General features: G+C 46.1%; 1 protein-coding gene and 1 long non-coding RNA gene across 3 annotated transcripts; both read right to left on the reverse strand.

The window, feature by feature from the left end:
* Positions 1-35,841: 35,841 nt before the first annotated feature.
* On the reverse strand, positions 35,842-97,864 carry LOC138299154 (kelch-like protein 20). 2 transcript variants are annotated; one of them, XM_069237223.1, is made up of 9 exons: positions 97,422-97,864; positions 96,178-96,540; positions 73,503-73,689; positions 70,920-71,066; positions 69,942-70,070; positions 52,219-52,395; positions 48,531-48,677; positions 44,386-44,551; positions 35,842-38,587 (listed from the first exon to the last, which is right to left on the reverse strand). In XM_069237223.1, the coding sequence occupies exons 1-9, from the start codon at positions 97,794-97,796 to the stop codon at positions 38,407-38,409; spliced, it is 1,872 nt and encodes a 623-aa protein (XP_069093324.1). In that variant the 5' UTR covers positions 97,797-97,864; the 3' UTR covers positions 35,842-38,406. The 2 variants fall into 2 exon arrangements, with proteins under 2 accessions (XP_069093324.1, XP_069093325.1); XM_069237224.1 differs by lacking the exon at positions 52,219-52,395.
* Positions 97,865-108,393: 10,529 nt separating this feature from the next.
* Positions 108,394-119,781, reverse strand: LOC138301848 (uncharacterized). Its single transcript, XR_011205119.1, has 3 exons — positions 119,728-119,781; positions 113,621-113,727; positions 108,394-108,498 (listed from the first exon to the last, which is right to left on the reverse strand). It is a non-coding gene; the product is annotated as an uncharacterized lncRNA (long non-coding RNA).
* Positions 119,782-144,179: the final 24,398 nt, after the last annotated feature.

The raw sequence follows: 144,179 nt of genomic DNA on the forward strand, positions 1-144,179 counted from the left end.
ACTGTGGCTTGTTGTGCAGATAGCACGTCTACACAGTAGTGCTTAGTAAATGTGTGAGGCGTAGACCATGTTGCTGCCTTACATATTTCGTTCATTGGAATATTTCCTAGGAGGGCCATGGTAGCGCCTTTCTTCCTGGTTGAGTGTGCCTTTGGTGTAATAGGCAGCTCTCTCTTTGCTTTAAGGTAGCAGGTTTGGATGCACTTAACTATCCATCTGGCTATACCTTGTTTTGATATTGGGTTTCCTGTATGAGGTTTTTGAAATGCAACAAATAGTTGTTTTGTTTTCCTAATTGGTTTTGTTCTGTCAATGTGGTACATTAGTGCTCTTTTGATGTCTAATGTATGTAGTGCCCTTTCAGCTATTGAGTCTGGCTGTGGAAAGAACACTGGTAGTTCTACTGTTTGATTTAAGTGGAACGGTGAGATAACTTTTGGTAAGAATTTTGGATTGGTTCTTAGAACTACCTTATTTTTGTGTATTTGAATAAATGGTTCCTGTATAGTAAACGCCTGAATTTCACTTACTCTTCTTAGAGATGTAATGGCAATGAGAAATGCAACTTTCCACGTTAGGTATTGTATTTCGCAAGAATGCATGGGTTCGAAAGGTGGACCCATGAGTCTTGTTAAGACAATGTTGAGGTTCCATGAAGGAACAGGTGGTGTTCTTGGTGGTATAATTCTCTTTAGGCCTTCCATAAATGCTTTAATGACCGGTATTCTAAACAGTGAAGTTGAATGAGTAATCTGCAGGTATGCAGATATTGCTGCGAGATGTATCTTTATGGAAGAGAAGGCCAGATTTGATTTCTGCAGATGTAGTAAGTATCCTACTACATCCGTTGGAGATGCATATAATGGTTGAACTTGATTATTATGGCAGTAGCAAACAAATCTTTTCCATTTACTTGCATAGCAGTGTCTAGTGGATGGTCTTCTAGCTTGTTTTATGACCTCCATACATTCTTGTGTGAGGTTTAAGTGTCCAAATTCTAGGATTTCAGGAGCCAAATTGCTAGATTCAGCAATACTGGGTTTGGATGCCTGATCTGTTGTATGTGCTGTGTTAACAGATCTGGTCTGTTGGGTAGTTTGACATTAGGCACTACTGACAGGTCTAGTAGTGTTGTATACCAAGGTTGTCTTGCCCATGTAGGTGCTATTAGTATGAGTTTGAGTTTGTTTTGACTCAATCTGTTTACTAGATATGGAAGAAGAGGGAGAGGGGGAAAAGCGTACGCAAATATCCCTGACCAATTCATCCATAGAGCATTGCCTTGAGACTGCTGGTGTGGGTACCTGGATGCAAAGTTTTGGCATTTTTCGTTCTCTTTTGTTGCAAATAGGTCTATTTGAGGTGTTCCCCAAATTTGGAAGTAAGAGTTTAGAATTTGGGGGTGAATCTCCCATTCGTGTACTTGTTGGTGATCCCGAGAGAGATTGTCTGCTAGCTGATTCTGGATCCCTGGAATAAACTGTGCTATTAGGCGAATGTGGTTGTGAATTGCCCACTGCCATATCCTTTGTGCTAGGAGACACAGCTGTGTCGAGTGTGTTCCCCCCTGTTTGTTTAGATAATACATTGTCGTCATGTTGTCTGTTTTGACAAGAATGTATTTGTGGATTATGATGGGTTGAAATGCTTTCAACGCTAGGAATACTGCTAACAATTCGAGGTGATTTATATGAAACCTTCTTTGATGTACGTCCCATTGTCCTTGGATGCTGTGTTGATTGAGGTGTGCTCCCCACCCTGTCATGGAAGCATCTGTAGTTATCACGTATTGTGGCACTGGGTCTTGGAAAGGCCGCCCTTTGTTTAAATTTATACTGTTCCACCATAGAAGCGAGATGTATGTTTGGCGGTCTATCAACACCAGATCTAGAAGGTGACCCTGTGCATGTGACCATTGTGATGCTAGGCACTGTTGTAAGGGCCTCATGTGAAATCTTGCGTTTGGGACAATGGCTATGCATGAGGACATCATGCCTAGGAGTTTTAACACCATCTTTGCATGTATTTTTTGTGTTGGATACATGGCTTGTATGACTTTGTAAAAATTCTTTACCCTTTGTGGACTTGGAGTGGCTATCCCTTTTGTTGTGTTGATTGTCGCTCCCAAGTATTGCTGTGTTTGGCAAGGCAGAATGTGTGACTTTGTATAGTTGATGGAGAACCCTAGTTTGTAGAGGGTTTGTATGACATAATCTGTGTGGTGTGAACACCTTGTCAGGGAGTTGGTCTTGATTAGCCAATCGTCTAGGTAGGGGAACACGTGTATTTGCTGCCTTCTGATATGTGCAGCTACTACTGCTAGACATTTTGTAAAGACTCTCGGTGCGGTTGTTATACCGAACGGCAACACTTTGAATTGGTAATGCATTCCCTTGAATACGAACCTTAGGTATTTCCTGTGCGAGGGATGTATCGGTATGTGGAAATACGCGTCCTTTAGATCTAAGGTTGTCATGTAGTCTTGCTGTCTCAACAGTGGTAATACGTCCTGTTGCGTGACCATGTGAAAGTGTTCCGATTTGATGTAGGTGTTTAGTGTTCTGAGATCTAAGATTGGTCTCAGTGTTTTGTCTTTTTTTGGTATTAGAAAGTACAGTGAGTAAACTCCTGTGTTTCTTTGTGGACCTGGTACGAATTCTATTACGTCTTTTTGTAGTAATGCTTGAACTTCCAGATCTAGCAGGTCTAAATGCTGTTTTGACATATTCTGTGTTTTTGGTGGGACGTTTGGAGGGAGTTGGAGAAATTCTATGCAATAACCATGCCGGATAATTGCTAAGACCCAAGTGTCTGTTGTTATCTCCTCCCAAAATTTTTAGAACTGGCTTAGTCTTCCCCCCACTGGTGTTGTGTGAAGGGGTTGAGTGACTTGTGAGTCACTGTTTGGTTGGCGGGGTTTTGGGACCCTGAAATTTTCCCCGGTTTCTAGGGAATTGTCCTCCTCTGTATTGGCCCCGAAAGCCTCCCCTTTGGTACTGTCCCTGGTAGGTAGACGGTGTTGTTTGTGAGGTACTAGCTTGTGTGGTTTGACCTCGAAACCCCCCTCTGAAGGTTGTTTTGCGAAACGTGCCAAAAGTGCCTCTGCCCTGCGGGGAATAGAGTGCGCCCATGGCCTTAGCTGTGTCAGTATCTTTTTTCAATTTTTCAATTGCCGTGTCCACTTCAGGTCCAAACAATTGTTGTTCATTGAACGCCATATTGAGCACTGCCTGTTGTATCTCAGGTTTGAAGCCGGATGTGCGCAACCATGCGTGCCTCCTTATGGTTACCGCAGTATTTATTGTTCTTGCAGCTGTATCCGCTGCATCCATAGAGGAACGTATTTGGTTGTTGGAGATATTTTGTCCCTCCTCAACCACTTGTTTTGCCCGTTTCTGTAATTCTTTGGGTAGATGCTCGATGAGATGCTGCATCTCGTCCCAATGGGCTCTGTCATATCGCGCTAGGAGCGCCTGCGAGTTAGCGATGCGCCACTGGTTTGCAGCTTGTACTGCAACCCTTTTCCCAGCTGCGTCAAACTTGCGGCTCGCCTTGTCTGGAGGTGGTGCGTCGCCTGATGTGTGCGAGTTGGCTCTTTTACGAGCTGCTCCTACGACAACTGAATCTGGTGGCAGTTGTTATGTGATAAAAGCAGGGTCCGTGGGCGGTGCTTTATATTTCTTCTCCACCCTTGGAGTTATTGCTCTGCTTTTGACAGGTTCTTTAAAGATCTGTTTAGCGTGCCTTAGCATTCCCGGGAGCATAGGAAGGCTTTGATAATTGCTATGGGTGGAGGAGAGGGTGTTGAAAAGGAAGTCATCCTCGACAGGCTCTGAGTGTAACGACACGTTATGGAACTCTGCTGCCCTAGCTACCACCTGTGCATACGCTGTACCGTCTTCAGGTGGTGAGGGCTTAGTAGGGTACGACTCAGGGCTATTGTCTGATACTGGGGCGTCATAGAGATCCCACGCATCCTGGTCATCTTGGCTCATAGTGGTATGGGCTGGTGAATGTGACGGAGTCTGTGCCGGTGATGTATGAGTTACCGGTGGTGGAGAGGGTGGTGGAGTTACCTTCTTTAACACTTTTGCTTGTGGTGTCTTTTCTTGTGGTTGGAAATCGAGTTTCCTTTTCCTCCTGATTGGGGGAAGAGTGCTGATCTTCCCTGTACCACTTTGTATGAAGATCCGCTTTTGGGTGTGGTCTACATCTGTGGTTTGTAAATCTTCCTCAAACCTGTGTTTGCGCATTTGGGAGGACAGTGATTGTTCCTCTGAGTACGAACTGGCTGTCGGTTCGGTTGCTGGTCGTTTAGGCACCGAAACCGTGTCTTTTGTTGTTTTCGGCTCCGACGAGATTTTCCTCTTTTTCGGAGTCGAACTTTCTCAGCGTCGACCATCTTCGGTGCCGCTGTCTCTGTGCCGAGCAGCCTCAGTGGTGCTGTCTCGGTGTCGACCCTTTTCTGCAGCACTTTCTCGGTCCAGAGATTGCTGCATGCCTGTGTCTCGACCAGAGTCGGACGACCTCGGCACCAGTTCGCCTTTTTTCGGTGCCGATGGACGGTCACCTACTTTATGGGTTGAGCCATGGCCTGTTGGCAGTGGCGTCCCCTGGGCTTTGTCTGTTTTCCCGTGTGGTGCTTGCTTCGACCTCTTACTCACGGTTTCTTCGACGTCGAATTCTTCAGAGTCTGATTCATAGATGGAGAAGGCTTCTTCTTCTTCTCCCTGTTCCTCGAACCCTCTTTGTCCTGTCGGCGTGGACGCCATCTGCAACCGTCTGGCTCTTCGGTCACGGAGCGTTTTTCTCGACCGAAACGCTCGACAGGCCTCACACGTTTCTTCCTTGTGCTCGGGTGACAGGCACAAGTTACAGACCAAATGTTGGTCTGTATAGGGATATTTACTGTGGCATTTAGGACAGAATCGGAACGGGGTCCGTTCCATCAGTGTCGATGTTGCACGCGGTCGGGCCGACCAGGCCCCGACGGGGGATCGAAATTACCCCGAAGGGCTACCGGAGCTCTTCAGGATTCGGTGTCGATTCTAATCTAACCCGATACCGAACGAAACAATACCGACGTAGTTTTCCGAAGTTAAGACTATCTTTCCGTCCCGAAACACGGAGCGAAAAGGAACACGTCCGAACCCGATGGCGGAAAAAAAACAATCTAAGATGGAGTCGACGCCCATGCGCAATGGAAACAAAGGAGGAGGAGGAGTCCCTCGGTCTCGTGACTCGAAAAGACTTCTTCGAAGAAAAACAACTTGTAACACTCCGACCCAACACCAGACGGCGGACTATGCACAGCATGTGTATCTGCAGCTACACATGCCACCGAACATGTTATTTCCACAAATTATATTGTGTGCACTATATCGTTTTATCAGTAAAACTGTACGTCTGTGCAAGTTTAGTGGCCATCTTGATGGGAAGTGTGCTGTCTGTAAATGACAATGTACTACCACACCATGCTTTAGTAAAACATTTGCGACAGTGTGTTCCAAAATGCACTGATAGCTGCTTATTGTACCCTTATCACTCTCTTGCCGAAACCATTTGCTACACTTGTTTGTATGACACTTAGATTTTTCACAATTACCGACTTCAGTGATGTAACATTTATGGCAGCATGGCCACTCTGAGAACTGTTCCAACTCCACTGCCCCACATAAGTCCCAGCGAAGGCCAACCCACCCAAAAAAACACAGTCTACAAATACCACAGTAGTGTGCCACACACTACAGTACCCTCCCTCTTCATAATCACAGAGACACTGAACAGAGAGTTCACAAACCCCAGGCTCTGAAATAGAAAGACATAATATGCACCATTGCTTCTGAGAGGTGACTAATCCTAAAATGTGTGATTGTAGCCACAATTTGCTGCATGCTAAGTCTAGTTCTGGCTCCTTGATATATATCCATAAACAAATTGTTGTCCAGAGATTTTCCTTTTTGATTTGTGTTTTTGTATCACTAGAGAAGTAATTTAGCTTGGGTAGAGATTGCTAATCTGGACCGATTTTTCCTGGACAATATTTTTTTTAAATGGCGGATGTGTTACAGTGATGATGTGCTGTTCACGGAACCATGAGACTTATGTACTTCATTGTGGGTCAAGTAGTATTATTGAGACAGAAAATAATTACTCAGAGCAACCCTTCCACCATTTTCTAAGACTGCAGCTATATAATGATGTGTTTTAGCCATCATATTGGTAATTTATTTTAATATTGTTTTTGTTTCAGGTTTTCTGTTGATTCAAATTCTTAAACATGACCGAAGCAGGTGGTAGCAGAGGATCTTTACCTCCTGACAGAGTGCGGCTAACTTCAAAATCTGCAGACTCCTCCAAAAAAGAAAAATGTGTCTTACACCAAACTAATCCGAATGAAAAGCTATCATTAACTGCAGCTGGACAGAAGAGAGTTTAATATGCTGCAGAAATACAGCAGGACGAAGTTAACAAAAGATTCAAAATGATGGGTAAAGAGGATCAAATATGTTATCATTGTACAAACAAGTGCTACAAGTCATATACAATGGAAACAAAAAGCCTGTAAAAAAACAACTGACAAAAAATAGCAGAAACCAGTGATTCACAACACGAATCAGAGTCTTCTGAAAAAGCGACAACAACCAAACTCAATGCTAGTCCACTAAGAAGATTGATGGCTACCCCTCGTCCACCTCCAACAACTGATCAGAAAGTAGAGAAGATGTTTAATGAGTTATTCATGGTTTAGCCAGAACAAAGTCAAAGGGATTGACAAAAGAACAAAGTAAAGAGTATGTAAATCTCAAAAGGGCAAACATATTTTTTATCTGCAGTAAGTTTCTTCCAAGATTAAGTTTTCAGTCGAGTAGCTGATCTAAACAGCAAGGTCAATGTAGTTGCAGCAGATTTGTATGCCCACCTGAACTGCATATGTGCATACATTTGAAAATATGCACGTACACTGAGAACCCAGCAGCAACTTAACCACCAACCTTCAGTTAAGTTTGCACTCTTTGAAAAGCCAAATTAAGTTTTAAAGCTACTCTTGAGGCCTGGCTACGGGGTCACACTCCGTGAGATCAGAGAAATAATGGTAAACATTGATGGAACTATTGATTCATAAAAATGAAATTAAGATTTTTCTGGTAAGAATGTACAACACAATTCTTTTTTGTCAGTCTAAAAAAAAAGAATGAACCACTTATGGTGTACTCAGCTGAACTGTCACCATTGAAGTTCTTGTTGCCAAAATATGATCACATGATGCAGTAAAATCAGCAGGATCAATTTTAAGAAACGTACTGAAAGATCTAGATGTTGAACATAATGACAAATTTTGTGTGTCAACAAGAATGACTGATGTTGTCTTAACATTTGTTTTACATCATTGTTTAATATCAGCAAAGCAAAACTGTTACAAACTAAAATTCTAGAGTTTGGAACAGAGGCCAATGACATTGATGATGGCTTTGAAGATATAAGAGAAGTGAAAGACAATCCCATGAACCAACAGGCTTATTTTGTGCAAATATACTGTCTTTTCCAAATCATATTTTATGAATTATATCATGATGACTGCCCACATATTCTATGACAAGAGCAAAAGTAGAGAGCTAATCCCTTCCATTAATAGGACTGGTGCATCAACAAGTTATGATGACATAGTATGGAGCAGGAACATGTTAGCATCTCATGCTGTAAAATCTTGAATCCGACAGCACACCACTTCCAGGTCACTTCACCAGGAAAGGATTTACAATTGCTGCTCTTGATAAGTTTGATTTTGGACAAAGCTCTTCTTTGTCTGGAACAACCGGCACACATGATACTGCCATGGTGCTTTTTCAAGACTGTACCAATGAAGTAGCTGCTAGAAAATAAGCTGTGTAAGCTGTAGACCTAAACACATGAATCTGCAAACTTATAACCCAACTGCCTTCCCAACGTGTGCAAAATCAACACAAGCCATCAACACGTCCCAGTCTACCAGAAAGTTTCAAAGTGGCTGAGGACATGGATCTTCTACCTAATGCTGCTGTCTGCAAAGCTGATTTTACTGAATGTATCATATCACTTATTCAGTGCAGACTGAAGGATGAAGAAAAGCCAGTTTCTCCTTGGGCTGAAATTCATGCTTTGATCTCCCAGAAGACAGTACCACTGAAGAACGTTGGCATTTTACCAGTAATACCATCTCCAGTCACAAACTGTGCACAGTATACACAGTTCTAAAAAATATCCAAAATGTGCATGCTCAACTTGAAGAAAAGCCTATCCTAGCAACTGTCTGTGATTAAGCTGTTTTCTGTATTGTAGCTCACATTTTTATGAGCAATCCAGTAGAATTCTATGATCTTTAAGCAATTATGGGCGTTTTCCACATGACAAAAGTTGCACTGCATTGTGCAGCAATTGAATGTGGCATAGACGATGCACTTATTGAGGCTGAAATCTTTAGAAGCAAAACTGACCAATCAGTATTGAGCAGAACTCATTATGTTTGTTTGTTATAAGCTATACTCATCATATCTGAGGCTATGTAAACATGGCATTGAAATTATTTCTGGAACAATGACGACAAATTAAGTTTTGCATATCTTATCTCAGAAGTGAACAAGGCACTGGGTGTGCTTCCTTCAAAAGACATAATGCAAGACCAGGCAATGTTCAATACAATGAGTTCAAAATCAGAAACCTGACAACCAAGTTCGTAGAGTTTGTCAAAGAATGTGAAGAAAAATCTGAACTTTGCGAGTACTGGGGAAATATTTTACACATGATAGCGCTAATGAAAAACTTGGTACATGCTGATCGGGAAGGTGACTGGGAGCTGCAAGTGAAGACCGTGGAGTCATTGGTTACTGTGCTTTGCAAATTTGATTCAATAAACTACCTGAGAAATGGGGCCTGGTATTTAGAAAGAGTGAAGAAGCGAGAGGTGGAAAAACCGTACCCCCACATTCATCCAAAGACATTTCGTGGTGAAATATAGAGAGGGAAGGTTGAATGCCGTGGCTCCAGATATGAAACTGTAACACATGATCCAAAGATCACAGAAAAGCTCCAAAGGAATTGTTGATCAGACACGTAAAAGCGAATACTTTTCTTAATGGCAGCTAGTTTATCATGAAGTCCTTTCTATTTGCAATGTTCTCAGAGAGATGACAAATTCAAAATAATCGACCATTGTGAAACTGTTCCTTACCACGAACTTGTGGGAAAGAGAGGGGACTGTTTTAATAAACATGTTCACAGCCTTCTTCATTTCATGCCGCAGCAAGGAAACCCCTTTGGAATAACTGAGCCTGTGCGACTACACAATTTCATGACAAAACAATATGTGGATAATGATGAAGACAGGTCTACTAGATGGCATGGAACATGGACCAAACCTATATGCAGAAATGAAGCAGGAGAGATTTGACCTGAAAGAGAAAAAGCTGTTTGACATAATCACTAAAGCTAAACTTCCACACTTTAATTGCCATATAAAGAGTGTCGCCCAACCAGCCACTACAAAACAGGTTACAAAAATTTTGCAAGCACAGAGGGATGGAGATAGCAAAAGAAAGGGGTATATTTTCTGTCGCATGATCTTCTTCCAGCAAACACATTATTTGATGGAGATGCTGCAACCAAACCAGTGAAGCACAACCTCGAACAAGAGCTTGAAGAAAGAAAGAAAAAAAAAAAAAAAGCGTTCACCTAAAGAATTTCAATTCAAAAAGGTGTCCTCATTGAAAACTGCTGTTGTTGTGGACAATATGTCACAATGGCGAAAGGTCAAGATTTCATCCATGCCAAACTCCGGAGAGGTCGTTCAGACTTCCACAGATATCAGTCAGTTTGCACCGTGCAAGAACTGCACATTGTCTTTGACAGTTATCTTGAACTATCTGTCAAATAATGTGAGAGAATCAGACAAATGTCTACAAGTGGAACAATTGACCTTGCTTGCATCACAAATGTGGCACCTGTACTTGTGCAACTTGATAAATTCTGACCAATGATTGTCAATAAGGAGTTGGTGCCTGCAGAGATATATTCAAAAGGTATGGGCCATATTGTTCAAGAGCAAATTGGGGGACGGTGACCTTCATGTTGTGCCACTTGTTAAATTGTTCCAATTGAGTCATTGTACTGTCAAATGACAGAAGTTATAATTGGGCTACTTAGATTTGTTGGAAAGTTCTTAAATCAAGGATTGTCAGAGTTATGGATACGTTCTGGAACAGGTGAGACAAGACACAATCACGCTTCATATTCTGTACAAGAAAGTTGACCCAGAGATGGCCAGTGTTCTTATCAAGGCACATATTCCTACAGGTAATGACACCGAGCAGAACGGAAACAAAGCTTGAAGTTTTAACTGCTGAACCTGTGAAGTTTTTAAAAGGATTGGCTGGAGACAGATGAAAAATGTGACTTTAAAGACATAGAAAATTACCTTGTGCATGTGTGGAAAACAAGTTCTGACTGTCACACAATTGACAATCTTTGATACAGTGAGTTCAAGAGATCAGTCCCACTAAGTGACCCTTCCATCAACGTCATATTCTGTGCGTGAACACATTTAAAGAGCGTTCTACTTGATCAGAAAACGTGTAAATGTTTTGGATCATGCATATGTAGAAAAAATCTGTGAGAATTTGGTCTGGAAGATATTGCTGGGGTCCTAAAACTTATGAAATTTCTAAAGCATCTACCCTCAAAACCTACACACACATGTACTTGCAAAACCTGAGCTACAAAAAGATGTGCTTGTCGATTTGTTCTTCTCAAATGTTCAACATTCTACAAATGTACCAAGAGCGATTGCCGAAACAAAAAGTGAACTATGAAAATGTGTCTAAAACAGTAGTGATAAACATTATTTTTTTTCATATTCAGATCATAAACATTGTTGGGTGTATACATAAATGGATTAAAAACCATTATTATTTGTTTCATTTCTATACATGTCTCTTCTTCCTCTATTAAGGTCGCCATTTTGGAAATTGGCAGAAGGGTTGCCCTGAGGAGTTATTTTCAGTCTCTGTAAGACTACTTGACCCCGAAAACATATGTTTCGACACCAAAAGGAAGTATATAGGTTTCCGGGAACTAAATCTAGCTAGAAAAAAACAATCATTGGCAAAGCCAATAGGTCTTGCCTTTGGGGTTTACTGGCTATGCAAATACTTCTTAGTGACACGGTACACAATGGATATTTGTAATCATTTTCCCAGGGGCCATAAAAGTATTACCTGTGCTGTGTCTGAGGGCCACCTTGATGCCAGAAGGGTGGAGATGAGATGGATGTAAAGTGGACAGAGGTGGAGCAAGGCATGTGCTTGGTGTGGCCTGTGACCATTAAAGCACTTTGTTAGGTTTCATTCCATACTGCCTTTTAAATTATGTTCCTAGTCTATTTAAGAGACACAGATTTCACAATAGTGTGTTAGGTTGTATCTAAGTCGTCCTCTCCTGCTCTATGGTAAGCCTTTTCTGCTTGCTATCTTTAGTGAGTCAAGTACGCAAGGAAGTAACTGGAATATTGAATTGAAATTAAGTCAAATCTTAGGCCTCTCAATCTTCTTATTTCTTTGCTCTCAGCTGTAATAATAGGGAATGCTCACACACAGGCTCTGTTAAGGTAGCAATTGATATGAAGGCAATTTAAAAAATAGTAATATCCCCGCTTTAAGACAAAAAGGAGCATATTGGGTGGTTCTTCCAATGGTTTGTAATCCCCATGCACACTTCCTTTACTGCATCACTGTGTATTTTCAGATTCTTGTGAAAAGTCCTCCGAATGTGTCCCTGCACTATTTGAGTGGGTCCTATTACCATCCTTTAAGATGTTTTGGTGAGATGTGAAATACAGATGGTAATATAGTAATCTGTAAATACAGATGGTAATATAGTAATCTGTATATTTGCTTAATTGATGAAGACTAGTCTTTTTCAGCATTTGTTTTAAAAGTTAACATAATGAGAAATGCACACCACATATTTGAGCAAATGCTATTTAAATTACAGTAATGTGTTTCCTTTAAGATCTGCACAGGAACATTGAAAACAAGTGTACCAACACGAGTTGATGCATGAATCATATTTTGCAACTGGCATGCACTATGTAATGTTCCATCACTAAAGCCATGGGTATTCTGAAAAATACATGGGTCATACAAACAACAAGTGTAGCAAATGTATTCAGCAGGAGAGTGGTAAGGCTGTATTGTGTAGCTGGTGTTACATTTTGGAGCACACTGTCAAAAATATATTATTAAACGCTGGTTTGGTAGCGACCCAACATTTAAAGGCAACAGATTTTCCACTGAAATGACCAAAAAATTTGCATACACACATTTCTACTATTAATGTAGAACTAAGCAGCGCACAAATCATAATGTGCGGAAAGCTAGTTTCAGCGACCACTTCATTTTTCCATCAGCAAGTATATTGATTTGATTTTATTAAAATCTTTGTTACCACCACACTTCAGAATTGTCAAAAATGTACTTCATTTGTGCTTAATAGCTGCTAATATATTCAGAGTTTTTGTACAGTTCCATTACATGTATTCAGATGTTTTGTGGTAGAAAAAAAACATGCACTGGGAAAGCCAACAAGTCTCGCCTAAGCAAGAGCTATTGAATTTGCTAAATTGTTTTAGCCATGTTATACACCAGTGTGGGTTTACGGAGAGTAGTGTGGAATGTTGTAAAGTGGAGTGTTATGGAGTGGCGTACAATGAAGTAGATTAGAGTGGAGTGTCATTGGATCACGTGAAGTGTTGTGGAGAGAGTAGAGTGTTGTAGAGAGGAGTAGGGTTGAGTGATGTAGAGTGGAGTTGCATAGTATCATGAAGTGGAGTGGCATAGAGCGTGTATTGAAGTGATGTTGCAGAGTATTGTGTTGTAGTGGTGAGTTGTGTGGAGTGGCACAGAGTGTCAGAGTAGTGTAGTGGAATGGATTAGATCAATGGGTCGTGTAAGAGTGGATGAAAGTGGCATCGGGGGTGTTGTGTATAGTATCGTAGAGTGAAGAAGAGTTGCCTAGAGCTAAGTGCCATAAAGTACAGTGGTGCATAGCAGATTGTCATGGAGTGCACTGGTATTGAGTAAAGTGGTGTAGAGTGTTTTGGAGCAGAGTAAAGTACAGAGTGCAGAGTAGATTGCAGTGGTGAAGAGGAGATTGTTTCAGAGTAGAGTAAAGTGGTGCAGGGTAGAGTGCAGAGTAGCAGAGTAGAGTGGCTTAAAGTGCAATGGTGCACAATTTATTAGAGTGGCGTGGATTGATGCAGACTGTAGTGACAAAGTTACTAGAGTAGAGTGGCGTAGAGCTGAGTGGCGCAGAGTAGAGCACAATGGTGTAGCATACAGAGTAGAGTGGTGTGTTCAGTGACAGAGTTCAGTCTTGCAGAGTGGCGTAAAGTGCAGTGGTGCAGAGTAGATGGCATAGAGTGCAGTGGCACAGAGTACTGGTTTTGAGTATAGTGGTGTGGAGTGCAGTGGTGCAAAGTAGTTGGCATAGAGTGTAGTGGTATAGAGTGTATTGGTTTTGAGTTAAGTGGTGTTGAGTGCATTTTTGTAGAGTTCAATGGTTTAGAGTAGAGCATCAGTGTAGTGGCGCAGTGGCATCAAGTTCAGTGGCAGAGTGCAGTCTTGTGGAGTAGAGTATAGTGGTTTAGAGTGCAGTGATGCAGAGTAGCTGGTGTACAGTGTAGTGGTATACAGGGTATTAGTTTTGAGTAAAGTGGTGTTGAGTGCTTTGGCATAAAAAGCAATGGTTAAGAGTACAGTGTGGTAAAGGGCAGTGTCAGAGGAGTAGTGCAGAGGACAGTGGCACTGCATACAATGCAGTGGTGTAAAGTAGATTATTTCAGTGTGTAGTGAAGTAGCGTAGAGTGAAGCAGGATAGAATGCAGTGGCATAGAGCAGATTAGAGAGGCTTAGAGTAGATTGACACCGGAGCAATGTAGAGTGGCACAGAGAAAAGTGGGTTACAGTTGTGTACAGTGGACTGGTGCAGGATAGAGTGGAGTGATGAAGCATGTTGCAGCATAGAGTAATGTAGAGACGCAGCATACAGTGCAGTGGCATAAACTGTATTGTTGAAGAGTAGGCTATAAGAGTGCAGTGGTGTAAAACAGAGTGGTGTAGAGTGCATTGGCATGGAGTACAGTGGTGCAGTAGAATAGAGTGGTGCAGAGTGCAGTGACAGTACAATGCCGCAAAGTGCAGTGGTGTAAAGTGTTGTATAGTGGTCTAGAGTAGATTTCATAGAGCACATTGGTTTTGAATAAAGTAGTGTAAAGTGCAGTGATGCACAGTAGAGTGCAGTGGCACAGAGTTGAGTGGTGAAGAGTGGATTATTTCAGAGTGGAGTGGTGCATGATAGAGTACAATGGCGTAGAGGTGTACAGTGCAGAGTAGAGTGGATTGGCATTGAGTGCACGCACTGGCACAGAGTGGAGTGGTACAGTGTAGAATGCATTGGCATAGATTGCATTGGCATAGAGTGCAGTGTTGCGTTGTGGAGTGGGTAGAGTGCAGTGGCAAAGAATGCAGTGATGCAGAGTAGTGTGGGTAGAGTGCATTGGCGTGGAGTGGTGCAGAGTAGAGCAGATTGGTGCAAAGTTTAGTATGCATGGTGTGGTAGCGCACTGCCATTACAGACAACACATCTTCAATTGAAATGACCATTATATTTGCACAGACAACGTTTTACTGATAAAAGTCTACATCACACAATGTGTGGAAATTTCATTACCTAGAGTATTGATTTGTTTTGATCATATTAAAATATTTGTATCCACCTCACATTAGAATTACAAAAAAATATGCTTAATTTGTGCTTTTCTAATTTTGATATATTCTGAAATATCAGCACAGTTCATTTACAGAAATATAAATTTTATTGTGTGCTAGAAAAAAAAATAACATAGTACAGCCTTCCTGACCAGCCTAAATGTTGCATACATTCTCTCACTTTGAAGTCAGAGAAAGAAAAGTATACACCAGGCCCTCTGGAAGAGAGAGGGCCTAACATTTGACCTCGGTCTTTGAATGAACAGCAAATGTGACAAGATAAGAATATGATTTTAAGGCCTGTTTACAGACATCCAGTATGATGAAAGAAAACAGTAAATAGGGTTTGGCCAATGTAAGAGACAAGCTCTAGCTGGGCAGCATAAAACCAATACAGCCAGCAAATAGAAAGCAAGCAAGCTTGTGTCAAACTAAAACCAATGGACGGAATGCATTCCACAGGGAAGCTTTTAGAATGTTACCAAGATGTTGTTAGCAAACCAGACAGCTGTGAAGTCTTGTAGACTTCAACCTAATGACATAATGCAGCCTTTCTTTTCACACTCCCTATATTCAGCATGACTGTTACACGGTTCACTTTACAAAAGCCTCTCATTTTGCTGTCAGTGAAAGAGAAGTAAACATCCTCCTTTTTTAGAAGGAAAAACAGCAATTTGTCAGACATAGCTTGGCATTTGCCCTCAAATGTGCCAAGACAAACACAATATTTAAAAGGCTTGTTTTGCTCATTTGCCCTCTAACCTCCAACATGATCACAGTTATTCTTGTAGTGCCAGAGAAGTAGAATCAGTGGTGCAAAAAGAGAGGAAAAGAAAGCTGCTTGAATACATCACAACTTACCAAGCTGCGTGAACTACCAAACAAGGGAGACAGCTGAAAACACAAGCACACTCTTGGTCAGCCTCACACAAAAAAAAAGTTCCTGGAAAGCAAGACCCGACGTAAGAGATGGTACAAAAGCTGTGCTCTGGGGGGCGGGGGGGGGGGGGAGGGCAACGACATGTTGGACACCCTTAAACAAATAAAGTCAGTATATATAACGCATACGTTAGTTACAAAACACAAAGCCAACGGTAAGCAATGGGTGGAATGCATTCCTAGGTAAGCTTTCCGCAAGTCCTCAAAATATGTCTTTGCAACTAGACACTTGTGCTGTCTGGTAAAAGTCAACCTAAAAACTACAGCAGGCCCTAAAGTTCCTAGCAAATACAGGTCTATTGCTCTCTGACATTTGCTTTGTTTAATCTCTTTTCCAGTTACTGTAAATAGCAAATATGTTACCTTATTTAGAGCATTTTGATAGTTGACCATATTCAAGCAGGCGTCCATCTCTTTCTCAATCAATCGACTTTTAGAGCTCGACTTGTCACCTGTGAGGGTATAGAATTGATGGCAGGGTCCAGAGTCTCAGTTGAAGAACAAGGTTTTCAGCATCCTACAGAACACCTGTAGAGTAGGGGAGGTCCTGTGGTGCAGGAGCAGGCCATTTCAGGCTTTGACTATGAGGTAGAAGGAGTGTCTTCTTGCTTTGCTGCTCTGTTTGCAGGGTGCATGGGCCAGCGTGAGTGAGGTGGAGCGAATGTGGCTGGAGGGTTTGCGGAAACTTAGGAGGTGGTTGATGTAGGTGGGTCTGGAGTCATGCAGGGCCTTGAATGGTTCGGTGGGGTGCTTGAACTGACATCTCTTCTGAACCAGGAGCCAGCACAGTTTTTTTATTGAGGTAGGGGTGATGTGGATGCAATGAGGGAGATCCAGGATAAGTCTTGGTACATCATTCTAGATGGTATGTAGTCTTTAAACGAGGTGGGCTTCGATTCCCATGTGGAGGGTGTTTCCGTAGTCTAATCGACTGGTGACATGGCTTGGGTGATGGCGCATCTCGTGTTTGGGGGAAGCCACTTGAAAACGTATGTACTATGTGCAGGATGAAGCAGGAAGATGACACTGCGTTGACTTGGGACCTTATTGTGAGTTTGCTGTCAAGAATAATAGAGGTTTCTGGAGTGCTCAGTTGAGGTTGGAGTGGGCCCTAGTTCTGTTGGCAACCAGGAGGCGTAGCAGAGGAAGTTGTTGCTGCCAAAGATCTAGACTCCTGTCTCGGCTGTATTGAACATGAGGCAGTTACCCCTCATCCAATAAGCGACACTGATTATGCATTGGCAGGGACCGGGGGCAAAGAGTGAATCGACTAGGGGCTCATTAAATGTCAAGTTGCGTTCATAAGTAGAAAAGTAGTAATTTGTAAATGTGGCTTAGCTTGGTTACTAGTGCAACAGCAAAACTTCGGTCAACACGCTAACTTTAAGCCCCTAGTTGATTCATTCAGTTTGCTCCCCCTTCTTTGTATGTTTTTGTTTTTTAAGTCATTGGCATAAGCGGATATTTTGCAGCTACATTGGATTTAATGTACCAGATTATTTAAATTGGACCCTATAACTTTTATTGACTAATGCAAGCAATGTATTCACTTGCAAATATTGTATTTGATTTTTTCAAACAAACTTGTGTATGCCTGTGTCTCTTTTCCGTTTTCAATTCCCTTGATTTATAGGATTAAGCATCCTTGTTTGCATTTTGATTAATTCTTTTTCAAAATGAGTAATTTCATGACAAACAATTTCATAAACAACCCCCTTGTTAGCAATTTACTTTATAGAATTTAAATAAACACCCTTGCTTCAGATGGGTTATTGGGTTGCTCATCCTGTTTATATTACATTGGGATCTAGGGCTTCACCTTGGCGTGGATCACTCCCTTCTTACCAAGTTGTCTCAAGCAGTCCTACTGCCTTCCTTTCAGTCTGCCTTTAAGTCTCATCAAGACTGGTGCTCAGGGTTCATCTTTCAGCCTTACCCTATATTATCTCAACCTGACTTCTTGTATACATTATTTTGAATTGTTGATGTGGTTCTATGCAGACAGTGCTCAAATTGTCTCTTTCAACAATGATTTAAGCCCCAAACAGATGAGCTTCAAATACCGCGTGCAAAACATACTCAGGGGGAATCTAATTTTCTGCAACTTCAGATTGATAACATACAAACTGATCTTTGGGGCCTCTCTGACAGTTTTGCTGACTCTGCCAAGAGGGCTGAACACAACCCCAATACAGCTTGAAGGTGCCAGAATGTGTGGATTAACGTAAATTAGAAGTAAAAATCTCATCTAGTTGCTCCTCACTCAGTTGCCAAGCACTCAATTTTAAAAAGGTACTCTACGCCTGCCACTAAGCAATGTACAAAACTGGCCCAATCTTTCTTCCATACAGAATTACTCCTTACATCCCATGAGAACGCTATGCACTGCAACAGCCAACTTCCTTATGTCTACCTTGTAATTTATTTTCTTAACTGCTTGTCAAGCTGTGACTGACCCTTTCTCTCATGGCAGATAAAATTCCACTGTTATGCCCACTGAAATTAAAACCATGGGTATACAGTTTAGCCTTACCTCTACAATATTCCTGTGGCTGGACACTTTAGCTTGGGTGAATGTGCATTTTAAATTATTTACATTCATTTATTTTCATCAATAAATATTCACAAGCGCTTGAGTCTAGAGGTTTTCTAACTCTTGAATTGGCGGTTGAGGTTCACAGGGAAGTCAGCCGTCACACCTGTAATGGTATCCGAAGCTAACTGATGCTACACCTGGTCCTAAGTCCCTTTTACCAGGAGCAGTGGGTGAAGCCTACCACAAGTCCATGGTCTCCAACCGTATCTGTACTAACTTCATCATCAACAGAAGACGTGCCCTTCACTCAGTTTTCAATGAGAATGGATATGCACTTACTACTGAAAATTTCTCAAACATGTGAGAGGCCATGTAGAGCACCTGTCATGCTCCGTACTTCAGGCACTTCTGGCAAAGCGATCGTAGTGATGGTGTCCAAGATGGAGGACGTAGGCTTCCGCAGTGCCGCTGGGCTCCAGGATCAGAGTTGGGCATCATGAGTGCTAAGACATTCACTCTCCTGACTTGCGCACGCAATGTCTGGTGCTTTCGTGAGCAGAGACAGGTTGCGCAGATGAACACGAAACGTGGAGTGCAGGAGACTGCGGTGCTGCTGAAAGAAACCACCTGACCAGAGAGTGAGGGTCTCATTCCTACTTCAGTTGTCTTTTCCTTAGACAGCTGAAGTCACGGGCGCCAAAGGACCGCCAGCATATTCCAAGTACTGAAGGAGTGCCGCCACAATTTGGGCAGAAATCCTCCATTAGTCATGCTGGCGGTAAGCAGTGCAGAGGCGGTTCCAACGCCAGCCCGCCCACCAAAAGGGCTCTGCCAACCGTATTACGACCTGTAGGCGGTGGGAGAGCCAGGACCCATCCCCTCAAGGAGGAGCACCTCATCGGATGAGATAAGAATCCTTCGAAAGGGGAGGGGGAGTGGGGAGCGTGAACAGGTGTGAGTGTAAATGTGGTGATGCGTGTGAACATGTGTGTAAGGGTGTTGAGTGTGAGTGTGTGTCAGGGTGTGCGTGTCTGTGGGTGCATGTGTGTATGCGGGGGGCGGGGTTAAGTATGGGGATTGAGGGGGTGGGGAGGGTCACTATGGGGATCGGAGGTGGGGAAATTCACTATTCGGATCGGGGAGGTGGGGGGGTAAGTACAGGGATCAGGGGGGTGGGGTCACTACTGGGAGTGGGCGGAGTCCTCTACCGGCAACACAAACGCAAATTCATGTTGCCGGTAGCCTTTCGACCAGGGATTTCGTGGTGGTGCTACTGCCACGGAATCCCTTGCGAAACTGGGACTCTGAATACCGGCAGCTGTATTGTATGGCCTGCCGGGTCTGAGATGCTCGTCTTCGGCCCGGCGGGTCCAACCGCACTGGTGGTAGGAATGGGTAAATGGCGGTTTGACACAGGCCAAACCGCCACACGTTATATGGTGGTCTGCACCGCCACCCTGGCGGTGGTTAAAAGACCACCATTGGTGTGGCGGTTCAGTTAACACAATACTCAGAATGACCCCCTGAGTATCCGTGCACTCCACAATAGTGTATCCTCCCCCCCCGTGAAGAGGAGAGCGGAGGCCGAGCGGAGAAGCTATAGAGCCGTTGGAGTTGGCCCACACCGTGAGAATCGAACAGTGACGCCCAGACAGTACGGTGATCGGAGGCAACTTATTCCCCCCGTGCATTTGCCCAGACACACAACAGAAGCCCTGGCTTCTTTATGTCAGTGGCGCCCTTTTCTAGTGGCGAGTCTTGAATTGGATATACAGGTAATGAATGAGAGGGCATCATAATACACATCTGCTGAGAGGGACCTGCTTTTATTCAGGCACTCTAATCATTGGAAAAGAGAAGCGCTGCAAGTTTATTACCAGTCTACAGAAGATTACAACGACAAAGCAAGAACTAAAGACCTGGCCAAGCTAAGTACTGATAAGCTCTCTGAGGGTGACAGGTTTGCATACGTGATGCTATATGCCCCCAAAGGGGGAGATCGAGGCTACCAGTAACCATAAGCACTGAGAAGGCCAATTCACAATACCTACAGTGCCAGTACCTTTATAATATACACAAGCCCAACTCCACTGCATCATACACCGAACTGGGCCAAAAGTTTGACAAGTTGGGGGTGGAAGTGCAACCAGGTGTGGTTTGTGGTGGCCTAGGTGCACTCTAGCAGCAGTCCCAATTTACAGTAACCAATGAAGCGGTTTTCAAGAGATTTCCTGGTGAAGAGTTAGATGCCCGGCAATCCTCTTTGCATTGCAGCAACACTTCCAGGATGAAAGGCAATGAACCCAGAATTAAAATTTCCTCCTAATGGTATACCGGATCAATTACACGATCACATAGGACATCAAGAGCCAAGTGGTCTCCTCTCTGCCCCTCGTAGAGGAGAGCACAACCCAGGAAGGGATTTGGAGACACATATGGGGATAGAGGGGATTGGCTCCAGAAGTCTTTTAACCTCTCAACTTACAGCTTTGGCAAAGGAGGAAAGAGAGAGTGGGAAGAAAGCAGAAATACCCCTTAGTCCTCCTCAATATAGCTAAAAACACCAATCACTGTAAGCTCTCCACTCCGCGGCGCGTCAAGTACAGGAAAAAAGCAGTCATACCCCTTATTTTCAGCCATGGACCCCAAGGTGTCATGCAAGGAAAAGGAGAAGGCACTGGGGAAGAAGATATTGCATCTCATCAGCAATTCGAGACTGAACAAACTGCTATGACACTTCTGGTTTAGAGGGTTCACCACAAGCAACTTTATCTATGCCTCTGAATTGAACTGAATACGGTCTCTGGACATCTTGCATAGGACATTGACATGCAGGAGTGGGATGCAAACTCAACAAGCAATACCCCCTCCCCCAAAGACGGATCTTCAAGTGGGGGAGCAGCACTTCAAGTAGCAAACGAGGTCAATATGCAAGGCTGGCCACCAGATACTAACTCCAATACTAGGTCAGTCATTCTGCAGATCCTAGATGAACTCAGAGCAACGAAAATATCCCAAGAAGAAGCACAAAAACATACAGAACAACAACTTGGTCAAATTCATACAACTCGGCAACAACAGACAGGGCAGTATCACAGGTCGAACAGCAGGTCTCAGACCTGGAAGATGTTAGACCTCAGCAAGAGGTACTCTCTTTCAAGCAACAACCAGAGTTGCGAGATCCCCAGATTAAAATTGATGTGATAAATCGATCTTGGTGCTCCAATTTAAGGTTTATGGGGATTTTGGAGGGGCTCTAATCCTGGCAATCAGTGGGCAGCCTTATTGCGGACCTCATCCATAAGGAAGTCTAGCCAGAAGCCGCCACCCAGAATCTAGATCTGACAATATTGTGAGTGCACTATGTTCCCGGAAGTCAACCTCCTCATGCAAAATATCCATGAATAATTCTAGTAAACTTTGGAGAATTTTGTATTAAGTAGCGCATTCTGGCTAACGCCATCAGAGACAATGTATAGGACTTCAAAAAACTATACATTCAAGATATTCTCAGATATGTCAGTGGCATCTGCTAGGCGCCACAAGGAATTTAAAAGCATGGTTAACACCTCCCAGAACCTCGGGGCCCCTGCAGACATTGTCCGGCACTCAGAATGAAAATGTTTCACAAAAGACGATCACTTATTTTTCAGACAATAGAACAAGCAAGGGATTTTCTACGTTCACTACAACAGCCAGGATAGGGAGAGCAGATTCTGATTTTCTTCAAATGTGTATAAGCAATATTGTCTCCTTTGTCTGCTCTACCTCTTTCTGGGTCGTCAGCATTTCTGACATTCCTGATTGCTGGCATCCATTTTTGGATTAGTTTAAGATTTTATGCCACCACTGTCAGATGCTCCAGGTAGCCTCTAGGTGCTAGGTCAAGGCACCATTTTGTTGGAAGGGTCACTAGGGTGGCACACTGTGCAAGATTGCAGAGGGGGGTGGCAGCGGGGAGCTCCTTGGTCGAGCCACAGATGGGGAGGGCTACAAAAAGGAAGGGAGAGAGGGGGTAGGGTTTTGGTATGGGGAAAGGGGGTCAAGGAAGGGAGCAAAGGAGTGGAATTTGAGTCACCGTTGGTAGGTATGCAAAAAATATGGGTAGAAAGGATGGGGATTTCTTGAACTTCATGCTAAAAGCAGGCTTGGAGCTAGCTAATGCTTTGCAAAACAATAGGAGCAATAAGCTGTCAAGTAGGAAGAAAACCAAATAGGGTAAAGACAATTGAATATCCATTGCCATGAGTACTCAAACCATTAGAGTAGCCTTGTGTAATATTAATGGAGCAAATAACAAAGGCCACTGAAACAACAGATCTAAACTTAACTAAGGGGTCAGAAGCGCAGATAATCCTGCTTCAAAAAGCCTACCTTAAGGCACAAGCTTAAGTGCCTAAAATGCCTAATTTAATCTCCCACTCGTTTTTCTCCTCCTTGGATGGCCAATGTGCCGCAATTTTAATTTCCCGTAATTTAGGAGGTGAAGTTCAGTAGGTTGTCATGGATTCTAACACCAGATGGATCTTAGTCTGCAAATAGAGAACCAACTGCTCCATTTGGTTAGCTTCTACGGACAAATTGAAGACCATACAACCTCCCTTAGTGAAATATATAACCTTTTATTTACACTTTCAGGCTCCACTGTGATGGGACATTATTATCATACAAGACATCACGCGAGACTCCTTTCATAGGACTAAATTACAAAATAAACCTAGAGCTTATAGCTTTTTAGCTAAAATAATAGGTGGTTTAGCTTTAGTTAACCCATGGCTTCAAGACCACCCACGGGCGCAAATATTTACCTGTTTTTCTAAACAGTTCAACTCTGCCTCAAGGATTGATTGTTTCCTAAAAGATCCAAGACGGTGAGGGAAAAATTCATACAGTGACCAATCCTTTTTCGGATCATTTGGTTCCCTTACTCAACCTAATTATAAAGATCAATAGATAGATCAGCCACAATGGTCACTTGATAAATCGCTTTTAGTAGATCCTAGCTGGCTGGTAACCAAGCATCCCGCTCATGAGGACTTCCTGGTCAGGTATATAGGCTCAAACACAACATTTAAGGTCTGGGGAGCATGTAAAGCTTTTATTAGAGGGGAAGCAATTTCATAAAAAGCTCAAATTAATAAATTGAGAAAGACAAAAACAGCAGCCTTGCAGCAGGAATTAGGCCAAGCAACTTAAGCTCACTCAGCACTACTCCCATATCTCAGGGGCTAGACTGCTGAAAGCAAAGCCAGAGTTAATATGGCATTACCTGTCCCAAGAAATTATAAATCAGAACACGTATTTTCAACAATACTACAAGGAAAGTCCGCACGGTGGGAGGTTTCTTGCTATGTCCGTAAAGAAAAGACAGAATAATGCGCTCATTAAGTCCATATACAATGATGCAAAACACCAGATAGTTATTCACTCTGAGGATATTAAAAGGGTATTTCCTCTACTTCCTAAACCACCTTAGAACAGATAAATGAGGATCTTGGTGCAATCGAACAGTTGTCAGTTAACAGCCAACTTCAAACTTTCGCAGCAGCGTCAATCACTCTAGATGAGGTAATAGACTGCATCAAAACATATCCCAATGGAAAAGCTTGCAGGATTGATAGGCTACCCATTGTAATTTAAAAAATCTTCATATCCCAAATTTTTTGTTACACTATTCAATTAAATACTTGGTGTGCAAGATGTCATGCTTCTATTACAGCAGCTAAAATTGTTAGCTTTTCAAAAAAAGCTAACCAGTTGGCAGGTCAGGTTCATATCGTCCCCTAAGCCTCTTGAATAGCGATTATAAGCTATTCACAAAAATCACAGCATCTAGGTTAACTCCACTAGCACAAGTCGTGGTCTATGGGGATCAATGTGGGTTCTTGCCAGGAAGAACTATTTCAACAAGTACCAACTCCCTGTTGCAGGCTTTTATCTATTTTTCAAATAATAAAAATAAGGCTGCTATAATTATGCTTGTCATGGAAAAAGCTTTTGATCTGGTCTAATGGGAAGTCGTGCTCGCTATCATGCATCACTTCAATTTTTCTATGAAGTGGGTGCGCTTGTTGGAATAGTTATACCGTGAAGTAGAAGCAGTCAATATGAGCACAGCTGGGACTATATCAGTAGGACCACACGCCAGGGCTGCCCTATGTCCCAGGTTTTATTTGCCCTATTCATCAAGCCTTTAGCAGCCGCCCTGCGCCAAGACTCACAGATCAAGGTCCCTCTGCAGGGTGCACCAAAGATTAAGTTATTAGCAGATGACATGATTCTGTACTTGTCTGAAGAAGAGCAGCACATCGTCAACGCATTCAATAAAATCAAAGTATTTAGCAATTTAGGGGGGTGCAGAGTGAATCACTCAGAATCAGAAGCTCTTCTTTTCAATAGCTCTGAGTTAGTTCTGCCTAGTGACATGCGGTCACACTTTTCAACCTATCGGCCAATTAGATATCGGGGCATATTTATGTCTCCCAATTTCTCAGATTTATACCAACTAAACTATTTAATAGCTTTAAACAAAGCACAGAGACTACTGCAACAATGGCAGAATCTCCCTTTAATTAGATGAATAGCCCTGATTAAAACAATGATTCCCCCACGGTTTCTTTTTTATTTTCTCCAACGTTACGATTAAAGTTACTCAAAAATATTTTAACAAAATGAAATCAGATGCTACACCAATTTGTGTGGCAGAGAAGGAAAGTGCGCACCAAGCTGAAGACAATGCAATTGATTATTAAAAATGGGGGGTTAGAGTTACCCCATAAATACTATCAGGCTGCACTTATAGATTGGATGATGCAGCCAGCAACCCTTTTTATTTTACCTAATAACTTTTGTCTTAAACAAATGTTCCTGGAAGCTAACATTCGGCTCTCCTACTTCAAGGTTCCCAAGCTCCCTAAACGTACCAGGGATGCGTTTAGCCACATAATGAAAATGTCACTTACCCAGTGTACATCTGTTCGTGGCATCAGTCGCAGTAGATTCGCATGTTCTGCAATAGCTCGCCATCTGGTGTTGGGCCGGAGTGTTACAAGTTGTTTTTCTTCGAAGAAGTCTTTCGAGTCACGGGACCGAGTGACTCCTCCTTTTGTCTCCATTGCGCATGGGCGTCGACTCCATCTTCGATTGTTTTTCCCCGCAGAGGGTGAGGTAGGAGTTGAATTGTAGTAATAGTGCCCATGCAATGGAGTGACTAAGTATGCACCTATTTAAGGTTGAGATGATACATATATAAATAATTGAAGGTAACTTCCAAACTGCTACAGGCTCCCGGGGAGGCGGGTGGGCACATGCGAATCTACTGCGACTGATGCCACGAACAGATGTACACTGGGTAAGTGACATTTTCAGTTCGATGGCATCTGTCGCTGTAGATACGCATGTTCTGCAATAGACTAGTAAGCAGTTATTTCCCCAAAAGCGGTGGATCAGCCTGTAGGAGTGGAAGTAGTCTGAAATAATGTCCTTAATACAGCTTGACCTACTGTGGCTTGTTGTGCGGATAACACGTCTACACAGTAGTGCTTGGTGAATGTGTGAGGCGTAGACCATGTGGCTGCCTTACATATTTCTTGCATTGGGATGTTTCCTAGAAAGGCCATGGTAGCACCTTTCTTTCTGGTTGAGTGTGCCCTTGGTGTAATGGGCAGCTGTCGTTTAGCTTTAAGGTAGCAGATTTGGATGCATTTAACTATCCATCTGGCTATACCTTGTTTTGAAATTGGGTTTCCTGCATGAGGTTTTTGAAATGCAATAAAGAGTTGTTTAGTCTTTCTGATGTTCTTTGTTCTGTCAATGTAATACATTAATGCTCTTTTGACATCTAATGTATGTAGTGCCCTTTCAGCTACGGTATCTGGCTGTGGAAAGAACACTGGAAGTTCCACTGTTTGATTTAGATGGAACGGTGAAATAACCTTTGGCAAAAATTTAGGATTGGTCCTTAGGACGACTTTATTTTTGTGTAGTTGTATAAAAGGTTCCTGTATAGTAAACGCCTGAATCTCGCTTACTCTTCTCAGGGAAGTAATGGCGATGAGAAATGCCACCTTCCAGGTTAGGAACTGTATGTCGCAGGAGTGCATGGGTTCAAAAGGTGGACCCATAAGTCTAGTTAGGACAACATTTAGGTTCCATGAAGGAACAGGTAGTGTTCTTGGTGGTATAATTCTCCTAAGGCCCTCCATGAATGCTTTAATGACTGGTATTTTATATAGGGAAGTTGAATAGGTAGTCTGCAGGTATGCAGATATTGCTGCAAGGTGAATCTTAATGGAAGAGAAAGCTAGGTTAGATTTTTGTAAGTGAAGCAAGTAACCCACTACATGTTCTGGAGTTGTGTGTAATGGTTGTATTTGATTAATATGGCAGTAGCAAACAAACCTCTTCCATTTACTTGCATAGCAGTGCCTGGTGGATGGCCTTCTTGCTTGTTTTATGACTTCCATACATTCTTGGGTAAGTTGTAAGTGCCCGAATTCTAGGATTTCAGGAGCCAGATTGCTAGATTCAGCGATGCTGGATCTGGGTGTCTGATCTTTTGGTTGTGCTGTGTCAACAGATCTGGCCTGTTGGGCAATTTGATGCAGGGTACCACTGATAGGTCTAGCAGCGTTGTGTACCAGGGTTGCCTTGCCCAAGTTGGTGCTATCAATATGAGTTTGAGTTTGCTTTGACTGAGTTTGTTTACCAGGTAAGGAAGGAGAAGGAGAGGAGGAAAAGCGTAAGCAAATATCCCTGACCAGTTCATCCATAGGGCATTGCCTTGGGATTGTTTGTGTGGGTATCTGGATGCGAAGTTTTGGCATTTTGCGTTCTCCCTTGTCGCAAACAAGTCTATCTGAGGTGTTCCCCAGAGTTTGAAATAAGTGTTCAGTATTTGGGGGTGAATTTCCCATTCGTGGACCTGTTGGTGATCTCGAGAGAGATTGTCTGCGAGTTGATTTTGTATCCCTGGTATAAACTGTGCAATTAGGCGAATTTGGTTGTGAATTGCCCAATGCCAAATTTTTTGTGCTAGCAGGCTTAACTGCGTGGAGTGCGTCCCTCCCTGCTTGTTTAGATAATACATTGTTGTCATGTTGTCTGTTTTGACGAGAATGTATTTGTGAACTATTATTGGTTGGAAAGCTTTTAGTGCTTGAAAAACTGCTAGAAGTTCTAGGTGATTGATATGCAGTTTTGTTTGATGTACGTTCCATTGTCCTTGTATGCTGTGTTGATTGAGGTGTGCTCCCCACCCTGTCATGGAAGCATCTGTTGTTATTACGTATTGTGGCACTGGGTCTTGGAAAGGCCGCCCCTTGTTTAAATTTATGTTGTTCCACCACAGAAGCGAGAGGTAAGTTTGGCGGTCTATTAACACCAGATCTAGAAGGTGACCCTGTGCTTGAGACCACTGTGATGCTAGGCATTGTTGTAAGGGCCTCATGTGCAGTCTTGCGTTTGGGACAATGGCTATGCATGATGACATCATGCCTAGGAGTTGTAATACCATCTTTGCCTGTATCTTTTGTGTTGGATACATGCGTTGTATGATGGTGTTGAAATTTTGAATTCTTTGTGGACTTGGAGTGGCTACTCCTTTTGATGTGTCTATTATGGCTCCCAGGTATTGTTGTACCTTGCGTGGCAGAATTTTGGATTTTGTGAAATTGACGGTGAACCCTAGTTTGAAGAGGGTTTGTATGATATGATTTGTGTGATTTGAGCACTCTATTAACGAATGGGCTTTGATTAGCCAGTCGTCTAGATATGGGAACACATGGATTTGCTGCCTTCTTATGTGTGCTGCGACCACTGCTAGACATTTGGTAAAGACTCTTGGTGCGGTTGTTAATCCGAAAGGCAGTACCTTGAATTGGTAATGTATTCCTTTGAATACAAACCTTAGGTATTTCCTGTGCGATGGGTGTATTGGTATATGGAAATAAGCATCCTTGAGGTCTAAAGTTGCCATGTAGTCGTGCAGTTTTAGTAATGGCAATACTTCTTGTAGTGTGACCATGTGGAAGTGGTCTGATTTGATGAAAGTGTTCACTACTCTGAGGTCTAGGATTGGTCTCAGCGTTTTGTCCTTCTTTGGTATCAGAAAGTACAGTGAGTAAACTCCTGTGTTTATTTGTGTGTTTGGCACTAATTCGATTGCATTCTTTTGCAATAGTGCCTGCACTTCTATCTCCAGGAGATTGGAATGGTGTGTTGTTAAATTTTGTGCTTTTGGTGGTATGTTTGGAGGGAATTGTAGAAATTCTATGCAATAACCATGTTGGATAATTGCTAGAACCCAAGTGTCTGTAGTGATTTCCTCCCATGCTTTGTAATGATGACCTATTCTTCCCCCCACTGGTGTTGTGTGGAGGGGGTGAGTGACATGTGAGTCATTGTTTAGTAGTAGGGGTTTTGGGGCTTTGAAATCTCCCTCTATTTCTAGGGAATTGCCCTCCTCTATATTGTCCCCGAAAACCTCCTCTATACTGTCCCTGGTAAGTGGACGGTGTTGCTTGTGAGGTGCTGGCTTGTGTGCTTTGACCCCGAAACCCCCCTCGAAAGGGCGTTTTACGGAATGTGCTGTAATTCCCTCTGCTCTGCGGGGAGTAGAGTGCGCCCATGGCTTTGGCAGTGTCTGTATCTTTTTTGAGTTTCTCAATCGCTGTGTCCACTTCTGGACCGAACAGTTCTTTTTCATTAAAAGGCATATTGAGAACTGCTTGTTGAATCTCTGGTTTAAATCCAGACGTTCGGAGCCATGCATGCCTTCTGATAGTTACAGATGTATTAATTGTCCGCGCAGCTGTATCTGCAGCGTCCATGGAGGAACGTATCTGGTTGTTGGAGATGGTCTGTCCCTCCTCAACCACTTGTTTTGCCCTATTTTGGAAGTCTTTGGGCAGATGTTCAATAAGATGTTGCATCTCGTCCCAGTGGGCTCTGTCATAGCGCGCAAGTAGTGCCTGGGAGTTCGCGATGCGCCACTGGTTTGCAGCTTGTGCTGCGACTCTCTTACCAGCTGCATCGAACTTGCGGCTTTCTTTATCTGGGGGTGGTGCATCTCCAGATGTGTGAGAGTTGGCCCTTTTCCTAGCTGCTCCTACAACAACAGAGTCTGGTGGCAGCTGTGTTGTGATGAAAACCGGGTCCGTAGGAGGCGGCTTATACTTTTTTTCCACCCTTGGTGTGATTGCCCTACTTTTGACCGGGTCCTTAAATATGTCTTTTGCGTGCCGGAGCATACCAGGGAGCATAGGCAGGCTTTGGTAGGAGCTGTGGGTGGAGGAGAGTGTGTTGAACAAGAAATCATCCTCGACCTGTTCTGAGTGGAGGCTTACGTTGTGAAATTGTGCTGCTCTAGCCACCACCTGAGAGTACGCGGTGCTGTCTTCTGGTGGAGATGGTTTTGTAGGGTATGCCTCTGGGCTGTTATCTGACACTGGGGCGTCGTATAGGTCCCATGCGTCCTGGTCTTGGTCACCCTGGCTCATGGTGGTGTGAGCTGGGGAGTGTGATGGCGTTTGTGCTGGTGAAACGTTAATCACGGGCGGAGGAGAGGGTGGTGGTGTAACCCTTTTCACCACTTTTGGTTGTGGTGCTTGTTCCGTCTGGAACTCCAACCTTCTCTTTCTCCTAATGGGGGGAAGGGTGCTAATTTTTCCTGTCCCCTGCTGAATGAAGATACGCTTTTGCGTATGGTCCAAATCAGTTGCTTGTAGCTCTTCCTCAAACCTATGCTTTTGCATTTGGGAGGTTAGCGAGTGCTCTTCTGTGTAAGAGCCCGAAGCTGGGTCGCTTGCAGTCTGTTTCGGCATCGAAACTTTGTCTGTGTGTTTTTTCGGCTCCGAGGTGACTTTTTTCCTTTTCGGGGCCGAAACCTCTCGGCGTCGATCTGTTTCGGTGCCGCTGTCTCGGCGTCGAGCCGTGTCCACACCGGCATCTCGGTGTCTAGGCTTGTCTCCAGCACTTTCTCGGTCCCGAGAAGGCTGCGTGCCGGTGTCTCGACCGGAGTCGGACGATCTCGGCACTGTTTGGGCCTTTTTCGGTGCCGACGGTCGGTCACCGAATTTATGGGTCGAGCCATGGCCTGGTGGCAGTGGCGTCCCCTGGGCCTTGTAAATGTTTCTTTGTGTGGTTTTCGACGTCTTACTCACGGTTTGTGTGTCGTCGAATCCTTCGGAGTCTGAGTCTTGGATCGAGAAGGTACCTTCTTCTTCCTGTTCCTCGAACTCCCGTTGGGCTGTCGGTGCGGACGCCATTTGAAGTCTTCTGGCTCGACGGTCTCGGAGTGTTTTTCGGGACCGGAACGCACGACAGGCCTCGCAGGTGTCTTCGCTGTGCTCAGGTGACAGGCACAGGTTGCAGACCAAGTGTTGGTCTGTGTAGGGGTATTTATTGTGGCATTTGGGGCAGAAACGGAACGGGGTCCGTTCCATCGGCGTTCCTCAGCACGCGGTCGGGCCGACCAGGCCCCGACGGAGGATCGAAAAACTACCCCGAAGGGCACCGGAGCTCTTCGATCTTCGATGCGGTGTTGAATCTAAGTACGCCGATCCCGAACGCAACAATACCGACGAAAATCTTCCGAAATTAACTATTATTTTCCGTTCCGAAACTCGGAGCGACAGGGACACGTCCGAACCCGATGGCGGAAAAAAAACAATCGAAGATGGAGTCGACGCCCATGCGCAATGGAGACAAAAGGAGGAGTCACTCGGTCCCGTGACTCGAAAGACTTCTTCGAAGAAAAACAACTTGTAACACTCCGGCCCAACACCAGATGGCGAGCTATTGCAGAACATGCGTATCTACAGCGACAGATGCCATCGAACTTAAATTTTATCGATACACCCAATTCAAAGAAGAGTTTCACTTCCCCCAATTCCACCCTTTCATGCCACTAGGGGAAAGCAGTTTACAAGGTCTACGGCTAGAGCCTGAAGCTATCATAGACTGGGAAAAGGTGGGAATCTATTGAATCAGTGATTTTATAGTGGCCGTGATCGTGAAAACCTGGGATCAGTTGGTAATAGGTAACCCTGCGATCCCCCAGCACTTTTTTTTTTTACACTCAGATTCATCATTTTATGCAAAGCATTCAGCCACCAATGAAATCACAAGCCCACACTATCAGTCAAGCAGATTTCATAGGAGGCTTGAGAGGCGTGGGCGACTGGTATTGCATACGTCAGCAACAGATTTCTACAATTGTAGTTCCAGCTTCCCTTGCTAAGATTGAAGCTACCACTGGTGGCAAGACTGACTCACGTACTTGGCACCACTATAGTCAGTTGGCTCATAAAGCCACTAGAGGGGCGAACCTTAAAAGAATGGCTTTCCTTTCAAAATGGATGCTCTATTACACACCGATCTACAGACAAACTCTTTCCTACAATTTCCGGGCTGTCTTTCAGGTGCAGGCATAATACAGGAGATTGGCTACATGTGTGCTTCACCTGTCCCGTCCCAGACAGATTCTGGACAAAGGTATATCAGTGGATTAGCACCAAGCTCAAGGTAGCTCTGACTCCCAATCCCCCTATAACCCTCTTTGAAATATTGATAAAACAGAATCTATCTGTAAGACAGCAACAGCTTCTTTTTATAGCACCCTATGTGGCTAAGTCCTTAACTCTACAAAAATGGAAATTGGTGGATGTTGCCCATTATGATTCCTGGTTAAATAAAACGGGGCAGGTTAAATTAACCTCTTCGGTACATCAGACGGCCGGGAGCCATCTGACAACGGTGCTCACGTGCGGACGGCTCCCAACCGTATGCACACATGGCACTGGAAATCCCTCTGGTGCTGCTACCAGAGTGATTTCCTTTCACAAAGAAACAGCCTCAGTAGCTGGGGGAGAGCTGTTTCTTTGTTTTCATTGAAATGACTATTGGCGCACGTGGCACGCTGATGTCATTTCCCTAAAAACAAAGTGAAATGAGCGGATCGACTCATTTCACTTTCTCTGCATCGGTGCTCAGGGAGCTCTCTCAGGCCCCCGAGCACCGAGGCAGATGGGAGAGTTATCAATGGAAAGGGAAGAATTTCCCTTTTCTAATGGTACCCCTCCCTAGTGGATTCCTGCTTGGGGATCGCTTCAGGAGGGCGATCCCCAAGCAGGAATCCACCACTAGACACCATGGAGGGGGAGCAGCCCCTTGGGCAAGGGCTTTTGTTCCCCTGCTGAATTTTGTGACCATGTTAAGCGCAAAGGCACTTTTTTTTTTTTTTAACTAGTGTGAACGAATGGGTGCTGCCCAAAATGGGCATGGCAATGCCCCTACTCCATTGTAATCAATGGGTGCAGTCTTGCTGCCTCCACTGGGGGAACAGATGGGTATTATTGCCCCCGATCTCCCCCGGGGGGAGCGGAAACAGAGAGCCCACTAGACACCAGGATTTTTTTTTTTTTTTTAAATACAAGAGGGGTGGGGCTGCCTATAGTGGGCATGGCCATGCCCCCACCCAAAACAAGTGGGGCTAAAGTCTTTCTGCCCCTTCCAGAGGGTGGGGGGGCAGAAAGCCCGCTAGACACCAGGGATTTTTTTTATTATTTTTTTTATTGTGGGGGTGGGGCTACCCAGAATAGGCATGACAGTGCCCCACAACCCCCAAAAATAAGTACAGTCTTTCTGTACCCACCCTTCCCCCTCCATGTGGCACCTCCTTGCTGGGAGCAGGTGAGGTAAATGAAGCCCACTAGACATCAGGGATTTTTTTTTTTTTTTAAAGGGAGGGAGGGAGCTGCCCCCTACCATTGTTATACCGCCACCCCAATTGAAGGGGGCAATACTCTTTCTGCTCCTCCTGCGGCATAAAGCATCTCATCCTAATGGCAAGCAAGCACCCAATTAACTCTCTCGTGTGTTGATTTTACATGTGGTCCAGGAGAGCTTGGCTAACTCCCAGTATCGGCCCACTTGCAATGGTGAACGGCTGCACTTTTTGGGTTTGGATAGGCTGCCACCTGGAAAAACCTACCAGACCCTTCTGAAAACTAGACATCTGGGGCAGTCCAGGGTGGTGTGCTCCAGAATCTGAGGGAATATACGAGGGGGCGGAGTTATAGGTACTTGAAATAACTAACTATAAACTGCTGAATTCGTATAGTTTAGTATGAGTAAATTCAGAAACTAACTATAACGTCCCTCTAACCTTTGTTTTTTTTCAGTGAATTTATAGATTTTTAACAAAGTAGTTTTAATTACTATACGTTAATCCAACCATGGCCGTGCGCAGCAGTGATCGGCTGCAGGGCCTTGCCAGCCCCATAACCACCCCCATAATTACCCGACTGTGCACAACAGGGGTTGGCCACAGGGCCTGGGATCAACACCCAAAATCACCCAAACCCACAGCCCTGCTCCTCGGGCTGAATTTGCCCCAGAGGGCCCCATCCCCCAGAATTAATTGAATAGAGAGGGAATGCAGCCTCTCTCCCCAGCCTCATCTCAGGCCCAGTGCCCCCACCCCCCAAGTCCCAGCCATTCATCAAATGGAGGAGGGGCATACATGCCAACCCTCCTGATTCAGGCTGGAGACTACCTGCATGTAAAAACCTAATTCCTCTGCAGGCTTCAGCTGACATGGCCTGGTCTTGTGTAACTCGTAGTATGCACTGCCAGTAACCTGCACTTGCAGCACACTCCCACTGCCATATTGCTCTTGGCAAGGTAAAAAAAAAGTACATTTGTGTATCTAATAACCAATCCTGCAGCAGCAGACTTGCAAATTACATACAGAACTGTAACCCAATTCAGGCCCCAATAGAAGTCAGTAGGGGAAATACATTCTCCTGATGTTTTTCTAGAAATCTCCCACTTTTCTCTTCTAAAATGCTGGAATGTATGGAGGGGGGCTGCACGGCTCCACCCCCAGGACTCTATTCCTGGAGGCCGGCCACAATGAGAACCCGGGGGGAGCTTCAAGGCCCCCGCAGTCACAGCCAGCTCCTTGCCTGCTGCAGGAACCAGCATTGCTTTTGCACACAGGGGGCTGCTACACATGCAGCTCCCTGTCTCCAAAAGCAATTGTTTCATCTCTTTCTTTGCTCACATTTCTGCAGGTAGGGAAAGAGACAAAACCTCTGCTTCCAGTGGGTGAGAGCACTTTAAGAGGAGGTGGCGGTCCCCCAAGGAGGTAGTGGTCTCCGGGGGTGGGGTGGGTGGTACAGTGGGGGGGGGGGGGGGAGTAGCCCTCCCTTTAATTGCACTCAGTTGCCCTGAGGAGATGGTGGTCCCCAGGCTCAGGAGGTGGGCCCAGGGGCTTTTTCCAAAACAAGCATGGGACGGGAGTCAGCACGTATTTATTTTTTTGTCCGGATACGCCATGACTCTTGGCAAAAATGATTTTTTTTTTTTTTTATTTTTTTAAATGCTTTTTGCCCTGGCAGTCTCTCTCTGGGACCCCAACACCAGAGCTAAGGGATCAGGGTGTCCCTACCTTAGCCCCCCTTTTTTAAATCTTTGTTTCAGGGATTCGGCTGAAACAGTTCAGATGGCTGCCAACACTTCCTTGTTGAAGTGGTAGCAGTCAATCAGATCTTAGCACAAGATTGAGAGAGTTTGTAGAGCCTTCATTTACCTATTTATACAAACTTGGTGTAATCCCATCCAGCAGTTTGGGCTGTAGTCCTGTTCAAAAACCCTATGGGACTTAACACGGGGAAACATGGTCCCTGCTTGACTGATCACCCCGAAACATTCCAGGCAGCAGCTGACGAGAGTGTCACATTTTTGGGGGAAAATTTTGTGAAGATTCATCAAACAGCACCATAGATGTAGGCAAGTTAAAAAACACTTTCTACAGAAACTAGGTCCTAACTAGAACTACCTAAATAAATATATATCTCATCACCACTGCATGCATTGGTTGAAGCTGGTGTCTAAGAACATGTTTAGCATTTCGGCATTTCTCTTTCTCAAAAAAAGAAAGTAAAGCCTAATAAAAAAATATTAATAATCCTTTCCAGAAGGGGAGCACATGTAGGAGACAACACATCTGGGAGACATGACCAAAAGCAGGAGAAGCACTTCTGGATTGTGAGTAGGTGGTGTGGTCTGCAGGTTGGGATGGATTGGCCATTCGAGCAGGGTTCCCCTTGCAAACAACTTGCAATGACTGGATCTTTTGGAGAGGACAACTGGAAAGAATGACAGCACAACTAAAGTGCACCCGGGAAGGCGCAACAGAAACAATATGGAACCATCTTCCATTTACAATTGGGTGGGGTGGAGGGGCAAAAATCAGTACTCCGGTTCCAAAAATGCATTTGACAGAAACTTGGGAAAAGCTGTAGCAGGAGAGAAAAGAAATCTGAAGATTAAGTAGAGCTAGTTGTGTAAAAGCAGTGCAGAGACCCAGGTAACCTAGATGGCTTTGAAGTGCTCATCTGCTGCAAATGTCTATGCAGTTAAATATCTACTATGCGTGCGCACACAACCACACACACACATACACACACACACACACACACACACAGACACACACAGACACACACAGACACACACAGACACACACAGACACACACAGACACACACAGACCGACCAATGGCAGATACGTTTGACAAAGAAACTTTAATTGCACTGAAGACTTGGGTTTACTTTTATACCAGATAAAAGTCAACGAACAAAGAAAAACAACCTGCTGACTGATTTGGCGATTGTGGTAATGTCTTAGACTGTGCCTCCTTCGTCCTGGTGAAGACCAGGACCTAATGCTTCAGAAACAGGCCCTAGTTCCACGGCAGTGAATGCGCAAAGGTTTCTGTAGTTTTAACATATTTAAGCGGCAGTACAGTGACTGAGCAGCACTTTTACAGAGGCTGATACGTCCACTAAGCCCTATCTAGGTTCACATCCTCTTACCACTTTCGCGGTCCAAAAGTGAAACCTGACTAAGTGGCAAGATCCATGCAATGCTTTTTTAAACACTTGGACCCGAAAAGACGTTTATTTGGTAAATGTTGCCAATTCTATCTCGATGTACACCTTCACGATTGAGTAAGAGAAGCACAAGCTCTGGTTAGAGATTAGCGGGTTTTTATGATAGATAGCTAGTGCATTGCTTCCCCCAGCTCAACACATGCTAAGGCATACAGTATGAGTGTGCACGTACAGAACTGTACCGAGAAAATATAACATGTAGATCTATATTGAAGTTTTTCCCCAGCCAGCTGCAGAAAAACTCAAAACCACTTAACTGATGTCGGTTACGAAGGAACATGGGTTAGGCCTTACTTTACTACATCCTATCACAGTGCAGCAGCAGAGGACACACAACCGACTGAGGAAATCAGAAACTAATTTTACTTCGTGTTCACATGTTTTTCATTTTACACTATTTTTTGGTGTGATCCGATGATTTTTTCATTTTACTAGTTTCTTCTTAGGGGCGGCCCCAATGGTGCAGCCGGCCCTCTTATATCATCCCCTTTTCAACCTTTGCTCACTTAACCAAGGCCCTTTCTTCCCTGCTCTTGGACGAAAAGTGCAGAAGGGAATGCCTTCAGGAAGTGTATCAGAACACCTTCCTCAAGGATCCCCTCTCCCCCTTTGACTTTTTTTTAGTAGTCTTTGTAACAACATGAAATTTAGCCCAATAGTTGAGAAAAAAACTAGAAAACTGATCTGACAGTGTTTCCGGACATTCGACGGATGTGTATACCAATGTTCTGCATCATGGATGTTCCAGTGTGGGGGTCTTTGGGAGGGCACTTTCTGTTGAGAATGCTGTTCAAGAGCTGGCAGGGATGGATGAGACTCCCTCTCTTCTCTAGTTAGGCTTCCACCATGCACTGGAGAAGAACTCTCCATGCAGACTACAATCTAAATGAAAGGACTGTAAATTATAAACCTTTGTTTTATACCGTGTTTCTAAGGACGTTCATGCCCTGCTGGGCAGCTAATTTAAAAATATAAAGAAAACAGGGGTGCCAAAATTTCAAGGCCTGTCTGCAGTTTCTCAGTTTTAAGAAGGCTGTTGTAAGTGTTCCCAGATTAGGCTTGTAGGTGTAGCTGCAGTTTGATAAATATCAGTGATTGTCTCATGATGGTGAACCCTTGTATCTACAGGTTTCCTCACAAACCCTAGTGTTTAGCAGAGCACATGCTCCCTTATTCATGAGTATTAAGTGAGACATATTTTCTTGCATGTTCTTCTGTAGATTACAAATGGCAGCTTTTTCCTTCAGTGGGTCTTCAATGCCTGGAAATGGACTGCCCCTCCCCCAAAAACATTTAGTAGAAACAGAGGACAGACTATGTACACTATGTTGTCCTTTTCAGGGCTACTGTTGCAGATTTTGTTCATGCAGGCGTAATTTAGGTGATGGTCTAAAACCAACACAGCAACACTTTCACCTGGAGGGATCTCTTAGTAAAAGTCAGCAGTAAGAAAAGCCTCAGGACTCTGCGTCGAGGACTGCATGTTTGTGGTTGCTGTGCGAGCCCTAGGTGCTATATGAGGTGTGCCTGATTTGCAGGGCCTGCTGCAGCCTGAAAGATACTAGGGGAGGTGACAAATATACTGCAGCTTTGACAACTAGTGGAAAATTAAAAACATGTCACTGGCTGCGGGAGGATTGGCTATTCTTCAGCTCAAAGTAGTCAGTATTGTGTTGGTCAATGTTATCAGAGGAAAAGCAGCATACAACTTCTACAGAAGAGCCCATAGTGGTTTTTCACACATAGTGGTTTTTCACAGTAGTATGTTGGCCAGAGTTGTGGAGTATCTAAGCGCTCCGAACATTCTCCGCTGAAAGTGATTAGAGGATCATATAGTGTAGTGGCTTCAGTCCCTGGCCTCTCTGGTCTGGTGGCTACTTAAGTCAGTTCAGCCCTAAAACGGCCTGGAGAACACTAAGAAGTGCATACGGGGAAAAGTGCTGACTTGTGATACTTCTAGTCCCTCTTCTCCAAGCAATAAACATTTGCCTGTCTCTTATGTACAGCAATAAATAAAACTGGCCTTTTGTCCATCAGCCTGCTCCCACAGCTGCCTCGCTTGACACAGATTGGGCAGGTAACAGCCTCGTCAGCTCGCAGCCCTTCACAGTCCTTTCTAGGAGCTTCCACAGTCCTTCCCTACAGGAGAGGGCACTTCTTTGCTGTATGAGCCACTTTCAGTCCACAGAATATTCCTGCTCCAGCGAGGGAGTGCCCGCCTCACCACTTCCAGCTCCTGCCACGTCCTTCCGTATTTGTAGTGGTACACAGCTCAGCCAGCTGCGGCTGGTGGGCATTTCACCAATGATCTCCCAGTTGTTGGTCTCCTCACAATAGCGTTCAATGGTGTCATGGTACCTAATGGAGTAACAGGGAAGGTAGTCACACAGAGACATACATACAGCAGTACCATATAGCACTTGTGCAAAGTCAAGATCGGACAGGAGTGGTGTGGAGCAGATGGATGTGAAGTGGAACCCTCCCTCTGGGGAATGATTAAAAAGCTGAATGATTAGAATACTAAAAAGTATACCAAATGAATACGGATGATCACAATGGTCTTTCAACAGATTCATTTCATTGCTAATATTTTGACCAATTTTACATTTCACATCAAATTCAGTTACTTTATGTGGCTTGATCAAGAGACAAGAGATTAATGTACTTCTGTATTCCAACAAAGAAGAATAAATGGCTGGAATGATTGCCAATGTCGGTGTAGAAACTGTTCTTCACCCTTTACTCATCGCAGAGGGAGAGGATTACAAGAGGGCCGGAAACTTCAAATCAAGCAGCTTATAGGTAATGGCCTATCGATCCCCAGCCCACACAGAAATTCATAATCAAAGCAGTGTTACATTATGCATCACCCACCTTCCTATCCGAGAACAGTAACGGTTTACAATTGTCTCAAGAATGTGACCCTTTGTTCAGTCAATTTACATGGCTCATAATTCACCATGCCCAAGACACACAATATATTAAGTTAAGTAGGACAGTAGAATTGCAGATCATAGTCCTTGCCAGATAAATATTCTGATAGCATCTGGATAGGTAAAGGCTGGTCAGTTTTAAGAATGCACAAAATATTCCGTGAGGGCTCAGCTGGTATTGGGAGCAGCTGCACCTTTAGTGAAAAGATATAACTCACCATTCCTTTTCTAGCTTTAATTGTAGGTTTACATAAAATAAAGCATGGCTTCAGATGAGTCATGTTCTCCATATGCATCATTATTTTTTTTGTTTTTGTCCATATGCCCTAGAAACAGACTTTAAGAGTTCAGCAGACAGCCCAAGCTTGCAAAATAAATGTGCATTGTCTCGCAATCGGTTTTGTGGAAAAGTCATGTATGCGCGCTTTCCATCCTTTACAGAAGCAGCTTGTGTAAGGAGAATCTAGTTCCTGCCGAGGACAGTTCACTTGCCACCACTGTGGCACTTGCTTCACATAAGGTGTTGCACAATATGGTGGTTGTAGCTTCCTGAAACTTGGCGTTACAGGGTATCCAGCTCTTGCACGATGCACATCAAGAGGAATACAACATGTACACAGCCTCGCCAAACGCATATCAGGCCTTTTGCCATGGAGACCTGGCTTGAATTTGTCTCATCCCATCTCTTTACTGATAACTCTGTGCTCAGAATGTAGAAAACTTGCATCTTAAGGTCAACTGTGAATGCCTGCTGGCAAAATGCCCTACACATAAGAAATGCACTGGGGAGCAGCAATGCTCAAATAGAAGCAGTCTGATTACATCCATCTGGAATCTTTTCTATTTGATCAAACAAAATATAAATTCCAATGGATAAGCGTTCGGGATTATGAATTTAATAAATTACAGTATGTGAGACCGAGTAAGGATCCCATGTGCTGGATTCCAGATTTGGAGTAACCCAGAATCCTAGGCTACAAGACTAAACAGATGAGTTGCCAAAGTTGTGCATGGGGCAGGCACTAAATAATTCTGGTTTAGTGTGCGTTTTAGTTTTACAAGGTTTCTGGATCAATGAAACTGACACCATCAGGCTCCTTTTAAAATTGTATTTTTATTTTTTGTGCACAGACAAAGGGGGCACACAAGAATGGGAAGGGTGCACAAGGACATGGTGTAGCCTGCACCCTGTCTTTGGATGAGTAGAATAGTATCTTCAGTTGATATTTACGTCCCGTTGAGGATCACCGTTTAGCCGAGGTAAAGGTGATTTTTTTATTTTTATTTTATTTTAAGGGTTAGACCCTGAAAGCAGAGAATTTGCTCTGTCTGTGATGTTATGAGAATTCCTTTATCAGCTTTTGAGAAAGGGCACTCTCACCACCCAGTATTTCAGTTATGGATAGAACGTTATTTCTAAAGACAAATCCATGACGACTGGAGCGGCACATTTTAAGATGCAGCAGTCAATCTGAGACCAAAAGACAGAATCATTAACCATAAAACACGGGGGCACTAGTGGCTGCCAGATGGCGGCCATTCTGTGAGGCTCTGCCAACCGGAAGACGTTTATCAGGCATACTCCGCTTAAGGGGCAGACATTTGCACCTGGTGACAATTGCACATGCGCGCGGGGCTACACTGCCTTGTGGGAGCCCCTTTTAGCTAGAGCAGCTGAGGCAGTCTGCTCGCGGTGGCTGGCGCGTCCTTAGTGGCATCTCAGGCTGTGGCTGCGGTTTGTTGCGCAGGCCGCGCCTAAAAGACCCTCCCCACCAAATTCTGTCAGCAGAAGTGACAATGCGGGAGGGATCTGCATCAGGCGGGCCCGGCATACAAACTGACTGCCCGCATTGGCCACCTTCTGAGGGAACTGAGTGACGCAGGCGCTCGCCTCCAGTGTGGGGAGCCCTGCGAGGGCCTGCACAAGCCTGAACAGACTGCAAAGGAGCAGTGGGCTTACCTGGCCCTGCAGGTAGGCTTCGGCCTTTGAATACACACTGCTGCAATCCACACCACATGGGGATGAACAGCCCTGCCCTATGCCCGTTAAAATGACTGCTGCTGCCCTCTGCCAGGCGTCCCTGCTGCACTGCTTGATTACTGGGCCACCATGCATTGCGTGGCCGGTGACTATTAAGCTGTCCACTGTCAGTCTGACCTGCAGAAGCTTTAGCCCACATAAGCATAGGACCCTGGCTAAATAGAGCTACTCTCCTTCATCTGGGATAACTGGCCTGAATGCATATCACTAGAGCATTATATCCGACTGTCACTACAGGCTCCTGCTCATTGCTGCCAACATGCACCTAATGACAGCTTTGCAGAGTTAAACTGCTCCCCGGTGGATGCTATCAGTGCCTTCAACACTGTGTGTGGAACTGGCTGCCGGCCTCCACGTACCCCCACTTCCAGGACAACGGTGGAGTGGCGTGACCTCCCTTTCATTTTGTGGGACAGACTGTAATGCTATTTGTATTTAACCACCAGCTCCATCTTGACCACTGACTCCATTTGGTGCTTAGCTTCACACACCATCAGGTATTTTTACATGCACAGCTTGTGCTATGTGTTTTCGCTCTTTCTCACTAAAGGATGGGTACATAACATGGAGAAGTGAGGAACACAGATAAGAGGTACGAGGCTGAGAATGTTTATGGCAAGGCAGGGAACAGCTCCGTCTTGGAAAAAGACAGAGTTGGCCAGTCTCATATGTGCTCCTTTCCAACACTGACCTGGTGCGGCCAGCGTGTAAACAACAACTTACCCCATGAGAGGGGTGGTTTCTAGAATTCTCCTCTCCATTTTGTCTAAAGTATATAAGGGGAGGAAGCTTGGCAACTGGGTTAAAAAGAACTCATTCTGGAGAGCGGGGTGGGCCTTGTGCAGAATCCCAAGCGATTGGAACAACTCCCTCTGTCTCATTTGTGGGGGCAGTTCTGCGTGTGCCCTCTCAGAAATGGTCTTTTGGGGTTGTGGCAGGACCTTGCTGGCCCACAAGAGCACTGCCTGCTTCTCTGTCCGTTGCAGACAGTCTTGAAGTACCCCTGTTCCACTACTCTGATCACTAAGATGGGTAAATCTGTCACTAAACAATCCAAATTTCACTTTGACCAATGCAGGCGACATGAACGATACAACCAGCACCGGAGTAGTGCCAACTATGCCCAGTTGGTGGAGAGTACTCCACAGGAATCCACAAGTCGAGAAATGTTCCTGGACCTGAAGCCCAGTCCAACAGCGATTGACACCAAAACAGATCTGCTCACCGACAGGTCTGACCGCCTCAGGGAGTGTGTGGATGGACACAGAGTGCATCACTCAACTTCAAAGCCACACACCAACAATCAAGGACGAAAGAGCAGTAATGAACGAGAAGATGCTGCGAATGAAAAAGTTATTAGTGGTCATCCGCAACAAGAATGAAGATATCGAAGCACGCTGGAGATGGAACAACCTGAGAATCGTAGGTATTCTTGAATCTACCGCGATGGGTTTTAGGGAAGGCTACCCGGAAAACAATGCTGTGTGCGCTCGGAGGGAGTCGCTGTCCACCATGCGGACGGTCAAGAGTGTGCACAGATTGCTGGGCCTGCTCCCACCCGCAGGCACCTCTGCACGCCCAATAATTGCCCGCCTGCTTAATTACAGCAGTAGATATGCAGTGCTGCGGCTAATTAAAGATCAACAAGCCCTCGTCTAGCAAGGCCAGTCTGTCTCATTCTACCCTGACTTCACAGCAGGGGTGCAGGCCGCTAGAAGAGACTTCATACTTGTCAAATGCTCTCTTAAAAAAAAAAAAAAACACACGCAAAGTACTCTCTGCCGTACCCAGTGAAACTCAGTTTTTCACATAGGGAATGCTACATATTTCACGGACCCTAAGGCGGCCTCCAAGTTTGTTAAAGGTCTTCCCCGACATCGACCGCATTGCAGGCTAGTTTTAATAATACAGTTAAGGGCCATCTCAGCGAGAATGATCAGGATCTATGTCACACTCAAGGCTACTCAGCATTTTATCTACTACCACTGTTGCCTCAGGCAAGACAAAGTTGCTTTCTAAAACAGACCTAGGTCGCTATTACGCCTAAGGACTCTGACACTCTGGTTGGCTGGGCAAAAAAAAAGCATGCTCTACGTAGAGCTTAAAGATTTCCCTTTCACTGACATCAGGCACAAAATCTGACAAATGGAAGGCTCTGGGAGAGTTAAGTATGGATCTTCCAATCTTATTAGCATACAATGAGGCGAACAGGTACCAGAGTATAATATTTAAGTTATTGTTACCACTGTCTACATTTCGGATTTCCCAGCCTGAAAGAGTAATTCAAAAGGTGCACATCTATGAATGATTCAAGTGAAAAGTTTCCTTTGCAGCACAATCCATTATAGAACCAAACAGTATGCGTAAAGTAGACAATATGTTAAAGGCTGAAGAATTTCTGAATAAATTTGCGCTTGCAACTTGTCCCACTTGCGAGTCTCTGCATTCCTAGTAGTACAGTAACCGCTTCCAAATGTGTATGCTGGGTTCCAGGTTGCTGCTTTACAGGGGTCTTGTAGTGGACAGCTAGTAATAATGGTTACCATGGGCACCTGTTTTTTCGCACAGTAATTGGTTTGCACTTCCTTAGCTATGCACTTTCTCCTGAACCACTGCAGGTTAGTTTGTCATACATTGTTGTGCCTTTTAGCAATTAGGTGCTCTATAAAATCGTAAAATATAAACAGCCCTCCCAGCAAAACGTGTGTAGACTCCTCTCACCGTTAGTGTAAATTTGAAGAAAATTGGTTATTTAAAGGTTTAGTTGACATGAAAATATGAAAGGAACTAGTTCATAAATCTGCATTGCCTGCACCATACCACGTTGTACTGGAGGATTTGCATAATGGGGTATCAGATTGTTAAACTTCAAATTTGCTACTATGAGTGCTATCTTTCAAGTCAGGGATTTGCATCAGCCTAGAGTATGGATTTTAACTGTTAACGGATAAGCACAGATGTTAACAGGGCACGGTATGGGAAACTTGCTACAGCCACCAATAAGCAATCTGCCGCCACCCAAGAACATCTCTTTGTAGAAGAAAAATGCTTTATTAAAAGGTTTCAGACAGACGGGTTGCTGGGAGTTAAGGGGGCACAGGAAGAATTATGAAGGAGGTCATGGCAGGAACCACACACCATTTTTGTTTTCTTATACCCAGATCACAACTCCCCATGCTTACCTATCCCAGCCTTCTTCACCACCAAGAACAAAGATCTTCCCATCCACAACTGCGACACCCGGACGATACCGCCTCTCTTTCATGGGTGAACACATGGACCATGTGTTGGTCTTGGGGTCATAACATTCCACCTTGTCAGTGTTTTCGGTCGAGGCATGCCAGCCACCTTTACAAGCAAAGGATGGAGATAGGAGTTATGAGGCAATAGTTGTACTGGTCAAGTTGAAATGTAATTTAAAAAAAATATATATATATATTATTTTTTTTTTTATAAAGTTTTGAAAAACACCTTCAAAATGAAAGAACAAAAAAGATAATCAGAAGATTGAAGGAGATAAAATGACAAACTATGTTTGCTTCCTAAAGCAGTTCTGGACTGTACTCCAGCATGCATTATCAATAGTATTTAATCATTAGGCTGGTGGCCAGTTCACTTCCTTGTATTTTCACAGTTTACATAATGTCTTTCTTCTCAACAATATTTCCTTAATAGGTATAATTCTAACAAACGAACTTCACTAGAGAATTCCTTTTCTCAAGTCCAGTAAACATGCATATAATACACAGATTCATTCTTATTAGTCGGACATCTACGGAGGAACACATGGCGGCTGCACGCTTTGCAGCACGCTGAGGCACTTAGGGGGGCATCTGAGCCGCACTCTGCAGGATTCCGCTCGGCTGTCCTGAATGGGAAAACACCTGCAAGCTCGAGGGGCCGTTTCTAGGGGTTCTGAGCCTCCCACCCCCCAAAAGCTATATTAGTTAAGGGCAAGGTCGGCGCTTACACGCTCTAGACGACTCTCGTCCCGACTTTCCTTTCGGAGCACGACAGGCAGAGTCAGCACAAGCACGAGTGTTGACAGGCTGCCTGTTGATGGTGAAAGCTCCAACCCTGCACGCAGGTGGTGTGGAGGGGGCTAGGAAGCTGGCCCCCGTTCAGTAAAGGAGTGCTCTACTGTAAGGAGGTGTGGGGGGGGGGGGGAGGGGGAGAGGGAGGGAACACCAGGACTCGCACAATTTGAAGTTGTTTCTATGAGGCGTAACAACCAATCAGACAGGCAAGTTTTGCCTAGCACTAAATTGGAAACTGGAGAAGGAAGTGAAAAGACTGCTTTAAAAACTGCTAAAAATATTAAAGTAAGGAAGAAAACCACTGTTAAATCACCTTGTTTGAAGTGGACTCATCACTGAAAGAAAAAAAAAACCTTTTCTTAAAGTAAGTCCCCCAGTTAAGCCAGCTGGACAGGGAAACTGGTTTGAATGCTAGCGCTTTAAGATCACTTAAGAGCTCAAGGGTGCCGGGTATGAAGGGTGAAGGTAAGGGGGGATATCAAAAAGAAAGCTCCCCATATAAACTGCAACAACAGCCATTGATGAGATCCCAGGAATCTGCTGATTTTCGGGAGGAGGGTGAAGAGGGTACCAGTAGTGAGATTATACTGGCTTAGGGTCAGTGACACCGGGAAGCGAGCTATCTTTTCTTTACACCTCCCTGTCTTCGGCCCCCATCCCAGGTTCGGCTTTATTTGTTAATAATCCAGACTCTTCTATTGAGAAGGCGTTCTTGGCACTGTCTAAAGATATTAAAATGGGTTTTACGATTTCCAAAAATAATCAAGGACAAATAAGAGGTGTGTGGTGCCTTGGAAAAAAAAGCTGGACCTTCTAGTACTAAGAACGCAAGCATTCGAAGAGGCAGTGGAAGTAATGAAAGATGAAATTAGGGACCACAAGTGTGAAATCAACACACTAAAGGGAAATGAACAGATGTTGCTAAATAAGCTGGAACAGGTAGAAAACAATTCCAGGAGGAGTAACTTGAGTGTTGAATGTTCCGGAAAGGGCAGAAGGAGAAAATTAAATGTTTCTGAGCTCTCTTCTAAAAGTTGCGCTTTCACTGGAAGAAAGTTCGGAAGAGATAGTGAATGATATTCAGCGGATTCACAGGGATCCTTTTAAGAGGAAACCGGACAGACATACCTATTACAAGTTAAAGAGTGTTTTATCACACTGAGCGTTGGAAGGGTTAACATTCTAATAATCTCAAATGCTTGAGTAGCAGAATGATAAATGGCTCAGCTCACGACCCGTTTTGTCATAGTTTGACACATATACTTTAAATGCAGTCATTTTTTTTAATCAACTGTGGGTGTTACAGCTAAATATATCAGAAGTTTTTGCTAAGAATGTGCACACACATCAGATGACGTAAAAGTGAAATCAGATCTACTGATACTTCTATGTCTAGAAAAGGCAAGTATAGGTATGTCTAAACAGTTTACATTTAAATGTATCTTGTTAATTACATCTGACCTATACAGGATTTAGCTACACAGTCAGAGTGTAGGAATCTGGATGGCTAGGCAATGAACACCTTTTTAACAAGCTGATTGGAGAAATGTATCTCTGCTTTTACATCAGAACCTCCGATTCCATCAATCCTAATAAAATTGAGGCATTTCAATGCCAAGATGTTTCATACTGACCCCATTTGTCCGTAGGGGTTTCCATTGCTTCTTCATCTGAACAAGACAGCCTTCAATGCAGCAACATGGCGCCTTAAATCATGCAATACAGATGCTTGAACCTACCAGAAGTGTACGAACATCCTCAGAGAGACAATCTACGGAAACTTCCTATGAATAAACATAAAAGGTTCCACCTACTCGATCTACGTCACAATCAAGATCTGGTGTCCTGCCAAGAGAATGTGATCATCCTAGATCTGCTTCTTCTTGCACAGCCAAAACATACAATTTGCTTTCATTAAGAAAATACTGGGGCCATTATTAATGTACACAAAAGAAGAGGAGAAAGATCTTTCATTACTAATCTGATCTGAGAAGACTTTAGAATGGCTGAAGAAATCTTACTCTCTCAGATAGGAACCTACTGCATGGTTATTCCACCAGGTACCATCTAAACTGGTGTCTCCTCCTGAGCATATGCATAGGGTGCCATTGCAGCATTTCACTGGGAAGGTAGTCATTACAGTGGCCATTACTTCAGCTTGCAGAGTTACAGAACTTAAACTCCCATATCATATATAACCTTAAGAGTTTTTCACACAATATGGTGGTTATGGAAATGCACCATTCTTTTGCACCAAACATTGTATCAGATTTCCATATGAACCAGATTATATAATTGCTCCTTTCCCTTTTGTAATCCCTCCTCTCTGGCAGAGACAAGAGTCTTTAAATCATACTCGGACAGATTTCCTTCTATGTATTGTTCCAAGTAGCTCATTAACTATTGGTTAAACTTTCTTTTCCACAATCATGAATGCCAGTGAAGATTCTTCAATGTAGAAGACAATGTTAAATGTAATCTTAGTTATGAATTTTAGGTATTGTCACTGAAATCATAATCAACCACCAGCTTCTCTTTTTGTAAAGGGCAAACACATTGAGTAAAACTAAAAATTCTGCAAGTATTCCTCAAGAAGAACTGAGCCTGTGAAGCAACTCCCAGTACAAGGATATGGGTATGGAATCTGCTGGTTCCGTAAAGAAGCGCAGCATGCTTTAGAGGTCTCTGCTCCAACATCGTCTCAGCAATACGTTTCCCTTCATATACATTTCTCCAGGTAGGGGATAGAGGTCTTTATTTATTGCAGAACGTCTATGTTCTTATGCTGCAATGTTCCAATTATGGATGGAACGAATTCAGACTAAACACAGCCTTCTCAATCTGTCTGCATTTGGGAAATGGCAGCTTGTTACCTTTAAAAACATGCTATTTGTAACTGTTACAGGTACCCTGCAGGCACAAATAACTTACATTTATAACCATATTGAAGAAACTTACAATATAGAAGTAGGATAATTAGTAACATTTCCTAAGCAAATAGGAGTTCAGTCTTGACTATAGTAAACTGACCAGCACCATAAGCTTAAGGATGGATACCAATGCATACATAATCTATTAACCTTAAGAAATCGAATGAACCTGCAAAACATGCAAGTGCTAGAATTATACCAATCAAAGGAATATTGCTGAATATAAAAAAAAAGTCAAGCAAAAAAATGGGACTCTACAAGAACATGAACTGGATTCCTCTTAAAAAATTATATTGCAACTGATAAATTCCCTTATTGCCAATCTATTATCAACACCAGAATGATGATAGCCGTACATACCAATAACATAAATTTTGCCACGGAGAACACATGCAGCGGATCCTGAACGGGCAATGCGCATGGGGGCCACTTCAGTCCAGACATTGATTTTAGGGTTGTAGACCTGCACAAGGTCCATTCCATCACCATCTTCCAGGACGGCACCACCTGTGTGGGTGTGGTGGAGATACACAGTAAGAATCAGGAAAATACTGTAGTACTGAGGTGGGAAAGTGAGAAAGCACATAAGATTCCAGCAACACGTCTCTTTCCAGAAGTAAAAGACTTACTTTTGAATGACAACAGATTATTACATTACTTTTAGGAACAGAACTACAAGTTCAAAGCCTACAATGTATACCAGCTCAAAACACACTTTGCATTTGTATGTTGCCAACAGGCCAGCAGCAGAACCTCAGACCAAACAAATGTGGACAAGGAGAATACTTTAGTTTTATTTGAACGGAACAGCTGGGGTTTGTGTGCCTCGTATAAATAGTTTTGCACGAGTAAGTTCAGTTCAATAATAATTTATTTTGGCAAATCGCCATTAAAGAAAGTCAGTAAAAATTGACAAACTAGTTGTGCACCATCTGCAGTGAGCCGAATGACGGTGTCTGCTCTGAAAAGGAGCATTTAATAAACTTGTTATCAAAATGGGTAATACATATTAGCCATAGGTGCAAGGCCCCATGGCTCAAAGATAATTGTAGGAAGTTGGCTCTGTATGTGCTATTTCAAAGTAAGGAATAGCATGCACAGAGTCCAAGGGTTCCCCTTAGAGGTAAAATAGTGGTAAAAAGAGATAATACTAATGCTCTATTTTGTGGTAGTGTGGTCGAGCAGTAGGCTTATCCAAGGAGTAGTGTTAAGCATTTGTTGTACATACACATAGACAATAAATGAGGTACACACACTCAGAGACAAATCCAGCCAATAGGTTTGGTTATAGAAAAATATCTTTTCTTAGTTTATTTTAAGAACCACAGGTTCAAATTTTACATGTAATATCTCATTTGAAAGGTATTTCAGGTAAGTACTCTAGGAACTTTGAATCATTACTTTAGCATGTATACTTTTGACATAAAACACAATAAGCTGTTTTAAAAGTGGACACAGTGCAATTTTCACAGTTCCTGGGGGAGGTAAAGTATTGTTAGTTTTAACAGGTAAGTAAGTCACTTACAGGTTTCAGTTTTTGGTCCAAGGTAGCCCACCGTTGGGGGTTCAGAGCAACCCCAAAGTTATCACACCAGCAGCTCAGGGCCGGTCAGGTGCAAAGGTCAAAGAGGTGCCCAAAACACATAGGCTTCAATGGAGAGAAGGGGGTGCCCCGGTTCCAGTCTGCCAGCAGGTAAGTACCCGCGTCTTCGGAGGGCAGACCAGGGGGGTTTTGTAGGGCACCGGGGGGGGACACAAGTCAGCACAGAAAGTACACCCTCAGCAGCGCGGGGCGGCCGGGTGCAGTGTGCAAACACGCGTCGGGTTTTCAATGGAAGTCAATGAGAGATCAAGGGATCTCTTCAGCGTCGCAGGCAGGCAAGGGGGCTCCTCGCGGTAGCCACCACCTGGGCAAGGGAGAGGGCCTCCTGGGGGTCACTCCTGCACAGAAGTTCCGTTTCTTTAGGGGCTGGGGGTGCAGGGTCTTTTCCAGCCGTCGGGAAATGGAGTTCAGACAGTCGCGGTCAGGGGGAGCCTGGGGATTCCCTCTGCAGGCGTCGCTGTGGGGGCTCAGGGGGGACAACTTTGGTTACTCACAGTCGTAGAGTCGCCGGAGGGTCCTCCCTGAGTTGGTTGTTCTCCACCAGTCGAGTCGGGGTCGCCGGGTGCAGTGTTGCAAGTCTCACGCTTCTTGCGGGGAGTTGCAGGGGTCTTTAAATCTGCTCCTTGTAACAAAGTTGCAGTTCTTTTGGAGCAGTGCCGCTGTCCTCGGGAGTTTCTTGTCTTTTTCGAAGCAGGGCAGTCCTCAGAGGATTCAGAGGTCGCTGGTCCCTTGGAAAGCGTCGCTGGGGCAGGTTTCTTTGGAAGGCAGGAGACAGGCCGGTAAGTCTGGGGCCAAGGCAGTTGGTGTCTTCTGGTCTTCCTCTGCAGGGGTTTTTCAGCTCAGCAGTCCTTCTTCTTGTAGTTTCAGGAATCTAAAATCTTAGGTTCAGGGAAGCCCTTAAATACTAAATTTAAGGGCGTGTTTAGGTCTGGGGGGTTAGTAGCCAATGGCTACTAGCCCTGAGGGTGGGTACACCCTCTTTGTGCCCCCTCCCAAGGGGAGGGAGTCACATCCCTAATCCTATTGGGGGAATCCTCCATCTGCAAGATGGAGGATTTCTAAAGTTAGAGTCACTTCAGCTCAGGACACCTTAGGGGCTGTCCTGACTGGCCAGTGACTCCTCCTTGTTGTTTTCTTTGTTTCCTCCAGCCTTGCCGCCAAAAGTGGGGGCCGTGGCCGGAGGGGGCGGGCAACTCCACTAAGCTGGAGTGTCCTGCGGTGCTGTGACAAAGGGGTGAGCCTTTGAGGCTCACCGCCAGGTGTTACAGCTCCTGCCTGGGGGAGGTGTTAGCATCTCCACCCAGGGCAGGCTTTGTTACTGGCCTCAGAGTGACAAAGGCACTCTCCCCATGGGGCCAGCAACATGTCTCTAGTGTGGCAGGCTGCTGGAACCAGTCAGCCTACACAGATAGTCGGTTAAGTTTCAGGGGGCACCTCTAAGGTGCCCTCTGTGGTGTATTTTACAATAAAATGTACACTGGCATCAGTGTGCATTTATTGTGCTGAGAAGTTTGATACCAAACTTCCCAGTTTTCAGTGTAGCCATTATGGTACTGTGGAGTTCGTTTAAAACAGACTCCCAGACCATATACTCTTATGGCTACCCTGCACTTACAATGTCTAAGGTATTGCTTAGACACTGTAGGGGCACAGTGCTCATGCACTGGTGCCCTCACCTATGGTATAGTGCACCCTGCCTTAGGGCTGTAAGGCCTACTAGAGGGGCGACTTATCTATACCTGCATAGGCAGTGAGAGGCTGGCATGGCACCCTGAGGGGAGTGCCATGTTGACTTACTCGTTTTGTTCTCACCAGCACACACAAGCTGGCAAGCAGTGTGTCTGTGCTGAGTGAGGGGTCTCCAGGGTGGCATAAGACATGCTGCAGCCCTTAGAGACCTTCCCTGGCATCAGGGCCCTTGGTACCAGAGGTACCAGTTACAAGGGACTTATCTGGATGCCAGGGTGTGCCAATTGTGGAATCAAAAGTACAGGTTAGGGAAAGAACACTGGTGCTGGGGCCAGGTTAGCAGGCCTCAGCACACTTTCAATTCAAAACATAGCATCAGCAAAGGCAAAAAGTCAGGGGGTAACCATGCCAAGGAGGCATTTCCTTACAATAATCATATAAGTAATAAATCTTGCCCATGCTGAACGATTCATCACTTAAATATCAGCATTTCAGAAACTCAACTACTCCACCATTTTTCTCTAAAAAAAAATTCAGGTGATGGATTCTAGAAATACACATTTTTGGTTTTGAATACTCACTTTTCGATGTTGGTATACATATATTAATTCAATCAAGCAAAAGCTTTTACTTTAGTAGGCTGAGCGGCATACTGGAGAGCTACTCATTGGAGAAGCCTGATCTACAGGAAGCCAAGACTAATGGGAACAAGTGTAAGAAGCAGTTATGCATATGGATCTAGAATGAATAACACACCTGTGACATACAGAAGCCCATCATGTGCCACTACAGCTGGGCTAGTCACTGCCATCTTCATTGACTCCACAAAGTGCCATGTGTTTGTGTGAGGGTTGTAGCACTCCACAGAATCCAGCCGCGAGTGTCCCTCCCATCCACCAACAGCAAACACGAGGCCATCTAACATCGCCAGCCCTAGGATACACAGAAATATAATTAGGGGGAGCAGTAACTGCTTAAACCATGGGCAAGTCCATAAGCTTGCAATGCAGAACTCAAACATGCAGCACAGAGATAAAAAGCATTGGCAAAGCCAATAGGTCTCGCCTGTACAATATCCTGTAGGTTTGTCAATATTTATAGGCTGTACAGCAGCGTGCTTGCCGTGCAACGTGGCTGAAAGTAAAGAAAGGAAAAAAAAAAAAGAAATGGGACACAACCAGCATACCGCTGTGCTTTTATTTTCTTTACTTTTAATCCTGTTGCCCGGAGGCCGTGGGTATAAAAGAATATTTACAAAGCCAGAAAGCTCTTACATATGTGAGAGCCAGTTCGCTTTGTCATTTTTTTTCTCTTTTTTTTTTTTTAAATGGAGGAGAGGGGGCAAGCAACAATGCAGCAGAGCACTGCAGCGTTATAATAATAAAATAATTTTTTTTACAAAAAATAAAAAAAAAACCTCGAAATGTTTCTCTCATTGCTAAACACCAAGCAAGTTTTTCCAACACGTTAAAGAGCAGAAGCCCAGTTAAAATGTGGGCTGTCAACTTCAAACTTTAATACACGAGCTGCCTAAAATATTATAGTAGTGTCTTGTGTGTAATCATGGGGAAAAAAAGTCATGCAATCCCAAAGACTGCCAGTAAATTTCAATAGCTGAAAGAGGCTGGCTTCCAGAGAGGAGTTGACGTGGTTGAAATAAACAGGGTATCACAACATGAGTGCTTTGCGTTGTCAAGACCGAATCCAGACAGACAACCATGTAGTACTACTCTGTACCTTGTTATACTGAATTGTCAATGTTGGGAGTCTTAGTATGCGGTTTCACACATGTATGTATATTTGACGTAAATCTGCCGATGTTAAATGTTCTTAAAATTATCAACCAAACATTACCACAGCATTACACGTTAATGACATTACTAGTTAAACGTCAGACATGAAATGGGCACTTCGTCATAGGTAGTCATTACTTTTAAGACACTCTGAAGCCAAATGTGGTCATATGTGGCACTTACTTTATCTGTATTTATTTACTGGTTTATGTGTATTGATATACTATAAGAAGGAAAATGTTACTTGCCCTGTAAGCATCTGTTCATGGCATGTAGTGTTGTGGATTCAAATGGTCTGCATACTTCCACCATCTAGTGTTGGGTTCGGATGTGTGCAAGTTTTTTTTTTCTTTTTTCCAAAAAGTCTTTCGAGTCACAAGTTAAGTGACTCCTCCTCTTGGTGATAATGTGCAAGGGCATCAACTCCATTGTTACATTATTTTACTGCAGGCGGGTGAAAATGGAGTGCGAGCAAGCATCAATAAAGAGATGTCCATGCAAAAGAAATCCTAAGAAGGAACTGCATCAGCCACAGGTGTCCGTGGAGGATGGTGGGTGCGTGTTAATCTACAGCACTACATGCCACAAGCAGATGCTTACAGGGTAAGTAACATTTACTATTCGAGCCATATGTGGCTGTAGATACACATGCTCTTCAGACTGTAAAGCAGTGCCCTCCAGAAAACGGTGGCTAACCTGTGGGTGTTGCAGTTGTTTGAAAAAGGGTCTGTAGCAATGCCCGACCTACATTTCCTTGTTGGAGTGCTAACATATTCACACAATAATGTTTAGTGAAAGTGTGTGGTGCAGACCATGTAGCAGCTTTCCAAATTTTAGCTATTGGGATATTGCCCAGGAAAGCCATAGAAGCTCCTATCTTACGTGTAGTGTAGAGTGTGCTCTAGGAGGTGTGGGCAAAGTGTTTTTTTTTTTTAGCTTTGGAATAACATGTCTGAATGCATTTAATTATCCATTTGGAAATGCCCGATTTAGATATGGCCTTTCCTTTGTGAAGGGGCGAAAAAGCGACAAATTTGGTTTGGTTTTACGAAACTCTTTATTTCTGTCAATATAACACATTAAATCTCTTTTAATCTCTAGTGTACGAAGGGCCCTTTCTGCAATTGAATCAGGTTGTGGAAAGAAAAGCGGTAATTCAACTGAATAATTAAGGTGGAAAGTGGAGACCACCTTCAGGAGGAACTTTGGGTTAGTTCAAAGGACTACCATGAATGCCTTAATAATTGTTACCTTGAACAAGGATAAGTATTGTCTGTTTTGTAGATGTGCAGGGGCTGCCTAAGTATTGAAGTATAAGCTAGACCAGAGGTCTGAAAAAGAAGAAGATAGCAATGTTTTGAACAGTTGCATATAATGGATCAGTAGGTTTACTGCAGCAGTATAAAACAAATCTTTTCCACTTAGCTGAGTAACACACTCTAGTTGTGGGTCTACGAGCTTCTTGGAAAATGGTCATACATTCAGTTGTGAGATTAAAGTAATCTAATTCTACGACCTCAGTAGCCAAATCACAAGGTTGAGATCTCTTGCATCTGAATGCCGTATTTCCCCATGGGACTGAGTTGAAAGGTCTGGGTTAAGGGCAAGCCTCTCATGGGAAACTACGGAGAGCTTTAGTAAAGTAGTGAACCATGGTTGATGAGCCCAGCTATGACCTACTTGAATGAGGGTGAGGTGTGCTAAACCACAAACCGAAGAGGGACGTGCGTAAAAGCGTATACAAATATCCATGACCAGTTCATCCATAGAATTTTGCCCTTGGATAGTAGGTATGGGAACCTAGAGGCGAAGTTTGGGTATTTTGCTGTGTCTGTGGTTGCAAATAGGTCCTTCTGTGGCAACCCCCCACTAGCAAAATTATGAGATGAGAACTTGGGGGTGAAGTTCCCACTCATGGACTTTTTGTCAAATCCTGCTGAGGAGGTTGGAAAAGTTGTTGTCTATCCCTGGAAGGAGTTCTGCCAGCAGGTGGATGTGACATACTGCCCAATGCCAAATCGTCTGAGATAGGCAAGATAATTGCAGGGAGTGCCCCCCCCACCAGTTTCACTAGATAAAACATGGCTGTCATGTTCTACGTCCAGACCAAGACAACCTTGCCTATAAGGTGAGTTAGAAACACTTTAAAAGCTAGGTGAACAGCTTGAAGCTTGAGTTAATGGATGTGAAGGCCCTAGTATTTGTTGTCCCATAGACCCTGAACTGGGAGATCCGGAGAGTGAGCACTCCATCCTGTGAGGGACATGTCCGCTTCGAGAATGATCTACGGAACAGGGTCAAGAAATGGCTTACCCTTTGACAGGTTTTGTGTGCTCCACCATTGCAGAGAGAGGTGTACAGGTGTTTAACAACACAAGATCTTGTGACCACTGACACGCCAGACATCATTGCAGCTGGTGCATATGTAATTGTGCATGTGGCACTATTGAAATGCAAGATGCCATCATGCCTAACATTTTCATAACTGCGTCAACGGTTATGGGTTCGGTGGGGTGAAACTGTTGTAGCAGCACTTGAATGTTCTAAATCCTGGCTATGTTTGGGTGGGCTAATCCCAGTTGTGTGCTGAGAATAGCCCCTAGATATGGATGAATCTGTTAAGGTTAAAGATGCGACTTTGGTATATTGATGGTAAACCCAAGTTGATGGAGAATTTGTAATCTGGTCTGAGTGTGTTGACACAACAGAAGCGTACTGGCTTTGATGAGTCAGCCACCCAGATATGGGAAGACATGAATGTTCTACCTGTGCAGATAGGTATTTAGTAAACACACAGGGTGATGGTAGTGACTCCAAATGGGAGCACCCTGAACTGGTAATGCCTTTCTGCTATAACGAATCTTAGGTATTTGCAGTGAGCTGGATGGATTAGGATATGAAAGTAAGCATTCTTTAAATCTAGCGCTGACAAAGTCGACCCGTTGTAACAGTGCAATGACATCCTGAAGAGTGACCAGCTGGAAGTGTTCTGATAGGATGTGAAGATTCAAGGGTGTGAGGTCTAATATGGGCCATAGTGATCCATCTTTTTTTGGGTATTAGAAAGTATAGGGAGTATACTCCTGAGCCTTGTTGAAGAGAGACAGGCTCTATGGCTCCTTTGTGCAACAGAGCCTGTACTTCTTGTTTGAGCAGGTTTTGATGTTCTAGAGAGAGTTTATGTATGCAAGGTGGGATGTATGAGATGTGGTGATGAGCTCCAGACAGTCATGTTGGATATTGTCCAACACCCACTGATCTGATGTTATGGTTGACCGGGTGGGGGAAGAAATAATGTAGTCATCCCCAGCAGGTGTTAAATGGTCATGTTGGGGGGAGTCAATGCTCAGAGGTGGAAGGTGTGCAAGCAGAGGCACTTTTTACATGACCCCTAAAATTGTTTCCTCAACATGTGCCTCTGTAATATCCCCTTGCATACGGTGTAGTTTTGGCACCTGGTTTGCATGTGGGAAGCTGAAAGGAGCCACAAGGAGTGCGGGGTTTGAAGCGCCCCTATCGGTTTAGCCACCTCTTTGTCGTTTTTAATTTTTGCCAATGTTTGGTCCAACTGGGGACCAAACAGATTTTGATTGTCGAATGGAACATTCAACAGAACTGCAACTCTGGCTTAAAGCCAGATATGCGTAGCCAAGAATGTCTACGCAACAGTAGACTAGAACTGATGCCCCTGGCAGCTGTGTCTGCTGAATCAAGGATACACCTGATGAAATTGATAATATTAATTTGCCTGCTTGGACAATTTAATGACCCCTTTTCTTGTACTTCTATCAGGGAGCTGTTGGAGGAGTTCCTCCATTTCATCCCAATGGGCCCATCTGTATCTTGCAAACAAACCTTAGGTGTTGGCCAGGGTGCCCCAAGCAGTTAAGGCAGATGGTCGGCTCGGTGGAGAAGAGGGAGGTTTCTGCTTTGCTTTTGGTGGGGAGCCCGAAGACGAGACATCCTTAGTGGATGGTCAGTGCCTACCATGGCCTTTTGGCAGTGGTGGCCCGTGAGCTGTAGTTTGGAACAGAGTGCCTCTTGAACAGTTGGACAAGGTTATGGGTTCTGCCTGTACGCTGTCCCAGAGGAAGGTCTTGCATCTGTAAACTGATCTCTAGGTCAGAGCTGGAGCAAGAGTCCTGGATGGAAAAGGCCTCTTCCACAGCTGCCAAGGTCTCATGCAGTGCTTCCTCCTCCTGCTCAGCATCTTGTTGGACGAAGATGTTGGGTGCCTTTTCAATATCTTTACCCTGCATTTCTCTGTGGTGCACCCGATGGTCCTGCAAAGCATTCTTCGATCAAAAGGATTGACATGTCTCACAGTCCTCTTCATCATGATCAGGAGACAGGTACAGGTTGCAAACCTGGTGGTGGTCGGTCCGAAGGTATGGCGCATGGCAGCTGGGACAGAAGCGAAATGTAGTTTGTTCCATTAGCAGTACATCGTTGGCCAAAACCGATGGCCCAAAGACCACGAGTGGAGCATGCCGGATTAACGGGCGATGATTTTCTTTTATTCGATACACGACGGGACGCAATTGAAAACAATATCAAAGATTGTGGTAGTGAACCCTGAACTGAAGGGAGCCTGAGTCTTGAACCGGAGTACTGAAAACAATTTAAAACGGACTTGATGCCAATGCTCATTATCTCCAAGAGAAGAAGTCACTTACCTTGTGACTTGAAAGACTTCTCTGAAGAAAAACAACTTGCACACATCCGGACCCTACACTAGATGGTGGAAGTATGCAGAGCATGTGTATCTACACCAACACATGCTTTGAACTCAAGGATCATTTCATCATTTTCCACCAACCAATCTTATGCCACACCCAGAAGGGGTTTAATTATATTATTCTCTGTCCAGGATATCACGGGCAGGTAACGGAATGTAAACAAACTAGCTGCGTTTCCATTTGAAGACAGGTCTGAGAAAGCTGAGCAGTAACCTCCCCGAGACTTTCCCTTGCTCTGTTTATTATTGCCGCTAGTGAAAGTAACAGTGTCAGCCCTGGGGCTGCATATTTATGTTAGTGAGACGATAAGCAGCCCACGAAACACTCTGTTCTCCAGCTCTGGCGCAAGCTCGTGGCTTCAGAGGAGTTTACCAAAGTATAGAACATCCCATGACGTGAGCTCTCCAGATGTGCACTCATATCCCCCATTGTTGGTGCAACAAGACCCTTCTAGTCGTGAAATGAGGCTAAGTGTGAAAAGCAAACAGCAACAAATACAAGGTGAGGGGACTTTCTTCTGCCCCTCCCCCTTGCGCTCATTTGGGCATGTTTGACCTGTCCCTGGGGATACAACTGTGGCCAATGACATTCGTTGACGTTTAATCATGTTACTGAAATAATGAAGTGGCGAGACTGCACAACTTTGACCAGATTACAGTGTGTTATGGAACAAACGCTCAGTTCTCTTAGAAACTGCACAGATTCCAGGGCAGCCTACTGCCGTGACCTGCGTGTAACAAGGCGCAATAGGTGTGAATCAATGCACTGCTGACTGTCGTTCAGTGCTCTAAGGCTGATACAATCAGTCCCATTAAATCGGGTGTTAACACCACCTTGTGCCAGGTGATTGTTTATCGAGTGTGCTATAACAGAAACGTGATTCTTGTGAAATTGTCATGTGTCAACTGTGTTCGATGGCCACAGTACAGGAATGTCATGCACTAGTGTTTTACAGAGTGGATTCATTTAATTCACTGCAAACAAAATTAAGGAAGGCTAACGAGTACAAACGTTAATGCTGCATTCAGTGTTTTTCAAACAGCTGGTCCAGGTACGAATATGCATATCGTTATTCAACTAAAATGTACTTTATTTCAGCAACGAGGGCCATAAAAAGCACATATGCATACATAAAATAGATAAAATCTGACAAGATCATATATAACAATAAAATCATAAAACAGATTCAGTACATGGCCATGTCCTTGAGATGATAGATAGGCAGCGCAGCAGAGCTGACAGATCAAATAAAAACCATTCTAATTCTGCTGGGAAAGAAGATTCTTCCTTCTTAGCCACATATGCCCTACAAACTGGGCAACCACACAGGCAAATAAAGTACTGCGGGCAGATCCAAGAACACACAAAGCGATGGAATGACTGCGTGTACCGAGCTGGTTACATACAGGCGCGAGCCAAAAAGAACGGGGGTGGGCTTATGAACCGGACATACAAACAACACGAGGAACTGCTTCCGCCAGATGATCACACACAGGACAAATAGAAGGTAATAGGGCGGACCATTTGGAGGTAAAGTTATTTAGTGGCAAAACTCCCACTCTAAACGAAGTATAATTTCCTGTCCAGTTGCGCTGTGATGAAGTCCCAATAAAATAAGGCTCAAGGACATAGGACAGCCTGAAGTTAAGAAACGCCTGAGATCTAATAGTACTGGCTGCTTTCTGGGAGTCTGTGGCCATTCCGCTGACCCAGTACTTCTGCTTCAGTACGACTTTGGAAGGAAAATGGCAAAAACAAAGAGCTTCCCCAAGTGCTGTTAATTTGAGAGAAGAAAACTGCTCTTTAATTCGCTGTAACCAAGGAATTTTGTGGAAACGGTCTGCAGCAATAACATCCTGCAAAGCAGTTGCACTAGGAGGGAGTTTGGGTGTGGTCCACATTCTCCTCCAATACAGGAGGGGCACAACTTGGCTTTAGCCTCAATTATTTTCACATCCAAGTCTTGGAATAAAGGGTAAAAGGGAGTGCTAGAGGGCAAAAGAATAATGGGTCTCAAATGTATTTTCAGACGCAACCAGTGCTTTAAATGGAAAAATAGAAGTGCAGGTACTCTGTGATAGAGTACCTGCTTGTTTCTGAGAAGTGTCGGTACTCTCCAATTAAAAGTATTACGTTTTTCGAGATATGCCGGTACTCTCCCTCTCAAAATAAAAAAGTGCCGGTACTCAGTACCGGAGAGTACCGGCCCATTTAAAGCACTGGACGCAACCAAATTATTAATATTAGAAAAGTCCCAGAGTTCCGCCCCATGAAGGGAGAAGCCTAGGGCCTTTACCCAATATCAGAAAGACAAGGGCGATAGGTTTAGTATAAGAGCCACAGTGCTCTTTTAGGATTACCCCCACCAGCTAGCTAGGTTTAAGAGTAGCCTTGATGATGTGTGGCTTTCAAGACATATCCGTCGAAAATGTTACACCTAAATATGCAAAATAATCCAGCCCCCCAGAGGAGCACCACCTAAGCTAAGGCACCCTTTAAAAGATTTGAGGACTGAAATACATTAATTTTGCCTTTGACTTATTGATTTCCAAGCCCCGGGCTAAACGAAGCACGTCAAAACAAGTCATAAGCTTCTGGAAGCCACTCGGGGTCTTGGAAATCAGAAGGGTGTCATCAGCGAATAAAAAGGATAGGCTTATGTTTCTGGATGGCTATATTTTTTTTCTTTGCTTTATAAATAATGAGTTTTTTCAGAGCGGGAATCGGACCCAAAATTGAAGTGGTCGTCTACACTACTTATAGAAGTACTCTCATTTTCATAGTTTTTTCATATCTGAGCCATGATCTAGTTCCTTACAGCACAACGAGAAGGTGCAGTCTAGCACCCAAGTTGTGGACCGCAGAACAGGGACACTTGAGCTCTTATGATCTACTTCCACAATTGACTAGGATTTTGTGATATTGATCAAATTTCTTGATCCTCCTCTGTCTTGGGATGGGGTCTCTGTACTTCGCCATTTGCAGCGATGTTGTCTCCAATGTGGTGGATATCTCTCTCCTTAATGGAATCAGAAGGCAGAGGCCATGTGAACGGTGCCTCCTGCAACTTTTAGAAGTTTGCGATTCAACCTTGTGCACGATATGCATAATTTGACATGAACTGGAACAAAGCTGGTCCTGGCACCAAACTGGGGTTTGGTGGCTTTGCGATTGCAGCAATAAACAAGCTAAGGAAGTGACTTTTCAGATGGCTGAGAAAAATAAAGAAATAAAAATAGTACCCGAATCACCTCTGGAGCAGCGGATGGGCACCGATTAAATTGAATGACTGTGCTTGGTCTCTGCTCCACAGCAAGCGGCGGAAGTGACGTTATGGCTGCACAGATGAGTGCGGCAAAATGCAGAAAAATGGTAAGCAACAGGCAGCCTCCAAGCCCTCTTTGGGTACAGAGTGTCTCGCAAGCGAGACGTATGTGGTACCGCATGCGCTAGTAGGCGCAACCCTAAAAAGGAGCCCAGTTATCTCAACATCTATCTCAACTTAAAGTTAGAGCTAAAAAAACACTGAAGTAGACACTGGAGGGTCCTCACTTCTCACAACAGAGAGAATCCATATTGGGTCATAAACTTATATAAAGAGGTTTCTTGGCGCAAAGTTAAAATATTACCACCACAGACTGTCCAACCATGAAGTGTAACAAAGACAGACACCAGGCTTGCGTGTACCACTCAACTAAGCACTAGTATGGGAGTTCTAATAAGAGTGGATTCCAGAAACAGGACGCACTTCATTTGCCTCCCCACTAGCATTATCTGTACAGCTTTGGTGTTTGATTGATGAGGTACTCGCTCTGTCTTGGAAGCAACTAAACAAGGCTATACTTAGCACGAGAAACAGACTGAGGGGGAATTACTGAAAACGACAGCCTCAACACACCCAGATCGGTAATACCTCCTACATCGTAAAAGAAAAACATTGACCTCAAGAGCAGTTGTATAGTTGTTGGAATGAAAAAAGTCCCTTGCATGGTGACTGATGTGTACTCCTGCCCTGTATGTACAGTCTGCAAAGATATCTGGATCCCTGGTGCAGATGTGTTGTCATGGGTGAACACTGATCATGCATGTATGCCAGGACATGGGCCTGTCTCAGACTGGGGTCTTGTTGGGAGGGGCATCGAAATCACTACCCTGATAATGAAAATGTCACTTACCCAGTGTACATCTGTTCGTGGCAGTGGTCGCTGCAGATTCACATGTTGTGCACAGTCTGCCATCTGGTGTTGGGTCGGAGTGTTACAAGTTGTTTTTCTTCGAAGAAGTCTTTCGAGTCATGAGACCGAGGGACTCCTCCTCTTTGCTTCCATTGCGCATGGGCGTCGGCTCCATCTTAGATTGTTTTCCCCGCAGAGGGTGAGGTAGGAGTTGTGTGTGTTAGTAATAGTGCCCATGCACTGGAATGAATAAGTATGTACAAATTAAGGTTAAGTAATATATATATATACGAATGTACAAATGTTGAAGAAAACTTCCAACAGCTACAGGCTCCCGGGGAGGCGGGTGGGCACATGTGAATCTGCAGCGACCAATGCCACAAACAGATGTACACTGGGTAAGTGACATTTTCAGTTCGATGGCATCTGTTGCTGCAGATACACATGTTGTGCATAGACTAGTAAGCAGTTATCTCCCCAAAAGCGGTGGCTCAGCCTGTAGGAGTGGAAGTAGTCTGAAATAAAGTTCTCAGTACGGCTTGACCTACTGTGGCTTGTTGTGCGGATAGCACGTCTACACAGTAGTGTTTAGTAAATGTGTGAGGCGTAGACCATGTGGCTGCCTTACATATTTCGTGCATTGGAATATTTCCTAGGAATGCCATGGTAGCGCCTTTTTTTCTGGTTGAGTGTGCCCTTGGTGTAATGGGCAGTTGTCTCTTTGCTTTAAGATAGCAGGTTTGGATGCACTTAACTATCCATCTGGCTATACCTTGTTTTGATATTGGGTTTCCTGTATGAGGTTTTTGAAATGCAATAAACAGTTGTTTTGTTTTCCTAACCTCCTTTGTTCGGTCGATGTAGTACATTAGTGCTCTTTTGACATCTAATGTATGTAGTGCCCTTTCAGCTACTGAGTCTGGCTGTGGGAAGAACACTGGTAACTTTACCATTTGATTTAAGTGGAACGGTGAAATAACCTTTGGTAGGAATTTAGGATTGGTTCTTAGTACAACCTTATTTTTGTGTATTTGGATAAAAGGTTCTTGTATTGTAAACGCCTGAATTTCACTTACTCTTCTTAGAGATGTGATGGCAATGAGAAATGCAACTTTCCAGGTTAAGAATTGTATTTCGCAAGAATGCATGGGTTCAAAAGGTGGTCCCATGAGTCTTGTCAAGACGATGTTAAGGTTCCATGAAGGAACAGGTGGTGTTCTTGGTGGTATTATTCTTCTTAGGCCCTCCATAAATGCTTTAATGACGGGTATCCTAAACAGTGAAGTTGAATGGGTAATCTGCAGGTATGCAGATATTGCTGCAAGGTGTATTTTAATGGAAGAGAAGGCTAGATTTGACTTTTGTAAGTGCAGTAAGTATCCCACTACATCTTTTGGGGATGCGTGTAATGGATGAACTTGATTATTATGGCAGTAGCAAACAAACCTTTTCCATTTGCTTGCATAGCAGTGTCTAGTGGATGGTCTTCTAGCTTGTTTTATGACTTCCATACATTCTTGAGTGAGGTTTAAATGTCCGAATTCTAGGATTTCAGGAGCCAGATTGCTAGATTGAGCGATGCTGGGTTTGGATGCCTGATCTGCTGTTTGTGTTGTGTTAACAGATCTGGCCTGTTGGGTAACTTGACGTGTGGTACTACTGACAGGTCTAGTAGTGTTGTGTACCAAGGTTGTCTTGCCCATGTTGGTGCTATTAATATGAGTTTGAGTTTGTTTTGACTCAATTTGTTTACTAGATATGGAAGGAGAGGGAGAGGGGGAAAAGCGTATGCAAATTTCCCTGACCAGTTCATCCCTAGGGCATTGCCTTGAGACTGTCTGTGTGGGTACCTGGATGCGAAGTTTTGGCATTTTGCGTTCTCTTTTGTTGCAAATAGGTCTATTTGCGGTGTACCCCAAAGTTTGAAGTAAGTGTTTAGGATTTGGGGGTGAATCTCCCATTCGTGGACCTGTTGGTGATCTCGAGAGAGATTGTCTGCTAGTTGATTTTGGATCCCTGGAATAAACTGTGCTATTAGGCGAATGTGGTTGTGAATTGCCATATCTTTTGTGCTAGGAGACATAGCTGTGTCGAGTGTGTTCCCCCTTGCTTGTTTAGGTAATACATTGTTGTCATGTTGTCCGTTTTGACAAGAACGTATTTGTGGGTTATGATGGGTTGAAATGCTTTTAGCGCCAGGAATACTGCTAGTAATTCGAAGTGATTTATATGCAGTTTTGTTTGATGTACGTCCCATTGTCCTTGGATGCTGTGGTGATCGAGGTGTGCTCCCCACCCTGTCATGGAAGCATCTGTTGTTATTACGTATTGTGGCACTGGGTCTTGGAACGGCCGCCCTTTGTTTACATTTGTACTGTTCCACCATAGAAGCGAGATGTAGGTTTGGCGGTCTATCAACACCAGATCTAGAAGGTGACCCTGTGCATGTGACCATTGTGATGCTAGGCACTGTTGTAAGGGCCTCATGTGCAGTCTTGCGTTTGGGACAATGGCTATGCATGAGGACATCATGCCTAGGAGTTTTAAAACCACTTTTGCCTGTATTTTTAGTGTTGGATACATGGCCTGTATGACCTTGTGAAAAATTTGAACCCTTTGTGGACTCGGAGTGGCTAATCCTTTTGTTGTGTTGATTACCGCTCCTAACTAGTGCTGTATTTTGCACGGCACAATGTGTGATTTTTTGTAGTTGAGGGAGAACCCGAGTTTGTAGAGGGTTTGTATGACATACTCTGTGTGTTGTGAACACTTTGTTAGCAAGTTGGTCTTGATTAGCCAATCGTCTAGATACGGGAATACGTGTATTTGCTGCCTTCTGATGTGTGCGGCTACTACTGCTAGGCATTTGGTAAATACTCTTGGTGCGGTTGTTATACCGAACGGTAAGACTTTGAATTGATAGTGTATTCCCTTGAATACAAACCTTAGGTATTTCCTGTGCGAAGGGTGTATCGGTATGTGGAAATACGCGTCTTTGAGATCTAAGGTTGTCATGTAATCTTGTTGCTTTAGCAGTGGTAACACCTCCTGTAGCGTGACCATGTGAAAGTGGTCTGATTTGATGTAGGTGTTTAGTATTCTGAGATCTAAGATTGGCCTCAGTGTTTTGTCCTTTTTGGGTATTAGAAAGTACAGTGAATAGACTCCTGTGTTTATTTCTGTACATGGTACCAGTTCTATTGCTTCTTTTTGCAGTAGTGCTTGAACTTCTATTTCTAGGAGGTCTAAATGCTGTTTTGACATTTTTTGTGTTTTTGGTGGGATACTTGGAGGGATCTGTAGAAATTCTATGCAATAACCATGTTGGATAATTGCTAAGACCCAAGTGTCTGTTGTTATATCCACCCACGATTGATAAAACTGACTTAGTCTTCCCCCCACTGGTGTTATGTGGAGGGGTTGACTGACTTGTAAGTCACTGTTTGGTTGTTGGGGTTTTGAAATTTTCCCCGGTTTCTCGGGAATTGTCCCCCTCTGTACTGGCCCCGAAAACCTCCCCTTTGGTACTGTTCCTGGTAGGTAGACGGTGTTGATTGTGAGGTGCTGGCTTGTGTGGCCTGACCCCGAAACCCCCCTCTGAAGGTTGTTTTCACGGAAGGTGCCGAAAGTGCCTCTGCTTTGCGGGGAGTAGAGCGCGCCCATGGCCTTGGCTGTGTCAGTGTCCTTTTTCAGCTTCTCAATCGCCGTGTCAACCTCTGGTCCGAACAATTGTTGTTCGTTGAACGGCATATTGAGTACTGCTTGCTGTATTTCTGGTTTAAAGCCAGACGTGCGTAACCATGCGTGCCTTCTGATGGTTACTGCAGTGTTTATTGTCCTTGCAGCTGTGTCCGCTGCATCCATAGAGGAGCGTATTTGGTTATTGGAGATGTTTTGTCCCTCCTCAACCACCTGTTTTGCCCGCTTTTGAAATTCTTTGGGTAGATGCTCGATGAGATGCTGCATCTCGTCCCAATGGGCTCTGTCATAACGCGCTAGGAGCGCCTGAGAGTTTGCGATGCGCCACTGGCTTGCAGCTTGTACAGCGACTCTTTTCCCAGCTGCGTCAAATTTTCGGCTTTCCTTATCCGGGGGTGGTGCATCGCCCGATGTGTGTGAATTGGCTCTTTTGCGAGCTGCTCCTACCACGACTGAGTCTGGGGGCAGTTGAGAGGTGATAAAAGCAGGGTCTGTGGGAGGTGCTTTATATTTTTTCTCTACCCTCGGAGTGATCGCTCTACTCTTGACAGGGTCTTTGAAGATTTGCTTCGCGTGCCTTAGCATTCCTGGAAGCATAGGCAGGCTTTGGTAGTTGCTATGGGTGGAGGAGAGGGTGTTAAAAAGGAAGTCATCCTCGACAGGTTCTGTGTGTAACGACACGTTGTGGAATTCTGCTGCCCTAGCTACCACCTGCGCATACGCTGTGCTGTCCTCAGGTGGTGAGGGCTTGGTAGGGTAGGACTCTGGACTATTGTCTGACACTGGGGCGTCGTATAGGTCCCAAGCATCTTGGTCATCTTGGCTCATGGTGGTGTGAGCCGGTGAATGTGACGGAGTTTGTGCCGGTGATATCTGAGTTACAGGTGGAGAGGGTGGCGGAGTTGCTTTCTTTGCCACCTTTGCTTGTGGTGTTAGTTGTTCAGTTTGGAACTCTAGTCTCCTTTTTCTCCTGATTGGTGGAAGAGTGCTAATCTTCCCTGTTCCACTCTGGATGAAAATCCTCTTTTGTGTATGGTCTACATCAGTAGTCTGTAACTCCTCTTCAAACCTGTGTTTACGCATTTGAGAGGACAATGATTGTTCCTCTGAATATGAGCCGGTAGTGGGTTCGGTTGCTGGTTGTTTTGGCACCGAAACTGTGTCTTTTTTTGTTTTCGGCTCCGAGGCGAATCTCTTCTTTTTCGGAGTCGAGCCTTCTCGGCGTCGATCATCCTCGGTGCCGCTGTCTCTGCGTCGAGCAGCGCCGGCTCCGCTTTCTCAGTGTCGATCTTTTTCGGCAACACTTTCTCGGTCCCGAGAATGTTTCGTGCCTGTGTCTCGACCCGAGTCGGACGTTCTGGGCACCAGTTCGGCCTTTTTCGGTGCCGATGGACGGTCACCTTTATGGGTTGAGCCATGGCCAGTTGGCAGTGGCGTCCCCTGGGCCTTGTCTGTTTTCTTGTGCTGTGTGCTTTTCGACGTCTTACTCACAGTTTCATCGACGTCGAATTTATCCGAGTCCGATTCATGGATGGAGAAGGCTTCCTCCTCTTCTCCTTGTTCCTCGAACTCTCGGTGTTCTGTCGGCGTGGACGCCATCTGTAATCTTCTGGCTCGACGGTCACGGAGCGTTTTTCGGGACCGGAACGCACAACAGGCCTCACAAGTTTCTTCTTTGTGCTCGGGTGACAGGCACAAGTTACAGACCAAATGTTGGTCCGTATATGGATATTTATTGTGGCATTTAGGACAGGATCGGAACGGGGTCCGTTCCATCGGTGTCTATGTTACACGCGGTCGGTCGGGCCGACCAGGCCCCAACGGGGGATCGAAATTACCCCGAAGGGCTACCGGAGCTCTTCACGATTCGGTGTCGATTCTAACTATCCCGATCGAAACAATACCGACATAGTTTTTCGAAGTTTTGACTATCTTTCCGTCCCGAAACCCGGAGCGAAAAGGAACACGTCCGAACCAGAGGGCGGAAAAAAAACAATCTAAGATGGAGCCGACGCCCATGCGCAATGGAAGCAAAGAGGAGGAGTCCCTCGGTCTCGTGACTCGAAAGACTTCTTCGAAGAAAAACAACTTGTAACACTCCGACCCAACACCAGATGGCGGACTGTGCACAACATGTGTATCTGCAGCAACAGATGCCATCGAACTGGTAAAAGGCTACTACTTTTACCGAGAGTTAAGTTACACTAGCAGGTTGTGTGATGGAATCACGCATGATGAAACCTCGCATGCCTTAACGCGGTCGGAACCACAACTGCGTTGTTTCCACCCATGCCTCTACAACAAATTTAGTTGTAAAAGCATGCCTAGTAACGGCATGCGTGGTTCTTTCATGCAACCCCCCACCAGCCCTGATGTGCGAAGCTACCCCCACCCCTAATACCTAAACGACCCTGACCAAACTAAAGTACCCCACCCCTAAAAACTGAAGTACCCTGCCGACCCTCCACCCACCCCGAGCCATAAAAAAAAAAAAAATCCTACACTGCCCCTAAAAACTAAAGTACCCCAACACCCCCCACCCTAAATCCACCCCACCGCTAAAAACTACCCACCAACCCCACTTACTTCACTGGGTCCTCTCCTGATCCTTCTTCCTCCCAACCTTCCTTAAACCTTCTCCTACCCCTTTACAAATAAACTATCCCACCCGCCTAAGCTCTAAATAATAAAAATACCCAAACGACCCCATTCCCACCTTAAAGAAAGGGGAAAAAAAAGAAAAGAAAAAAAAAGAAATAGACCGACCCCCACCCTAATAAAAACACACACAAAAACCCACTCAATAAAAAAAAAAAAAAAAATACAAAAAAAAAAATACAAAAAGGAAGAAATTGCTCGCCCAACTCCCTCAATCCTAATCCCTTAATCCACCCCCCCCACCCCTGCCCCACTTACCTCACCACGTCCTCTCCCAAACACATGACTTTCTCTGTGCCTTAACCATGCATGTGCGTAGGTCAGCTCATGCGTGGCTAAGGCACAGAAGAGGCCATGCGTTGTTCCGGCAAGCGTGGTTACACTTGCGTGGAAAACATCTGCGTTTACAACGCATGGTTAAGGACACTAGCACAGAGATGGCAGCATACAGTGTAGTGATCAGTAGTAGTGAACAGGCCTTTTTAGCTTTGTCAGTGGAGTGAGGCCTACAGGCCATGTGCTCTTCTCACCCTTGGCCTACATCAAGTTAGTATGTAGTGCTGTGCAGCGAGTGTGTGGTTACATGCAGGTGCTGGGTGTATGTGTGCCTGTGTATGGTACAATACATGGAAGACTCTGGGTTTTGTTTTGGGATACCTAGGGCTGACTAGAAGAGCATGAGGAGGTAGAGGATACCCCCCTTATTCCCCCCCCCCCGCTGCATTCCTGAGAGCTGAGTGGGACATACTGGAGGAAAGAAGAGCTAGACTCTTAGATACACTTCAAAGGGTGCTCTCATTCTGAGAAAAGTCATAGGAAAGGGGCCTGTGCACATCTTAGGAAAGAGAAGGGGCTGAAAAGAGATTCACGAAGAGTAGGGCTGGGGCCCCGGGGTATGATGCACGTATCACAGTGTGACATTGTGAACCTCAAGTAACTTCCATGACATGTGCTGTGAGGCGATCATAAGTGGGGAACACTACCATTAGAGAGATGGAAATGGGACTCTGAGACCTGCCTAATGAACACCAGTGTATGGACCTTTTTTCTTTCATAGAAGCAAGTATTGGACTGGACAATCATTTATTGCTGCTATAAAACGTATTTTGAACGGAGAGCCTTTGTTCATCCCTTTCATCTACCTCAGTTGTCCCAACCATCCCAGAGAAGCCTTGGACGGCTTGACCCACACTACTACTGAGAGTCAAGTGTTGAAGAGGTACTTGGCCCAGTTGTTCCAGACCCATAGTAAGTCAGCCCCAGTACACTTTACTTTCACTTCAAAAGGCCTCAACCACCATGGTTAGGACCAGTCACTCCTCCTTGATCCATGGCCCTCTAAAAAGGGTTCTGAAAATAGTTATACTTAGGGGTATTTTCATACAAAATATGAGGAGTGGGTGCAGAGCTCTTACCTAGTTCTGAGCGTGCCACATTCATGGGTGCCATTTCCTGCCAGATGTCGAAGCAGGGGTCATAACGCCACATCTCTCGACTGGCTGATCCATCAGGAAACTCTCCTCCAGCAAGGTACAGAGTGGAGCCTTATGAGACAAATCAGAGTGTAAACTTGCACAAGGCCCAGCTAATCTCTTCAACTGCATTTAGAGGGCATTGTCTGCTACTAACCTATACTCTACTCCGTATAGTGAAGTAGAAGCCTACTCCTTTATACTGCTCCGCCTTTCTGTTGGTTCCTGAACAAGAAAAGCTCTGCCACTCACTTTTTGCCTCCATTCTGGAAAGGATGTTCCTCACACTTGCAAAAATATCAAAAAGTAAACTCTAGAAGGATGGTTACAGGGAGAACAGAAAGCAGGTGGGAAAATAAGGTGAATTTTGATGCCACATGGGTTACCAGAAAGAAAAAAAAAAAGAAAAAAAAAAAAGACAAAAAAGGACACCCTAGAGAAAAGTGTAAGACCATGTTAGAGCTTGCTTACTGGCACTATGCTATGAACATATATTAATTTCATGAATAAAAAAAAGTCGCCCTGCTGTTCTGGAAGAAATAGCAAGTGGTGTGTTAGTGTGGGCAGCTCCGTTAAAACAATTGTCTCCGATTGCTCTTGGAGTACTTTACTGTGCAGTGAGGTATTACGGTTTACCCCACAAAGAAAAGTGTGCTTACTTCCCTATGAAAGCTGCAGAGCAAAGTCTTAAAGAGTCTGCTTTGGCAATCACCACATTTGAAGGCTGTTGTGATGATGCAGAACTGTGGATGGTGGTCATTTCAAAATCTGCGTTATGCCTCTGGCGGAGGAGTTCTCAATCATTTAAGAGGCGATAGTTAGCGGAATATTGCAAGCTTATACGTGTCTAGTTGGAGTAAGGGGAAGGTAGGAGAGAAACTAGACTATGAGGTTGCAATGACAATAAGGAATATGAAGTACCTGACACCACCAGCCCATGCTTGCTGACGGCGAAGGAGAGGCAGGAGAGAGAACGCCACTGGCTGGTAATGGGGTCAAAGCTCTCAACGCTCCGCAGTACCACTTTATCATCCTCGCCCCCCACGGTCACAATCACCTCAGCGGTTCCTGGGAAACAGGCAAAGTAGGAAGAAAGGCATAAGGTCATACTTACCGACTCAAAAGCATGCTGTGCCCTCCCCCCAGTCTAAACACTCTCCCGCCTTAGTGCCTGGGGATGCACAGTGTGTACATGCATGTGACTTTGTCCCTAACAGGGCCTTGTTAGCCAAAGCAATTATTGGACTAAATGGCAAACCTGAGGTGACATGAAGTTGCAGGAGGGCCCTCCACCCCCCCTACCCCAAACCTTCACAATGGACGACAAGGGGGCGTGACACTCAGAGACAAGGTGAAAAGTGAGGGCAGGGTAGAAGACATTTTATGATAAATTAAACCTAAAACACAGTCATGCCCCAATACCTTTCAACCCAATTTTCACTGCACCCATGTCCCAGTTAGGTAAGCTGAACAAAAAGGGAGTCTGGCACCTTGTCAGTAAACACCCAAATACGTGTGTGCCATACAGGAGAAGGGGGAAAACTTTCAGCTGCATTGAAAAGGTGAACACAGTGGTCTCTTGTCTTAACACTGTAGCAGGTCAAAAGGAGGAAAGAAAAAAAAAAAAAAAAAGTGTACAATCCCAACAGCAGCCTTAACTTAGTGCCTTGAGTGCCTATCCACTCGTCAACAAAACGAGTCCACAGAGAGCGCAGGAAGAGTAGCAGCGATAGGAGTGACAGAACAGCTCGGCAGGCCACTCTCACAGAGGCACTCCCGTCTGCCCCTCTCAAAGACCCCTGATGCCTGCCCCATCTCACAGGCTGCCTGATGTTCTCCCACTTGGCACTTATTCCTACCTCGAAGGCATTCTGATCACCCTAGCAGGAAATTAAACATGAAGGAGACATGCGCAATCCTCTGAGGTGGTAAAAAGTCAATGCTAACATTTAGTACCAGCCCATAACATTTTACTACCAGATCTATCAGCAAAGGAGGAGTATGAGTTTTGTACCCATATCTACCAAGGTACAATCTTGGCACGTTACAACGATGGTAATTCTGTTCAACTTTTGGGCATGCATGGCACGATTCCTATTGCCTACCTTGTGGAATACATGCCCTTGTGTAATGGTGGCATTTTATTTTATAAGTGAGCACCTGTAGCACAGTGCCTACCAATTGTAAAAGATTGGACATTGGATAATGATGGGAATTCCAGATAGTGAAGACATCCTAGATATGATGCTGCCCAGCAACGGCATAATGCCTGTCATGATAGACTTTAAACACCCATATTTGGTAGAGGCATGATGTTCACCCGGGTCCATACGTAGCGATTTCGGGGAACGAGTGGCACTGGAATGGGTCTGGCAGTATGGTGTTAACTCTTGCTCTATTGTTAGTATTTATGATACACACAATATTTAAAATGCTAGCATAGGGATGGTGATGCATAACCTTGGCCATCCTAGCACAATGCTAACCTTGGCTCAATGGAGGTAGCTCATGGCAGCTCTGGCCTGAGAGTGAAAAGTCATGAATGGAAATCATTTTGAATACTTTCAAGATCTAGCAGGGGAGGAACCAGTGCAAGTGAGTATGCGTATGATGTATGTTAGTTCACATGCTTAATCAACCCGCACTACAAAAGCAAGGACATACGTCCTTGCCAATGCCCGAATTCTGGTTAGAGGGCTGGGCAAGGTGAACCCTAGTACATTTGTAAATGGTGGTTTTATCTACTGGTACGTCAAGCCTCTGTCTCTCCTTAATGTTGCTACTTGTTTCCTGCATAACAGTACTGCCAGCCCTAAAGGGGGCATTCACAGTGCTTAATCTCTTCTCTCAAACCTTTGAGTGCCCAAGAACTTACCCATCTCCTGCACAGCACATGTAGTACCACCACTCCAGGTCTCTTGGGTGCACCCTCCCACCCAGCATGACAGCAGATTCTCCAATCTGCATTCACAGCCAGGTGGGGGCTTCCATCATCCATACCAGCGCTGCTGCTCAAGAGGAGCTTGCAACTGATTTCCAAAGGCTTCTGGTAAATGAACTTATCCGCAATGTACACTAGAAGCCAAGAATACTCTCCACCAAATCAGCAACAAAACGGTTGTTTTCAACAGATGTCTCTGTTCAGAGACACCACAGACTCACATTTTTTACAATGTGTTGTTCTCCATTTTTCTAAGTGGCTTTCTGGGTTCTGCGGCAGGGGAATTAAGAAAAGGCCAAAGAGCTATGATCTACTTCTGCCCCAAGGTGGACATCCCAGTCTGCTTTCTATAATGCATACTACACCTGGTGAATTCAGATATCTAAGGTATTTGCTGATTCATACAATGTGTTCACTGCATTTACAGCCTTTTCAGACAACCTTTATTGTGGTACTCTTGGCCCTGCACCCCTTCTAGTACAATACTGTGGCCCGCGGTTGGAAAAAGAAGCTCGACAGGAATATGCATCCTCCGAGCAGAGGCAGAGGGGACAGATGGTTACCTGTGGACCTGCGTGGCCTGGTCCGGGGCCCAAAGAGCTCACTACGCCGGTCAGGGAGCAGCAGAAAGTCCTTGGCCTCAGAGATGAGCCGCTGGCACTGCAGCGACGCCTGCACCACGCTCTGCGACTCAATGACATCATGGATGTAGTAGGGGCTGATCAGGGGTAGGCGGATGTGCTCGAATACCTGTCAGAAAAGAGAGCCTGTTAAAGCCAAGCCACCACATTCCCACCTGTTCAACACAACGGAACCTACAACAGAGTCTGCTTCCAGAAACAGCCTCAATTATGGGAGAAAAATCGCTTGTTAAAGTATACATTTGTATTACAGCTCAGTCTCACACCAACTGATAGCTGAGGAACTATTTTATATGTGCCATGCAATAATGTTATTTCTTTTGAGGATATGTTAAGGCTAGCTAAATACCAGCTACCCCTCTGCTACTTGTGTAGAATTTGCACATACTTTGGTTGGCTGTATAATTTCCCCATTTATAAGGACTGCTTCCTGTTGCTCCTTTGAACGCCATAGCATACACTATAGATTGAGGACTGCACCACCCCTTGTAGCACCCTTCACCTTTGGGCACTTTACTATACTCAATGTAGTTAAACTAGATTATACTGAACCACTTTAAAAGGTGGTATGTCCCTACTTGTGCTTATCACTGCCTCTATGCTCACACATTTCTATTTCACCCATGTGTATTTGCAGCTCCATGCTTGCTGTGACACAGTTTGAGCAGTGTTCGACATACATGAACATTAAATCACTTCCAACAAAGGCGACTCCTACACTTTTTAACCTAAACAAACACTGACATCCGAGGCATCAGTGTCCCATCTCCCACTCCTTTCAGCTTCCAACTGATGGAAAGTGAATAAGAAGAACAGTGGTCCCCATGGGGGTGGTGTAAGCCTCAACTTCCTCGGCAACCATATACAACCATCAAGAGTGGTTTATACCAGAAATTAATCAAATTTATTCAATCAATTTCCTTAAAAAATAGCAGTAAACGTGAAATGGGTGTGTTTTTGTATAGCACTTGTGCACTTAATATCTACCTATCTGCCAGACAAAGATTTCAACTTTCTACCCTAACTGTCACATTCTCCAGTTGGAGTGCATAACAGAACACATCTACGCTAAAGAGTGGCTACACACTGAGGCTCAAGCCTTTTTCTCTATCAGGAAAGCTAGTCAAAAATCAGTCATGAACACCTAGAAGAACAACACAAAGTTTGAGAAACCATCCAAAGATGGTTGTGCGGCCGAGAGGGAGACAGTGATACTCTATATCAAGAGCGCTCGTTCAAGAATTTCTTTAACGAAGGGCTCTCCCACCCTGAATGGATTAATTTAGTATAAATTCTTGTCCTGATCGTATTCTTTTGGAAGGGACTTCTACTTTTTGATGGCACATTTGTGGATCATCTAAATGCTTTTTGGAAGACAGTAAACACCTTCCCCAAAGATGAGGAGCCATGTGCCTTTGTTTTAGGACTATCCTACCCGCTAAACTCTGGGAACTGTAGTCTATAATTTGGTTGCCCCACTCCTTTTGTCCTGATTAAAGGTCACGCAAAATGTTATGATTGACTTCATCTCTTTGGATCGAAATGTCAACAACCTAGCTAGCTTAGCCATTGGGACAATCTTGTTGTCTGTACCGAATAGTACCCAGGTCCTACGGACGTTTTAGATTACCCCATTATTTTGTATTAGCATCCAAAGAAGAGGCACTATGAGGAGTGCCAGTTACATTCACAAGAAAAGACATACTTAAAGTACTCCATAACTGGGAAAAGGAGGACAAAGAAATTATTCAGACCTTACACGGCTGCGGCCAAAGGTTTGAGGAAGGGAGGTGAAAAAGCCCAGGTTTTTTTCTTACCCGACTGAACTCTGTATTTCTAAATTCTTTTAAAATAAAGGCGAGACCTTTAAGATTTTTTTCATCCTGCTCCACTCAGCCACACCTTTCATAGACAGGCAAATCGAATATATAGAGCCCAGCAAAATCAGCCACCTTTAGTACATTTTGCCCGCCTCAACAGATTTGAGCCACTATCGAAGTTCACAGAAAACCACTGATGCCTGAACCAGACTAACAAAGCAAAGGTAACCGCTCTCCAGGGAATTGTTAATACCCCTCCTTTATTTGTCACATACGCACATACTTCAAATAGAGTAAAGGTTAATGTTGAGTGTGGGCATGGTCTTCATTTCCTTTCCTGGAATATTGCGGGATTTTGGGAGAAATCAAATAATGAAGATTGTCAGACATATCTTCAAAACTATGATGTCCTATGTTGTTAGGAAACTTGGGCCATCGACCCCATTAATATAAATGGATATAAATAATTGTTCCAAAGCTATTCCTTCACTAGTTGGGAGAGGGAAGGGTGGTTTGGCTGTTTTTGTCTCATGCTCTATTAAGAATTTGATGGTAAAGTGTAAGGAAATGCCTCCTTGGCATGGTTGCCCCCCTGACTTTTTGCCTTTGCTGATGCTATGTTTACAATTGAAAGTGTGCTGAGGCCTGCTAACCAGGCCCCAGCACCAGTGTTCTTTCCCTAACCTGTACTTTTGTGTCCACAATTGGCAGACCCTGGCATCCAGATAAGTCCCTTGTAACTGGTACTTCTAGTACCAAGGGCCCTGATGCCAAGGAAGGTCTCTAAGGGCTGCAGCATGTCTTATGCCACCCTGGAGACCTCTCACTCAGCACAGACACACTGCTTGCCAGCTTGTGTGTGCTAGTGAGGACAAAACGAGTAAGTCGACATGGCACTCCCCTCAGGGTGCCATGCCAGCCTCTCACTGCCTATGCAGTATAGGTAAGACACCCCTCTAGCAGGCCTTACAGCCCTAAGGCAGGGTGCACTATACCATAGGTGAGGGTACCAGTGCATGACATGGTACCCCTACAGTGTCTAAACAAAACCTTAGACATTGTAAGTGCAGGGTAGCCATAAGAGTATATGGTCTGAGAGTCTGTCAAACACGAACTCCACAGCACCATAATGGCTACACTGAAAACTGGGAAGTTTGGTATCAAACTTCTCAGCACAATAAATGCACCCTGATGCCAGTGTACATTTTATTGCAAAATACACCCCAGAGGGCACCTTAGAGGTGCCCCCTGAAACTTAACCGACTGTCTGTGTAGGCGGACTAGTTCCAGCAGCCTGCCACACTAGAGACATGTTGCTGGCCCCATGGGGAGAGTGCCTTTGTCACTCTGAGGCCAGTAACAAAGCCTGCACTGGGTGGAGATGCTAACACCTCCCCCAGGCAGGAGCTGTAACACCTGGCGGTGAGCCTCAAAGGCTCACCCCTTTGTCACAGCCCAGCAGGGCACTCCAGCTTAGTGGAGTTGCCCGCCCCCTCCGGCCACGGCCCCCACTTTTGGCGGCAAGGCTGGAGGGAACAAAGAAAGCAACAAGGAGGAGTCACTGGCCAGTCAGGACAGCCCCTAAGGTGTCCTGAGCTGAGGTGACTCCGACTTTTAGAAATCCTCCATCTTGCAGATGGAGGATTCCCCCAATAGGGTTAGGATTGTGACCCCCTCCCCTTGGGAGGAGGCACAAAGAGGGTGTACCCACCCTCAGGGCTAGTAGCCATTGGCTACTAACCCCCCAGACCTAAACACGCCCTTAAATTTAGTATTTAAGGGCTACCCTGAACCCTAGAAAATTAGATTCCTGCAACTACAAGAAGAAGGACTGCCTAGCTGAAAACCCCTGCAGAGGAAGACCAGAAGACGACAACTGCCTTGGCTCCAGAAACTCACCGGCCTGTCTCCTGCCTTCCAAAGAACTCTGCTCCAGCGACGCCTTCCAAGGGACCAGCAACCTCTGAATCCTGAGGACTGCCCTGCTTCGAAAAAGACAAGAAACTCCCGAGGACAGCGGACCTGCTCCAAAAAGACTGCAACTTTGTTTCAAGAAGCAGCTTTAAAGAACCCTGCAACTCCCCGCAAGAAGCGTGAGACTTGCAACACTGCACCCGGCGACCCCGACTCGGCTGGTGGAGAACCAACACCTCAGGGAGGACCCCCGGACTACTCTACAACTGTGAGTACCAAAACCTGTCCCCCCTGAGCCCCCACAGCGCCGCCTGCAGAGGGAGTCCCGAGGCTTCCCCTGACCGCGACTCTCTGAAACCTAAGTCCCGACGCCTGGAAAAGACCCTGCACCCGCAGCCCCCAGGACCTGAAGGACCGAACTTTCACTGCAGAAGTGACCCCCAGGAGTCCCTCTCCCTTGCCCAAGTGGAGGTTTCCCCGAGGAAGCCCCCCCTTGCCTGCCTGCAGCGCTGAAGAGATCCCTTGATCTCTCATTGACTAACATTGCGAACCCGACGCTTGTTCTTACACTGCACCCGGCCGCCCCCGCGCCGCTGAGGGTGAAATTTCTGTGTGGGCTTGTGTCCCCCCCGGTGCCCTACAAAACCCCCCTGGTCTGCCCTCCGAAGACGCGGGTACTTACCTGCAAGCAGACCGGAACCGGGGCACCCCCTTCTCTCCATTATAGCCTATGCGTTTTGGGCACCACTTTGAACTCTGCACCTGACCGGCCCTGAGCTGCTGGTGTGGTAACTTTGGGGTTGCTCTGAACCCCCAACGGTGGGCTACCTTGGACCAAGAACTGAACCCTGTAAGTGTCTTACTTACCTGGTAAAACTAACAAAAACTTACCTCCCCCAGGAACTGTGAAAATTGCACTAAGTGTCCACTTTTGAAATAGCTATTTGTGAATAACTTGAAAAGTATACATGCAATTGAAATGATTCAAAGTTCCTAATGTACTTACCTGCAATACCTTTCAAACAAGATATTACATGTTAAATTTGAACCTGTGGTTCTTAAAATAAACTAAGAAAATATATTTTTCTATAACAAAACCTATTGGCTGGATTTGTCTCCGAGTGTGTGTACCTCATTTATTGTCTATGTGTATGTACAACAAATGCTTAACACTACTCCTTGGATAAGCCTACTGCTCGACCACACTACCACAAAATAGAGCATTAGTATTATCTATTTTTACCACTATTTTACCTCTAAGGGGAACCCTTGGACTCTGTGCATGCTATTCCTTACTTTGAAATAGCACATACAGAGCCAACTTCCTACATAAAGGAAATAGCGTCAAGCTCTTATTATCAAGTTGTGCAACTGCAAGTGAAACATATGTTAAACATGGCTGTAGTATTTATTTATTTTTTTGTGCAGCCAGTAGGAATTATTCCTCAATTGGGAAGGTTATTGTTAGACACTGTGGATAGATGGAAACAGCGACAGATCAATTATATGGGAAGGAGGTTTTAATACTATTAAATGCCCCCATAGTGGGAATAGTATCTGTGGATTTTCTAATCTTTTGGGGAAAGCATATAAATCATCATATGGTGAATATTTAAACCAAACTCATAATTTGAGTTTTACCTCAGATTATTGTTCAAGTGACATGTTATGTTATCCAATGTTTACAGGCAGAGGTAGGGTGAGCACTATAGACTTTGTTCATTTCAGTTGATTTTGCTCAGTACCTTTTGCAATATGAAGTGTTTGCTTCCCTTTAGTGATCATAATCCTATTTCTTTGCTTTTTTACTTTAGCATGTTAGTTGCACCCACTCTAACAAGCTACTTGTTAATTATTCAGGAAAAAAAATAAAAATAAAAATAAAAAAAAAAAGGGGCCAGAATAAATTGGAGGGATCTGGAAACAGAAAAGTTTATACAAACTGATCAGTCAGGCTTATGACGACATTGTTTGTTGTCTATCCCTCTACATCGCCCCAAAGAGGATTTTTGGAGGGTTTTAATAAAATTGCTGAAAGTGACGCCTCTGAACTGACCACAAATAAGCTGCCGAAGGTGGGTGCCCCCAACTTGCGGTTTAGCCCCAAATGTACAGCAGCCCTTAAAGTTTTAAAACAAACCACCAACAAAGTTCAGTGAAATGCAGAAGATATTAGAGCAGCTAGGAAGAACTATAGGAAAACTCTTGAAAATAGAAGGCTTGCTATTAGATGCAAGGCCTGGGAGGATCTAGAAAACGTGACTAATTTGAAAGATTCTAGGTTGTTCTGGGAAGTGGTCAACCAGACTTTTTTCAGAAAATGCCCCAAGTACACATTCCTGTACAGAATTGGATTAACCATTTCTGTACTATTTTTAAATCTGGTCAAGAGAGGACTGTGCAGGATAACGACATGACACTTGAGCCCTTGTTAATAAAGGAAGATTGGCTGGCTGATCCTAATAAATCTTCCTTCTGTGACAAAAGCTACTCAGGATGCAGCTAGTGGCAAGGCCCCAGGTCCAGATAGGGTACCTATTGATCGAGCTATTAAACGCTTCCAGTCGGATTATACCCTTAAAGTGCATTACACACATGCATGGGATTGCACTAAATCAATAAGAGTGAACAGCGGAGGAGGCAGGGTTGTATTCTGGCCCCTTTTCTGTTTTTGTCTTATATTCTTTCTCTTGATAGAGGCATATAGTAAAGATATCCCAGTGCTGGTTCTTTTGTGTGCAGATGACGCTGTTCTCCTAGGGCTAACAGTGAACAGCCTCCAAAGTCTCTTAAATGGTTTTAATGATTTTGTAGGAAAGTACCCTCTTTCTTGGCACAGTTACCACCATTTTCTGCCTGTTGTCAGTGTGTTTGTCTGTGTTCACTGGGATCCTGCTAACCAGGACCCAAGTGACTACGCTCTCTCCCTTCCAACTTAGTTGCTTGTACCATTTTAACCCCACATCTGGCATACTGGTGCCCCCATGTAAGTCCCTAGTATATGGTGCCCAGGGCATTAGGAGTAGGCGATCCCTATGGGCTGCAGCATGCATTACACCACCCACGGGGAGGCCATGCAAAGTTTATCTGCAGGCCTCCCATTGCAGCCTGCATGAAAGGGTGCATGCACGCTTTTCACTACAGGTCACTGCACCAGGTCACTGTAAGTCACCCCTATGGCAGGCCCTCCTAGCCTAGAGGGCAGGGTGCAAGTACCCGTGAGGGCACCCCTGCACAGGTGCCCCCACGAACTCCAGTCCCATTTTCCTGGACTTCGTGAGTGCAGGGATGCCATTTTGTGTGTGTACTGGACATAGGTCACTATGTATGTCCAGCTATATAATGGTAACTCCAAACCTAAGCATGTTTGGTATCAAACATGTCGGAACTATATGGCAGTACAGTTGCCAATATGGGAAGTAGGATCCCATGCACTCTGGGGGCTCCTTGGAGGACTCCCAGCATTGCTCCTACCAGCCTTCTGAGGGTTTCCAGGCAGCCCATGCTGCTGCCACCCATCAGACAGGTTTCTGCCCTCCTGCTGCTTGAACAGCTCAAAGCCCGGGAAGGCAGGACAAAGGATTTCCTTTTGGGGGGGGGGGGGGAAGGGGGGTGACTAATCCCCCTTTCAGGGCTCTTTAGGGTCTCTCTCAGGTGGGTCCTCTGATTTGGCTTGCAAACCTCTACTTCGACTTCCCACCACTGGAACTGCGACTGGGTCCTCCAGGAACAAACAATCTGCATCCAAGACTCTGCTTGCAACATTGTTTCCATGGCTCCTTCCAGCTTCTGCAACATTTCCCCGGCTGTGCATCCACGGAGGGCGGCAAGTCTTCAGTCTGCATGAGAAGGAAGAAGGAATCTCCCTTGGACTGAGAAGTCACCCCCCTGCATCTGCAGCCACCAACTGCAACGACGACCGCTTGTGTGGATTTCCTCTCATCCTGAGCCATTGGGATCCTGCATCACAAGTGGTGGTCCGGAGTAGCCCTCTTGGTCCTTCCTGCCAGCTGTACAACTTTGGTGGAGATAAGCCCTTGCCTTCCCACGCAGGACAGTACCCTTATGCACAGAGTCTCTTGCAGCTACCAAGTGTTGTTAGCATCTCCTCCAAGAAATCTTCAGGCTCCGTGTAGCCCCCAGCCCTCCTTCCTGCGACACACAGCCCTCTATGGGCTTCTCCTGCGTCATGGGACCCTTCTCCAGTTGTGCTGCGTGGGCTCTTCTGCGAATCCTGGTTCCTGGTCCAGTGGGCCTCCTGTGGGGGCTGCCTCTTCTTCTTTGGACTCTCTGCCTTCTAGAGAGCCTGGTTTCTAGACACCACCTACACTTCACTAATAGGGGATACCTGAACCTGCAATAAGGTTTAAGTACTTTATGTACCAACCACACACCATGCCGGCTTCACTCACACACACACACACAATAGTTCAGGCACCCAAAAGTCTCCCAAAAACATCCACATCATACATAACTGGAACAGTCGTACTTCATATCCAGAAACACAAATGTTTCCAAACATTCATGCATGCCACCAACAATCCTGTTAATCATGTACATGATAAACCTCACCTCCTCGTGAACAAATCCTCTCTAGTGGGTTGGATGCCCCAGAAAGAGTGTATACAAAAGTCCTGCAGCATACAAGGCTAGGCATAGTATCCATCTCACCCCCACTGCTTATCTGGGTACATCACTGAAGTTCACTAAGACTTCTGTTGCCTTTTGATAGTCACTTCAACTTGCAGACTTTAGTGCCAGCAGAAGTGGCCAGCTTCCTACAGATTTCATGAATAAATTACGTCTTAACAAGTTAAGCATCACAAACCCTTCTAAAATGGGTGTGAACTTAGCACACAAAGGAGGGACATTTAGCAAAATGCACCAATAAAAATGAAGCATTTAGGACAGGCACAACAAAGAACGAATGGCATGAGAGGGAGTGGTTAAAAGCCCATATTCAATACAACATGTCTTGCAGACAGCACTGCCATGCTCAACCTAAAAATGACTAGATTCCAAACCACAAAAAATGTGTATTCTTTACAAAAGAGGTTAAAATCAATCCAAGTAAATGGGGTACTGTAGCATGTGACAAGATGCAGAGGCGGACAAGATGCAGAATTAGGATGAATAGTATTCCACTCCAACAATATAGAGCAAAATTGACAAGTGTCACAAATACCTACCACCTAGGATAGAAGGCACGCTTTGGAGACTTCCAGTTTCAAGAATATGGGGAGATTTTATATCACATAAAAAAAGCTAATAAACAGAGCAGTCTATCCGGCTTTGACCTTGTTCCACATGTTATCTGAAACAATAATTGTGGCCCAATTCAAATGAACACAAAAATGTATTAGCGCAGCAAATTGGAAGGAATCAGGTCAAGGGCACTCTACGAGGAAACTCAAAAAATATGGCATTGGCTTACAGTGACATTTAAAAGCGGTGGAGAGTAGAAGTTGGGTCCTGTTTTACAAAGTAAGCGAAGAAAAGTGGCAAATAGTGTATTTTAGAGCAAATTATATAAATAATTTAGTGAGAAAGCAAGAATGTTTATTAAGCAGTTCTGATTAAGTAGTCTTCAATATCTTACTACATTTAATATATTCATCAGTTACAGTGGTGTGCAAATTGTGCAGTGAGAGACCTTTAGGGTTTTCTAAAGTGTGTCTAGCACTGTGTGGCATAAAGTTTGGAAGAAAATGCTCCAACCAGGCTTGAGGGAAGCACCTAGTGCTGCTAGCTGCAAGCAGTCATATAAACATATGTGCACACAGGGCTTTAAGTGGGAGTACGGAAAAAAGGATGTGGCTTAAAGATGTAAACTAAAATTCTGTGATCGTAGTGTGCCACTCGACCAGTATTGTGGTTCTTCTCTGAACTTTGTTATTGCATCCAGATATAAAACGCAACAAGTGACATACACCTACAACCAGCCAGGACTATTGGCTTTGTCAATGAGTATTAGTGGTTTAAGATAAATGAGTAACAATGATTTTTATGCAAATAATATTGAAAATGTTTCAATTCTAAAATTGAGAGACTGAATTAAATATTATTGAAGCCTGTGGAAGTCGTATTGCTCTTCAGAATGTTTTAGTCACGCCCCTTACGCGCACTGTGTGTTATGTATGCCCTTTTGATCTCCACACCTCGTCCATCTGCATATCTTACACTTCAATACTTTACATTCAAGCACTCTCTTTTCACTCTTCTGAAAGCAGATCTTTGCATACCGGTCACTCACTTCTCTCACACACACACACACACACACACACACACACACTCTGCATTTTCTTTTACTTTCATATTCTCAAAATTGATAACTGTACCTCACACTGAAGTACAATTTCAACTGCTGTATGTGTCCATTGCTCTGTGCGCTCTGCCAAGATTTGGATGACCATGTATTCTGAACACCTTTTTGACCTACTGGGCAGGCACTGTGAGAAACTCAGACTGCCTTCAACCTCAACTCTAGAGCTCTCGATCATGGCCCATTATAAACAAGTGGCAGCAACTCAGTTCAAACTATGTATTAAATAAGAGTTATATGCAACACCAAAAAAAAACAAAAAACACACGCACAAAAAAATCCTGGAAATAGGGAACACTTAGGGGATACAAGAATAAGTAAACGTGAAATGTAGACAAACCAAATTGCTGACATGAATAGCCTAAATGTCCAGAAATCATCAGTGTTTTTGCCAGTAAACCTCAGGCGAGGCTCCGTCGCTTGAAGTAATGCAGTGGGACAGTGTCAAGGCAAGCTCTGGGGTCTGTGATTTTAAATAGGTTCATGCTAGTCAGTGTTCCATCTACCATTCTGTTCAAAGCAGCAGCATCAAGTATTGTACGATTAGACTGCACACTTCCACTCTCGTGCTTATTGAAGGCACGTGTTTTTCACAAAAGTATCAAAGTTCCAAAGGAAACCACAACAGCAGATAAAAGCGCAGTGTGCATGTTCCATTGTATAAGTGCACATGACATATCTCGGAATGCAATGCATTACTCCAGACAGATCTAGAGCATGCAGAGAATTTGCTGAGATCAGCTATGACCTTGAATAGAGCCCTTTTAAATGCACAGCATGGCTCCAGAAAACTAACAGGATAGCGCCACATTGCTGTAATCGTGTTCACACTCACCAGTCACACTACCCGAGCAAAATAGCTCAAATCAGCGCTGGCTCGTGTAATCTCTTCAGTCATTACAGCCTGCACAACAGCAGATCCTGTGGAATCCCTACACTTCACAAAGTTATCAGCTGAGAAAGGACCATTTGCCATTCAAGAAATGAAAAGGTCTTGAGCCTCTTACAGCTGCACAGTGCTCCTTTCTTGTGATCTTCAACTTTGTACCCACAATAATCCTTGTTTCATCGATTTGATCACATGACCCGCCCCACAACATTCTAGAAGAAGCAACTACTCTATGGTAACAAACTGGGCAATGACAATTTTCTTGAAGCAAGACTCATGGGGCAAAATGATACGCTTACACACAAGTTACCTACTTCCAATATTCTGCATGTCGCAGAAAAGTACATATCAGTACTATGCTCTGTGGGGCATTGGTAAGGCCAATAAAGTATAGCTGCGTGCAAGTGGAGGAAGCTGCTGCTCAAAAGACCCCAGACAGGTATTCTGCTCGTAATTAAACATTCTCGTGCATAATGCCATCTGTTGTACTGTGCAAAGTTATTCACTGGCAGACAGTCACGGAAACATGGCCAATAACTGTGTGGCTTCAATGTAAAGCCACAGAGTGGTTGGCCCTCCTCTATTCATCCTCCCCATGCACTAATTCATGTGCGATAACCTAACTGACCTAACAAATCCAGACCCTGTTCTTATGCTGTTTCTAATAGTAAATAGCATGTAAGCGGTGACAGGATTGTTGGGACCAGGCAAACCCAGAGCTCATTAAGAGACTGGAGAGTTATGTCTGCATTTCACTCGGCTGCCCAAGACTGCACAAATTGAACAGGATCCAAGTGCGCATGTTGAGCTAGGCAGCGGAAGTCAGTCACCAAATCTGAAATGTGCACTTCAAGCTTTAGGAAACTACCCATCACTCCTGCCAATCAGCAGGAATGGCCCCACCCCGGCCTTTCCTCAAAAAGACACTTGAGCAAGGCATTTTTATTTTATTAAAGGCAATGAATATTTAAATGTATGTATGTGTCTCTCTCTCCTCTCTCGCCCCTGTTGGCTTATGAACAGAAACATCAACTTCAATGGCATACATTGGTAAACAGATGTGACGACAATAACTAAGGTGCTCAATCTCTTAATCCGTTTTATCAATTGGAAGGGATGACGTAGAAAATCTAACTCTTTAACTTAGACTGCAGAACTGAAGCACAAACCTTAAGTACACTCCCTTAAGGAGGAATATAAATGGTGAGTGAAGCATCTTGATAAATCACATATGAAGAAAGCAAAGAGAATATTATATGGAGCTAATTATGAACTCCTCAAGTGTCTCAAAGGAACTCTTTAATACTTTAAAGGCTCCATATGTAGTTGCCCTGTCAAAATCTTTGCAAAACTGTAGCTATGTTTTTTCAACACAACTCCAGACAATTCGATCTCAGATCTTAGCAATATAATTTCACCTCCTGATGGTTTTGAATCCCAATAAATGATGGTCTGATTTAAGAGACTCAAACAATGTGAACCGGTTAACAGAGAGATATGTTTAATAACTGAACTTAATGCAAGCTCCAACTTCCCTCGATTATTTTTATCTTCCATGGTGGTTTTAGAGATTGATTACCTAGATGTTGTGTATATTTATTCCAATTGTTTTTTAAATCCTTAGACTTTGGACATGTGCCAACTTCATGGAAGTCTACTTTAGTGAAAACTCTTATTCAACCCTCTTCCTTAGTACCTAAGGTTTTGGGCAATTATTCCTCCATCTTATTACTCTCATTCTTAGGTAAAGTCCTTGAGAAACTTGTATTTGGACAACTCTCAAGGTTTGTTTAAATCCAATGATATTCTCAGCCATCATCATTAGGGCCTCCATTCCGGCAGAAGCACAGAGCTGGTAGCAGTCAGTCGTGGATGGCCTACGTGCAATAGTAGATGAAGCAGGAGTTGCTGCCTTGGTCCTAATTTTGTTACCAGCTTTTGATGTCACACACAACAGGGTTTCTGACTAATAATAATGCCTCATGAAAAGATGACCAATGGGTCTGGTGTAATTCCTAACCATTATTCAATGGTTGAGACAGCTGTTGCTTAAGTCTTGTCAAAGTAGCTGTCTACCATTAATTTTTTTGGCCCGATATGGTGGGCAGTGGCCCACTACCAGTGAATTCACTTTCTAACCTTGGAAGTATATCGATGCGGATTTAGCACTAAATACCAAAGTCAAAAACATGGCCAAATCTTGCTTCTGGCATCTTAAAAAAATATTAAAACTCTCTCCTCTCTTCCACTGTTTCATATCACCAGGTAACAGTAATAAATTATCAGATTCAATCTAGATAGGATTATAGCAACATCTATTTAACCTCTCCAAAACGTATGTTACGTCTACTTCAGTTAGTCCAGAATCTCATTGTGTGGTTTATCCCTTACTGCTCTAAAAGGACTCATCGCTCCAATTACATTGGCCATCTGTAGAGAGAAAAAAATAAATAAATAAATTATCTAAAACCGTGACTGATGTCTAGAAGTCTGCTTGTCAAGTCACCTGCGTTTTTAGCTTCCAGGTTTTATTTATTTTATTTATTTACTCCCTCCAGAGAATTAGGATTAGCAAATAACTTTCTCCTTGACATCCCAAAGTACTGGTCCCGTAAAACTGATGACCAGGCCATTTTTAGTGCAGCTGCAAGTGCATGCAACTCTTTGCCATCTGTTTTTCGAGGTGAACCTGTCCTCCTTTGTTTCAGGAAACATTTTATAACTGCTCACAACAGACCACAGAAGTAGCTTAAAGAATCGACATCATTGCACATTACTGCATACAATGAGAGACGTTCAAATGAGCTATGATCAATATCTCAAATCATTTTTAATTAAATAGTAGCACTACTACTACCACCAGAGAGGTGGCTGCATCTGAACATTCGTCACCCTAATGGATTGTATCCTGTTAAGCAATCTGAAACTGTATAGGCCACGTTAACCATAAGCCTAGAGCTCATTTGATAAGGGAAAAGGCTGCCTTACGGCAACGTACTGGACACATGTAAAGCAGCAACCTGGAGACAAGGGCATATCTTTACAAACACTAGACTCGGATTCCATGATCACGTCCTCTTTAATCAGTTTGGTTAAAGATATTTCCCTGCAAAATTTCTCTTTATATAATAGCAACGTTTAGCAGAAAGAATGCCATTCTATTCAGTATTCAAAAATGTTAACAAAGAAAAGGTTCAGTACTTTTATTTCTGAGCCCACATTATAGACATCTTTGATAAATTCATAAATAACCCTGCTTAATGCCAAGAACCAGAGGACAGTATAAACAAACAGAGGTGGCTGGGATTAAAGCTAATGCTAACTATGAACAGCATCGGAGGCATGGCCAGGAAAGATGGCAGATGAGCTTGGACGCATCCCTCCATGGGTGCGGGGGAGTGTCGTTCCTCCCCCCCCACCCACCGCCAGCAGCGACAGCTGCAAAATCCTTTACAAGTAAACAATAACAAACAGAGTTAGTTCTAGTTTCCTTGTAAAGGGAGCGGGGCCATGGGCCTGACGTTCTCGGAAAGGAGGGTGGGGGGTGGGAGAAGCACTCCCTGTAAGAAAGTACCATCTTGCCTGGCATGTTACCCCCATTTTTCACTGTATATATGTTGTTTTAGTTGTATGTGTCACTGGGACCCTGCCAGCCAGGGCCCCAGTGCTCATAAGTGTGCCTGAATGTGTTACCTGTGTTATGACTAACTGTCCCACTGAGGCTCTGCTATCCAGAACCTCAGTGGTTATGCTCCCTCATTTCTTTCAAAATTGTCACTAACAGGCTAGTGACCAATTTCACCAATTCACATTGGCATACTGGAACACCCTTATAATTCCCTAGTATATGGTACTGAGGTACCCAGGGTATTGGGGTTCCAGGAGATCCCTATGGGCTGCAGCATTTCTTTTGCCACCCATAGGGAGCTCTGACAATTCTTACACAGGCCTGCCACTGCAGCCTGAGTGAAATAACGTCCACGTTATTTCACAGCCATTTACCACTGCACTTAAGTAACTTATAAGTCACCTATATGTCTATTCTTTACCTGGTAAAGGTTAGGTGCAAAGTTACTTAGTGTGTGGGCACCCTGGCACTAGCCAAGGTGCCCCCACATTGTTCAGGGCAAATTCCCCGGACTTTGTGCGTGCGGGGGACACCATTACACGCGTGCACTACACATAGGTCACTATCTATGTGTAGCTTCACAATGGTAACTCTGAATATGGCCATGTAACATGTTTAAGATCATGGAATTGCCCCCTCTATGCCATTCTGGCATTGTTGGCACAATCCCATGATCCCACGGGTCTATAGCACAGACCCTGGTACTGCCAAACTGCCTTTTCAGGGGTTTCACTGCAGCTGCTGCCAACCCCTCAGACAGGTTTCTGTCCTCCTGGGGTCCAGCCAGGCTTGGCCCAGGAAGGCAGAACAAAGGACTTCCTCAGAGAGAGGGTGTTACACCCTCTCCCTTTGGAAAAAGGTGTTAAGGTAGGGGAGGAGTAGCCTCCCCCAGCCTCTGGAAATGCTTTCATGGGCACAGATGTGCCCATTTCTGCATAAGCCAGTCTACACCGGTTCAGGGACCCCTCAGCCCTGCTCTGGCGCGAAACTGGACAAAGGAAAGGGGAGTGACCAGTCCCCTGACCTGCACCTCCCCTGGGAGGTGCCCAGAGCTCCTCCAGTGTGCTCCAGACCTCTGCCATCTTGGAAACAGAGGTGCTGCTGGCACACTGGACTGCACTGAGTGGCCAGGGCCAGCAGGTGACGTCAGAGACTCCTTCTGATAGGCTCCTTCAGGTGTTGCTAGCCTATCCTCTCTCCTAGGTAGCCAAACCGTCTTTTCTGGCTATTTAGGGTCTCTGCTTTGGGGAATTCCTTAGATAACGAATGCAAGAGCTCATCAGAGTTCCTCTGCATCTCTCTCTTCACCTTCTGCCACGAAATCGACTGCTGATTGCGCTGGAAGCCTGCAAAACTGCAACAAAGTAGCAAAGACGACTACTGCGACCTTGTAACGCTGATCCTGCCGCCTTCTCAACTGCTTTCCTGGTGGTGCATGCTGTGGGGGTAGTCTGCCTTGTCTCTGCACTAGAAGCTCCGAAGAAATCTCCCGTGGGTCGACGGAATGTTCCCCCTGCTACCTCAGGCACCAAAGAACTGCACCGGTCCCCTGGGTCTCCTCTCAGCACGACGAGCGAGGTCCCTTGAACTCAGCAACTCTGTCCAAGTGACTCCCACAGTCCAGTGACTCTTCAGTCCAAGTTTGGTGGAGGTAAGTCCTTGCCTCCCCACGCCAGCCTGCATTGCTGGGAACCGCGTCTTTTGCAGCTACTCCAGCCTCTGTGCACTTCCGGCGGAAATCCTTTGTGCACAGTCAAGCCTGGGTCCACGGCACTCTAACCTGCATTGCACGACCTCCTAAGTTGTCCTCCGGCGGCGTGGGACTCCTTTGTGCAACTTCGGGTGAGCACCGTTTCACTCCTCTTCGTAGTGCCTGTTCCGGCACTTCTGCGGGTGCTGCCTGCTTCTGAGAAGGCTCCTTGTCTTGCTGGGCGCCCCCTCTGTCCCCTGACGCAATTGGCGACATCCTGGTCCCTCCTGGGCCACAGCAGCATCCAAAAACCCTAACCACACGGTTTGCAGCTAGCAAGGCTTGTTGGCGGTCTTTCGGCGGGAAAACACTTCTGCACGACTCTTCACGACGTGGGACATCCATCCTCCAAAGGGGAAGTTTCTAGCCCTTGTCGTTCCTGCAGAATCCTCAGCTTCTACTGCCTAGTAGCAGCTTCTTTGCACCCACAGCTGGCATTTCCTGGGCATCTGCCCATCTCCGACTTGTTTGTGACTTTTGGACTTGGTCCCCTTGTTCCACAGGTACCCTCGTTTGGAAATCCATCGTTGTTGCATTGCTGGTTTGTGTCTTTCCTGCAGAATTCCCCTATCACGACTTCTGTGCTCTTAGGGGAACTTTAGTGCACTTTGCACTCACTTTTCAGGGTCTTGGGGTGGGCTATTTTTCTAACCCTCACTGTTTTCTTACAGTCCCAGCAACCTTCTACAAGGTCACATAGGTTTGGGGTCCATTCGTGGTTCGCATTCCACTTTTGGAGTATATGGTTTGTGTTGCCCCTATCCCTATGTGTCCCCATTGCATCCTATTGTAACTATACATTGTTTGCACTGTTTTCTAGGACTATATTGCATATTTTTGGTATTGTGTACATATATCTTGTGTATATTTGCTATCCTCATACTGAGGGTACTCACTGAGATACTTTGGCATATTGTCATAAAAATAAAGTACCTTTATTTTTAGTATATCTGTGTATCGTGTTTTCTTATGATATTGTGCAAGTGACACTAGTGGTACGGTAGGAGCTTCACTCGTCTCCTAGTTCAGCCTAAGCTGCTCTGCTAAGCTACCATTATCTATCAGCCTAAGCTGCTAGACACCCTATACACTAATAAGGGATACCTGGGCCTGGTGCAAGGTGCAAGTACCCCTTGGTACTCACTACAAGCCAGTCCAGCCTCCTACACTCCCCCCTCAGGGTGCATGTGTGTTTGGCTGGCCATCACACATGCGCAGTGGGCCCTCTCTAGCCCAGCAACACTGTATGGCTGGGCACTCCCAGTCAATCCGGATGCTGCTGGGAGCCTGTGCCTGCAGTCAACGAGGGAAAGAGGAGCGGCGCACAGCGGAGGAGGCAAGTTATTTATTGTAACTTTGTTTTAATTACTACCCCTGTGCTGCCCCATCCTTGCCAAGAGCCGCTCCTGCCGATGAGCAGTGCCTCGCCAGAGCTCCCGACCCGATTAGCATAATCCTGTAGTATCCTGGAAAACCCCAGAGTCCTGGGGCCCCAATTTGTGCAGTAATTTGTTGGAAGATGTATTCTCCCCTGCATCTGGCACCCCAAGCCCCTATGAGAAAAGCTGCGCCCAGAGAAAGGAACTACTGGGATGAGTCAGGACTTGGCCTATTGGAACCCTAGGGCAGAGTGAAGTCCTTTGCCCAGAAAGAAGCTAGAGACAGCAGCCCAGGTCGAGAACTGAGATCAAGCTCCAGAGACACGCCGCAGGCAGTGCCAAGGGAGTTGAGGCCAGGTGAGCACCCGTATTGTTGACGAGGGATGGCACCCAGACAGAAAAGTAAGCCAAAACCCATGGGGAAGTTGCAAATGCAATGGTACAGCCCCAACAAGCAGTTGAACAATGTCAGCAAGCAGTAAACATAGCAACAAAAACCAGCAGACCCGAATTGTGCAGCAGCACCCCACAAGGTGCTGAATACGACCAATCCTCCACACGACGAGACAATACAAACAGGCAATAGGCGGCTAGCACACCACTCATAGGCCACGGGGGAGTAAATAATTGGGCCCGCTGTTGGTGGTGATTGTCCTGGGCTCTGCAATTGACTGTGTCCTGGCAGGCTCAGGCATAAATCTGAGCTCCAAGGGTGAGGGGGGCAACCTATGGGGTCACGCAGTGATATGACGGAGGCCAGCAGGAGGCACTAGCAGGCCCTGATCAGTGAGTGGGCCCACGGTTGCTGCAGAGACACCCAGCTGAAATTGCATTCCCTGCACAATAGACTTCCTCAGGGCATCCCCTCCTGGCATCCAAACTGCAAAGTAGCCATAAAAGAGCGCTGTGGCAGTCGTAAAAATATATATTACAATAAAAAAAATAAAAAAAAACACACAAAAACAAACAGGCCTCCCTGTGGGACCCCTGCATGAACAAGCATCTCATGAGAAGTGAACTGACTGTCAGACAGCGATACTGAGTGAGAATCACACAGGTCCCCTGAAATGACCAGGTGGGGGGAAACTTTAGCAGAAGACTTGGCCCGCTGGCTGCTATGGGTCCCTTGCGGCCTCTTAAGCAGTGAGGGGAACGTAGAGCCGGAACGATAGGTTGTCGAAAGAGGAAGGACCAAACTAAAAATACACAAACCCAGGAGGGCCAACATTGAATAGGTTGCAGACTAGAAGGTGTTATTAAAAGTTCAACAGTTGCCATGGGCAAAGAGAAGGGTAGCCACGACTTACTGAGATCACTCCCTGGGCTAACAACAAGTGGAGACCAGGGGTCTCTGTCAGTTTATGCACTAACCAATTCCTCTATTCTCTAGTTTAGAATTTGGAGAGGGACTCTGGTGCAGGGTTCACCGCCCTCTTGACAGCCAGTTGAGCAGGAAGGTTTAATCGTTACTGCATGTGTTGTCTTTCACGGAGTCAGATGATCCACTACACACATTGAGGGAGGGACTTCCATGATGAAATGCACAGCCAGTATCAATACATCTCTGTCCGGCATGACGTGGGTGGTTATCCAAGGTCTACCACATACCAATGATGACCCCAAGAACCAGTTACAAGATCCTAACATGGAATGTAAGGTGTCTAAATAAACAGATAAAAAGGAGCAGGATATACGTGTACCATAGGAGATATGGGGTGGCCACTCTTCTGCTTCAGGAAACTAATCTCTGGGGAGATTGTCTCAGCCACTTGTAAAGGAGGTCAACTCTTTGCAACTTCCTACTCGGGTTGCACGACTGGGGCCTTCATATGGGTCAATCCGGAGATCCCCTTCAAATCCAGGAGGGTGATCAGAGAAGTAGACGCGAGATTTGTCATCCTCAAAGGGACCTTAGACGCCCACGATCTTTGCATCATTAACGTCTATGCTCCTAATACTCATGTTGGACAATTTCTGAGGTCGGTGTTGCGGGCTGCCCAGATCCCACCACTGAGATTATCCTAGCAGGAGATTTTGATTGCACACTGAATGGGGATCTAGATAGATTGACCCCTCAGGCTGGAGTTAAACCCAAAGAGACAGCCGCACTTCAACAGCTATTAGACTCCCTAGAACTGACTGATGTATGGCATCAGGGTCACCCCCACACCTGTACTTTCTCTCGTTACGCCCCTGCCACAGCCACCTACAGTTGATTTGATTAGATTACCTCTTATGTGCGGCTACTGCTGTTGTAAAGATCACAGATATTCAATACTTGGGCCGCTACCTATCTGACCACTCACTGCTTTTAGCCACATACTCTTTACTGGCACAACCCCCTAAAGTGCCCCTCTGGAGATTGAGATTGAATGCCAAAACTCTGACTGACCCAGTCTTCTGTGATACAGTATTGGCTAACATAACATTATTTTACAGACAATTGGAAGGCAGCAGAGGAATAGAGCCTTAGAATGGGACACCATGAAAGTGGTGATTGAGGGTAGCAGAAGTGCGACAAATATTAGGTGCCCTGACAAAATAGGAAACGCAGCTGGATAAGATAGGGAGCAATAACCCCACAGACACATCGGCCTTAGCAGTCTGGGATCAATTGAAACACAAGCTATGTGACATCTGGTTCCAATTAGGAAAACCGAAAAACTGCAGCTAGAAAAACGCTTATATTTAGAGGAGGAGAGAACTGGGAGGTTACTGGCTCGGCTAATTAGATCTGAGAAAACGCTTCTAAAAAACAAGATTTCCCAAAAATAATATTTCTATTGAAAAGAAAAGTGTTCCGGGATCATACACAGAGGCAGCGAGATTCAGTGTTCATGACATTACTATAATGTAGAACCAAGATTACATTTAACTTTTTCAAATAGTATAACTAGCTCACTGTCTAAGGCAGATGTGTCCATCGCAGGGTCAAGGAGGGCTGTATCTATGACAGACTTTCTTGAGAATTATCTTAGGACATTTATCTCTTGTACATAGGTAAGTGTCAATCTCGAAACATTAAAGTATACAAAAGAAATTGATAAGGGGAATACCTGAATTAATTTAAGCCACTGGTAGTTACTCAGGCCACATCCCAACCCATCATTACTTTCCATGTTGTGCAAAATGAAGATGGACTGGGATGCAGCCCAAGTGATTATCAGTGGCTGAGATGCATTCAGGCATCCCTTCCATCACTTTTTTGTTTTACTCCAATGTGTCACTCTAAGAGAGACTGCTATGCCCCGACATAGGTCCTGTGCACACTAAGCTATAACTGGCTGGTCACCTCTAATTAGGGCAAAACAAGTCCAGAATTTCTTGTGTTCCAGTTCAGGGAGGACCTCGTCTAGCAGTTTGAACTGGGCTATTCCCACTGGGGTAGGGCCAAGATTGATTTGCATAAACCTCGGTCCAAGCTGAAGTGGCATTGTGTAAAAAATTACAATGGATTGGGATGCAGCCCTGCGTGATTACCAGTGGCTGGGAGTAATTCAAGCATTCCATTAATCAATTTTTGCATTCTACAGTGCGTCACCTTCTGTGGGACGGGTATGCCTAGACATTGGTCCTGTTCAATCTCAATCAAACCATGTTTTACCCGGCTGGCTGATGAGCCCTAACTAGGGCGAAACAAGTTCTAGGTTGCTTTTGTTTTCCGGTTCAGCAAGGACATTGTCTGGTAGATGTGAGTGGACTGTTCCCATCAGAACAGTGTCAAGACTGGATCCTGCCATATGTGTAGGAAATCAAACAGGAGGTGGCATAGTGTGCAAAATAAGGATGTATTGGAATGCGACCCTGAGTAGTTATCTGTGGCCGAGCTTAATTCAAGCATTCTATCCATCACTTTTTGTGTATAATATAGCATGTAATTCTGTACCTCTGGCATTCATATGGCCTTCTGAGCTACGCTGTACACCACTCGCCTAAATGAAACACAATCAAGCTCTACAGGCTCAGAGCTCTTGTTATATATACTGAAGAAATGCAAAAGCATGAACAGGATCTTAAGATGCCCGCGATCAAGTGCAAGATGTTTGCTATTTTATGTTAAGTCTGCACTTTTTCTTGTGCAACTTAAGAGAACATGTAGCACAAAACAGAGAGGATTCAGCCCATACGGTTAGATTTTACTTTACCAAAACAACCTATTGTCTATTAGAAGCAACTCAAATAGGAACATTCTGCACTGAACTACATAGTTTTTCAAGAGGTGGGTAAGCCACTGAAAGCTCGAGCCAGGCTTCGCTTAAGCCTGGCTCAGCTTGGAGTTCTTTTGGGACTTCGAGCCCATAGTAAGCTGGGCTTCCATGTGATCTTGGGTAATGTAACTGGTGCTCCTATACCCTCGTGTTGATTTGTACTATAAATTTAAAAACTGCAGAAGAACGCACTAAGAGGTTAAAAAGCCCTAACTTAAGTAAAGAACAAAAAGATACCCACTTGCTAGTCGATGTGTATAGTGAAACCAGAAAACCTGGATAAATTGCGGCTTCCCTACTTAAATGTGATCTTAAGTAACTAATTATACAAAACTCTTTATTCTTCCTTATAGCCTATGAAAGCACTTTCGAAAAGGAGCTGTTTACCAGCTGTACAAAACTATTACTTTCAATAAGTACTTCTCAGTGCGGTGCTATAATGTGTCCATTAATGTCAAAGCTTCCACATGTTAAAGTAATATATTTTTTTTTAAATGTGAAGAGAGTTTAAAGTATTTTACGCGGTTTGTTGGAGAATTTACAAAACACATTTTCAGGGCTCGGTTCATGCACGGGCCCAGACTCTTGGCTCGGCTCTACTTGTTAATTTGTTGGCTCTCCAACCTCTTATATTCAACTGCCAGCACAAATTTACCAACCCTACTTACTCCGTAGAACAGCACCCACCTTCTCAAAGCTCTGTTTGCGCGATGGCTCCTTCTCGAGCCACAACATGACTGCCTCGAAGACTGTCTCCTCCTTGGACACGTTGAGGTCATCGCTGGCTACGATCTCAGTTAGCTTGTCCCGGCACAGGCTGAGAAACTCCTCTTGACGACACACCCGCCCAAAGTGCTGCAGGATGTAGTCAAAACTCTGGCGCTGCAGTTCCAGGCACGAGTGGGCCTCTGCAAAACAGTGGATGCCCACACAGTTGGTCTCGTCCATTTGCTGGGCCATGAACCGGCAACAGGCCTCACGCACAGCCAGCATGTCCAGCAGATTGGCGGCAGCCAGCAGGGCCTGTACGTTCCCCTTGTTGATCACCACCTACATAGAAGAAAAACATATTTAGATACATGTTCTTCCAGAAAACTAAAACATACTTCCAGCGGAACAGAACTAAACTAGTCAACACATGAAAACTCAATTTCAAAACATGCAAAACCTATTGAATCACTGGTTTTTGCAACATATCGCAAATTTACAAAGGCCGAGGGGGCAAGCGGCGTCAAGAGCACTGCTTGTGTGTGTCAGTCTCTTTGCCTTACTTAGGGGTACCTATGTGTGGTCTCATTTCCTAGTGTGCAGTAGCTCTCCGTGGCACCAAAAACTGGCAATAGAGGTGCGTTGTTTTGTGATGTGGTGTGCAGAGATTCGAGATAGTCAAACCGGTATTTCATAATGTATTATAGAGTAGTGATGGGCGGAAAAAAAAATAAACAAGAGACTGTGTGAACAGAAGAAACGTTACATGAATCAAAAAGTATTCCAAAAGAAAACGGGGGGGGGGGGGGGGTCTTCGGAATTCTTGAATAGCACACAAGCCGATATTATGTATACATTGAGTTGCATTATGTCAGATGGATCACTTTCAACAAGGCTTGGTTTACCAGCCTGTCCACCAACCCCAATGGTTACTTAAAACAGTTTTATTATAATTAAACACTGCGTGGTTGCTACTATTGGGTGCAATCCCAGTAATTGTTGAACAGCATCTCCACGACTACCTCTGTAGCAGAGCCTGAAAGACGTGGGGAAAAGGTGCATGTGTCAATACAGTGTGTGCAGAGTTATCGTAAGCACATCTCGACTGTGCTACTTTTACACGATGAACAGCAAGGGGAGTGAATAAAGGACACGGATGGAACAATTCACAGACTGGCATTTAATATACAGCTCCTGCAAGGCAGCTCGGCCTGGGGCACCACCTGGGCCGTGTAGGCGTAGTCCACCAGGGCGCCGATCATGGCCGGCTCCACCCCGTTGATGGCCACCCGCTCCTGCTGGGCCTCGGCCAGGCCGGAGTTGGAGAACATGGCGCGGAAGTAGGAGCTGCAGGCGGCCAGCACCAGGCGGTGGCAGGGGAAGTCGTGGCCGCCGCAGCACAGCACCACGTCGCAGAAGGAGCGCAGCAGGCGCAGGCTGTTCAGGCCCTCCAGCACATGCAGCGGGTGCCGGGCCTCGGTGAGCAGCAGCTCCTCCTCCTCCTGCCCCTCCTCGGCTTCCTCCGCGGAGGCCTGCGGGGGCGGCGGCTCCTGCTGCGGGGCCCTGGCGGCGGGACAGTTACGCGGAGCCGGCTCCATCCCTCCGCGGGTGCTGCCTGTGCTGTAGAAGCTGTCTTTTTTGTTTTGAAAGGCCACTTCCTCTCCCAAATAACGTCACTTCCGGTTCTTGACCGCCGCTTCCTTTTCTCATTGGCTCTGTTGATGGCGCGTCATTTCCGATCGCAAACCTGCATTGCCCCTTTGAGTGGGGTAAGGTTTAGCGGCGCCAACCTCAAGAGCGGTTCTAATAGTTTAATGCGATACCTTTGTTTAACAAGTATTGGCAAAGCCAATATCTCTTGTCTGTACACGCGTTATTTATTGGCTTAGCAATGTCTGTTGCAGTGTTGTATACCAATTGTTTGGAGTGGGGTGGACTAGATTAAATTGGGGTCGATGGATTGAATTTAACTGATAGGATGGGGATGGGTGGTTTGATGTGGGGTGGATTGGATTGGGGTGAGGTGGATTGCATTAGAGTGGATTAGAGTGGGGCAGATTCTTTTGGATTCAAGTGGGGCTGATTGGAGTGGAGCGCATTGGAGTTGGGCAGATGGTTTTAGGTTGGAGTGGGGTAGATTGCATTGGATTGGAGAGGGGCAAAATGTTTTGGATTGGAGTGGGGCAGATTGCAGTGGGGCCAACTGGAATGAGGAAGATTGTTTTGGATTACAGTGGGACAGATTGTTTTGGATTGGAGTGGAACGGATTATAGTGAAGCAGATTGTTTGTGTTTTTTTAACAATTTGTATTGGCATTTTTTGTTTAAAACAGTTAAAACAATCTTGTCTCAGCATAACAACTCGTATGGCATTAGTCACTTTTTACCAGTTAAAATTCTGCAAAACATTAGATGACAGAGTGGTATCATCATTCATGGTTGATAACATAAATGATATAATTACAGCAGTGATTAAACCAATTCCCTTGTCTGTACATTTGTGCATGTCTTACCTGGATAAAGCCAGATTGAGAGTTCTCAAGTAATGTAGTAAATGATTAGCTGCTAGCAAGTGAGCCCCGTCAGATTGTCGCAGTTGTCATGCAAATCAGGATCTCTGTCATTGGGGCTTATCACAGTGCCTGCAGCCGGCTGAGGACCAAGTAGCTAACCCCTTCCCTCCACCTCCTCAACTAATTTGACCTGCTCTTTGCTTCTCATAGGATTGCTTCATCATATGTGATGCTGTGTGGGAAGCGAAGGGGACCCCAACAATCCAGCCCCCCTCTGGTATTGTGATTAGGCACAACAATGGCATGTTGGGATAGGGTTCGCTAGTTGTGTAAGCCAGTAAATTATAATTCAGCTAAACCCCTCTGCAACTGCAGCAACCACAATTTCCTGTGTGACCTTTAAACCAAATTGTCTAAGATGCTCCAGTAACACTCTCCATTCTGTTGACATGGGACGTTTCTGTAGTTCCCTATATTCCTCCCTACGCAGGGCCACTTCCTCTGCCTCCCCTCATAGGAGCAAATCCGTTTTCCATATTAGTACAGAAGATGGAGTCAGTGACTTACAGCGGAGTGTTATTAGTCACTTGGCTGGGATGAGTGCCAGGTCTACGAATTTGGGGGCTACTACTGCCTTTGTGTGCCTGGGGTAAAGATCTAGTATGCAGTGATCAGCCGAATCCCAATGGGAGGAACCGGTGATCTCGCGGAGTGTTTCACAGATTCCTGTCCAATATTGTTGCAAGGATGGGCAGGCCCACAGCATGTGGAGGAGGTCGGCTTCTTCAGCATGGCAACAGGGACATATGGATTTTGTGGCTGGAAAAAGAAAGTGTATTCTGTGTGGGGTCAAGTAGGCCCTGTGGAATACTGCAAATTGGATAAACTTGAACCGAGCATTGCGTGGTATCTGCGATGCATGTTCTAACAGTAATCGCCACTCTTTGTCATGTAATGAGCGTGCCAGGTCTGATTCCCATTTATCCCGGAAGGGTGTTAAAGATAATCGATAGTGGGAGCGCTGCGCTCTATATAACCATTAAACCAGATGCCTTCCCAACCCCATATCGTAAAGTACCTGTACTAGTGCATGTGTCTGGGGCTCCTCTCCATTCGGAGTCCATTGCGGATGTATAAAGTGCAGTATAATGGCATGCGTTAGAAATCGGGTACCGGGGAGCTGTATCTGAGATATAAACTCTTTGTGGGATAGTAGGTGGCCCTCTTCAAATAGATCCCCTAGGGTGGAATAACCATTTTCCTCCCAATGTCTGAGCTGTGCCGTGGAAAGAATTCCAGATGAGGTGGGAAAACCGCTTAAGGGTATATTGGGGGCGTAGGGCACCACATTCTTGGTTAGTGTAAGCACCTTGTGCCAGTACTATATAGCATTCTGCAACAGCAGTGGCAGCTGCCGACTGCGAATGGGACTCCAAGGCAAGACCAGTGAATGTAAATCACCATTGTCTAGTTGTGTCTGTGTGAAATGTATTTCTTGCAAGTGAATGATGGCTAACCATTGTGCCAGCCATTGGAGCTGCGCTGCTAGGCAGTATGTTTGGAAGTCGGGCACGCCCATTCTCCCTTTGTCCATAAGTAATTGTAGTTTTTGAAGACTTATGCGGCGGCGTCCAGTGGCCCATATTAGTTCTATCAATAATGTATTTAGTGTTTTAAAAGTCGCTTGTGGTATGCAAATTATGAGGTTCACAAAGTAGTATAGTAACCTGGGAAGCAAGTGCCAAGCACCAGGCTAGAGAAAGGGGCAACGAGGTCCAGAATTTAATCTCTGCTTGTAGAGACATTATACCTTTATTCAAATTACCCTCTAGCAGCTCTGTGGGGGGGGGCAATGTATTTGTATACCCAGGTATTTAAATGTCTGATGAGCCACTGGGATCTCAAGTGTACCCAAGGGAATTGTGTCAGTGGAGAGCACCCCTTCTCGGAATGAGAGCGCTAGGGATTTTGAATGGTTTACTTCCAGGCGTGAGATTGCACCAAACTGCTCGAGGGTATGACTCACTCTGTCTAGCTCCTTCTCCATGTCGCGTACATATAGGAGCATGTTGTCAGCATAGAGGGATACTATGCCTATCTGACCTCCTCCCGGTATTCCCCAGTTACCTCCTTCCTGTCTCGACTTTTGGGCGAGTGGTTCCATTGCCAGCATGAACAGTAATTGGGAAAGTGGGCAGCCCTACCGAATTCCCCGGAATATGTGGTATAATGGAGAAATATATTCACCTGTCTTCGCTCTGGCCGTGGGGTGGGAGTATAAAACCTTAACCCATTTAATATGTTCTTCTGGTATATTGAATTTCCTTAGTACCATGTAGAGCTATTTTCATTGTAAGGAGTCAAACGCCTTCTGCAAATCCAAGGAGTAGCATCCCGCCCTAAGAAAGTCAGAGACTGCCGCCTCCATCACTTGATACAGGCGACGGATATATAGGGAAAAACTCCTTTGTGGTATAAAACCCCATACGATCAGTTGAGGGAGGAGCGATAATAGCCTCTGGGCAAGCACCCTGCTGAGTATTTTGTAATCTGTGGTCAATAAAGAGAGTGGTCTGTAAGAGGAAAGCTTGGTTGGTGTGCCTCCTGGCTTTAAAAATGAGGTGACCAGAGCCTGACTCGAAGTTTCTGGGAGCCTCCTGAGTTCAAACGGAGTTTCGTACATTTTCAGCAGTTTTGGGATGGGCTGAGGGGCGTATGTCGAGTAGAATTCAATAGGTAATCCATCTATACCTGGGGACTTATTGCGCTGCATCTCCCTTATGGCCAATTGTACCTCCTCCACTAATAAAGATCCCACCAGTTGTGTGTAGTAATCTCTGGTGAGGCGGGGAAGTTTGAGGTCCCGGCAGAAGACTTCGCAACGATCACAGGGGAGACTGGGGGAGGCTGTATATAAGTAACCAGGGTACTCTTGGAATGCTCGATTGACCTCGAGCTGTGTGGAGCAGTGCTGTCCTGAGGCCGATATTACCTGTAGAACTGGAGTAGGTTCCCTGGGAGGTTGTATTAATCGTGCTAGTAAAGTACCAGTTTTGTCCCCCTCAGCGTGTGATCGATTAATGTATGTCCTATAATCATAGACCCTCAATCTTTCAATGAACTCTGCATGTTGTTTTTTAGCTGCTAGTAAATCAGCTTCTAGGTTGGGATGGTCTATGGCCTTCTGTTCCAGTTTACCCAACTGATTCTCAATGTCAATCAACTCCCGCAATGTTTGGTTTAGGGCCCCCACAGAGGCCTTAATGGCTACTCCCCTGACAACCACCCCAAATGCCTCACACTCTACAAGATCTGATGAGGCTGAGCCCTCGTTCCCGATAAAATATTCTTCAATGGCAGGGTGTAACGTGTCACGAAAAGCCGCATCATCTAGGTGTGTTGGCTGCATGCGCCATGTAGGAACTGGCACAGGGACACGCCCCCATTGGATTGTCACTTCTATGGGGTTGTGATCTGGAAAAGTTTTAGCCAGGTATATAGAGTCAGTGAATTGCCCAGCCATTTGGGTAGGACAAAGGATTCAGTCTAACCGGTTATGTAGCCGGTGTGGTGGGGAAAAGAAGGAATATTTCCTCAACCCCTGATGTTGTGCTGTCCACAAGATCCCAATGAGTGGTCCAAGCTGCTAGGGCTTGCGCCTGTTTAACTGAGTCAGTGTGAGGTAAGGGTAGATGTGAGCGATACAGTATGATAGCTAATACTGAATTAAAGCCCCCTCCTATGACCCAGGGAATATGTGACCATTCTGCTAATACTGTAGACAGGTGTTGCAGAAACACATTCTGTTCTGTGTTGGGGCAGTATATGCTCTCCAGAACCATCTGCATGCCATCTAATTGCCCCATCGCTAGGGCATAACGACCCAGGGCATCTATTTTAGTGTTCAGTGTCTGAATGGGGACTCCTGCCCGAATCCAGATGGCGGCGCCTCTAGCGAATTCTGAATAAGAGGTGGCCACTATCTGGCCTCTCCACTTAGCCTTAAGCCGGGTATCCTGAGGTAAGGATAAATGTGTTACTTGCAGGTAAACAATGGAGGACTTACGGCACTGTAACTGAGCTAGCACCCTGTGACGCTTTTGAGCAAAACCCAATCCCCTGACATTCCATGTCACAATATTATAAACGGTGTGGTGTCGATGCCATTAAACTGATATGCGGGCGGCTGTCTACGTGTCTCCCTCAACCCACCCACACATCATACAGCAGGCCAAGTAACAAGTTATGTATCCCAACTTTCAGGTCCAACATAAAACAATTGTTCGACCACACTTCAACCTGAATTTCGATTAACTTAGGAATATAACCAGTTTTGCCATTGCATGTGGGGGGGAGGTCCCAGCGAGGCACGAGCCAGATAGTCTCATGTTGGTCCATGGCGGGCTGTACGGTGGGCCCGGTGTCCTCTCTGGTGAGTCCAAGACATATAGGAGGCAAGGGCCTTCCCTTACCAACGTGTAGAGGTGTGAGCCGCGGAGCCCTGATGGGCTGTCTACAGCCCAGCGTGAGGGATTGCTGGGGCTTGTAAACATATGGTTGTTCATAGGGACCGTGTAGTGCAATACATGTACCGTTAGATGATGGTGTCTGTGGTCTGTGGAGTAACTGACAGGAACAAGGCCATGCTGGAGCTCGACTCGGCGTCTGAGAGGGAGGAGACAGAGTGACAGGAGGGCGTTCGACTGAGTCCGGTTTCCATACTCCTCACTGACTACAGTGCTGAAGCTCCCTGCCCTCTAGCACTTCCTGTGGCAAGGGGACCGTTGTCATTGCATCTTTGGGTTGGCGCTTGCGCTCAACAGTTTTCCCCCAGGTTTGGGACCGGTCACCCTGTTACCCGTCCACCGACGAGCAGCAGGATATTCTTGTTCAAGCTAGTCCCATGCTGCCTCTGGAGTCTCAAAAAACAAACCGCGGTCTTCCTGTAGTATTTGCATTCACGCTGGAAATAATAAAGCATATTTCAACCCCTCTTCACGTAGCTGCTTCTTCACAGCTTGGTATGATGCACAGTGTCTCTTCACTTCCAGGGTGAAGTCCGGGAACACAGACACCACTGCGTTGTCTATCCTGATGGGTGTTGCCTTTTGTTTGGGCCATCCTCAGTAAGTGTTTACGATCCCAGTCGACATGGAGGCACACGGTGGGCCCTCTCAACAATGAAAATAGTCGATAGACCCTGTGGGGCTACTGCTGATCAAAACCACCCTTCGATGAACTAGGTGGGATTGGTGCCCTCCTCCCTTTCAGATATACCTATGATTCTCACGTTATTTTGCCGCGAACGACCTTTGGCATCTTCTGCGCGATTCTGAAGTTGTTGGATCCAACGTTGTAGGTCAAAGATAGTTTCGGTGTTCCGCGCATGCTGGGGGGCTAGTTCTGCAAGGGTGACCTCCGCCGTGCGTAACTTAGTGGCTAATTTATTGTGGTCGTCTTTCAGGATGCCGAGGTCTGCGGGAATTGTGTCTATGCGATGTTCAGTAGCAGCTCGCGATTCACGGATTTCTTGAAGGATCAGGTCAAGTTTGTCCGCAGGGGGAGGAGAATTGGTAGGGGACACGCAGTCTCTAGGGCTGGATCCATTACGCCCCTCCGCCTGTGTCAGGGGTGCTCCGGAGTCCAACAGGCAGGCCGGAGTGCGGGTAGTCTTATTGTGCCCCATTGCATTGGCGCCTTACAAGCGCTGAAATGCCTGGGCTGGGAGAGCAGGGGCGATACCCCTTTGCGCCTAGGAGCTCCGGTTCAGTGCGATAGGTATCAACCACTATAGGAGGTACTAGCCGGTGGATCCCCTTTTTCTCTTGACTTAGACCGGGGGAGGGAAGGCCAACCACACAGCGCGCCGATCTTTTTTAAAGTCTTAGGCCCTCTGCTCTCCAGGGTCAGTCTCGTAGACAACCCGCAGCCCCACCTAGCAGGGGTGCCATTGATTATGCAGTTCAGGGCAGGTGGTGGGAGCCCTGCTGGTCGCAAGGTACGTCACTCACATTGTGAGGGCCCGGTGCCCCGGTCCCCTCTGCCAGTGCGCTGCTCCCCTACCCCCGCTGCATGGCCGCTAAACCCCCTGCAGCTCTGCACCTCAGAGCAGCGAGGAAGAAGGGGGCTTGCAGCCCCCGATTGCAGGCTCCTCACCTCTCCGGGGCTGTCTGGACGGCCACCGCCAGTCGCCCCCAAGCCGTCTCCGCTCTGGTTTCCCCTGTCAGTGTGGGGCCTACCCTCGATCCTCCGGGATCGCCGTGTGGTACCTCAGTTGCTGCGGGATGGGGCAGGGGTCTCTATGTTGTTCCAGTACCCACTTTCTGACGTACCTTGGAGCCGGCCTGTGCTGGCCACCTGAGGCTCTCTCCAGGCAGGGGGGCAGCCCCCCCCAGGCCCGGATAAGCCTCGCTGTCTGTGGGCGGCCAGTTTCTGATCACCAGAGGCCTTCAAGAGGGGGCACGATAGGTTCACATGGTTCCCTGTGACTTCCTTCTTACGATCTTAGTCTTGTGTCATGTGCGTAACTGCAGGATAATTGCGGACTCTTGGGCGGGCCACGGGAGCTCTAAGGAGTCGCGTGCGCCATGTTTGGTGTTCGGCCAAATCAGTGGGGCAGATGTTTTTGGAGTGGGGAAGATAATTTTGGATTGGAGTAGGGCAGATTGGAATGGGGCAGATTCTTTTTATATTGGATTGGAGCATATTTTTGTTATATGGGATTGGGGCAGATTATTTTGGATTAAGTAGGACAGATTGGAGTGGGGCAGGTTGTTTTCGATTAGAGTGGGTCAAATTGTTTTAGAATGGAGTGATGGAGATTGTTTTTATTGGAGTGGTGCTGATTGTTTTTATTGGAGTACGGCAGATTGCTTTAGAGTGGAGTGTGGCAAATTATTAGAGTGGGTGGAGTGGAGTGGGGAAGATTGTTTTGGATTGGAATGGGGCAGATTGGAGTGGGCAGATTGTTTTGGATTGGAGGGGGGCAGATTGGTTTGAACAAGTGGGGCAGATTGGATTGGGGTAGATTTTTTGGGATTGGAATGGGGTATATTGTTTTGGATCGGAGTGGATCAGATTGTTTTTGGAGGGGGGAACATTGTTTTGGATTGGAGTGGGGCAGATAGCTTTGAAATGGAGTGCAGCAGATTCCAGCGGGAGAGACTGTTTAAGATTAGAGTTGGGCAGATTGTTTTAGATTGCCATGGGGCAGATTGTTATGAATTGGCATGAGGCAGATTGGAGTGGGGCAGATTGTTTTAGATTAGAGTGAGGCAGATTATTTTGGAGTGGCATGGGGCAGATTGTTTTGAATTGGCATGAGGCAGATTGGAGCGGTGCAGATTGTTTTGTTTGGAGTGGGTCAGATTGTTTTGGATTGATGTGGTGCAGTTGTTTTTATTGGAGTGGGGAAGATTGCTTTTATTGAGGTAGAGCAGAATGTTTTGGATTTTGGAGGGGGTAGGTTGCAGCGGGGCAGACTTTTGGACTGGAGTGGGGCTGATTGTTTGGCATTAGAGTGGTGCAGATTGTTTTGGAGTGGGGCAAATTGGAGTGGGATAGAAGGGGCAAATTTGAGTGGGGTGGGTTGGAAGGATTTGAGTGTGGTAGATTGGAGTGCATTAGGGTGAATGGTTTGGATTGTCTGGGGTGGTTTGGATTGGTCTGGGGTGGATTGGATTGAGTGGGATGGATTGGATTGAGTGGGTGGATTGGTGTGGTTGAGGTGAGGTGGATTGGATTGGGCAGATTGGATGGAGTGGCATGTACTGCCCGATTGTGTGAAAGCATAAATTCGGAAATGACACATAAGAAAGAAACAATGCTGCTTTGCAATATTTAGAACAAGATAATCATCATCTTTTGAGAACAGTGCCCACAAGAAAATGTGCAAAGTGAGAAAAGAAGACCTGCAGAATAAAAGAAACAAGTTAACTATAGAAAATAAAACTTTGCAATTTTGTTTGTCCGGCTGGGCAAATTTTTGCCACACACATTCTGTTTGTAGGGCCCTATAAGATAAAAAGAAGTGCTTCAATCACATCAGGAGTAGCAGATGGGCACTGATTAAGCCAAACAAATCATTACCTGGTCCCTGCTCCACAGACATTAACAAAAATGATGCTAGGCCTCCAGTGACCAATTAATAGCCTGTAAATATGAGTGCCACGAAAGCCAACAAATGGTAAACAACAGGCAGGCTTTAAGCCCACTGTAAAATTACAACAGTCTTAAAGAAACAGCACATGCACTGTCTAACTCAGACCTAAAATGTATCAAAGGGCTCTTATAGAATACTTAGCACAATTCTATAACATTGGCAGATCTAAACATATCTAACAATTCAAACTTTGCTTTTACCTTTAGTTATCCTTTTTAAGGGTTGTCATCATGCTATCAGCACCATGGCCACCATAAAGCATATAACATACATCTCAACATTTTGAAACTGCAAAGGGAGATTCTGGAAAAAAATCTGAGTAATTTATTTTCCCTATTTACTAATATTTGAAAAGAGGCAATAGGAGACAGCTAGAAAAATAGTTTTGGGCTTAAAAAAACAGTAGACTCCTATATGACTCAGGTCTGTTGACCTGCATGGTATTAAGTGAATAGAGGACAGATAGTGTGGTTACAGCTGCCACTCTTCTTAAAAAAAAATACTGGGCATTTGTTTGTGTTTTGCTGTTTGGGAGCAACCAAAAGCTGGTAGGTCAAAAAGAGTTTGTATAAACTTTTTAAGATTTTGTTGTAGCAATGCAATTGTCCTGCTGCTCCACCAGTCATTCTAAAACAATTTAGAAAGCTCTCAAATACTATTAAACTGATTTGGTGTGTGTTTGCTGATTTAGGTTTATGCTTCAGAAGGAAAAAAGTACAAGATTTTACTGTTATTCCCATATGTTTACAAGCCTAGACATAAAAAATACAGGTTAGGTCATTAACAAAATAGCTAGGTGGCATCCCTAAGTGTGGTCATTTATATGAAAGGTGAGGGCAGGAGTTTGAAGGTTGTAACCGGACGTCTCCCGACGCCGGTTTTCAGGAAAATGCGGAAACTGACGAGGAATACCCCAGGGGCACCCGAGGAGCTCTGGACGTCATGACGTCGAACGTCATGTACGCCAGAGGAGAAATTGAAAAAAAGGACGCCGCCGAGAACCCGTGAGACGCGAGGGTGCGAAACGCTCGGAGAGCAACAACGGAGGAAGACGAAAGGCAAAACTCACACCACAACGAAGCGAGTCCCCGCAAGGCAGACGAGCGACGTGGAAGAGGAGAGATACTCAGGGAGCCTCCCGCCCCTGACCCAGTGAAGTCGGAAGACTGCCAGGAAGCCGGCCGCGTCCCTGGAGGGGCGTGGCCACCAGAGGTACGATCGTACCGCAAATGGGAGTGGGGTGCCGGGTGGTTCTTGGGATTTCGGGGAAATAAGGGGAAAGGGCTGAGGTCCTATAAGGAAGGGGAGACGGTGTAAAGGGAAACCATTGTACCCTCTAACCTCATGGAAACCCAACCCTAAATAGCTGCTACCAAAATAAAGGGGAGCTCCACGAACGTACTGGGGTAGGGAGAAAGACACGGTAAAAAGTAACCCCTCACCTCCCTGCACTCCTACCTATCCCCCACCAACCTACTAAACCTAAATAACTCTATATATTTACTTAATTCCCACTTACCTGTTTTCTTTTCTTCTTTATTCTGGGGAACCTGGGCCGCTGACATATGGGAAGACCAGAACCTTCTTAAAGCCGGACCAGACCACACCAGGAACCTTATCCGAACCCTGAAAGAGAGAATAAAAACAAAAGGGGACTTTATTATTTTCGTTGAGAGACTAAACCAACCCTGACATTGTGAGAAGATGATAAGTTCATCTTAGACCCAAAACCGAAATAAATTCGTTAACCCCTTGAGCACGCGTCTGTCGCCTTAATCCAATATCCCTTCAACCCGGGAAAAAGAACCCGTCACAGTGGTGTCAGAAGTGGGATATTGGACCAGGCGACAGGCAGTCCAAGACCATGGAGGATAAACCCACAATATCAGATATGATGCAGCAGTTGGCCGAGGGACAGAGGCACCTGCAAATAGTGTGGGAAGAGCAACAGAAGGAGGCTAAAGTGGAGAGGGAGGCCCTACAAAGCGCGCTCAAAAGTCAGGCCACTATCATGGCCAACAATCAATTGGTTCATGAGACTGCCATCAAAAATCTCACAGATACCATTGCTGCCACCCGGGTACGTCCGAATGTGCCCAGTTCGGTCCTACAGCGGTACCAAGAAGGCGAGGACCCAGATGCCTTCTTTACCAATTTTGAGCGAGTTGCCACTTCCGCTACCTGGCCCCAGGAGCAATGGGGTCAATATATCGCCCCATTATTAACAGGAACCCTCCAAGCGGCTTATCAAGCGGTGAACCCAGGCGGAATAACTCCCTATCAGGACATTAAAAAGAGCATCCTGGAACGGGTGGGTTTTGATTCAGAACATTACCGAGTCCGGTTTAGAAAAGCCAAGTGGGGGCCCTCCGAGAATCCCCGAGCCCTATACTTCCGGATCAAAGATTTGGGTCTCAAATGGTTAGGCCCCATTGGGACTAATAGGGAAGATATCATTGAGATCGTCCTCTTGGAACAATATCTAGACGCCCTACCCCCCAACACGCGTCACTGGATCAAACAACACCCAAACCCAGACACTAACACCACCATCGAGTTAGCCTGTGCCTTTCACCGCTCCCTCGAATTCAAGATTCCCCCCCTTCGGTCAACGCCTAGCCCCATTCGACAGAGTCCCAGTTCATCCTCATCGGTGGGGCGAAGAACCAACAATGATACTGGAAAAACGCGAGGACTGGAAAAGCCGTACGTTCAACAACCACAGTGTTTTAGTTGTGGTGAATGGGGACATATAGCCCGGGTTTGCCCCCTAAAAACAGAAAAACCAGAACCAATGGAGATAGGAATTACTAGGGGAAGAGTCTTTTATACTGGGGGAAAAGAAACCCCCTATAAGAAGAGACTTGTTATCAATGGAAGACCCACCCTGGCCCTCATTGATTCAGGGTGCAGTCAGTCCGTAATCCAGGCTGATTTACTTGATAACCCTACCTTTACTGCAGGTCTTACTGTGTCCATCTGTTGTATTCATGGGGAAACCAAAGAATCTCCTCTAACCTGGACAACCCTGTCATGGGAAGGAAAAGAAAATCCCATAAGGATGGGGGTAGTGGAACAACTAGTGGAAGAAGCTATTATTGGAACGGATTTTACAAAATTTTCGGAGCTTCTGGATAGTACAAGACATTCTGAAGAAATGAATACCTGGTGGAAAAATGCTCCCTTCTATAACATACCTATACCTTCCCCGTTAGACCGGTACAAACCCTCCCGAGGTGAAAAAAGAGCAACCAGAAAAGCCTACGCAAAAGAAAACACGAGCCCAGAGAGGGTAATTACACCGGTTCTTACCCTTACTAACCTTCCCCCCTTTCGGAGCTGCCAAAGAGAAGATCCAAGTTTGGTTCATGCCTGGAAAAGTGCACGGCCCCGGACCCTCCAAGATAAAGGTCCATCGTTCACAATAGTTAAAAATCTATTATATCGAGTCACTAGCAATGACCGAGAAGAAAAGAGGCAATTGATAGTCCCCGAACCCTATAGACAACAAGTTCTGCACCTAGCCCACAGTCAGCCAGGGGGTGGCCACTATGGGAGGGAAAAAACGGAAGAGTATCTGTTGAGGAGGTTCTATTGGCCGGGTGTCTTTTCTCAGATTAGGAAATTCTGTCAACAGTGTCCTAAATGCCAAATGATTGATCCTGGTACAAGGAGAAGAGCCCCTTTGCAACCCCTTCCTATCATAGATATTCCCTTCTCACGAATAGGAATGGACATTGTTGGTCCTCTCCTACCCTCTTCCAGAGGATACCGTTACATATTAGTGTTGGTGGATTACGCCACAAGGTACCCCGAGGCCATCCCTCTTAGTAGTATTAACACCAAGAGTGTTGCCCACGCCATGATAGGGTTCTTCTCCCGAATCGGCTTTCCCCGAGAAATCTTAACAGACCAAGGCACCCAATTCATGTCCTCCTTGATGACACAAATATGTCAACTTTTGGGGATCAAACAATTGCGGACGTCGGTTTATCATCCACAGACTGATGGCCTGGTGGAACGGTATAACCGGACGCTGAAAAATCTTCTAAAGAAATCTATCTCCGAGACAGGTAAAGACTGGGATAGGAAACTCCCCTTAGTATTATACGCTATCAGAACCCATGAACAAGCTTCTACGGGCCATAGTCCGTTTGAACTGTTGTTCGGACGACAACCCAGGACCCTATTAGACATGGCAGCGGAATTATGGGAGGAGGAGGATGGGGAAAAGACCCTTCTGAAATATACCCAGGAATTAAAAAAACACCTACACACGGTGTGGGAAAACGTAAGGGAACACATGGAGAAGGCTCAAGAGAAACAGAAAAGGTATTATGATAGGAATACCCAGTTGAGGTCTTTTTCCATAGGGGATAAGGTGTTAGTGCTTCTCCCCAGTTCAGACAACAAACTGTTAGCAAAGTGGCAGGGACCATATAACGTGACAGGAATAATAACACCCGTGACCTATAAAATTCAGCTCACCGATAGTCCCAATAGGTCACAGATCTTTCACGTTAATCTGCTAAAAAAATGGGAAGAACCTGTGACCGACCCGGTCCGAGGATGTCTGGTTAACACCGTTAAGGAATTGGAGTTAGGGTGGTGCCCCACTGATCGCCCTAGCGGGCGCGAGGTACCAGTCATAAATACAGACATCTCGGTTCAGCAGCGCAAGCAGTTAAACAAACTCCTCGATGAACATACTCAGATGTTCTCCCTGATACCCGGTAGAACCAAGTTGGTACATCATCAGATCATAACCCCTCCTGGTAAGATAGTGCGGTTACGCCCTTATCGTATCCCCGAAGCTAGGAAGGTTCTGGTAGAAAGTGAAATAGAGAAAATGCTAGACCTAGATATTATAGAACCTTCTCGAAGTCCCTGGTGTTCGCCTGTGGTATTGGTGCCCAAACCGGATGGGTCTATACGTTTTTGTATTGACTTTAGACAAGTCAATTCTATATCCCAGTTTGACACGTATCCCCTTCCAAGAGTAGACGAACTTTTAGAGAAATTGGGGAAAGCTAAATACATGTCTACTCTCGACTTGACAAAAGGCTACTGGCAGATCCCGCTGGCCCCAGAAGATAGAGAAAAAACGGCCTTCTCTACCCTCTCCGGACTATATCATTTTAATGTTCTCCCTTTTGGGTTACATGAAGCACCCGCCACCTTCCAACGCCTCATTGACACCATTCTACGACCTCATACCAGATACACTGCCGCATATCTGGATGACATCGTCATATTTAGCGAGACATGGGAAGACCATTTAACGCATATAGGTAAAATCTTTACAGCATTACGAAGGACTGGACTGACAGCCAACCCTTCTAAGAGCCGACTGGCCTTTAATGATATCTCTTACCTGGGCTATCACATAGGGAAAGGTGTACTAAGACCCCAAATGAATAAAATTGAAGCCATCCTACGCATCGATGCTCCCACCTCGAAAAAGGAGGTCCGTTCTTTTTTAGGCCTGGTAGGATACTATCGACGTTTTATACCCCATTATTCCAGCTTGGCCGCCCCCCTGACCGACCTTCTGAGAAAGGGACAACCCAAAACCATTACGAGACTAAGCCCGGTTCAATATCATAGTTATCGTACCTTACAGAGATGCCTCACTACTCAACCGATTTTAAAATGCCCTGAGTTTAATAAGCCCTTCCATCTTCAAACGGATGCCTCCGACGTAGGATTGAGAGCCGTACTTTTTCAGAAGGATGAAACCGAAGTAAGCCATCCTGTGGTCTTTATTAGCCGTAAACTGTTTCCCAGGGAACAGAAATATCCCATTATCGAGCGGGAGTGTCTTGCCATTAAGTGGGCAATCGAAAGCCTCCAATATTACCTTTTGGGAAGGTCCTTCCTATTGTATACAGATCATGCTCCCCTTACCTGGCTCTCGAGATATAAAAATACCAACAATCGTATCCTGAGGTGGTTTATCGAGCTTCAACCTTTCTCCTTTCAGGTTTGCCACCTCCCTGGTGACCTTATGGGTCAGGCCGACTATTTATCCCGGTTTCCAGGACCTGTGGGACTCGAACAGCCCCATTCAAGTGAGGGGATGTGTAACCGGACGTCTCCCGACGCCGGTTTTCAGGAAAATGCGGAAACTGACGAGGAATACCCCGGGGGCACCCGAGGAGCTCTGGACGTCATGACGTCGAACGTCATGTACGCCAGAGGAGAAATTGAAAAAAAGGACGCCGCCGAGAACCCGGGAGACGCGAGGGAGCGAAACGCTCGGAGAGCAACAACGGAGGAAGACGAAAGGCAAAACGCACACCACAACGAAGCGAGTCCCCGCAAGGCAGACGAGCGACGTGGAAGAGGAGAGATACTCAGGGAGCCTCCCGCCCCTGACCCAGTGAAGTCGGGAGACTGCCAGGAAGCCGGCCGCGTCCCTGGAGGGGCGTGGCCACCAGAGGTACGATCGTACCGCAAATGGGAGTGGGGTGCCGGGTGGTTCTTGGGATTTCGGGGAAATAAGGGGAAAGGACTGAGGTCCTATAAGGAAGGGGAGACGGTGTAAAGGAAACCATTGTACCCTCTAACCTCACGGAAACCCAACCCTAAATAGCTGCTACCAAAATAAAGGGGAGCTCCACGAACGCACTGGGGTAAGGAGAAAGACACGGTAAAAAGTAACCCCTCACCTCCCTGCACTCCTACCTATCCCCCACCAACCTACTAAACCTAAATAACTCTATATATTTACTTAATCCCCACTTACCTGTTTTCTTTTCTTCTTTATTCTGGGGAACCTGGGCCGCTGACATATGGGAAGACCAGAACCTTCTTAAAGCCGGACCAGACCACACCAGGAACCTTATCCGAACCCTGAAGGAGAGAATAAAAACAAAAGGGGACTTTATTATTTTCGTTGAGAGACTAAACCAACCCTGACATTGTGAGAAGATGATAAATTCATCTTAGACCCAAAACCGAAATAAATTCGTTAACCCCTTGAGCACGCGTCTGTCGCCTTAATCCAATATCCCTTCAACCCGGGATAAAGAACCCATCACAAAGGTGTTTAGAGCTCTTACCCATTTGATGTTACAGGGTAATTCACAACTTTAAAAAATGGAAACAAAGACAAACTCCTCTTTGGCAATGTAAAGGCACACCTTTACCGTCGCGACAGGGAGATCAACCCTCCTCACACAGCCGGTCTCAATTTGCTGTAGTACAGACAGCTTCTTATATACAGACTCACACAATGCTTTATTACAAAACAGTAAATAATATTTGACTGGCCATTCATAGATTGAAACAGCAAAACATTTGAACACCTGTAACCCCGTAATCCCTAATCCATAGACACTAAACTAATCTTCTACACATTCTTCACTTGTGGATTTTACAATGCTTGGTAAACCAACCATTCTCACTCGAGAATACATTCACATTTGTGGTAAATACAACTTTAACACCATGTGTGCTTTATCATTGTAACCCTAAGACCTCTGTGTAGTCTGAACTGTTTAGATTCCCTTCACTCATTGCCTAATCAGGTTACAATCTATTTGGAAACATGAAGAACATGCCAGTGAGCCTGTTGTTGAGAGTCGTAAAAAATACCACATGCTTGCTAAAAAAAACAGTTAGCTTTTAACTGCAACCCTTTCAAGTTACTTATTTAAGAATGCCATCAAGTGAACTCTACACCTTTTTCTGGTCAGCACTGGTTTTGGGCCTGCAATGTTCTTTTACTACATACATCTGCGTAGTGCTTTCTGCCAATGTAATATTTTACATTTTTGGTAACAGACACAAACTCCCATGAAGGCCATGAGTGACAAAAGATGTTACGAAAGGCCCAATACAGACCGGGTCACAGCCACTCAGTTTTTTTGTTCACTAAAAACACAGCATTATTTTCAGAATAATACTCCTTTTGGCCAGTGTCTGGTGCTCCCCTTAAAATCAGTTCAGGCCTCCCAGCCTACAGAGGCTCACTCTCCAGTTTGAAGACCACTGGTGTAGAGACTTGTCACTGTGTGAAATGCGGGGGTAGGATTTTGTGCTGAACACAGTCTGAGGCACTTCTACTCAACCTCCCTCACAAAAAGAGACTGTAGCCAATGGCCTGAGGAGGTTTCACACGCCGCAATGACATCAGTCGTGCAGATCCACCAAACACAAGCTGGACTTCTGTTCTGTGCAGGAGTTTCCTGCTCAGTTTCTGTTCCAGTTTCTGTGATACAGGCTCTTTACTGAGTGACTGTGAATCTGATATTATGTGACACACGTGTGAGTTGGAATGTCAGATTTTCTCAAATTTGGATTTTTTATTGCCTGTGTAAGAAATTGAAATGTCGGTTAGCTCAGCCATTCCAAGATGGCTTGTACTCCACTTCCTTAAGCCATTATAGTCCTCTATCTGTTTTCTTTCTAAACTTTTCTTTAGGCCTGTTTGAGAAGAGAAGCTGCTTTGTACATGCATAGACTCATTTAATCTAAAAAAAATAGTTAAAACAATAAATATATACATCACCTATGCCAATATTTGGAAACAGTAGAGGAAAACTGAGATAAATCGAGGGGGGAAGGATTTTATTTTTCAAACTGAGTTACATGGGATGGAGATAATTTTTGACAGGATACAGCTAAAATTAAGCCAGAATAGGGTATGATGTCATGTAGGAGATTTATCTACATGGTAGGGCATTGTGTCAGCCCTCTTTATAAATTTGTCTTTTCAACTGTAATTCTCATCTTGCTTCTTCCCAACACAGGATGGTGCAATGGGTCAGCCCACTTAACCCACTGGCTGTGTTGCCATGTGACCTGTATTTTAATAGTGATGATGGTATGTGCATGCAAAGACAAAAATACATCCGAAAACTCATTAACATCTGGAAATTGTCCTCTTTGAAATATAAACTGAAAGCAACAAATAAGTTAAAAACATGTCAACCTAATGGGAATGGTGTTGAGATTATTGTTAAATGGGTTGTAAAGCAAATAGAAACAGAACTGATGTGTTATAAAAGTATTCATAGGATTGTACACCATTTATTAGTCCATCCAGAACTACAAAACCCTCAGAAATGGTCTGTATTTTTCAATAAGAAAAGTTGGCAATTCTAAGTGTGAATGACACCATATAAGATGAACACATGTGCACATTTATCTAAAAAATGCACTTCAGTACCAGGCCAATACGTTGCCATTATTTGTTTCCATTTGGTAACCTGTATTGTAATCCCTACATGTTTAAATTATATCTTCATCTTATAGCAACTCAAAGCCAATACACTCTGTTATTTGTGCCAATCAGAATGATATTTTTCTCTGATGTTTACTAAAATAAGAAAGGATTTCTACACCTATTGTAAGTACACCTGCCTTCAAGTAAGCACCCGTAGTGCTTTATTAAATTATATGCAGTTGTTCATTTTTTAATTTAAAATTAATTTTACAAGATACAGCATGCTTGTTATACTGACATCAGTGTCCCTTTGCTATTTCCTCCCATTTGACCAGCAACCCATCTGGTTTACAGACCATTATCCATGACTGTATAGCTTTGTTGTGTATCAGTTCCATGGATCTTAATCAGCAGCTTTCTTCTTCGTCTTATGACTGTCCCGCCCCTGGAGGATAGCCCCCCAGCCCTGAACCCTAAATCCCTACCCTAACCCTTACAACTATCCCAACCCCACCCCCAGGCCAGAGCCCTAAAACCCTGCCCCAGCCCTCACAACTAATCTGATCCCCCCCGCACTGAGCCCTAAAACCCTCCCCTTCCCCTAATAACTAAACTACCCCAACCCCCACCCACCCTAAGCCCTAAAGAAATGACCCCTTCCCCCGCCCCTACGGACTAAACTACTCCAACACCCCCACCCACCCTTAGCCCTAAAAAAAAACTATCCCCACCCTGCCCCTAGAAACTAAACTACCCTGACCCCCCACCCGCCCTGAGCCCTAAAAAAAATGACTCCTTACCCCACCCCTGCCCCTATAGACTAAACTACTCTAACACCCCCACCCACCCTTAGCCCTAAAACAATCTATCCCCACCCTGCCCCTAGAAACTAAACTACCCCCACCCCCACCCATCCTGAGCCCTAAAAAAAACTACCACTCCCCCACCCCTGCCCAATAAAACTAAACTACCCTGACACCCCCACCCACCCTGAGCCCTAAAACCTTCCCCCATTACCCACCCTAAGCCCTAAATCCTCCCCATCACTAAAAACTACCCACCAACTCTGCCCCAACCCCACTTTCCTCAAAGCCCTTCCTTAAATCTTCCCCACCCCTAAAAAATAAACCACCTACCCCAACCCTAAGCCATAAAAAAAATACCCAAACCCCCCACCCCTGCCCCTAAAAAAAAAAAAAGAACAACCCTCCCACCCTAAGCACAAAAAAAAAATACCCAAACCCCCATCCCACCCCTAAAAAAAGTAGCTCAACCCTCCCACCCACCCCAAGCCCTTAATCCACTCCCACCCCTAAAAACTACCCCCAAACCTGCCCCAGCCCCACTTACCTCACCATGTCCTCTCCCGATCCACTCTGCCTTTTTCTGTGCCTTAAGCACGCATATGCGTAGTTCAGCACATGCATGGTTGTGGCATATAAAAAGGCAGTTGATGCCCCGGCAAACTTAGTTACACTTGCGTGGGAAACATCCGTGTTGTTCAGAGCACGTTGTTTATGACATTTCCCGTATACTTCCACTGTTGACATCAGGGACCTATTTTTTAATTATCTTTTTAGCACTCCATAGGAGCACGTCTTTCCTAGCTCTCTCTCAGTCTGCTCTGTCTACCTTGATTTCCCAAACCCCGTGTTCTGTTTCTGCTTCTCTCCCTACATCACTTCATTTGTTGTTCCCCGTTTTTCCACTTTTTAATCTCCGCTTTACATTTTATTTTCATTTTTTTAATTGTAATTTTTTTGTGCGGGCTTTATGGCTGCAATCATCTAACGTCTGCATATTTCTTTCTTTTTGTACTCCCATGCATACTTTAAAAAAAATAATATTACAGTTTTAAAATACTCATTGGCCATCTTGAAACAGTAAATTAAATGTAAAAATATGCCAAAATGGCAGTCAGTACATCACAGCATTTGTGCATGCATGCACACGCTTGAACAGGCATCTTAGAGTATTTTCTTTATGAAAAAAGCATACCAAGATGGCTTCCCATGCATGCGCATGTATGGTGACTGGCAGCCATCTTGAAATGTTGTTTTTCATAAAGTGAAAGAAATGCCATCCCAAGATGGCAGCCCGAGTGTGTGCATCCATTATGATGTCCCTGTCTTCATATTGATTTCTTTTTTAGGCTGAGCGCGCAAGCGCTCCGAGTGCTGTAATCTATCTGTGGGCTTTTAACAACGCCCACAGCACGCCTATCACTATCACTCGTTCATGGGCTTGCCTTTCAAAAATCATTTGTTATCATTGGAAAATGCTTTACGTTTGTCCCTCCTGGGGGCAGTTTTGTTACCGCCTTCAACATCGTCCCTGTTGCATGGATAATTGCACGTTTCCCGATTTGTTTCACTGCGAGCGAACTTCTTTTTCTTTTTGTGTCTCTCATGCTCATGGTGGCTGTGGCGCTTTGAATTGGCTCACTTATCTCAGTGTTATACTTTTCATTTTCAATTTATGTGGCAAAAAAAGTCCAGTTAGGGATTTACAACGCTAATGGCTCTAACTCGAGCAAACATGAAACCCATTGCTAAGTACTCAGGCACACATTTTAAAGATAAAACCTTGTGGGATTGCCAATGCTTGTTCTGTCTCTGAGTTTCCAATGTTTTGACTAAAAGAAAGAATGTCATTAGTGCTACTAGAGAAAAAGCCTAGCGTTCTCAAGTTTTCAAGGTCTACGTGTGAATAGCTCATCCAGTCCAGGCTTTTTGCTTTGCATTTTGGGATTTGTAGTCTTGTTTATCCCATTGTGGAATCACAACTGTGAGCATGTCTGTCTTTATTTGTTCTTATATTGTTAATTTATAAGGGGACGCGTTAGAGGTTTAATAGACCTTTTGACTATGCTTAGAGTGATTCCACCATAAGTCCCAACTGCAGTGCAATTACCTCCTCATAATCATTAAAGATCGTCAGTTATTCTTTGGAGTCAGTAATCTTCACACACCATGACCCATTTGGCCATGAATAACCACTCCTCTATGTAAAAGTTAGAATGTTTATTTCCCTATGTTAACATTGCTAATATCACGTAAATTTGTCTCAAAACCAAGTGATAAACATACATAAACAACACCAGTTGACCAAATCTTCTAAAGAACCTTAATTTAGCTAACACATTGATAGTTAAGTTCAAGAGTTACAGTACAAATTAATAGCAAGAACAACTTTAGTCAAAGCAAATTTGGAAAAACATCTAACTATGGCTCTATCAAAACAGCTGTTGGTACCTAGAAACAAAGAACATAGCCTATAACAAGAACAATAGCATTTGGTATACCTCTCCTCATATGGCTCAGCGAGCTGCGATTATCTTCGTCAGTTGGGCATCTGTTCGGTTCAGCAATGGGTAGTGAAAGGGAATGGTTCAGAAACAGGGACTCTAAACTGTCTGAACCATTTAAGAAGCAATGTCTAAGGGATCAGCATTCAGCATCAGAAACTTAAGCAATAAAGTAAAAGAAATAAAGTCATCAGGAACCGTCAAGCTCCTCAGACAGAATAAAATGAGCGCCTCTCCTCTGTGCAGGCGGGCTAAGTTAAAAATGTCCTAACAAAACTTCCCACTTTGGCATTCAGGAGTCAGGAAATCATATGTTTACAATTAGTCCAATAAGGATTAAACCCCAAATCTAAGATATAACTAAACTGTCTCTCACATGTCGATGATTGGCTCCTCTTCTCCTGTTCCCATCGTCAGGCTCGTCAGGTATTCTTTTTGCATCCATCCGTACTCCAGTCAGAGCATCCATTGTTAGCTCCTGGGAACATCGCTGTCTCACGCATCAAACTATACAAAATAGCAATTTCTATTACAAGACATTCTAGCAGGCAGTTCTCATGAGAAAGTTAAAGACTTCTGCTAACGTTTGGTCAACACAGTGTGAACATAAGTGAATTAATTTCTCTGAACATACATTTCCACAATTTTATTAAACAGTGCAGCTTAATACGAAGCTGTGCCGACTAGGCCCAAACCTTGCTAATTTAAGGCCTAAAATTAATAAGGTAATACATAATTTAATAATTAGTATAACACATTACTACAATAGTTCTAAAAGCAAGCACTTCAATTGATATTATTCTTCATTTGATAAAGGCACTTCGTAATTAATGTGGGCACATTTTCAAAGTCGCACACTATTTTCGATATTAGTTAAATTCTATGCAAATCTTTAATCAAAATACATAAAAATTATTAGTAATAAATTCAGCTTTTACAATCCCTCCTCTGAAGACGAAGGGGGTCATTACGACCCTGGCGGACGGCGGTATTTTGGGGAAAGGTACTGCCAACAGGCTGGCGGTACCTTTCCCCAAAATATGACATTGGCGGTTTGGCTCAGGCCAAACCGCCATTGTACCACTCCGTCCGCCAGGGTGGTAACAGCCGCCAGGCTAGAGACTTTGGTCTCCAGCCAGGCGGCCATCACAATCCCGCCCTCGGGATTATGTCCCCACCTACCACCATGGTTTTCGTGGCAATCTTACGCCACGAAAACCATGGCGGTAGGCATTATCAGTGCCAGGGAATTCCTTCCCCCGCCCCCTCCCTAGAGTCCTCACCCACCCTCGCCCCCCCCTCGACATCCACACACCTACACCTACACGCGCACACATTCACACTCATACACACATACCCACATACACCCACGCATGCATACATACATACACACACACACAACACACACTAACATACATTGAAGCACACACGCATTCACAACACACAACATACACGTACACTCACATTCATTCATTCACACACGCATTCCACACGACTCACACCCGCATGCATGCATACATAAACAATCACACACACCCCCAGACACACACACAACACACCCCACACCCTCCCCTGTTAGAGAACCCAACATGCTTGCCTGCAGAGGTCCTCCGGCAGGTGACGGGACGCAGCGCTGCTGCCAGCAGCAGGGTCCCCCAGCGCAACACTGCCAGGCCATATCATGGATCATGATACGGTCGGTGGCGTTTCCCTGGCATGGCGCTGCTGCTGGCAGCAGCGCCACCTTACCGCTGTCCACCGCCATGACCGTAGCCAGAATTCCGCCAGCCTTCTGGCAGAATTCCGGCTACGGTCATATTATGGTAGACGTAGGTAGCCACGGCGATGGTCTTTTGGAGGCCGTCGCTGTGGCGGTAGGCAGAATTTTCCGCCATTGTTAAAATGAGGGCCTAAATGTGTTATCACACTTTACATCATTCCATACAAAAATGTTGTTCACCTAAAATTAGTTTTCCCTGTAATTTTTATTTCTTCTCTCCCTTTTCGAATTTTTCTCTAAATCATCTTTCCACTTTAATTTCTTCCCTCCTCTGATAATTTTTCAATTTCCTCATTTTAATCACAATACATTTTATAAATGTTCTATTCTCCAACTATACAAGTCACAATAATCAATATTATCTGGATTATTTTCAATATTATCCCTTTCCCTAGGTTGCCAAGCCAATTTGCCAACATTTTCCCAAACTCCTGGTTCCTTCAGCTCTTTCAAATCAGAGCTATCATTAGTCAGGTTGTTAATAAGGCTTCTAATTTCTTTACTATTGTTGGGTATATATGAGCAACAATGTTGCGATTTCAGCATTTTACAAACTCCGCCCTCCTTTGCTAAAAGGATGTCTAACGCAGGGCAGTTCTTAAGAGGCATAGATCTTACCGCAGCCATTTCTGTATCCATTAGGATCATGGCTCCTGAAAAATTGTCAGCATGTCATCCACAATAGTAGACAACTTTTGAATTTTCAAAGAATTCAGAATAACTCCCACCGTTAGGAATTATTACTCCAAAGATGTCTCCAACTATGCCAGAATAAGGTTCTTGCTTTTGTCTAACATGATGTAATTCAGTCACTTTAGGCATTCTATTCAGGTTTTCAAGTTGATAAATCTTTGGGAAACTATCCCCAAGTAACATGTGCCATACCATCCTCTTGGAAGACTGTAATACACATTGGGTCCGCAGATGTAATAAACTCCTGGAATTGCTGGATCTTGTCCATTTAACATGAACGTCCATTTACTCTGAAACAAAAACACATGTCTACACCCACTTGTTCCCACTAACAACGTGTCAGTTCTGAATTTAGGCCTATATACACAAAGCTTTCATACGTGTTGGGCATCTAAAGCTAATTTCCCTTGTGTCTTTATGTCACTAAATGCATGATCATTTCTAAATGTCCTTTTCTCTAAGCCTTTCTCTAATTTCTCCTTTAATGCCTTTCTCCTGTCATCAGTCTGATCTAGAAAACTTTTCTCTACAGGTGTGAGCAAGCATGTGAGATTGTTTTGGTGTGCATAATCTGTGCCAAAGGTCAATGTAGGTTCAAAAAATCCTCTCACTAATTCTATGGTGTTTCCTTAGTTACTCTACTAAGGTATTTAATTATAGGAACAAATTAAAATACTACATCATGGTTTGAGTAGAAGTACTGAATGTACTCCTGGTTATAAAATCTTGTTAGTAAAAGAGTACAACTTATTCCATAAGTAAGCGATAAATAACTCCTTCCACGGATGAAGGAATCTGTAGGTACAAACATAACAATCTCTTGCATCCATCATCTCAACATATTCACGCAATAAGCAATAGAAAACATTAGAAGAGAGTTCTCCTTAGGTACTGTCTATGTGCAAATATTTCTCATCTATCCTAAATCTATCTACTTCTGTGAGTGCAGTAGTTGTCTCTAAAGCCGAGGTATGGTTGTCCACAATTTTGTCGAGAAGAGTCATGCTCACAATCAACACCAAACACAATATCATACATACAATCGTCAAACTAATACCTACGTATTTACAGCACCTATTCTTCCTAACCTGTTGGCTATGGTTATTCATGATCTGTAAAGAATCAGAAAGTAGAAGAGGAAACATTATACCTATGCAGCAAAACAAAATAAAAATCTTCAATCTTCTTTAGCAGTTATCTACAGATTTCAGTCTTACTTCCAGGATCTTTTGTCAATAATAGGTAGGTTATCAAAATCGGTTTAGCACCTTGTCAAATCAGTGTATTTTAAAAAGTCTTTTCTAGTTACTTTCAATAGTCTCTTTTCTTAGATTCACAATTTTACAAAGTTCAGTTTATCGATCTTCTTCACTTGCCAAAATATTGACCTGGAATTTCTCGATCAAAACAAAAAGACAAAAATTCACTCTGCCATTCACTTGTCGTTGCATATGCCCATTCAGGACCTTCGTACCTTCAGTTTGCAATTCTCTTTCTTTTTAATCTTTGATCTCCATTTAACTGTCCATCACTCAACTCTTCTCTTCTTGTTGTGTCTATTTCTTCTTCAATTGATGTCTCTGTAATTGCTTCTTTCCTATTTGCTTGTGATATCTCCTTTCAGTGGGCCCTTTGTCAATGCTCTTTTTGGTGCTGGACATGTAATTTCTCTCTGTTCTGCAGGATTTTCTCTTGACATACCTGCAACTGGTTCAGGAGGAGTCAGATCGCTTTGATCCGCCTCTACTCCTTCCACCTCGGGGTCTGCAGTTTGCTCTGTTTGTCTTTCAGGACCGTCTGTTTCTGGGGGAGCCCTCCTTTGACTAGACTCTCCTGCTACCTCAGTTGAAGTTTGTTCACTGTCACTCTCCTGTAGGTCTTCCACTTTGTCTCTCACAGGAGTATTTGTACTGGTTTCAGTTTGCTGAGATTAAGGGGGTCATTCTGACCCCGGCGGTCTAAGACCGCCGGGGCCAGGGTCGGCGGGAGCACCGCCGACAGGCCGGCGGTGCCCCGCAGGGCATTCTGACCGCGGCGGTTCGGCCGCGGTCAGAAGAGGCAAACCGGCGGTCTCCCGCCGGTTTACCGCTGCCCTTAGAATCCCCCATGGCGGCGCAGCTTGCTGCGACGCCATGGGGGATTCTGACACCCCCTACCGCCATCCTGTTCCTGGCGGTTCGCCCGCCAGGAACAGGATGGCGGTAGGGGGTGCCGCGGGGCCCCTGGGGGCCCCTGCCGTGCCCATGCCAATGGCATGGGCACGGCAGGGGCCCCCATAAGAGGGCCCCGAAAAGTATTTCAGTGTCTGCTAAGCAGACACTCAAATACGCGACGGGTGCAACTGCACCCGTCGCACCCCTGCAACTACGCCGGCTCAATTCTGAGCCGGCGTCCTCGTTGCAGGGACATTTCCTCTGGGCCGGCGGGCGCTCTTTTGGAGAGTGCCCGCCGGCCCAGAGGAAATGTCTGAATGGCTGCCGCGGTCTTTTGACCGCGGTGCGGTCATTCAGCGGCGGTACCCTGGCGGACGGCCTCCGCCGTCCGCCAGGGTCAGAATGAGGCCCTAAGTCTCTGATTCTACTGTTCCCTTCTTTCAGCCTGGGTTTTGTCTGGAAGCTGTTGGTACTTTCAACAACTCTTCTTCAATGTCCAACGAACAGGGTACTTCACAAGTGGATTCAGTTCGGAACTCCAGCGCACATCACAGCTGTAGTAGTAATCAGTACTTCTTGGTAGTGGCCTTTCCACCAAGGCTCCAAACAAGTCTTCCTAACGTGTTTTCTGATCACAACCCAATCTCCCGCTCTCAGGTTGTGACTTTGATCTTGAGACGATTGCAGTGTTTTGGCTTCCACCTAATGAGAGAAAGAGCGAACCACATCAGCCAGATCTTTGCAGTAATCCAACACCATGTCATCTGTCATGTTCACAAGAGCACTGGCAGGAGCCGCAGGCAACTTCATTGCTCTGCCCGTGAGGATCTCATGTGGCGACAATCCAGTTTCCTGTCGGAGGTGTTCCTCATACTCATCAGAACTAACAGCAGTGTGTCTGACCATTTCAGATTCGTGGACGCACACATCTTTGCAATTCTTGACTTCAATGTACCATTCATTTGCTCACAAAGTCCTGAGGCTTCAGGACAGTAGCTACAGTGCAACTTCTGCTCAGTGTTTAAAGCTTTCACAGTAATTTAATTACTTCATTGTCGAAGTGACTTCCTCTATCTGATTCTAAAGAGACCGGAAAATCAAAATGAGGTATCAGTTCCCTAATCAGTTACTTTGCTGCTGTAGGCCTGTGATTTCTTTATGTGGGATAGGCTTCAATCCAGTGGCTAAAAATACAAACAATCACCAGCACATATCTCAATCCTCCACACACAGGCATCTCCATGAAATCCATCTGCATTCTGCTAAATGGACCTCCTGCTCTTCCAATGTGGCTCATATTGACCACAGTCCCTTTGCCCATTTTCATCTGCTGACAGGTGATGCATCAATGGCAAATTGCTTCGTCAACCTGTCTAAACTTTGGATTGAACCAGAATTGCTTGAACGTACAAACCATGGCATCCTTCCCAACATGTGCTTGACCATGATGATATCTAGCCATTTGAGCCAACAAACTATTCGGCAAGACCACTTGTCCCTCTCCTGATACCCATACATCATCCTCCCGCTGAACACATTTGAACTTTATCCAATTCTTCTTTTAATCTTTGTCAACAATATCCTGAAGCACTTTCAATTCTTCCAATGTTTCTATAACATGTGATGGATAATTAGGGCACATTTCTTCTTCTTCAGGTAACAATTCCCATTTTTCTTTGAACGATATACAGTTCAATGCGCAAAACCTTGCGACTTGATCGACATATCCATTTCCCATTGACACAAAATCTTGTGATTTCAGGTGTGCACTGTATTTCACCACAGAAATCTTTTCAGGCATTTGAATAGCTTGTAACAAGTCATGGATCCTTTCACCATTTCTAACTGGTGAACCCGAAGAGGTCAGGAAACCCTTCTGTGACCATAGCTGGCCAAAGTCATGGACTATTCCAAATCCGTACTGTCTTTGTGTATGAATAGTGACTTCGAGCTGTGCAGAAACATGGCATGCTCTCGTAAGGGCTACCAATTCAGCCAAGTGTGCAGAATACACTCCTCGAAGCCAGAATTTTGAGTATACCAGAAATTGTGCACACAGCATATCCTGCTCTCAATGTTCCCATGTTATCTCTTAAACAGGAACCATCAACAAAAATAATTTGATCATTTTCCTCCAATCAAGCATCTCCAATATCAGATCTCGGTTTTGTGCACACATCAGTACCCTCCAGACAGTCATGTTCAACTTCTTTCAATTTGTCAACCTCAATATTCTCTTTGGAAGTAAAGTTGCTGGGTTAAGCACTGTACACCTTCTCAACGACACATTGGGGGAACTGTACACCTTCTCAACGACACATTGGGGGAACCAAGGATCACAGTTTCATACTGCATCAACCTGGCATTAGTCAAATGCTGGGTCTTGGTTCTGGTAAGTAAAACTTCAGTGGAGTGAGGGACCATAACAGTTAAAGGATGTCTCATCACAATGCTCTCACTCTGAGTGAGGCTCAGTCCAACCGCTGCAACTGTACGTAAACAGCCTGGTAAATCTGTTGCAACTGGGTCCAAAGTAGCTGAAAAATATGCTACTGGGCGGTTTACACCACAATGGACTTGTATAAGGACAGACAAAGAACATGCATCATGCTCATAAAAAAACAACATGAAGGGTTTTGTGTAGTCAGGCATACCCAAAGCCGGGTCTTTGCACAGACTCTCCCTCAACTCAGTAATGGCTTTCATACAGGCTTGATCTAACACTAAGGGATCAGTAACTTCTTTGTGAGTCAGTCTCTGCAATTGCTTTGAAATGACTGAAAAGTTGGGAATCCATTGATGACAATAGCTCATCATACCCAAGAATATCCTGACATCTCTCTGTGTTGCTGGGGGATTAATCTGCAATATGGCTGTGACCCTTTCTCTAGAAAGTTTCCTAATTCCTTTTTCAATTAGGTGTCCCAAATATTTCACTTGTTTCTGACAGTACTGTAACTTTGCTGGGGACACTTAGGCCCTCATTACAACCCTGGCGGTCGGTGTTAAAGTGGCGGTAATACCGCCAACAGGCCGGTGGTAAAAAAAATGGGATCAAGACCACGGCGGAAACCGCCATTATACACAGCCACTTTAACACTCCGACTGCCAGGGCGGTAGCAACAAAAACCGCATCCGTCACTGCCAACAGCCAGGCGGAAGACAATATACCCCCCACGGTATTACAAGGCACCAATCCGCTAGCTTTTCCGGGGCAGTACCAATGACATCAAAAGCACCGCGAAAACAGTCTTTGGAAGGGAAACCACTCATCTTTCAACATTCAGCGAAGAACCAGGACGCCACGGACCCCGAACTACAGGTCCTGCCGATGCTGGTGTATCTGCTAATCAAAGAAGACGGCGGCGACGACCACAGTGAGTACTGCACCTAGCACACAGGGTAGGGAGGGAGGAAAAAGAGAGTGACACACACATGCAACACGAAACACCCCCGCCCCCTCCCTCACCCACAACACCATACACACAAACACATGCAGCAACATTACATTTACACCCCATAACCCCCTGGAAGAACGCAAGGACCAAACAAAATGAGTGTAACTAGTGTAATATTGGAACAATCAGAAAGATCAAGAGAACAGCAAATAATCAGTATACACAAATATTTACAGCAAGTACACAAGTCCGTACACTGTCCCATCAAATGCCCGTGGACCAGTGGTCCCAAAAAGCATGGGCCAAGCCCACACATGACACCTGCCTCAAAACAGAGAGAACACTGCATGGGCCTCAGGTCAAAAAAACACAGGTACCTCAGGGGAAAGGGGCGGGGGGCACCTCAGCCGGAAGATGGTACGGCGCCAATGCTCTTCGAGGGGCCTCCATGCCCACACCGATGTCCTGGAGAGTGCAAAGCCACAGTCTCTCAAGTGGGTTCACCACCCACTGCCTGGTCCTGTGGAGTGCAAAGCCACAGCCTCACAAGTCTCTCAAGTGGGTTCACTGCCCACTGCCTGGTCCTGGGGAGTGCAAAGCCACAGTCTCAAAAGTCTCTCAAGTGGGTTCACCGCCCACTGCCTGATCCTGGGGAGTGTAAAGCCACAGTCTCACAAGTCTCTCAAGTGAGTTCACCGCCCACTGCCTGGTCCTGGGGAGTGTAAAGCCACAGTCTCACAAGTCTCTCAAGTGAGTTCACCGCCCACTGCCTGGTCCTGGGGAGTGCAAAGCCACAGTCTCACAAGTCTCTCATGTGGGTTCATCGCCTACTGCCTGGTCTTGGGGAGTGCAAAGCCACAGTCTCAAAAGTCTCTCAAGTGGGTTCACCGCCCACTGCCTGGTCCTGGGGAGTGTAAAGCCACAGTCTCACAAGTCTCTCAAGTGAGTTCACCGCCCACTGCCTGGTCCTGGGGAGTGTAAAGCCACAGTCTCACAAGTCTCTCAAGTGGGTTCACCGCCCACTGCCTGGTCCTGGGGAGTGTAAAGCCACAGTCTCACAAGTCTCTCAAGTGAGTTCACCGCCCACTGCCTGGTCCTGGGGAGTGCAAAGCCACAGTCTCATAAGTCTCTCATGTGGGTTCACCGTCCACTGCCTGGTCCTGGGGAGTGCAAAGCCACAGTCTCACAAGTCTCTCAAGTGGGTTCACCGCCCACTGCCTGGTCCTGGGGAGTGCAAAGCCACAGTGTCTCAAATGGATGCCTTTCTCCACTGGTTCTGGAGGGGGCTTTCTGCCCAGAGTGCTTCAACCTGCTAAGGACTGGGTGAGTGGATGCCTTTCTTCACTGGTTCTGGAGGGGGCTTTCTGCCCAGAGTGCTTCATCCTGCCAAGGACTGGGTGAGTGGATGCCTTTCTCCACTGGTTCTGGAGGGGGCTTTCTGCCCAGAGTGCTTCATCCTGCCAAGGACTGGGTGCCAATTGCTGGTTCATGTCAGTACTGGAGGTGGTGCCTTAAGGGCTGTGTCCAGGGTCCAGGACGGCACCTGCAGACTCTGACGGCTGCACACTGGGGATGGGGCTGAGATCCGACAGAGTGGCATTGGCTGTGCACGTGGCGGTGCTGATGGTGGTGCAGGTGGCGGTGTCTGTGGCGGAGATGCTGCCAGTGCTGGCCGTGGTGCAAGTGACTGTTGTGGTGGATGGAGACACCATACCGTCTCTTGCAGCCTCGGATGGCTGATCCTTGGGGAGGATGCTGCTGACTGACGTTGTGGCAGCGGCAGTGCAGGTGGCGTGCAGGTGGCGGTCGATGTGGTGGTGTTGACCGTGGTGCATGTGGCTGCCATCCCTGATGATCTGGTGGTCACCAGCCCCTCACCAGGAGACATTGTGCCCAGAGGTGATGTGCCCTTTGGCTTGTGGCCCTTCCCCATCTTGACAGTCGCTGCAGGGACCTTGGCACTGTCCACTCGGGGTTTGGGCGAGGCCTTGCTGGGTGGGTAGTGTGACTGTCCCCTGCTGGAAGCCGGCCCCTTTTTGACCTTTGCAGGTGGTGGAATAGGGTGGTCCTTCTTTTCTGTTGGTGGCACATTGGCAGCTCTGACGGGTGCCCCCTTAGCCCGTACTGCTGTAGCAGGGACCACAGCGGATGCAGATTTGGTGGCTGAGGTGCTGGGCTGGGATCTAGACATCCTGGCCCCAGGGGAAGGACGGGGGAGAGGTGTCGGGAAGAGGTCAATGTTAGCTAGGAAAAGATTTTTTGACACACTGGAACGGGAAGATGGGGGGTTGTGGGATTGGAGGAAGAGGTAGTGGTTGTAGGAGGTGTACGTCTGCTGAGTGTGGGTGAAGGTGCATGGGTTGGAGGCTGTTGTGAGATGGATGGCTGCGTTTGTGTACTTTGGGAGGAGGGATCACAGACACACTGGGAGAGGACACACGGGACGTGTGAATGGTAGTGGGGTGGTGATTGCACGTGAGCGGTGTGTAGTGATGGGCGTGCTGGAGGCAGTGGCTGATGGGGTAGTGCATGCAGGTGTGAGTGGAGACGAGACTGGGAGGGAGGTGGAGTACGTGGAGGAGGGGAACACAGTGGAGGAAGTGGATGTTGGTATGTGTGCATGGGTATAGTGCTTGTGTGAGTGCCTGTGGGATGTGTGGTGCTTATGTTTGCCTGAGCCACATTTGTCTGATGGTGTGCTTAGGATAGGCTGAGGTAGAGGGGATTGGGTCTGGGTAGTGGAAGTTGGAGTGGGTAGGCTGGACACAGGGACAATGGCTGCCATCAGTGCTGAGGCCAGAGCCTGAAATGCTCTCTGTTGGGCCACCACGCCAGAATGAATGCCCTCCAGGTATGCATTTGTTTGCTGCAAATGCCTCTCGACACCCTGGATGGCATTCAGAATGGTTGACTGCCCAACAGCGAGGGATCTCTGGAGGTCAATAGCCTCCTCACTGAGGGCAGCAGGGCTAACGGGCGGGCCTGAGGTACCTGGGGCGAAGGAGATGCCTACCCTCCTGTGTGAGCGGGCACGGGAAACACGCTTAGGGCTGCTGAAGGGCTGCTGGGAGGGCGGTGCTGGTAGGGGGGGTGGCGGCTGTACCTGTTGTTGGGGTGGGCACAGAAGTGTCCGCCACCGCCAGGGAGCTTCCATTAGAGGAGGAGTCGCTGTCGCTGGTGTCCCCTCCTGTCCCTGTTGTGGAGCTCCCCTCGCCCTCTGTCCCACCGGTGCCTTCATCCTCCGTGGATCCACCGTTCAGGGCCATGTGGGATGCAGCTTCCTCCGTCGCCGGTGCCTCTGCTCCTCTGCCAGATGATGCTAATGCACACAAGGACAGGGTGACAAAACAAGAAGACAGAAAACACACATGGTCAATGCCAGCAACACCACTACCATTGGCAGACTCAACAAACAGGGAGCAGCCCTATGCACTAGGCCATGCACTAGCAGTTAGTAGGAAATTCACCAGGCCATGGGGTACAATGCCTAACACCATTTGCTGCACACCTGGAGCCCACAGGAGCCTGCCCAGTGGTAGATGCCTACTACAAATATTGGGGTTGGAGTGCCTCAGAGCCTGCCCAACAAGGGACCTACCTTTCCAAGTTCGCCCTGGCCTAGGGGAGCCCACAGCCCACATCCCCCACCCAGACACTTCGTAAAGCGCGCAGAGTCAGCTTAATGACACTGTACTCACCCCCTTGTAGCTGCTGTGATGGCATCAAGTGCCCATCCAATTCCAGATATGCCACCGCCAGGATCCGGAACATCAGGGGGGTCATGGTGCGATGGGAACCCCTTCCACGTTGGGCCTCCGCAGTCTTCTTGCTCCAGTGGCACAGGTCCTCCCATCTCTTGCGGCAGTGGGTGCTCGGTCTATGGTAGACCCCCAGGGTCCACACTTCCTTGGCGATGGCACGTCAAATACCCTTCTTCTTGTGGGCGCTGACCTAGAGGAAAGGTACAGGAGGAAACAAAATTACTCACCCGTCTGGACCGTCATACTCATTGACCACCAGTTCCCACCCATGCCCTGACGCACTTACACTCCCCATCCTCACATGCAGGCCTCAGCCCTCCCCCCCATGTATCTTCCATCCACACCACTCCAACCAGGCATTGCCCATGCATCATGCTCACAGTGTACTCACCTGTTTATCTGGAGGACTGCAGAGTAGTGTGTACTGGGGGAGAACCCCATCCACCAGTTTGTCCAACTCCTCCGCTGTGAAGGCAGGGGCCCTTTCCCCAGACACTCGAGCCATTGTCGCTTTCAGACTCAGGTCACAACAGCACTTGCAGTGTAGGTCCTCTCCTGTTGAAGGTCAGGTATCAAGTGAGTGAACAGATAGAAAATGGCAGTCACGTCCACAGCGGTGCGTACCGTCACCGCCGGCGTACATCGTCATTGGCTCCAGGAACCCATAGGCCCCAATGATAACCAATGCTAAATTGCGCGGCGGTCTTCGACCGCCTACTGCGACGCTGCACAACGCCAGCGCAGTTACATCATTTCCCCTTGTCTCTCCTCACAAGTCAGGCAGCCGCCATTTCAGCGGCGCACATGGCATGGCACCTAACTGCGTCACAGCACAATTTGGCAGATATACGGACAAACTACGCCACACACAGATTTACTCACATTACTGCAAACACACTTGTGCAACCTATGTGATACATGACCCTCTGCCCACCATTCTCCTCCATAGGGCACATCCGCTGGGCCAGATGATGAGATGGTGTCATCCTCCGGTGTACAGACCCCTAGTGGACCTAGCGACAATGGAAGACAGACACATCATTATCATCTACAGACTTAATCGTGCCACAATCCAGGAGCTGTGTGCCCAATTGGAGCCAGACCTGATGTCAGCTATCCGCCAGCCCACAGGAATCTCCCCTATAGTGCAGGTCCTGTCAGTGCTCCATTACCTGGCAAACTACAGTGGCCATGGCATCTGGGATGTCTCAGCCAATGTTTTCTAACGTGTTTACCAGAGTGTTGTCTGCCCTTCTGAAACACATGCGCAGCTACATCATGTTTCCCCAGGTGGAGGATTTGCCCACAGTGAAAGCTGACTTTGTTGCCCTGGGACATATCCCCAACATCATTGGTACCATTGATGGTACACATGTGGCATTTGTCCCCCCCACGCAGACCTGAACAAGTGTTCAGGAATGGAACAAGCTACCATTCGATGAATGTGCAGATGGTATGTTTGGCGGACCAGTACATCTCCCATGTGAATGGCAAGTTTCTTGGCTCTGTGCATGACGCCTACATTTTGAGGAATAGCAGTATCCCCTTATGTGATGGGCCAACTCCAGAGGCACTGTGTGTGGCTAATAAGTGAGCCCAAGGTCCCCACACATTATGAGTAGGTGTCTGGGTGTCTGGGTATGGGATAGTCCCTAAGGGTTAGTGTGTGTCTAACAGTTATCCCTCGACATTTGCAGGTGACTCTGGTTACCCCAACCTGTCATGGCTACTGACCCCAGTGAGGAATGCCAGGACAAGGGCAGAGGAATGCTACAATGAGGCACATGGGCGAACTAGGTGTATTATTGAGAGGACATTCGGCCTCCTGAAGGCCACATTGCGGTGCCTCCATCTAACAGGTGGCTCCCTGTACTACTCACCGAAGAAAGTGTGCCAGATAATTGTGGCATGCTGCATGTTGCACAACCTGGCATTGCGACTCCATGTGCCTTTTCTGTAGGAGGATGGGCCTGATGATGGTCTTGTGGCAGCGGTGGAGCCTGTGGACAGTGAGGAAGAGGAGGCAGAGGAAGAAGAGATTGACAACCAAAATAACATCATGCAGTACTTCCAGTGACCCACAGGTAAGAGACTGTAAGTGTTCCTCACATTTCTGAATACTGTAGGACATTGAATAAGTCAGCCTCTTAACCTCTGTCTATGGACACTGACAGTTCACTTTGCCTTTCAATTTTTCAGATCTGGGTACCTCATTCTGCCTTCATCTGTATGTACTGCTGCCCAACAATTGCCAAACATTGGTATGAGCAAATGAACATTTACATTGATATTTGTTGGTGATGTTGTAATAACACATTTGTGAAAGATCAGACTGACTCCAGATAGGTTTGTGTTTCAAGGGTGTTTATTTAGGGGCTAATGTGAATAGGGGTATGTGGAAGGGGCTGGGGTGATGGTGGAGGAAGGTCCATAGTAGAGTCCAGTCTCTTGGTATCACAGGTGCATTGTCCAATGGGGCATAGGAAGGGGAGTAATGGCAGTTCAATGTGGACAGGGTGACATAGTGGGACAAAAGGGTGAACCAAGGATCACAATTTCATACTGCATCAACCTGGCATTAGTCAAATGCTGGGTCTTGGTTCTGGTAAGTAAAACTTCAGTGGAGTGAGGGACCATAACAGTTAAAGGATGTCTCATCACAATGCTCTCACTCTGAGTGAGGCTCAGTCCAACCGCTGCAACTGTACGTAAACAGCCTGGTAAATCTGTTGCAACTGGGTCCAAAGTAGCTGAAAAATATGCTACTGGGCGGTTTACACCACAATGGACTTGTATAAGGACAGACAAAGAACATGCATCATGCTCATAAAAAAACAACATGAAGGGTTTTGTGTAGTCAGGCATACCCAAAGCCGGGTCTTTGCACAGACTCTCCCTCAACTCAGTAATGGCTTTCATACAGGCTTGATCTAACACTAAGGGATCAGTAACTTCTTTGTGAGTCAGTCTCTGCAATGGCTTTGAAATGACTGAAAAGTTGGGAATCCATTGATGACAATAGCTCATCATACCCAAGAATATCCTGACATCTCTCTGTGTTGCTGGGGGATTAATCTGCAATATGGCTGTGACCCTTTCTCTAGAAAGTTTCCTAATTCCTTTTTCAATTAGGTGTCCCAAATATTTCACTTGTTTCTGACAGTACTGTAACTTTGCTGGGGACACTTAGGCCCTCATTACAACCCTGACGGTCGGTGTTAAAGTGGCGGTAATACCGCCAACAGGCCGGTGGTAAAATAAATGGGATCAAGACCACGGCGGAAACCGCCATTATAGACAGCCACTTTAACACTCCGACTGCCAGGGCGGTAGCAACAAAAAACGGATCCGTCACTGCCAACAGCCAGGCGGAAGACAATATACCCCCCACGGTATTACAAGGCACCAATCCGCTAGCTTTTCCGGGGCAGTACCAATGACATCAAAAGCACCGCGAAAACAGTCTTTGGAAGGGAAACCACTCATCTTTCAACATTCAGCGAAGAACCAGGACACCACGGACCCCGAACTACAGGTCCTGCCGATGCTGGTGTATCTGCTAATCAAAGAAGACGGCGGCGACGACCACAGTGAGTACTGCACCTAGCACACAGGGTAGGGAGGGAGGAAAAAGAGAGTGACACACACATGCAACACGAAACACCCCCGCCCCCTCCCTCACCCACAACACCATACACACAAACACATGCAGCAACATTACATTTACACCCCATAACCCCCTGGAAGATCGCAAGGACCAAACGAAATGAGTGTAACTAGTGTAATATTGGAACAATCAGAAAGATCAAGAGAACAGCAAATAATCAGTATACACAAATATTTACAGCAAGTACACAAGTCCGTACACTGTCCCATCAAATGCCCGTGGACCAGTGGTCCCAAAAAGCATGGGCCAAGCCCACACATGACACCTGCCTCAAAACAGAGAGAACACTGCATGGGCCTCAGGTCAAAAAAACACAGGTACCTCAGGGGAAAGGGGCGGGGGCACCTCAGCCGGAAGATGGTACGGCGCCAATGCTCTTCGAGGGGCCTCCATGCCCACACCGATGTCCTGGAGAGTGCAAAGCCACAGTCTCTCAAGTGGGTTCACCGCCCACTGCCTGGTCCTGGGGAGTGCAAAGCCACAGCCTCACAAGTCTCTCAAGTGGGTTCACTGCCCACTGCCTGGTCCTGGGGAGTGCAAAGCCACAGTCTCACAAGTCTCTCATGTGGGTTCATCGCCTACTGCCTGGTCCTGGGGAGTGCAAAGCCACAGTCTCAAAAGTCTCTCAAGTGGGTTCACCGCCCACTGCCTGGTCCTGGGGAGTGTAAAGCCACAGTCTCACAAGTCTCTCAAGTGAGTTCACCGCCCACTGCCTGGTCCTGGGGAGTGTAAAGCCACAGTCTCACAAGTCTCTCAAGTGAGTTCACCGCCCACTGCCTGGTCCTGGGGAGTGCAAAGCCACAGTCTCACAAGTCTCTCATGTGGGTTCATCGCCCACTGCCTGGTCCTGGGGAGTGCAAAGCCACAGTCTCAAAAGTCTCTCAAGTGGGTTCACCGCCCACTGCCTGGTCCTGGGGAGTGCAAAGCCACAGTCTCACAAGTCTCTCAAGTGAGTTCACCGCCCACTGCCTGGTCCTGGGGAGTGTAAAGCCACAGTCTCACAAGTCTCTCAAGTGGGTTCACCGCCCACTGCCTGGTCCTGGGGAGTGTAAAGCCACAGTCTCACAAGTCTCTCAAGTGAGTTCACCGCCCACTGCCTGGTCCTGGGGAGTGCAAAGCCACAGTCTCACAAGTCTCTCAAGTGGGTTCACCGTCCACTGCCTGGTCCTGGGGAGTGCACAGCCACAGTCTCACAAGTCTCTCAAGTGGGTTCACCGCCCACTGCCTGGTCCTGGGGAGTGCAAAGCCACAGTGTCTCAAATGGATGCCTTTCTCCACTGGTTCTGGAGGGGGCTTTCTGCCCAGAGTGCTTCAACCTGCTAAGGACTGGGTGAGTGGATGCCTTTCTTCACTGGTTCTGGAGGGGGCTTTCTGCCCAGAGTGCTTCATCCTGCCAAGGACTGGGTGAGTGGATGCCTTTCTCCACTGGTTCTGGAGGGGGCTTTCTGCCCAGAGTGCTTCATCCTGCCAAGGACTGGGTGCCAATTGCTGGTTCATGTCAGTGCTGGAGGTGGTGCCTTAAGGGCTGTGTCCAGGGTCCAGGACGGCACCTGCAGACTCTGACGGGTGCACACTGGGGATGGGGCTGAGATCCGACAGAGTGGCATTGGCTGTGCACGTGGCGGTGCTGATGGTGGTGCAGGTGGCGGTGTCTGTGGCGGAGATGCTGCCAGTGCTGGCCATGGTGCAAGTGACTGTTGTGGTGGATGGAGACACCATACCGTCTCTTGCAGCCTCGGATGGCTGATCCTTGGGGAGGATGCTGCTGACTGACGTTGTGGCAGCGGCAGTGCAGGTGGCGTGCAGGTGGCGGTCGATGTGGTGGTGGTGACCGTGGTGCATGTGGCTGCCATCCCTGATGATCTGGTGGTCACCAGCCCCTCACCAGGAGACATTGTGCCCAGAGGTGATGTGCCCTTTGGCTTGTGGCCCTTCCCCATCTTGACAGTCGCTGCAGGGACCTTGGCACTGTCCACTCGGGGTTTAGGCGAGGCCTTGCTGGGTGGGTAGTGTGACTGTCCCCTGCTGGAAGCCGGCCCCTTTTTGACCTTTTCAGGTGGTGGAATAGGGTGGTCCTTCTTTTCTGTTGGTGGCACATTGGCAGCTCTGACGGGTGCCCCCTTAGCCCGTACTGCTGTAGCAGGGACCACAGCGGATGCAGATTTGGTGGCTGAGGTGCTGGGCTGGGATCTAGACATCCTGGCCCCAGGGGAAGGACGGGGGAGAGGTGTCGGGAAGAGGTCAATGTTAGCTAGGAAAAGTTTTTTTTACACACTGGAACGGGAAGATGGGGGGTTGTGGGATTGGAGGAAGAGGTAGTGGTTGTAGGAGGTGTACGTCTGCTGAGTGTGGGTGAAGGTGCATGGGTTGGAGGCTGTTGTGAGATGGATGGCTGCGTTTGTGTACTTTGGGAGGAGGGATCACAGACACACTGGGAGAGGACACACAGGACGTGTGAATGGTAGTGGGGGTGGTGATTGCACGTGAGCGGTGTGTAGTGATGGGCGTGCTGGTGATGGAGGCAGTGGCTGATGGGGTAGTGCATGCAGGTGTGAGTGGAGACGAGACTGGGAGGGAGGTGGAGGACATGGAGGAGGAGAACACAGTGGAGGAAGTGGATGTTGGTATGTGTGCATGGGTATAGTGCTTGTGTGAGTGCCTGTGGGATGTGTGGTGCTTATGTTTGCCTGAGCCACATTTGTCTGATGGTGTGCTTAGGATAGGCTGAGGTAGAGGGGATTGGGTCTGGGTAGTGGAAGTTGGAGGGGGTAGGCTGGACACAGGGACAATGGCTGCCATCAGTGCTGAGGCCAGAGCCTGAAATGCTCTCTGTTGGGCCACCACGCCAGAATGAATGCCCTCCAGGTATGCATTTGTTTGCTGCAAATGCCTCTCGACACCCTGGATGGCATTCAGAATGGTTGACTGCCCAACAGTGAGGGATCTCTGGAGGTCAATAGCCTCCTCACTGAGGGCAGCAGGGCTAACAGGGGCGGGCCTGAGGTACCTGGGGCGAAGGAGATGCCTACCCTCCTGTGTGAGCGGGCACGGGAAACACGCTTAGGACTGCTGAGGGGCTGCTGGGAGGGCGGTGCTGGTAGGGGGGTGGCGGCTGTACCTGTTGTTGGGGTGGGCACAGAAGTGTCCGCCACCGCCAGGGAGCTTCCATTAGAGGAGGAGTCGCTGTCGCTGGTGTCCCCTCCTGTCCCTGTTGTGGAGCTCCCCTCGCCCTCTGTCCCACCGGTGCCTTCATCCTCCGTGGATCCACCGTTCAGGGCCATGTGGGATGCAGCTTCCTCCGGTGCCTCTGCTCCTCTGCCAGATGATGCTAATGCACACAAGGACAGGGTGACAAAACAAGAAGACAGAAAACACACATGGTCAATGCCAGCAACACCACTACCATTGGCAGACTCAACAAACAGGGAGCAGCCCTATGCACTAGGCCATGCACTAGCAGTTAGTAGGAAATTCACCAGGCCATGGGGTACAATGCCTAACACCATTTGCTGCACACCTGGAGCCCACAGGAGCCTGCCCAGTGGTAGATGCCCACTACAAATATTGGGGTTGGAGTGCCTCAGAGCCTGCCCAACAAGGGATCTACCTTACCAAGTTCGCCCTGGCCTAGGGGAGCCCACAGCCCACATCCCCCACCCAGACACTTCGTAAAGCGCGCAGAGTCAGCTTAATGACACTGTACTCACCCCCTTGTAGCTGCTGTGATGGCATCAAGTGCCCATCCAATTCCGGATATGCCACCGCCAGGATCCGGAACATCAGGGATGTCATGGTGCGATGGGAACCCCTTCCACGTTGGGCCTCCGCAGTCTTCTTGCTCCAGTGGCCCAGGTCCTCCCATCTCTTGCGGCAGTGGGTGCTCCGTCTATGGTAGACCCCCAGGGTCCACACTTCCTTGGCGATGGCACGTCAAATACCCTTCTTCTGGTGGGCGCTGACCTAGAGGAAAGGTACTGGAGGAAACAAAATTACTCACCCGTCTGGACCGTCATACTCATTGACCACCAGTTCCCACCCATGCCCTGACGCACATACACTTCCCATCCTCACATGCAGGCCTCAGCCCTCCCCCCCCATGTATCTTCCATCCACACCACTCCAAACAGGCATTGCCCATGCATCATGCTCACAGTGTACTCACCTGTTTATCTGGAGGACTGCAGAGTAGTGTGTACTGGGGGAGAACCCCATCCACCAGTTTGTCCAACTCCTCCGCTGTGAAGGCAGGGGCCCTTTCCCCAGACACTCGAGCCATTGTCGCTTTCAGACTCAGGTCACAACAGCACTTGCAGTGTAGGTCCTCTCCTGTTGAAGGTCAGGTATCAAGTGAGTGAACAGATAGAAAATGGCAGTCACGTCCGCAGCGGTGCGTACCGTCACCGCCGGCGTACATCGTCATTGGCTCCAGGAACCCATAGGGCCCAATGATAACCAATGCTAAATTGCGCGGCGGTCTTCGACCGCCTACCGCGACGCTGCACAACGCCAGCGCAGTTACCTCATTTCCCCTTGTCTCTCCTCACAAGTCAGGCAGCCGCCATTTCAGCGGCGCACATGGCATGGCACCTAACTGGGTCACAGCACAATTTGGCAGATATACGGACAAACTACGCCACACACAGATTTACTCACATTACTGCAAACACACTTGTGCAACCTATGTGATACATGACCCTCTGCCCACCATTCTCCTCCATAGGGCACATCCGCTGGGCCAGATGATGAGATGGTGTCATCCTCCGGTGTACAGACCCCTAGTGGACCTAGCGACAATGGAAGACAGACACATCATTATCATCTACAGACTTGATCGTGCCACAATCCAGGAGCTGTGTGCCCAATTGGAGCTAGACCTGATGTCAGCTATCCGCCAGCCCACAGGAATCTCCCCTATAGTGCAGGTCCTGTCAGTGCTCCATTACCTGGCAAACTACAGTGGCCATGGCATCTGGGATGTCTCAGCCAATGTTTTCTAACGTGTTTACCAGAGTGTTGTCTGCCCTTCTGAAACACATGCGCAGCTACATCATGTTTCCCCAGGTGGAGGATTTGCCCACAGTGAAAGCTGACTTTGTTGCCCTGGGACATATCCCCAACATCATTGGTACCATTGATGGTACACATGTGGCATTTGTCCCCCCCACGCAGACCTGAACAAGTGTTCAGGAATGGAACAAGCTACCATTCGATGAATGTGCAGATGGTATGTTTGGCGGACCAGTACATCTCCCATGGGAATGGCAAGTTTCTTGGCTCTGTGCATGACGCCTACATTTTGAGGAATAGCAGTATCCCCTTATGTGATGGGCCAACTCCAGGGGCACTGTGTGTGGCTAATAGGTGAGCCCAAGGTCCCCACACAGTATGAGTAGGTGTCTGGGTGTCTGGGTATGGGATAGTCCCTAAGGGTTAGTGTGTGTCTAACAGTTATCCCTCGACATTTGCAGGTGACTCTGGTTACCCCAACCTGTCATGGCTACTGACCCCAGTGAGGAATGCCAGGACAAGGGCAGAGGAATGCTACAATGAGGCACATGGGCGAACTAGGTGTATTATTGAGAGGACATTCGGCCTCCTGAAGGCCACATTGCGGTGCCTCCATCTAACAGGTGGCTCCCTGTACTACTCACCGAAGAAAGTGTGCCAGATAATTGTGGCATGCTGCATGTTGCACAACCTGGCATTGCGACTCCATGTGCCTTTTCTGTAGGAGGATGGGCCTGATGATGGTCTTGTGGCAGCGGTGGAGCCTGTGGACAGTGAGGAAGAGGAGGCAGAGGAAGAAGAGATTGACAACCAAAATAACATCATGCAGTACTTCCAGTGACACACAGGTAAGAGACTGTAAGTGTTCCTCACATTTCTGAATACTGTAGGACATTGAATAAGTCAGCCTCTTAACCTCTGTCTATGGACACTGACAGTTCACTTTGCCTTTCAATTTTTCAGATCTGGGTACCTCATTCTGCCTTTATCTGTATGTACTGCTGTCCAACAATTGCCAAACATTGGTATGAGCAAATGAACATTTACATTGATATTTGTTGGTGATGTTGTAATAACACATTTGTGAAAGATCAGACTGACTCCAGATAGGTTTGTGTTTCAAGGGTGTTTATTTAGGGGCTAATGTGAATAGGGGTATGTGGAAGGGGCTGGGGTGATGGTGGAGGAAGGTCCATAGTAGAGTCCAGTCTCTTGGTATCACAGGTGCATTGTCCAATGGGGCATAGGAAGGGGAGTAATGGCAGTTCAATGTGGACAGGGTGACATAGTGGGACAAAAGGGTGAACCAAGGATCACAATTTCATACTGCATCAACCTGGCATTAGTCAAATGCTGGGTCTTAGTTCTGGTAAGTAAAACTTCAGTGGAGTGAGGGACCATAACAGTTAAAGGATGTCTCATCACAATGCTCTCACTCTGAGTGAGGCTCAGTCCAACCGCTGCAACTGTACGTAAACAACCTGGTAAATCTGTTGCAACTGGGTCCAAAGTAGCTGAAAAATATGCTACTGGGCGGTTTACACCACAATGGACTTGTATAAGGACAGACAAAGAACATGCATCATGCTCATAAAAAAACAACATGAAGGGTTTTGTGTAGTCAGGCATACCCAAAGCCGGGTCTTTGCACAGACTCTCCCTCAACTCAGTAATGGCTTTCATACAGGCTTGATCTAACACTAAGGGATCAGTAACTTCTTTGTGAGTCAGTCTCTGCAATGGCTTTGAAATGACTGAAAAGTTGGGAATCCATTGATGACAATAGCTCATCATACCCAAGAATATCCTGACATCTCTCTGTGTTGCTGGGGGATTAATCTGCAATATGGCTGTGACCCTTTCTCTAGAAAGTTTCCTAATTCCTTTTTCAATTAGGTGTCCCAAATATTTCACTTGTTTCTGACAGTACTGTAACTTTGCTGGGGACACTTAGGCCCTCATTACAACCCTGACGGTCGGTGTTAAAGTGGCGGTAATACCGCCAACAGGCCGGTGGTAAAATAAATGGGATCAAGACCACGGCGGAAACCGCCATTATAGACAGACACTTTAACACTCCGACTGCCAGGGCGGTAGCAACAAAAACCGGATCCGTCACTGCCAACAGCCAGGCGGAAGACAATATACCCCCCACGGTATTACAAGGCACCAATCCGCTAGCTTTTCCGGGGCAGTACCAATGACATCAAAAGCACCGCGAAAACAGTCTTTGGAAGGGAAACCACTCATCTTTCAACATTCAGCGAAGAACCAGGACACCACGGACCCCGAACTACAGGTCCTGCCGATGCTGGTGTATCTGCTAATCAAAGAAGACGGCGGCGACGACCACAGTGAGTACTGCACCTACCACACAGGGTAGGGAGGGAGGAAAAAGAGAGTGACACACACATGCAACACGAAACACCCCGCCCCCTCCCTCACCCACAACACCATACACACAAACACATGCAGCAACATTACATTTACACCCCATAACCCCCTGGAAGAACGCAAAGACCAAACGAAATGAGTGTAACTAGTGTAATATTGGAACAATCAGAAAGATCAAGAGAACAGCAAATAATCAGTATACACAAATATTTACAGCAAGTACACAAGTCCATACACTGTCCCATCAAATGCCCGTGGACCAGTGGTCCCAAAAAGCATGGGCCAAGCCCACACATGACACCTGCCTCAAAACAGAGAGAACACTGCATGGGCCTCAGGTCAAAAAAACACAGGTACCTCAGGGGAAAGGGGCGGGGGGCACCTCAGCCGGAAGATGGTACGGCGCCAATGCTCTTCGAGGGGCCTCCATGCCCACACCGATGTCCTGGAGAGTGCAAAGCCACAGTCTCTCAAGTGGGTTCACCGCCCACTGCCTGGTCCTGGGGAGTGCAAAGCCACAGCCTCACAAGTCTCTCAAGTGGGTTCACTGCCCACTGCCTGGTCCTGGGGAGTGCAAAGCCACAGTCTCACAAGTCTCTCATGTGGGTTCATCGCCTACTGCCTGGTCCTGGGGAGTGCAAAGCCACAGTCTCAAAAGTCTCTCAAGTGGGTTCACCGCCCACTGCCTGGTCCTGGGGAGTGTAAAGCTACAGTCTCACAAGTCTCTCAAGTGAGTTCACCGCCCACTGCCTGGTCCTGGGGAGTGTAAAGCCACAGTCTCACAAGTCTCTCAAGTGAGTTCACCGCCCACTGCCTGGTCCTGGGGAGTGCAAAGCCACAGTCTCACAAGTCTCTCATGTGGGTTCATCGCCTACTGCCTGGTCCTGGGGAGTGCAAAGCCACAGTCTCAAAAGTCTCTCAAGTGGGTTCACCGCCCACTGCCTGGTCCTGGTGAGTGTAAAGCCACAGTCTCACAAGTCTCTCAAGTGAGTTCACCGCCCACTGCCTGGTCCTGGGGAGTGTAAAGCCACAGTCTCACAAGTCTCTCAAGTGGGTTCACCGCCCACTGCCTGGTCCTGGGGAGTGTAAAGCCACAGTCTCACAAGTCTCTCAAGTGGGTTCACCGCCCACTGCCTGGTCCTGGGGAGTGCAAAGCCACAGTGTCACAAGTCTCTCAAGTGGGTTCACCGTCCACTGCCTGGTCCTGGGGAGTGCACAGCCACAGTCTCACAAGTCTCTCAAGTGGGTTCACCGCCCACTGCCTGGTCCTGGGGAGTGCAAAGCCACAGTGTCTCAAATGGATGCCTTTCTCCACTGGTTCTGGAGGGGGCTTTCTGCCCAGAGTGCTTCAACCTGCTAAGGACTGGGTGAGTGGATGCCTTTCTTCACTGGTTCTGGAGGGGGCTTTCTGCCCAGAGTGCTTCATCCTGCCAAGGACTGGGTGAGTGGATGCCTTTCTCCACTGGTTCTGGAGGGGGCTTTCTGCCCAGAGTGCTTCATCCTGCCAAGGACTGGGTGCCAATTGCTGGTTCATGTCAGTGCTGGAGGTGGTGCCTTAAGGGCTGTGTCCAGGGTCCAGGACGGCACCTGCAGACTCTGACGGCTGCACACTGGGGATGGGGCTGAGATCCGACAGAGTGGCATTGGCTGTGCACGTGGCGGTGCTGATGGTGGTGCAGGTGGCGGTGTCTGTGGCGGAGATGCTGCCAGTGCTGGCCGTGGTGCAAGTGACTGTTGTGGTGGATGGAGACACCATACCGTCTCTTGCAGCCTCGGATGGCTGATCCTTGGGGAGGATGCTGCTGACTGACGTTGTGGCAGCGGCAGTGCAGGTGGCGTGCAGGTGGCGGTCGATGTGGTGGTGGTGACCGTGGTGCATGTGGCTGCCATCCCTGATGATCTGGTGGTCACCAGCCCCTCACCAGGAGACATTGTGCCCAGAGGTGATGTGCCCTTTGGCTTGTGGCCCTTCCCC

The sequence above is a fragment of the Pleurodeles waltl genome, chromosome 6, assembly GCF_031143425.1.
Source record: "Pleurodeles waltl isolate 20211129_DDA chromosome 6, aPleWal1.hap1.20221129, whole genome shotgun sequence".
In the NCBI taxonomy this organism is placed as follows: domain Eukaryota; kingdom Metazoa; phylum Chordata; class Amphibia; order Caudata; family Salamandridae; genus Pleurodeles; species Pleurodeles waltl.

Bases quoted from the DNA above. Each gene is read 5' to 3' on its own strand.
- LOC138299154 (XM_069237223.1), bottom strand. From the start codon at position 97,796: ATGGAGCCGGCTCCGCGTAACTGTCCCGCCGCCAGGGCCCCGCAGCAG. The intron at 52,396-69,941 runs GTAAGAGCTCTG...TGTGTATCCTAG, and splicing joins TGTGGCACGCTCAGAACTAG to GGCTGGCGATGTTAGATGGC. The intron at 44,552-48,530 runs GTATGTACGGCT...TTGCTTGTAAAG, and splicing joins TGGCAAAATTTATGTTATTG to GTGGCTGGCATGCCTCGACC.